Source organism: Oncorhynchus clarkii, chromosome 5 (genome assembly GCF_045791955.1).
Source record: "Oncorhynchus clarkii lewisi isolate Uvic-CL-2024 chromosome 5, UVic_Ocla_1.0, whole genome shotgun sequence".
In the NCBI taxonomy this organism is placed as follows: Eukaryota; Metazoa; Chordata; class Actinopteri; order Salmoniformes; family Salmonidae; genus Oncorhynchus; species Oncorhynchus clarkii.
Genome location: NC_092151.1, coordinates 95529449 through 95673627, shown reverse-complemented (window position 1 = coordinate 95673627; position 144179 = coordinate 95529449). Strand labels below are relative to the sequence as shown.

Genomic DNA, 144179 nt, shown 5'->3' with positions numbered 1-144179 from the left:
GTGGTTAAGGGTAGGGACAGTAACTGGGTGGTAGTCTAGTGGTTAAGAGGTAGGTTCAGTAACTGGGTGGTAGTCTAGTGGTTAAGAGGTAGGGTCAGTAACTGGGTGGTTAAGAGGTAGGGTCAGTAACTGGGTGGTAGCATGGAGGTTAAGAGGTAGGGTCAGTAACTGGGTGGTAGTCTAGAGGTTCAGAGGTAGGGTCAGTAACTGGGTGGTTAAGAGGTAGGTTCAGTAACTGGGTGGTTAAGAGGTAGGGTCAGTAACTGGGTGGTTAAGAGGTAGGGTCAGTAACTGGGTGGTTAAGGGGTAGGGTCAGTAACTGGGTGGTTAAGGGGTAGGGTCAGTAACTGGGTGGTAGCCCAGTGGTTAAGAGGTAGGGTCAGTAACTGGGTGGTTAAGGGTAGGGACAGTAACTGGGTGGTAGTCTAGTGGTTAAGAGGTAGGGTCAGTAACTGGGTGGTAGTCTAGTGGTTAAGAGGTAGGGTCAGTAACTGGGTGGTTAAGAGGTAGGGTCAGTAACTGGGTGGTAGCCTAGTGGTTAAGAGGTAGGGTCAGTAACTGGGTGGTTAGGAGGTAGGGTCAGTAACTGAGTGTTTAAGAGGTAGGGTCAGTAACTGGATGGTTAAGAGGTAAGTTCAGTAACTGGGTGGTTAAGAGGTAGGGTCAGTAACTGGGTGGTTAAGAGGTAGGGTCAGTAACTGGGTGGTTAAGAGGTAGGGTCAGTAACTGGGTGGTTAAGGGGTAGGGTCAGTAACTGGGTGGTTAAGGGGTAGGGTCAGTAACTGGGTGGTAGCCCAGTGGTTAAGAGGTAGGGTCAGTAACTGGGTGGTTAAGGGTAGGGTCAGTAACTGGGTGGTAGTCTAGTGGTTAAGAGGTAGGGTCAGTAACTGGGTGGTAGTCTAGTGGTTAAGAGGTAGGGTCAGTAACTGGGTGGTTAAGAGGTAGGGTCAGTAACTGGGTGGTAGCCTAGTGGTTAAGAGGTAGGGTCAGTAACTGGGTGGTAGTCTAGAGGATAAGTGGTAGGGTCAGTAACTGGGTGGTAGTCTAGTGGTTAAGAGGTAGGGTCAGTAACTGGGTGGATGCCTAGTGGTTAAGAGGTAGGGTCAGTAACTGGGTGGTAGTCTAGAAGTTAAGAGGTATGGTCAGTAACTGGGTGGTTAAGAGGTAGGGTAAGTAACTGGGTGGTAGTCTAGAGGTTAAGAGGTAGGGTCAGTAACTGGGTGGTTAAGAGGTAGGGTCAGTAACTGGGTGGTAGCCTAGTGGTTAAGAGGTAGGGTCAGTAACTGGGTGGTAGTCTAGAGGTTAAGAGGTAGGGTCAGTAACTGGGTGGTAGTCTAGAGGTTAAGAGGTAGGGTCAGTAACTGGGTGGTAGTCTAGAGGTTCAGAGGTAGGGTCAGTAACTGGGTGGTTAAGAGGTAGGTTCAGTAACTGGGTGGTTAAGAGGTAGGGTCAGTAACTGGGTGGTTAAGAGGTAGGGTCAGTAACTGGGTGGTTAAGGGGTAGGGTCAGTAACTGGGTGGTTAAGGGGTAGGGTCAGTAACTGGGTGGTAGCCCAGTGGTTAAGAGGTAGGTTCAGTAACTGGGTGGTAGTCTAGTGGTTAAGAGGTAGGGTCAGTAACTGGGTGGTTAAGAGGTAGGGTCAGTAACTGGGTGGTTAAGAGGTAGGGTCAGTAACTGGGTGGTAGCATGGAGGTTAAGAGGTAGGGTCAGTAACTGGGTGGTAGTCTAGAGGTTCAGAGGTAGGGTCAGTAACTGGGTGGTTAAGAGGTAGGTTCAGTAACTGGGTGGTTAAGAGGTAGGGTCAGTAACTGGGTGGTTAAGAGGTAGGGTCAGTAACTGGGTGGTTAAGGGGTAGGGTCAGAAACTGGGTGGTTAAGGGGTAGGGTCAGTAACTGGGTGGTTAAGGGGTAGGGTCAGTAACTGGGTGGTAGCCCAGTGGTTAAGAGGTAGGGTCAGTAACTGGGTGGTTAAGGGTAGGGACAGTAACTGGGTGGTAGTCTAGTGGTTAAGAGGTAGGTTCAGTAACTGGGTGGTAGTCTAGTGGTTAAGAGGTAGGGTCAGTAACTGGGTGGTTAAGAGGTAGGGTCAGTAACTGGGTGGTAGCATGGAGGTTAAGAGGTAGGGTCAGTAACTGGGTGGTAGTCTAGAGGTTCAGAGGTAGGGTCAGTAACTGGGTGGTTAAGAGGTAGGTTCAGTAACTGGGTGGTTAAGAGGTAGGGTCAGTAACTGGGTGGTTAAGAGGTAGGGTCAGTAACTGGGTGGTTAAGGGGTAGGGTCAGTAACTGGGTGGTTAAGGGGTAGGGTCAGTAACTGGGTGGTAGCCCAGTGGTTAAGAGGTAGGGTCAGTAACTGGGTGGTTAAGGGTAGGGACAGTAACTGGGTGGTAGTCTAGTGGTTAAGAGGTAGGGTCAGTAACTGGGTGGTAGTCTAGTGGTTAAGAGGTAGGGTCAGTAACTGGGTGGTTAAGAGGTAGGGTCAGTAACTGGGTGGTAGCCTAGTGGTTAAGAGGTAGGGTCAGTAACTGGGTGGTTAGGAGGTAGGGTCAGTAACTGAGTGTTTAAGAGGTAGGGTCAGTAACTGGATGGTTAAGAGGTAAGTTCAGTAACTGGGTGGTTAAGAGGTAGGGTCAGTAACTGGGTGGTTAAGAGGTAGGGTCAGTAACTGGGTGGTTAAGAGGTAGGGTCAGTAACTGGGTGGTTAAGGGGTAGGGTCAGTAACTGGGTGGTTAAGGGGTAGGGTCAGTAACTGGGTGGTAGCCCAGTGGTTAAGAGGTAGGGTCAGTAACTGGGTGGTTAAGGGTAGGGTCAGTAACTGGGTGGTAGTCTAGTGGTTAAGAGGTAGGGTCAGTAACTGGGTGGTAGTCTAGTGGTTAAGAGGTAGGGTCAGTAACTGGGTGGTTAAGAGGTAGGGTCAGTAACTGGGTGGTAGCCTAGTGGTTAAGAGGTAGGGTCAGTAACTGGGTGGTAGTCTAGAGGATAAGTGGTAGGGTCAGTAACTGGGTGGTAGTCTAGTGGTTAAGAGGTAGGGTCAGTAACTGGGTGGATGCCTAGTGGTTAAGAGGTAGGGTCAGTAACTGGGTGGTAGTCTAGAAGTTAAGAGGTATGGTCAGTAACTGGGTGGTTAAGAGGTAGGGTAAGTAACTGGGTGGTAGTCTAGAAGTTAAGAGGTAGGGTCAGTAACTGGGTGGTTAAGAGGTAGGGTCAGTAACTGGGTGGTAGCCTAGTGGTTAAGAGGTAGGGTCAGTAACTGGGTGGTAGTCTAGAGGTTAAGAGGTAGGGTCAGTAACTGGGTGGTAGTCTAGAAGTTAAGAGGTAGGGTCAGTAACTGGGTGGTTAAGAGGTAGGGTCAGTAACTGGGTGGTAGTCTAGAAGTTAAGAGGTAGGGTCAGTAACTGGGTGGTTAAGAGGTAGGGTCAGTAACTGGGTGGTAGCCTAGTGGTTAAGAGGTAGGGTCAGTAACTGGGTGGTAGTCTAGAGGTTAAGAGGTAGGGTCAGTAACTGGGTGGTAGTCTAGAGGTTAAGAGGTAGTGTCAGTAACTGGGTGGTAGCCTAGAGCTTAAGAGGTAGGGTCAGTAACTGGGTGGTAGCCTAGAGGTTAAGAGGTAGGGTCAGTAACTGGGTGGTAGCCTAGAGGTTAAGAGGTAGGGTCAGTAACTGGGTGGTATCCTAGAGGTTAAGAGGTAGGGTCAGTACATGGGTGGTAGCCTAGAGGTTAAGAGGTAGGGTCAGTAACTGGGTGGTAGTCTAGAAGTTAAGAGGTAGGGTCAGTAACTGGGTGGTTAAGAGGTAGGGTCAGTAACTGGGTGGTAGCCTAGAGGTTAAGAGGTAGGGTCAGTAACTGGGTGGTAGTCTAGAAGTTAAGAGGTAGGGTCAGTAACTGGGTGGTAGCCTAGTGGTTAAGAGGTAGGGTCAGTAACTGGGTGGTTAAGAGGTAGGGTCAGTAACTGAGTGGTTAAGAGGTAGGGTCAGTAACTGGATGGTTAAGAGGTTAAGTTAAGTAACTGGGTGGTTAAGAGGTAGGGTCAGTAACTGGGTGGTTAAGAGGTAGGGTCAGTAACTGGGTGGTTAAGAGGTAGGGTCAGTAACTGGGTGGTTAAGGGGTAGGGTCAGTAACTGGGTGGTTAAGGGGTAGGGTCAGTAACTGGGTGGTTAAGGGTAGGGTCAGTAACTGGGTGGTAGTCTAGTGGTTAAGAGGTAGGGTCAGTAACTGGGTGGTAGTCTAGTGGTTAAGAGGTAGGGTCAGTAACTGGGTGGTTAAGAGGTAGGGTCAGTAACTGGGTGGTAGTCTAGTGGTTAAGAGGTAGGGTCAGTAACTGGGTGGTAGTCTAGTGGTTAAGAGGTAGGGTCAGTAACTGGGTGGTTAAGAGGTAGGGTCAGTAACTGGGTGGTAGCCTAGTGGTTAAGAGGTAGGGTCAGTAACTGGGTGGTAGTCTAGAGGTTAAGTGGTAGGGTCAGTAACTGGGTGGTAGTCTAGTGGTTAAGAGGTAGGGTCAGTAACTGGGTGGTAGCCTAGTGGTTAAGAGGTAGGGTCAGTAACTGGGTGGTAGTCTAGAAGTTAAGAGGTATGGTCAGTAACTGGGTGGTTAAGAGGTAGGGTAAGTAACTGGGTGGTAGCCTAGTGGTTAAGAGGTAGGGTCAGTAACTGGGTGGTAGTCTAGTGGTTAAGAGGTAGGGTCAGTAACTGGGTGGTTAAGAGGTAGGGTCAGTAACTGGGTGGTAGCCTAGAGGTTAAGAGGTAGGGTCAGTAACTGGGTGGTAGCCTAGAGGTTAAGAGGTAGGGTCAGTAACTGGGTGGTAGTCTAGAAGTTAAGAGGTAGGGTCAGTAACTGGGTGATTAAGAGGTAGGGTCAGTAACTGGGTGGTAGCCTAGTGGTTAAGAGGTAGGGTCAGTAACTGGGAGGTAGTCTAGAGGTTAAGAGGTAGGGTCAGTAACTGGGTGGTAGTCTAGAGGTTAAGAGGTAGGGTTAATAACTGGGTGGTAGTCTAGAGGTTAAGAGGTAGGGTCAGTAACTGGGTGGTAGTCTAGAGGTTAAGAGGTAGGGTCAGTAACTGGGTGGTAGTCTAGAGGTTAAGAGGTAGGGTCAGTAACTGGGTGGTAGTCTAGAGGTTAAGAGGTAGGGTCAGTAACTGGGTGGTTAAGAGGTAGGGTCAGTAACTGGGTGGTAGTCTAGAGGTTAAGAGGTAGGGTCAGTAACTGGGTGGTTAAGAGGTAGGGTCAGTAACTGGGTGGTTAAGAGGTAGGGTCAGTAACTGGGTGGTAGTCTAGTGGTTAAGAGGTAGGGTCAGTAACTGGGTGGTAGCCTAGAGGTTAAGAGGTAGGGTCAGTAACTGGGTGGTTAAGAGGTAGGGTCAGTAACTGGGTGGTTAAGAGGTAGGGTCAGTAACTGGGTGGTAGTCTAGAGGTTAAGAGGTAGGGTCAGTAACTGGGTGGTAGTCTAGTGGTTAAGAGGTAGGGTCAGTAACTGGGTGGTAGCCTAGTGGTTAAGAGGTAGGGTCAGTAACTGGGTGGTAGTCTAGAGGTTCAGAGGTAGGGTCAGTAACTGGGTGGTTAAGAGGTAGGGTCAGTAACTGGGTGGTAGTCTAGAGGTTAAGAGGTAGGGTCAGTAACTGGGTGGTAGTCTAGATGTTAAGAGGTAGGGTCAGTAACTGGGTGGTAGCCTAGAGGTTAAGAGGTAGGGTCAGTAACTGGGTGGTTAAGAGGTAGGGTCAGTAACTGGGTGGTTGTCTAGAGGTTAAGAGGTAGGGTCAGTAACTGGGTGGTAGTCTAGAGGTTAAGAGGTAGGGTCAGTAACTGGGAGGTTAAGAGGTAGGGTCAGTAACTGGGTGGTAGCCTAGGGGTTAAGATGTAGGGTCAGTAACTGGGTGGTAGTCTAGAGGTTAAGAGGTAGGGTCAGTAACTGGGAGGTTAAGAGGTAGGGTCAGTAACTGGGTGGTAGCCTAGGGGTTAAGAGGTAGGGTCAGTAACTGGGTGGTAGTCTAGAGGTTAAGAGGTAGGGTCAGTAACTGGGAGGTTAAGAGGTAGGGTCAGTAACTGGGTGGTAGTCTAGAGGTTAAGAGGTAGGGTCAGTAACTGGGTGGTAGTCTAGAGGTTAAGAGGTAGGGTCAGTAACTGGGTGGTAGTCTAGAGGTTAAGAGGTAGGGTCAGTAACTGGGTGGTAGTCTAGAGGTTAAGAGGTAGGGTCAGTAACTGGGTGGTAGTCTAGAGGTTAAGAGGTAGGGTCAGTAACTGGGTGGTAGTCTAGAGGTTAAGAGGTAGGGTCAGTAACTGGGTGGTAGTCTAGAGGTTAAGAGGTAGGGTCAGTAACTGGGTGGTAGTCTAGAGGTTAAGAGGTAGGGTCAGTAACTGGGTGGTAGTCTAGAGGTTAAGAGGTAGGGTCAGTAACTGGGTGGTTAGAGGTTAAGGTAGGGTCAGTAACTGGGTGGTAGTCTAGAGGTTAAGAGGTAGGGTCAGTAACTGGGTGGTAGTCTAGTGGTTAAGAGGTAGGGTCAGTAACTGGGTGGTAGTCTAGAGGTTAAGAGGTAGGGTCAGTAACTGGGTGGTAGTCTAGAGGTTAAGAGGTAGGGTCAGTAACTGGGTGGTAGTCTAGAGGTTAAGAGGTAGGGTCAGTAACTGGGTGGTAGTCTAGAGGTTAAGAGGTAGGGTCAGTAACTGGGTGGTAGCCTAGTGGTTAAGAGGTAGGGTCAGTAACTGGGTGGTAGTCTAGAGGTTAAGAGGTAGGGTCAGTAACTGGGTGGTAGTCTAGAGGTTAAGAGGTAGGGTCAGTAACTGGGTGGTTAAGAGGTAGGGTCAGTAACTGGGTGGTAGTCTAGAGGTTAAGAGGTAGGGTCAGTAACTGGGTGGTTAAGAGGTAGGGTCAGTAACTGGGTGGTAGTCTAGAGGTTAAGAGGTAGGGTCAGTAACTGGGTGGTAGTCTAGTGGTTAAGAGGTAGGGTCAGTAACTGGGTGGTAGTCTAGAGGTTAAGAGGTAGGGTCAGTAACTGGGTGGTTAAGAGGTAGGGTCAGTAACTGGGTGGTAGTCTAGAGGTTAAGAGGTAGGGTCAGTAACTGGGTGGTAGTCTAGAGGTTAAGAGGTAGGGTCAGTAACTGGGTGGTAGTCTAGAGGTTAAGAGGTAGGGTCAGTAACTGGGTGGTAGTCTAGAGGTTAAGAGGTAGGGTCAGTAACTGGGTGGTAGCCTAGTGGTTAAGAGGTAGGGTCAGTAACTGGGTGGTAGTCTAGAGGTTAAGAGGTAGGGTCAGTAACTGGGTGGTAGTCTAGAGGTTAAGAGGTAGGGTCAGTAACTGGGTGGTAGTCTAGAGGTTAAGAGGTAGGGTCAGTAACTGGGTGGTAGTCTAGAGGTTAAGAGGTAGGGTCAGTAACTGGGTGGTAGTCTAGAGGTTAAGAGGTAGGGTCAGTAACTGGGTGGTAGTCTAGAGGTTAAGAGGTAGGGTCAGTAACTGAGTGGTAGTCTAGAGGTTAAGAGGTAGGGTCAGTAACTGGGTGGTAGTCTAGAGGTTAAGAGGTAGGGTCAGTAACTGGGTGGTAGTCTAGAGGTTAAGAGGTAGGGTCAGTAACTGGGTGGTAGTCTAGAGGTTAAGAGGTAGGGTCAGTAACTGGGTGGTAGTCTAGAGGTTAAGAGGTAGGGTCAGTAACTGGGTGGTAGTCTAGAGGTTAAGAGGTAGGGTCAGTAACTGGGTGGTAGTCTAGAGGTTAAGAGGTAGGGTCAGTAACTGGGTGGTAGCCTAGAGGTTAAGAGGTAGGGTCAGTAACTGGGTGGTAGTCTAGAGGTTAAGAGGTAGGGTCAGTAACTGGGAGGTAGTCTAGAGGTTAAGAGGTAGGGTCAGTAACTGGGTGGTAGTCTAGAGGTTAAGAGGTAGGGTCAGTAACTGGGTGGTTAAGAGGTAGGGTCAGTAACTGGGAGGTAGTCTAGAGGTTAAGAGGTAGGGTCAGTAACTGGGTGGTTAAGAGGTAGGGTCAGTAACTGGGTGGTAGTCTAGGGGTTAAGAGGTAGGGTCAGTAACTGGGTGGTTAAGAGGTAGGGTCAGTAACTGGGTGGTAGAATGGAGGTTAAGAGGTAGGGTCAGTAACTGGGTGGTAGTCTAGAGGTTCAGAGGTAGGGTCAGTAACTGGGTGGTTAAGAGGTAGGTTCAGTAACTGGGTGGTTAAGAGGTAGGGTCAGTAACTGGGTGGTTAAGAGGTAGGGTCAGTAACTGGGTGGTTAAGGGGTAGGGTCAGAAACTGGGTGGTTAAGGGGTAGGGTCAGTAACTGGGTGGTTAAGGGGTAGGGTCAGTAACTGGGTGGTAGCCCAGTGGTTAAGAGGTAGGGTCAGTAACTGGGTGGTTAAGGGTAGGGACAGTAACTGGGTGGTAGTCTAGTGGTTAAGAGGTAGGTTCAGTAACTGGGTGGTAGTCTAGTGGTTAAGAGGTAGGGTCAGTAACTGGGTGGTTAAGAGGTAGGGTCAGTAACTGGGTGGTAGCATGGAGGTTAAGAGGTAGGGTCAGTAACTGGGTGGTAGTCTAGAGGTTCAGAGGTAGGGTCAGTAACTGGGTGGTTAAGAGGTAGGTTCAGTAACTGGGTGGTTAAGAGGTAGGGTCAGTAACTGGGTGGTTAAGAGGTAGGGTCAGTAACTGGGTGGTTAAGGGGTAGGGTCAGTAACTGGGTGGATAAGGGGTAGGGTCAGTAACTGGGTGGTAGCCCAGTGGTTAAGAGGTAGGGTCAGTAACTGGGTGGTTAAGGGTAGGGACAGTAACTGGGTGGTAGTCTAGTGGTTAAGAGGTAGGGTCAGTAACTGGGTGGTAGTCTAGTGGTTAAGAGGTAGGGTCAGTAACTGGGTGGTTAAGAGGTAGGGTCAGTAACTGGGTGGTAGCCTAGTGGTTAAGAGGTAGGGTCAGTAACTGGGTGGTTAGGAGGTAGGGTCAGTAACTGAGTGTTTAAGAGGTAGGGTCAGTAACTGGATGGTTAAGAGGTAAGTTCAGTAACTGGGTGGTTAAGAGGTAGGGTCAGTAACTGGGTGGTTAAGAGGTAGGGTCAGTAACTGGGTGGTTAAGAGGTAGGGTCAGTAACTGGGTGGTTAAGGGGTAGGGTCAGTAACTGGGTGGTTAAGGGGTAGGGTCAGTAACTGGGTGGTAGCCCAGTGGTTAAGAGGTAGGGTCAGTAACTGGGTGGTTAAGGGTAGGGTCAGTAACTGGGTGGTAGTCTAGTGGTTAAGAGGTAGGGTCAGTAACTGGGTGGTAGTCTAGTGGTTAAGAGGTAGGGTCAGTAACTGGGTGGTTAAGAGGTAGGGTCAGTAACTGGGTGGTAGCCTAGTGGTTAAGAGGTAGGGTCAGTAACTGGGTGGTAGTCTAGAGGATAAGTGGTAGGGTCAGTAACTGGGTGGTAGTCTAGTGGTTAAGAGGTAGGGTCAGTAACTGGGTGGATGCCTAGTGGTTAAGAGGTAGGGTCAGTAACTGGGTGGTAGTCTAGAAGTTAAGAGGTATGGTCAGTAACTGGGTGGTTAAGAGGTAGGGTAAGTAACTGGGTGGTAGTCTAGAAGTTAAGAGGTAGGGTCAGTAACTGGGTGGTTAAGAGGTAGGGTCAGTAACTGGGTGGTAGCCTAGTGGTTAAGAGGTAGGGTCAGTAACTGGGTGGTAGTCTAGAGGTTAAGAGGTAGGGTCAGTAACTGGGTGGTAGTCTAGAAGTTAAGAGGTAGGGTCAGTAACTGGGTGGTTAAGAGGTAGGGTCAGTAACTGGGTGGTAGTCTAGAAGTTAAGAGGTAGGGTCAGTAACTGGGTGGTTAAGAGGTAGGGTCAGTAACTGGGTGGTAGCCTAGTGGTTAAGAGGTAGGGTCAGTAACTGGGTGGTAGTCTAGAGGTTAAGAGGTAGGGTCAGTAACTGGGTGGTAGTCTAGAGGTTAAGAGGTAGTGTCAGTAACTGGGTGGTAGCCTAGAGCTTAAGAGGTAGGGTCAGTAACTGGGTGGTAGCCTAGAGGTTAAGAGGTAGGGTCAGTAACTGGGTGGTAGCCTAGAGGTTAAGAGGTAGGGTCAGTAACTGGGTGGTATCCTAGAGGTTAAGAGGTAGGGTCAGTACATGGGTGGTAGCCTAGAGGTTAAGAGGTAGGGTCAGTAACTGGGTGGTAGTCTAGAAGTTAAGAGGTAGGGTCAGTAACTGGGTGGTTAAGAGGTAGGGTCAGTAACTGGGTGGTAGCCTAGAGGTTAAGAGGTAGGGTCAGTAACTGGGTGGTAGTCTAGAAGTTAAGAGGTAGGGTCAGTAACTGGGTGGTAGCCTAGTGGTTAAGAGGTAGGGTCAGTAACTGGGTGGTTAAGAGGTAGGGTCAGTAACTGAGTGGTTAAGAGGTAGGGTCAGTAACTGGATGGTTAAGAGGTTAAGTTAAGTAACTGGGTGGTTAAGAGGTAGGGTCAGTAACTGGGTGGTTAAGAGGTAGGGTCAGTAACTGGGTGGTTAAGAGGTAGGGTCAGTAACTGGGTGGTTAAGGGGTAGGGTCAGTAACTGGGTGGTTAAGGGGTAGGGTCAGTAACTGGGTGGTAGCCCAGTGGTTAAGAGGTAGGGTCAGTAACTGGGTGGTTAAGGGTAGGGTCAGTAACTGGGTGGTAGTCTAGTGGTTAAGAGGTAGGGTCAGTAACTGGGTGGTAGTCTAGTGGTTAAGAGGTAGGGTCAGTAACTGGGTGGTTAAGAGGTAGGGTCAGTAACTGGGTGGTAGCCTAGTGGTTAAGAGGTAGGGTCAGTAACTGGGTGGTAGTCTAGAGGTTAAGTGGTAGGGTCAGTAACTGGGTGGTAGTCTAGTGGTTAAGAGGTAGGGTCAGTAACTGGGTGGTAGCCTAGTGGTTAAGAGGTAGGGTCAGTAACTGGGTGGTAGTCTAGAAGTTAAGAGGTATGGTCAGTAACTGGGTGGTTAAGAGGTAGGGTAAGTAACTGGGTGGTAGCCTAGTGGTTAAGAGGTAGGGTCAGTAACTGGGTGGTAGTCTAGTGGTTAAGAGGTAGGGTCAGTAACTGGGTGGTTAAGAGGTAGGGTCAGTAACTGGGTGGTAGCCTAGAGGTTAAGAGGTAGGGTCAGTAACTGGGTGGTAGCCTAGAGGTTAAGAGGTAGGGTCAGTAACTGGGTGGTAGTCTAGAAGTTAAGAGGTAGGGTCAGTAACTGGGTGATTAAGAGGTAGGGTCAGTAACTGGGTGGTAGCCTAGTGGTTAAGAGGTAGGGTCAGTAACTGGGAGGTAGTCTAGAGGTTAAGAGGTAGGGTCAGTAACTGGGTGGTAGTCTAGAGGTTAAGAGGTAGGGTTAATAACTGGGTGGTAGTCTAGAGGTTAAGAGGTAGGGTCAGTAACTGGGTGGTAGTCTAGAGGTTAAGAGGTAGGGTCAGTAACTGGGTGGTAGTCTAGAGGTTAAGAGGTAGGGTCAGTAACTGGGTTGTAGTCTAGAGGTTAAGAGGTAGGGTCAGTAACTGGGTGGTTAAAAGGTAGGGTCAGTAACTGGGTGGTAGTCTAGAGGTTAAGAGGTAGGGTCAGTAACTGGGTGGTTAAGAGGTAGGGTCAGTAACTGGGTGGTAGTCTAGTGGTTAAGAGGTAGGGTCAGTAACTGGGTGGTAGCCTAGAGGTTAAGAGGTAGGGTCAGTAACTGGGTGGTTAAGAGGTAGGGTCAGTAACTGGGTGGTTAAGAGGTAGGGTCAGTAACTGGGTGGTAGTCTAGAGGTTAAGAGGTAGGGTCAGTAACTGGGTGGTAGTCTAGTGGTTAAGAGGTAGGGTCAGTAACTGGGTGGTAGCCTAGTGGTTAAGAGGTAGGGTCAGTAACTGGGTGGTAGTCTAGAGGTTCAGAGGTAGGGTCAGTAACTGGGTGGTTAAGAGGTAGGGTCAGTAACTGGGTGGTAGTCTAGAGGTTAAGAGGTAGGGTCAGTAACTGGGTGGTAGTCTAGATGTTAAGAGGTAGGGTCAGTAACTGGGTGGTAGCCTAGAGGTTAAGAGGTAGGGTCAGTAACTGGGTGGTTAAGAGGTAGGGTCAGTAACTGGGTGGTTGTCTAGAGGTTAAGAGGTAGGGTCAGTAACTGGGTGGTAGTCTAGAGGTTAAGAGGTAGGGTCAGTAACTGGGAGGTTAAGAGGTAGGGTCAGTAACTGGGTGGTAGCCTAGGGGTTAAGATGTAGGGTCAGTAACTGGGTGGTAGTCTAGAGGTTAAGAGGTAGGGTCAGTAACTGGGAGGTTAAGAGGTAGGGTCAGTAACTGGGTGGTAGCCTAGGGGTTAAGAGGTAGGGTCAGTAACTGGGTGGTAGTCTAGAGGTTAAGAGGTAGGGTCAGTAACTGGGAGGTTAAGAGGTAGGGTCAGTAACTGGGTGGTAGTCTAGAGGTTAAGAGGTAGGGTCAGTAACTGGGTGGTAGTCTAGAGGTTAAGAGGTAGGGTCAGTAACTGGGTGGTAGTCTAGAGGTTAAGAGGTAGGGTCAGTAACTGGGTGGTAGTCTAGAGGTTAAGAGGTAGGGTCAGTAACTGGGTGGTAGTCTAGAGGTTAAGAGGTAGGGTCAGTAACTGGGTGGTAGTCTAGAGGTTAAGAGGTAGGGTCAGTAACTGGGTGGTTAAGAGGTAGGGTCAGTAACTGGGTGGTAGTCTAGAGGTTAAGAGGTAGGGTCAGTAACTGGGTGGTAGTCTAGAGGTTAAGAGGTAGGGTCAGTAACTGGGTGGTTAAGAGGTAGGGTCAGTAACTGGGTGGTAGTCTAGAGGTTAAGAGGTAGGGTCAGTAACTGGGTGGTAGTCTAGTGGTTAAGAGGTAGGGTCAGTAACTGGGTGGTAGTCTAGAGGTTAAGAGGTAGGGTCAGTAACTGGGTGGTAGTCTAGAGGTTAAGAGGTAGGGTCAGTAACTGGGTGGTAGTCTAGAGGTTAAGAGGTAGGGTCAGTAACTGGGTGGTAGTCTAGAGGTTAAGAGGTAGGGTCAGTAACTGGGTGGTAGCCTAGTGGTTAAGAGGTAGGGTCAGTAACTGGGTGGTAGTCTAGAGGTTAAGAGGTAGGGTCAGTAACTGGGTGGTAGTCTAGAGGTTAAGAGGTAGGGTCAGTAACTGGGTGGTTAAGAGGTAGGGTCAGTAACTGGGTGGTAGTCTAGAGGTTAAGAGGTAGGGTCAGTAACTGGGTGGTTAAGGGTGGTAGGTAGGGTCAGTAACTGGGTGGTAGTCTAGAGGTTAAGAGGTAGGGTCAGTAACTGGGTGGTAGTCTAGTGGTTAAGAGGTAGGGTCAGTAACTGGGTGGTAGTCTAGAGGTTAAGAGGTAGGGTCAGTAACTGGGTGGTTAGAGGTTAGAGGTAGGGTCAGTAACTGGGTGGTAGTCTAGAGGTTAAGAGGTAGGGTCAGTAACTGGGTGGTAGTCTAGAGGTTAAGAGGTAGGGTCAGTAACTGGGTGGTAGTCTAGAGGTTAAGAGGTAGGGTCAGTAACTGGGTGGTAGTCTAGAGGTTAAGAGGTAGGGTCAGTAACTGGGTGGTAGCCTAGAGGTTAAGAGGTAGGGTCAGTAACTGGGTGGTAGTCTAGAGGTTAAGAGGTAGGGTCAGTAACTGGGTGGTAGTCTAGAGGTTAAGAGGTAGGGTCAGTAACTGGGTGGTAGTCTAGAGGTTAAGAGGTAGGGTCAGTAACTGGGTGGTAGTCTAGAGGTTAAGAGGTAGGGTCAGTAACTGGGTGGTAGTCTAGAGGTTAAGAGGTAGGGTCAGTAACTGGGTGGTAGTCTAGAGGTTAAGAGGTAGGGTCAGTAACTGGGTGGTAGTCTAGAGGTTAAGAGGTAGGGTCAGTAACTGGGTGGTAGTCTAGAGGTTAAGAGGTAGGGTCAGTAACTGGGTGGTAGTCTAGAGGTTAAGAGGTAGGGTCAGTAACTGGGTGGTAGTCTAGAGGTTAAGAGGTAGGGTCAGTAACTGGGTGGTAGTCTAGAGGTTAAGAGGTAGGGTCAGTAACTGGGTGGTAGTCTAGAGGTTAAGAGGTAGGGTCAGTAACTGGGTGGTAGTCTAGAGGTTAAGAGGTAGGGTCAGTAACTGGGTGGTAGTCTAGAGGTTAAGAGGTAGGGTCAGTAACTGGGAGGTAGTCTAGAGGTTAAGAGGTAGGGTCAGGAACTGGGTGGTAGTCTAGATGTTAAGAGGTAGGGTCAGTAACTGGGTGGTAGTCTAGAGGTTAAGAGGTAGGGTCAGTAACTGGGTGGTAGTCTAGAGGTTAAGGGTAGGGTCAGTAACTGGGTGGTAAGAGGTAGGGTCAGTAACTGGGTGGTAGTCTAGAGGTTAAGAGGTAGGGTCAGTAACTGGGTGGTAGTCTAGAGGTTAAGAGGTAGGGTCAGTAACTGGGAGGTAGTCTAGAGGTTAAGAGGTAGGGTCAGTAACTGGGTGGTAGTCTAGAGGTTAAGAGGTAGGGTCAGTAACTGGGTGGTTAAGAGGTAGGGTCAGTAACTGGGAGGTAGTCTAGAGGTTAAGAGGTAGGGTCAGTAACTGGGTGGTTAAGAGGTAGGGTCAGTAACTGGGTGGTAGTCTAGGGGTTAAGAGGTAGGGTCAGTAACTGGGTGGTTAAGAGGTAGGGTCAGTAACTGGGTGGTAGTCTAGGGGTTAAGAGGTAGGGTAAGTAACTGGGTGGTAGTCTAGAGGTTAAGAGGTAGGGTCAGTAACTGGGAGGTTAAGAGGTAGGGTCAGTAACTGGGAGGTTAAGAGGTAGGGTCAGTAACTGGGAGGTTAAGAGGTAGGGTCAGTAACTGGGTGGTAGCCTAGAGGTTAAGAGGTAGGGTCAGTAACTGGGTGGTTAAGAGGTAGGGTAAGTAACTGGGTGGTAGCCTAGTGGTTAAGAGGTAGGGTCAGTAACTGGGTGGTAGTCTAGAGGTTAAGAGGTAGGGTCAGTAACAGGGTAGTAGTCTAGAGGTTAAGAGGTAGGGTCAGTAACTGGGTGGTAGCATAGAGGTTAAGAGGTAGGGTCAGTAACAGGGTGGTAGTCTAGAGGTTAAGAGGTAGGGTCAGTAACAGGGTGGTAGTCTAGAGGTTAAGAGGTAGGGTCAGTAACTGGGTGGTAGCCTAGAGGTTAAGAGGTAGGGTCAGTAACTGGGTGGTAGTCTAGAGGTTAAGAGGTAGGGTCAGTAACTGGGTGGTAGTCTAGAGGTTAAGAGGTAGGGTCAGTAACAGGGTGGTAGTCTAGAGGTTAAGAGGTAGGGTCAGTAACTGGGTGGTAGTCTAGAGGTTAAGAGGTAGGGTCAGTAACTGGGTGGTAGCCTAGAGGTTAAGAGGTAGGGTCAGTAACTGGGTGGTAGTCTAGAGGTTAAGAGGTAGGGTCAGTAACAGGGTGGTAGTCTAGAGGTTAAGAGGTAGGGTCAGTAACTGGCTGGTTAAGAGGTAGGGTCAGTAACTGGGTGGTAGTCTAGAGGTTAAGAGGTAGGGTCAGTAACTGGGTGGTAGCCTAGAGGTTAAGAGGTAGGGTCAGTAACTGGGTGGTAGTCTAGAGGTTAAGAGGTAGGGTCAGTAACTGGGTGGTAGAGGTAGGGTCTAGAGGTTAAGAGGTAGGGTCAGTAACTGGGTGGTAGTCTAGAGGTTAAGAGGTAGGGTCAGTAACTGGGTGGTAGTCTAGTGGTTAAGAGGTAGGGTCAGTAACTGGGTGGTAGTCTAGAGGTTAAGAGGTAGGGTCAGTAACTGGGTGGTTAAGAGGTAGGGTCAGTAACTGGGTGGTAGCCTAGTGGTTAAGAGGTAGGGTCAGTAACTGGGTGGTAGTCTAGAGGTTAAGAGGTAGGGTCAGTAACTGGGTGGTAGTCTAGAGGTTAAGAGGTAGGGTCAGTAACTAGGGTGGTAGTCTAGTGGTTAAGAGGTAGGGTCAGTAACTGGGTGGTTAGAGGTTAAGAGGTAGGGTCAGTAACTGGGTGGTAGTCTAGAGGTTAAGAGGTAGGGTCAGTAACTGGGTGGTAGTCTAGAGGTTAAGAGGTAGGGTCAGTAACTGGGTGGTAGTCTAGAGGTTAAGAGGTAGGGTCAGTAACTGGGTGGTAGTCTAGAGGTTAAGAGGTAGGGTCAGTAACTGGGTGGTAGTCTAGAGGTTAAGAGGTAGGGTCAGTAACTGGGTGGTAGTCTAGAGGTTAAGAGGTAGGGTCAGTAACTGGGTGGTAGTCTAGAGGTTAAGAGGTAGGGTCAGTAACTGGGTGGTAGTCTAGAGGTTAAGAGGTAGGGTCAGTAACTGGGTGGTAGTCTAGAGGTTAAGAGGTAGGGTCAGTAACTGGGTGGTAGTCTAGAGGTTAAGAGGTAGGGTCAGTAACTGGGTGGTTAGAGGTTAAGAGGTAGGGACAGTAACTGGGTGGTAGTCTAGAGGTTAAGAGGTAGGGTCAGTAACTGGGTGGTAGTCTAGAGGTTAAGAGGTAGGGTCAGTAACTGGGTGGTAGTCTAGAGGTTAAGAGGTAGGGTCAGTAACTGGGTGGTAGTCTAGAGGTTAAGAGGTAGGGTCAGTAACTGGGTGGTAGTCTAGAGGTTAAGAGGTAGGGTCAGTAACTGGGTGGTAGTCTAGAGGTTAAGAGGTAGGGTCAGTAACTGGGTGGTAGTCTAGAGGTTAAGAGGTAGGGTCAGTAACTGGGTGGTAGTCTAGAGGTTAAGAGGTAGGGTCAGTAACTGGGTGGTAGTCTAGAGGTTAAGAGGTAGGGTCAGTAACTGGGTGGTAGTCTAGAGGTTAAGAGGTAGGGTCAGTAACTGGGTGGTAGTCTAGAGGTTAAGAGGTAGGGTCAGTAACTGGGTGGTAGTCTAGAGGTTAAGAGGTAGGGTCAGTAACTGGGTGGTAGCCTAGAGGTTAAGAGGTAGGGTCAGTAACTGGGTGGTAGTCTAGAGGTTAAGAGGTAGGGTCAGTAACTGGGTGGTAGTCTAGAGGTTAAGAGGTAGGGTCAGTAACTGGGTGGTAGTCTAGAGGTAAAGAGGTAGGGTCAGTAACTGGGTGGTAGCATAGAGGTTAAGAGGTAGGGTCAGTAACTGGGTGGTAGTCTAGAGGTTAAGAGGTAGGGTCAGTAACTGGGTGGTAGCATAGAGGTTAAGAGGTAGGGTCAGTAACTGGGTGGTAGTCTAGAGGTTAAGAGGTAGGGTCAGTAACTGGGTGGTAGTCTAGAGGTTAAGAGGTAGGGTCAGTAACTGGGTGGTAGCCTAGAGGTTAAGAGGTAGGGTCAGTAACTGGGTGGTAGTCTAGAGGTTAAGAGGTAGGGTCAGTAACTGGGTGGTAGTCTAGAGGTTAAGAGGTAGGGTCAGTAACAGGGTGGTAGTCTAGAGGTTAAGAGGTAGGGTCAGTAACTGGGTGGTAGTCTAGAGGTTAAGAGGTAGGGTCAGTAACTGGGTGGTAGCCTAGAGGTTAAGAGGTAGGGTCAGTAACTGGGTGGTAGTCTAGAGGTTAAGAGGTAGGGTCAGTAACAGGGTGGTAGTCTAGAGGTTAAGAGGTAGGGTCAGTAACTGGGTGGTTAAGAGGTAGGGTCAGTAACTGGGTGGTAGTCTAGAGGTTAAGAGGTAGGGTCAGTAACTGGGTGGTAGCCTAGAGGTTAAGAGGTAGGGTCAGTAACTGGGTGGTAGTCTAGAGGTTAAGAGGTAGGGTCAGTAACTGGGTGGTAGTCTAGAGGTTAAGAGGTAGGGTCAGTAACTGGGTGGTAGTCTAGTGGTTAAGAGGTAGGGTCAGTAACTGGGTGGTTAAGAGGTAGGGTCAGTAACTGGGTGGTAGCCTAGTGGTTAAGAGGTAGGGTCAGTAACTGGGTGGTAGTCTAGAGGTTAAGAGGTAGGGTCAGTAACTGGGTGGTAGTCTACAGGTTAAGAGGTAGGGTCAGTAACAGGGTGGTAGTCTAGAGGTTAAGAGGTAGGGTCAGTAACTGGGTGGTAGGAGGTAAGAGGTAGGGTCAGTAACTGGGTGGTAGTCTAGAGGTTAAGAGGTAGGGTCAGTAACTGGGTGGTAGTCTAGAGGTTAAGAGGTAGGGTCAGTAACTGGGTGGTAGTCTAGAGGTTAAGAGGTAGGGTCAGTAACTGGGTGGTAGTCTAGAGGTTAAGAGGTAGGGTCAGTAACTGGGTGGTAGTCTAGAGGTTAAGAGGTAGGGTCAGTAACTGGGTGGTAGTCTAGAGGTTAAGAGGTAGGGTCAGTAACTGGGTGGTAGTCTAGAGGTTAAGAGGTAGGGTCAGTAACTGGGTGGTAGTCTAGAGGTTAAGAGGTAGGGTCAGTAACTGGGTGGTAGTCTAGAGGTTAAGAGGTAAGGTCAGTAACTGGGTGGTAGTCTAGAGGTTAAGAGGTAGGGTCAGTAACTGGGTGGTAGTCTAGAGGTTAAGAGGTAGGGTCAGTAACTGGGTGGTAGTCTAGAGGTTAAGAGGTAGGGTCAGTAACTGGGTGGTAGTCTAGAGGTTAAGAGGTAGGGTCAGTAACTGGGTGGTAGTCTAGAGGTTAAGAGGTAGGGTCAGTAACTGGGTGGTAGTCTAGAGGTTAAGAGGTAGGGTCAGTAACTGGGTGGTAGTCTAGTGGTTAAGAGGTAGGGTCAGTAACTGGGTGGTAGTCTAGAGGTTAAGAGGTAGGGTCAGTAACTGGGTGGTAGTCTAGAGGTTAAGAGGTAGGGTCAGTAACTGGGTGGTAGTCTAGAGGTTAAGAGGTAGGGTCAGTAACTGGGTGGTAGTCTAGAGGTTAAGAGGTAGGGTCAGTAACTGGGTGGTAGTCTAGAGGTTAAGAGGTAGGGTCAGTAACTGGTTGGTTAAGGGTAGGGACAGTAACTGGGTGGTAGCCTAGAGGTTAAGAGGTAGGGTCAGTAACTGGGTGGTAGTCTAGAGGTTAAGAGGTAGGGTCAGTAACTGGGTGGTAGTCTAGAGGTTAAGAGGTAGGGTCAGTAACTGGGTGGTAGCCTAGAGGTTAAGAGGTAGGGTCAGTAACAGGGTGGTAGTCTAGAGGTTAAGAGGTAGGGTCAGTAACAGGGTGGTAGTCTAGAGGTTAAGAGGTAGGGTCAGTAACTGGGTGGTAGTCTAGAGGTTAAGAGGTAGGGTCAGTAACTGGGTGGTAGTCTAGAGGTTAAGAGGTAGGGTCAGTAACTGGGTGGTAGTCTAGAGGTTAAGAGGTAGGGTCAGTAACTGGGAGGTTAAGAGGTAGGGTCAGTAACAGGGTGGTAGTCTAGAGGTTAAGAGGTAGGGTCAGTAACTGGGTGGTAGTCTAGAGGTTAAGAGGTAGGGTCAGTAACTGGGTGGTTAAGAGGTAGGGTCAGTAACTGGGTGGTAGTCTAGAGGTTAAGAGGTAGGGTCAGTAACTGGGTGGTTAAGAGGTAGGGTCAGTAACTGGGTGGTAGCCTAGAGGTTAAGAGGTAGGGTCAGTAACTGGGTGGTAGTCTAGAGGTTAAGAGGTAGGGTCAGTAACTGGGTGGTAGTCTAGAGGTTAAGAGGTAGGGTCAGTAACTGGGTGGTAGTCTAGAGGTTAAGAGGTAGGGTCAGTAACTGGGTGGTAGTCTAGAGGTTAAGAGGTAGGGTCAGTAACTGGGTGGTAGTCTAGAGGTTAAGAGGTAGGGTCAGTAACTGGGTGGTAGTCTAGAGGTTAAGAGGTAGGGTCAGTAACTGGGTGGTAGTCTAGAGGTTAAGAGGTAGGGTCAGTAACTGGGTGGTAGCCTAGAGGTTAAGAGGTAGGGTCAGTAACTGGGTGGTAGTCTAGAGGTTAAGAGGTAGGGTCAGTAACTGGGTGGTAGTCTAGAGGTTAAGAGGTAGGGTCAGTAACTGGGTGGTAGTCTAGAGGTTAAGAGGTAGGGTCAGTAACTGGGTGGTAGTCTAGAGGTTAAGAGGTAGGGTCAGTAACTGGGTGGTAGTCTAGAGGTTAAGAGGTAGGGTCAGTAACTGGGTGGTAGTCTAGAGGTTAAGAGGTAGGGTCAGTAACTGGGTGGTAGTCTAGAGGTTAAGAGGTAGGGTCAGTAACTGGGTGGTAGTCTAGAGGTTAAGAGGTAGGGTCAGTAACTGGGTGGTAGTCTAGAGGTTAAGAGGTAGGGTCAGTAACTGGGTGGTAGTCTAGAGGTTAAGAGGTAGGGTCAGTAACTGGGTGGTAGTCTAGAGGTTAAGAGGTAGGGTCAGTAACTGGGTGGTAGCCTAGAGGTTAAGAGGTAGGGTCAGTAACTGGGTGGTAGTCTAGAGGTTAAGAGGTAGGGTCAGTAACTGGGTGGTAGTCTAGAGGTTAAGAGGTAGGGTCAGTAACTGGGTGGTAGTCTAGAGGTTAAGAGGTAGGGTCAGTAACTGGGTGGTAGCCTAGAGGTTAAGAGGTAGGGTCAGTAACTGGGTGGTAGTCTAGAGGTTAAGAGGTAGGGTCAGTAACTGGGTGGTAGTCTAGAGGTTAAGAGGTAGGGTCAGTAACTGGGTGGTAGTCTAGAGGTTAAGAGGTAGGGTCAGTAACTGGTTGGTTAAGTGGTAGGGACAGTAACTGGGTGGTAGACTAGAGGTTAAGAGGTAGGGTCAGTAACTGGGTGGTAGTCTAGAGGTTAAGAGGTAGGGTCAGTAACTGGGTGGTAGTCTAGAGGTTAAGAGGTAGGGTCAGTAACTGGGTGGTAGCCTAGAGGTTAAGAGGTAGGGTCAGTAACTGGGTGGTAGCATAGAGGTTAAGAGGTAGGGTCAGTAACAGGGTGGTAGTCTAGAGGTTAAGAGGTAGGGTCAGTAACTGGGTGGTAGCATAGAGGTTAAGAGGTAGGGTCAGTAACAGGGTGGTAGTCTAGAGGTTAAGAGGTAGGGTCAGTAACAGGGTGGTAGTCTAGAGGTTAAGAGGTAGGGTCAGTAACTGGGTGGTAGCCTAGAGGTTAAGAGGTAGGGTCAGTAACTGGGTGGTAGTCTAGAGGTTAAGAGGTAGGGTCAGTAACTGGGTGGTAGTCTAGAGGTTAAGAGGTAGGGTCAGTAACAGGGTGGTAGTCTAGAGGTTAAGAGGTAGGGTCAGTAACTGGGTGGTAGTCTAGAGGTTAAGAGGTAGGGTCAGTAACTGGGTGGTAGCCTAGAGGTTAAGAGGTAGGGTCAGTAACTGGGTGGTAGTCTAGAGGTTAAGAGGTAGGGTCAGTAACTGGGTGGTAGCCTAGAGGTTAAGAGGTAGGGTCAGTAACTGGGTGGTAGTCTAGAGGTTAAGAGGTAGGGTCAGTAACTGGGTGGTAGTCTAGAGGTTAAGAGGTAGGGTCAGTAACTGGGTGGTAGTCTAGAGGTTAAGAGGTAGGGTCAGTAACTGGGTGGTAGTCTAGTGGTTAAGAGGTAGGGTCAGTAACTGGGTGGTAGTCTAGAGGTTAAGAGGTAGGGTCAGTAACTGGGTGGTAGTAGAGGTTAAGAGGTAGGGTCAGTAACTGGGTGGTAGTCCTAGTGGTTAAGAGGTAGGGTCAGTAACTGGGTGGTAGTCTAGAGGTTAAGAGGTAGGGTCAGTAACTGGGTGGTAGTCTAGAGGTTAAGAGGTAGGGTCAGTAACAGGGTGGTAGTCTAGTGGTTAAGAGGTAGGGTCAGTAACTGGGAGGTTAAGAGGTAGGGTCAGTAACTGGGTGGTAGTCTAGAGGTTAAGAGGTAGGGTCAGTAACTGGGTGGTAGTCTAGAGGTTAAGAGGTAGGGTCAGTAACTGGGTGGTAGTCTAGAGGTTAAGAGGTAGGGTCAGTAACTGGGTGGTAGTCTAGAGGTTAAGAGGTAGGGTCAGTAACTGGGTGGTAGTCTAGAGGTTAAGAGGTAGGGACAGTAACTGGGTGGTAGTCTAGAGGTTAAGAGGTAGGGTCAGTAACTGGGTGGTAGTCTAGAGGTTAAGAGGTAGGGTCAGTAACTGGGTGGTAGTCTAGAGGTTAAGAGGTAGGGTCAGTAACTGGGTGGTAGTCTAGAGGTTAAGAGGTAGGGTCAGTAACTGGGTGGTAGTCTAGAGGTTAAGAGGTAGGGTCAGTAACTGGGTGGTAGTCTAGAGGTTAAGAGGTAGGGTCAGTAACTGGGTGGTAGTCTAGGGTTAAGAGGTAGGGTCAGTAACTGGGTGGTAGTTAAGGGTAGGGTCAGTCTAGAGGGTTAAGAGGTAGGGTCAGTAACTGGGTGGTAGTCTAGAGGTTAAGAGGTAGGGTCAGTAACTGGGTGGTAGTCTAGAGGTTAAGAGGTAGGGTCAGTAACTGGGTGGTAGTCTAGAGGTTAAGAGGTAGGGTCAGTAACTGGGTGGTAGTCTAGTGGTTAAGAGGTAGGGTCAGTAACTGGGTGGTAGTCTAGAGGTTAAGAGGTAGGGTCAGTAACTGGGTGGTAGTCTAGAGGTTAAGAGGTAGGGTCAGTAACTGGGTGGTAGTCTAGAGGTTAAGAGGTAGGGTCAGTAACTGGGTGGTAGTCTAGAGGTTAAGAGGTAGGGTCAGTAACTGGGTGGTAGTCTAGAGGTTAAGAGGTAGGGTCAGTAACTGGGTGGTAGTCTAGAGGTTAAGAGGTAGGGTCAGTAACTGGTTGGTTAAGGGTAGGGACAGTAACTGGGTGGTAGCCTAGAGGTTAAGAGGTAGGGTCAGTAACTGGGTGGTAGTCTAGAGGTTAAGAGGTAGGGTCAGTAACTGGGTGGTAGCCTAGAGGTTAAGAGGTAGGGTCAGGGGTAGGGGTTAAGAGGTAGGGTCAGTAACTGGGTGGTAGTCTAGAGGTTAAGAGGTAGGGTCAGTAACTGGGTGGTAGTCTAGAGGTTAAGAGGTAGGGTCAGTAACTGGGTGGTAGTCTAGAGGTTAAGAGGTAGGGTCAGTAACTGGGTGGTAGTCTAGAGGTTAAGAGGTAGGGTCAGTAACTGGGTGGTAGTCTAGAGGTTAAGAGGTAGGGTCAGTAACTGGGTGGTTAAGAGGTAGGGTCAGTTACTGGGTGGTAGTCTAGAGGTTAAGAGGTAGGGTCAGTAACTGGGTGGTAGTCTAGAGGTTAAGAGGTAGGGTCAGTAACTGGGTGGTAGTCTAGAGGTTAAGAGGTAGGGTCAGTAACTGGGTGGTAGTCTAGAGGTTAAGAGGTAGGGTCAGTAACTGGGTGGTTAAGAGGTAGGGTCAGTAACTGGGTGGTAGCCTAGAGGTTAAGAGGTAGGGTCAGTAACTGGGTGGTTAAGAGGTAGGGTCAGTAACTGGGTGGTAGCCTAGAGGTTAAGAGGTAGGGCAGTAACTGGGTGGTAGCCTAGAGGTTAAGAGGTAGGGTCAGTAACTGGGAGGTAGTCTAGAGGTTAAGAGGTAGGGTCAGTAACTGGGAGGTAGTCTAGAGGTTAAGAGGTAGGGTCAGTAACTGGGTGGTAGTCTAGAGGTTAAGAGGTAGGGTCAGTAACTGGGTGGTAGTCTAGAGGTTAAGAGGTAGGGTCAGTAACTGGGTGGTAGTCTAGAGGTTAAGAGGTAGGGTCAGTAACTGGGAGGTAGTCTAGTGGTTAAGAGGTAGGGTCAGTAACTGGGTGGTAGTCTAGAGGTTAAGAGGTAGGGTCAGTAACTGGGTGGTAGTCTAGTGGTTAAGAGGTAGGGTCAGTAACTGGGTGGTAGTCTAGAGGTTAAGAGGTAGGGTCAGTAACTGGGTGGTAGTCTAGAGGTTAAGAGGTAGGGTCAGTAACTGGGTGGTAGTCTAGAGGTTAAGAGGTAGGGTCAGTAACTGGGTGGTAGCCTAGAGGTTAAGAGGTAGGGTCAGTAACTGGGTGGTAGTCTAGAGGTTAAGAGGTAGGGTCAGTAACTGGGTGGTAGTCTAGAGGTTAAGAGGTAGGGTCAGTAACTGGGTGGTAGTCTAGAGGTTAAGAGGTAGGGTCAGTAACTGGGTGGTAGTCTAGAGGTTAAGAGGTAGGGTCAGTAACTGGGTGGTAGTCTAGAGGTTAAGAGGTAGGGTCAGTAACTGGGTGGTAGTCTAGAGGTTAAGAGGTAGGGTCAGTAACTGGGTGGTAGTCTAGAGGTTAAGAGGTAGGGTCAGTAACTGGGTGGTAGTCTAGAGGTTAAGAGGTAGGGTCAGTAACTGGGTGGTAGTCTAGAGGTTAAGAGGTAGGGTCAGTAACTGGGTGGTAGTCTAGAGGTTAAGAGGTAGGGTCAGTAACTGGGTGGTAGCATAGAGGTTAAGAGGTAGGGTCAGTAACTGGGTGGTAGTCTAGAGGTTAAGAGGTAGGGTCAGTAACTGGGTGGTAGCCTAGTGGTTAAGAGGTAGGGTCAGTAACTGGGTGGTAGCATAGAGGTTAAGAGGTAGGGTCAGTAACTGGGTGGTAGCCTAGAGGTTAAGAGGTAGGGTCAGTAAAATATGCAGAACATATATTTTAGTTGAATGCATTAAGATGTGACCCTACCTCTTAACCACTAGACTACCACCCAGTTACTGACCCTACCTCTTAACCTCTAGACTACCACCCAGTTACTGACCCTACCTCTTAACCTCTAGACTACCACCCAGTTACTGACCCTACCTCTTAACCTCTAGGCTACCACCCAGTTACTGACCCTACCTCTTAACCTCTAGACTACCACCCAGTTACTGACCCTACCTCTTAACCACTAGACTACCACCCAGTTACTGACCCTACCTCTTAACCTCTAGGCTACCACCCAGTTACTGACCCTACCTCTTAACCTCTAGACTACCACCCAGTTACTGACCCTACCTCTTAACCTCTAGACTACCTCCCAGTTACTGACCCTACCTCTTAACCTCTAGACTACCTCCCAGTTACTGACCCTACCTCTTAACCTCTAGACTACCACCCAGGACTTGGCATCCCTTCCTCAATGACAGAAAGTCTTGTTGGACTGAATTTGTCTCCTTTCAGCACAAATTAGTAGATACAAATAAATACCACACAAACGTTTTCTATTTTATTTTATCTTTATTTAACCAGGTAGGCCAGTTGAGAACACCTTTATTTAACCAGGTAGGCCAGTTGAGAACACCTTTATTTAACCAGGTAGGCTAGTTGAGAACACCTTTATTTAACCAGGTAGGCTAGTTGAGAACACCTTTATTTAACCAGGTAGGCCAGTTGAGAACACCTTTATTTAACCAGGTAGGCCAGTTGAGAACACCTTTATTTAACCAGGTAGGCAAGTTGAGAACAAGTTCTCATTTACAACTGCGACCTGGCCAAGATAAAGCAAAGCAGTGTGACACAAACAACAACACAGAGTCCCACATAAACAAACGTACAGTCAATAACATGAGGGGTGCAAGTTGTGGCAAACTAATGATGTAATGGAATGATGCAACATGTAAGGAAACTAACACTAAAGTCAGTGAGCGTTATAAATGTATGTGAGTATAACTGACTGTAAAAACAGTTAAAAATACAGTGAAAAGTCTGGGCATATAATTGAGACGTTCTAGAAATCATAAATCACCCCGGGTAGGTTTGCACATTGGTAGGTTTGGCACTATACCGTCATTTGTACATGGCTACAGAAGTCTATAGCTCGGGTCTCCTGATTTCATCCCAAGTTTTAAGGCGTTTCATAAACTTCACTGTGGAACAGGTGATGTGTTGATGCTTCAGTGTTCTGCCGTATTACTGGTTTCACATTCGTCTCCAGCGATCAGAAGGTAAACTAGATCTAAAACAAACGTCATTGATATTTACAATCCCCTGAACCAAACAGTTTACTCATTTACCTAGCTCTAATCAATAGCTCTAATCAATAGCTCGTTTCATGAATTCTTATCAATAGCTCTAATCAAAAGCTCTAATCAATAGCTCTTATCAATAGCTATTTTCATTAACTCTTATCAATAGCTCTTATCAATAGCTCTTATCAATATCTATTTTCATTAACTCTTATCAATATCTCTCATCAATAGATCTCATCAATAGATCTCATCAATAGATCTCATCAATATCTCTTATCAATAGATCTTATCAATTAGTAAACGACTACATGGAGAATGGTGTTACGTCTATCAGAAAAAATAAGGTAGATGTTGTTCCACTTGGAACTGACCGGTTGCTCCACAGAATTATTTTATTTTTTTATTTTACCTTTATTTAACTAGGCAAGTCAGTTAAGAACAAATTAATGACGGCCTAGGAACAGTGGGTTAACTGCCTGTTCAGGGGCAGAACGACAGATTTGTACCTTGTCAGCTCGGGGGTTCGAACTTGCAACCTTCCAGTTACTAGTCCAACGCTCTAACCACTAGGCTACCCTGCCGTCCCAAATCATCGTTTCATCGCTCGATTTTGACCAACAGTAGGACACTATATAGAGTTCAGTCTGTAGGGATTAGGGTGCTATTTGAGATGCAAACTAGTGTTCCTCTCAGAGTTCAGATCCGTGTGCTGCTTCAGACACAACAGTGACAGCTGCCTGGAGAGGGAAAACCCTCTCTCTGTCACCCTGGCCTGAGAGCAAGCTAGACAGATATCTTGTCTATCTTCTGGCCCAAACATATCCTTATGAACACGGTGTTATGAATGTACGCGCGCACACACACACACACACACACACACACACACACACACACTTGCACTCACAAACACATACACGGATGGAAAACAGAGAGACGAGGAGAGAGGCCAGGGAGAGGGTCATAGCATATAGTCAGTCTGGTTGGTTAGCAACCAGCATTCCATTGTTGGTTGGCAACCAGCATTCCATGGACAGGTGCAGCATGTTTACGGAACAAACAGACATGAAGATGGAGGCTGGAGATTCCAGAGCAAATGTTGCAATTTTATTTAAAAAAATGTCCTGCAATTCTCTCTACCCATTTTGCCATGGGGGTGGACAGGAACACATGCAGTTTTACAGCTCATTTCCTGCAATTCTACCCATTTTGCCATGGGGGTGGAGAATAATGTTTTCAGTTTTTAATATGATATCTGAGTGCGAGTGACTAACAGAATCAATGGGCAACCCCAAGGGGTCAGTCATTCAACCATGACTACTACAAGTTGAAATAGCCGGCGGCTGATAAACTAACTTGACAATCTAAAAACTGTTAGCTGACATGGTCAGTGTCTGACGTAACAAGATAACTACTTCTACTATTTAACTCTCAACAGTAAATTGAGACCCATACTGAACTCCCCCACCAAATGTTTTTTTTTGAGGGGGGGAATCGATGCGGCCCCTCCCTGATCTCTAGAAGCTCTGACTAAGTGTTCCTGTGAAGGAGATCAGAGCAGGCTGCATGCCACATCAGGATCTAGTGTCTTCCAGAATGTGTCTAAAGTTACTCTGACGCCCGGAGCATCCCAATGATCCCAGGCAGCCCAGCTCATTGAGTCCCAAATGGTATCCTATCTGTATATAGTGTACTACTTTTTAACAGGGCCCATAGGGTGAGTAAGCATTTATTTGTAAGTAAGTAAGTAAGCCCGTATGTAAGCATTCCACTGTTAGTCTAAACCTGTTGTTTACAAAGCACGTGACAAATAACCTTGTATTTGGGACGCAGGCTGGGGGTCAGCCGAGGTCATGGGCATTCTGGAGAGCTTCTTTAAGCCCCATCACTTACACAGCCAATCACATTCCACTTCAGGGCAATAAGGAATCTTGTTTCAGATCAGTCCAACCATCCAACTACTTGGGACTGACAAGGAGTGCATCTCAAACGGCACCCACATTCCCTATTGGGCCTGACTGTCCAAAAACAAGGAAGTAGTTGGGCCTGACTGTCCAAAAACAAGGAAGTAGTTGGGCCTGACTGTCCAAAAACAAGGAAGTAGTTGGGCCTGACTGTCCAAAAACAAGGAAGTAGTTGGGCATGACTGTCCAAAAACAAGGAAGTAGTTGGGCCTGACTAGGGATAATAACAGCAGAGGACTACCAGCCAGCCGATATGATGCCGCTGACCTCTACGTAGGGAGAAGGATCCTTCACACCTCGCTGTTCCTCTTCTCAGATATGTGGTTTCTTATACAAATATGTAGAAAGTACTTGGGATTTTACCCACAACATCTACCGAACTGAATGGGTGTTTCAGATGAATTCACAACGAGCTCTACAACAGAGAAAGGTCATTTGACTATGGTCACTGATAACCAGTAAAATCAGATTCACTGACGCACTACCTTGAACAACACTTTGTACAATTACGCCAGGATCCGATCCGGGTTGCCTTCTGTCGGCTATGCACCATTTAAAGGTCATTTCCTATTCAATCCGGGTTGCCTTCTGTCGGCTATGCACCATTTAAAGGTCATTTCCTATTCAATCCGGGTTGCCTTCTGTCGGCTATGCACCATTTAAAGGTCATTTCCTATTCAATCCGGGTTGCCTTCTGTCGGCTATGCAACATTTAAAGGTCATTTCCTATTCAATCCGGGTTGCATTCTGTCGGCTATGCACCATTTAAAGGTCATTTCCTACTGAGCCGAAAACACGGAAACATTGTCTTTAAAAGGTGCATAGCTAATTTAGCACGATTGGATTGGATGTGCTCAGTGCAAATATGCTCTGAAAGCAAACATGTTGACATGAGTACCCTGATATCGGGGAATTTGTGCCATTCTGAAAAAATTGTTAGATTTTTTTTTATTCCCTATGACTTTGTCCACACTGCACAAATATAGTTTTCAGTCTGCTCTGTGCCGTGCAGAAAGACTAACGTTAATCTCTGCCTATTGTCATGAATAGGAGAGACAAGCTGCCAGTTGATCAGTTAGATGTTATTTTAGTAAATATAACTGGAGTGAAGTTCAACCCATATTCTCTCCCCCGGGGCGCTGGCTTACCTTCCCAGAATGGAACGCTGATTAGAACGCCTCTCAGGTCATTAATCTCGCTGCTCTGCACCTCGCCCATGCAGACATTCTAGAACACCTGAATGACACACACCTGAATGCAGACATTCTAGAACATCTGAATGACACACACCTGAATGCAGACATTCTAGAACACCTGAATGACACACACCTGAATGCAGACATTCTAGAACACCTGAATGACACACACCTGAATGCAGACATTCTAGAACACCTGAATGACACACACCTGAATGCAGACATTCTAGAACACCTGAATGACACACACCTGAATGCAGACATTCTAGAACACCTGAATGACACACACCTGAATGCAGACATTCTAGAACACCTGAATGACACACACCTGAATGCAGACATTCTAGAACACCTGAATGACACACACCTGAATGCAGACATTCTAGAACACCTAAATGACACACACCTGAATGCAGACATTCTAGAACACCTGAATGACACACACCTGAATGCAGACATTCTAGAACACCTGCATGACACACACCTGAATGCAGCCATTCTAGAACACCTGAATGACACACACCTGAATGCAGCCATTCTAGAACACCTGAATGCAGCCATTCTAGAACACCTAAATGACACACACCTGAATGCAGCCATACTTACACACCTAAATGGCACCTGAATGCAGCCATACTTACACACCTAAATGACACCTGAATGCAGCCATACTTACACACCTAAATGACACCTGAATGCAGGCATTCTAGCATGGGTTGAAGGATGCTTCCTTGAATGACACACACCTGAATGCACAGGTAAGCATCACTGGCACTATTTAAAACAGCAGTTTCTAAATCAAGCACATCTTTCTACCTTTCCAAACCCCGACAGCTACACAGCCTCCTTCAACCCATGCTAAATCAACAGACTTTTAGTATTCAAGATTCTTTGTAAAATCTTTTGTTTGACATATTTATAAATCTTGTAATTACTGCTTAATTACACATAAAACCTGATGAGGTTACTGTTTAATTACACATAAAACCGATGAGGTTACTGTTTAATTACACATAAAACCTGATGAGGTTACTGTTTATTTACACATAAACCTGATGAGGTTACTGTTTAATTACACAAAACCTGATGTCCTGGTTCCATGATGATATGCTGTAATCAGTTAATACACTAGAAAAGATTGAACATGAATACGTCTATGGCAATGAGATTATCATCTTAAGGACGCTCCCATTCCTTTAGTTTCAATGGGGTTTTTATGTTGCAAAAATAAGGGAGAGAGAGAGAGAGAGAGAGACAGAGAGAGAGACAGAGAGAGAGAGAGAAAGAGAGAAGGAAGGAAGGATGAGGAGAGAGAGAGAGAGGGGAGAGGGAGAGAGAGAGAGAGAGAGAGAGAGAGAGAGAGAGAGAGAGAGAGAGAGAGAGAGAGCGAGAGAGAGAGAGAAGGAAGGATGAGGAGAGAGAGAAGGAAGGATGAGGAGAGAGAGCGAGAGAGAGAGAGCAAGAGAGCAAGAGAGAGAGTGAGAGAGAGGGAAGGAAGGATGAGGGGAGAGAGAGAGGGAGAGATAGAGGGGCATGGAAGGATGAGGGGAGAGAGAGAGAGAGAAGGAAGGATGAGGAGAGAGAGAAAGGAGGAAGGATGAGGAGAGAGAGAGAGAGGGATGGAAGGATGAGGGAAGGAAAGATGAGGGGAGAGAGAGAGAGAGAGAGAGAGGGGGATGGAAGGATGAGGAGAGAGAGAGAGAGAGAAGGAAGGATGAGGAGAGAGAGAGAGAGAGAAGGAAGTATGAGGGGAGAGAGAGAGAGAGAGAGAGAGGGATGGAAGGATGAGGGGAGAGAGAGAGAGAGAGAGAGGGGGATGGAAGGATGAGGGGAGAGAGAGAGAGAGTGAGAGAGAGAGAGAGAGGGAAGGATGATGGGAGAGAGAGAGAGAGAAAGAGAGAGAGAGGGAAGGATGATGGGAGAGAGAGAGAGAGAAAGAGAGAGAGAGAGATGGATGATGGGAGAGAGAGAGAGAGAGAGAGAGAGAGAGAGAGAGATTATGGGAGAGAGAGAGAGAGAGAGATGATGGGAGAGAGAGAGAGAGAGAGAGAGAGAGAGAGAGAGAGAGAGAGAGAGAGAGAGAGAGATGAGGGGAGAGAGAGAGAAATAAAGCGAGAGAGAGAGAGAGAGAGAGAGAGAAGGAAGGATGAGGGGAGAGAGAGAGAGGGAAGGAAGGATAAGAGGGGGAGAGAGAGAGAGGGGGAAGGATGAGGGGAGAGAGAGAGAGAGAGAGAGAGAGAGAGAGAGAGAGAAGGAGGAGGAGGGGAGAGAGATTGAGAGAGAGAGAGAGAGAGAGAGAGGGAGAAGAGACTGAAATGTAGTCACTTTTAGATAGTGACCTAATGTACCACCATCTACACTGTAGATGCAGCTTAGATAGATAAATGGAAGCTTACAACTCTCGAGGTGTCACTACAGACCCTGGTTCGATCCGTATCACAACCGGACGTAATCGGGAGTCCCATAGGGTTGCGCACAATTGGCCCAGCATCATCCAGGTTAGGGTAGGGTTTGGCCTGGCGTAGGCTGTCATCGTAAAAAAAGAATTTGTTATTAACTGACTTGCCTAGTTAAATAAAAGGTTAAATAAAATTGAGAACTACTCCTTTGTTCATGATTTGAAATTAAAATGAACAGAGCTCTACACCACAGTGATATAAATATTATGAGTATTCTGCACTTTCTCTGCCAAAGATCCATGAAATCATATATGTTTTCCCCCACGGCGCCTCCCTGTGGTGAGGAGGTAATTTCAGGGCCATAAAAACACACCTTCACAACATGATGATTTAAAACAGGCAATTATGGTCTCCTTAAGAAACCAGCACAGAAAAACACCTCAGCGATGACCTTTATTATAGCGAAAGATGATGACATGAGACATTACAATAACCCATCACTGAACAGTCATTCAGGTATATAAACAGTCATTCAGGTATATAAACAGTCATTCAGGTAAGCAAACAGTCATTCAGGTACGTAAACAGTCATTCAGGGACGTAAACAGTCATTCGGGGACGTAAACAGTCATTCGGGTACGTAAACAGTCATGCGGGTACGTAAACAGTCATTCGGGTACGTAAACAGTCATTCGGGTACGTAAACAGTCATTCAGGTAGGTAAACGGTCATCCAGGTAGGTAAACAGTCATTCGGGTATTTAAACAGTCATTCAGGGACGTAAACAGCCATGCAGGTAGGTAAACAGTCATTCGGGTATGTAAACAGTCATTCGGGTAGGTAAACAGTCATTCAGGGACGTAAACAGTCATCCAGGTAGGTAAACAGTCATTCAGGTATGTAAGATGGACTATAGCCTTCTAAACTTTAGCTACAGTATTGTGTCCAATAATAAACAAACAAGATTCAATGGATGGACTTCTCAAGCCATGATCAAATGCAGCGTAATTGCAGTACAGAAATCTGAATGACATCTTATTTTAATGTTCCTCTTGCGAAACAACAATATAAAGCACTAAGTCAGTTTTAATGTCGTTGTGAAACCCTGCCCAGTGAAATACGTCTGGAGGGCTCTAACTAACTACAGTGCTTTATGTGCTCGGCTCTCAGACAAGTTATTTAATAACCTTTTTATTGTGGAGACCGGCGATATGTCCCCACTTGTCCAAACGTTCCTTGTTTTACTGCCCTTGTGAAGACTTCTGGATCAACTGAAGGGCTAGCGCTTAAGGTTAGGGTTAAGGGTTAGGGTTAGGTTTAGGGGTTTAGGGGTTAAGGTTAGGGTTAGGGTTAGGTTAAGGGTTAGGGTTAGGTTAAGGGTTAGGGGTTAAGGTTAGGGGTTAAGGTTAGGGGTTAAGGTTAGGGGTTACGGTTAGGGTTAAGTTTAGGGGTTAGGTTAAGGGTTAGGTTAAGGGTTAGGTTTAGGGGTTAAGGTTAGGTTTAGGGGTTAAGGTTAGGGGTTAAGATTAGGAATTCAGGTTAGGGTTGGGTTAGGGTTAGGTTAAGGTTAGGGTTAGGTGTTAAGGTTAGGTTAAGGATTAGGGGTTCAGGTTAGGTTAGGTTAAGGGTTAGGGGTTAAGGTTAGGGGTTAAGATTAGGGATTCAGGTTAGGGTTGGGTTAGGGTTAGGTTAAGGTTAGGGTTAGGTGTTAAGGTTAGGTTAAGGATTAGGGGTTCAGGTTAGGTTAGGTTAAGTGTTAGGTTTAGGGGTTAAGGTTAGGGGTTAGGGTTAGAGGTTAAAGGTTAGGTTAAGGGTTAGATTAAGGTTAGGGTTAGGTGTTAAGGTTAGGTTAAGGATTAGGGGTTCAGGTTAGGTTAGGTTAAGTGTTAGGGGTTAGGGTTAGGTTAAGGGGTTAAGGTTAAGGATTAGGGGTTCAGGTTAGGTTAGGTTAAGTGTTAGGGGTTAAGGTTAGGGGTAGGTGTTAAGGTTAGGTTAAGGATTAGGGGTTCAGGTTAGGTTAGGGATTAGGGGTTCAGGTTAGGTTAGGTTAAGTGTTAGGGGTTAAGGTTAGGTTAAGGGTTAAGGTTAGGTTAAGGATTAGGGGTTAAGGTTAGGTTAGGGTTAGGGGTTAAGGTTAGGTTAAGGATTAGAGGTTAAGGTTAGGTTAGGGTTAGGGGTTAAGGTTAGGGTTAGGGGTTAAGATTAGGGATTCGGGTTAGGGTTAGAGGTTAGGGATAGGTTAAGGGTTAGGGTTAGGGGTTCAGGTTTGGTTAAGGGTTAGGGGTTCAGGTTAGGTTAGGTTAAGTGTTAGGGGTTAAGGTTAGGTTAGGGTTAGGGGTTAAGGTTAGGGTTAGGGGTTAAGATTAGGGATTCAGGTTAGGGTTAGGGTTAGAGGTTAGGGATAGGTTAAGGGTTAAGCATTAAGGTTAAGGGATAGGTTAAAGAGCTATGGAAAATAAGGATTTTGAATGGTAATTGTTTGATACCCACAAGGATAGTATGTGTCCTTGTGGGCATCGAAAAAGTATTCAGACCCCTTGACTTCTTCTACATTTTGTTACGTTACAGTCTTATTCTAAAAGGGATTTAATTGTTAGTTTTTCCCTTCACCAAATACATACAATACCCCATAACGACAGAGCAAAAACAGGTTTTTAGAAATGTTAGCAAGTTTAGCTGTGGGGAAATGTTAGCAAGCATCATGCTGTGGGGATGTTTTTCAGCGGATGGGACTGGGAGACTAGTCAGGATTGAGGCAAAGATGAACGGAATAAAGTACAGAGAGATCCTTGATGAAAACCTGCTCCAGAGCGGTCAGGACCTCAGACTGAGGCAAAGGTTCACCTTCCAAAAGGACAACGACACTAAACACACAGCCATGACAACTCAGGATTGTCTTCGGGACAAGTCTCTGAATGTCCTTGAGTGGCACAGCCATAGCCCTGGCTTGAACCCAATCTAACATCTCTGGAGAGACCTGAAAATAGCTGTGCAGCGACGCTCCCCATCCAACCTGACAGAGTTTGAGAGGATCTGCAGAGAAGAATGGGAGAAACTCCCCAAATACAAGGGGCCCCAAGCTTGTAGCGTCATACCCAAGAAGACTCAAGACTGTAATCACATCCAAAGGTGTTTCAACAAAGTGCTGAGTAAAGGGTCTGAATACTTATGTAAATGTCATATTAGTTTTTTATATTTTATAAATCAGCAAACATTTCTAAAAACCTGTTTTAACTTGTCATTATGGGGTATTTTCTGAAGATTGATGGGGGAAAAATACATTTAATCAATTTTAAAATAAAACTGTAACCTAACAAAATGTGGAAAAAGTTAAGAGGTTTGAATACTTTCCGAAGGCAAAGTACAGAGCCATTACTGCATGGAACTTCCTTCCATCTCATATTGCTCAAATAAACAGCAAACCTGGTTTCAAAAAACAGATAGAGCAACACCTCACGGCACAACGCCTCTCCCCTATTGGACCTAGAGAGTTTGTGGTGATTGTTAGGGCCCAGTGTTATAGATACAAGCATGACAGCAGGTTACATGGTACACATACAAATCAGTGGAAATGCCCCTTGCTTTGCTCACTGTGATAATACACTATAAACCTAGCAGAGAGTCTGTAAGACACAGAATGAGGCATGGATCATCTCTGAGCAGAAAGAAGTTTACATCCCAAATGGTACCCTATTCTCTACGTCTCCAAGTTTTAATTTGACGTTTTGATTGTTTATGTGTAAAATCACCAGGATTTTTATTTAGGAAATCAGTTCCCAAGAATCCCACTCATAAATAGAGAGACATAGAGTATATGTGACCGACCGCCTAGAGTCTGTCTTATGAAGCAACATTTGATTATCATATTGGATGAAAGTAGAGACACAGAGCTACAAAATAGTATACAGTGCCTTGCGAAAGTATTCGGCCCCCTTGAACTTTGCGACTTTTTGCCACATTTCAGGCTTCAAACATAAAGATATAAAACTGTATTTTTTTGTGAAGAATCAACAACAAGTGGGACACAATCATGAAGTGGAATGACATTTATTGGATATTTCAAACTTTTTTAACAAATCAAAAACTGAAAAATTGGGCGTGCAAAATTATTCAGCCCCTTTACTTTCAGTGCAGCAAACTCTCTCCAGAAGTTCAGTGAGGATCTCTGAAGGATCCAATGTTGACCTAAATGACTAATGATGATAAATACAATCCACCTGTGTGTAATCAAGTCTCCGTATACATGCACCTGCACTGTGATAGTCTCAGAGGTCCGTTAAAAGCACAGAGAGCATCATGAAGAACAAGGAACACACCAGGCAGGTCCGAGATACTGTTGTGAAGAAGTTTAAAGCCGGATTTGGATACAAAAAGATTTCCCAAGCTTTAAACATCTCAAGGAGCACTGTGCAAGCGATAATATTGAAATGGAAGGAGTATCAGACCACTGCAAATCTACCAAGACCTGGCCGTCCCTCTAAACTTTCAGCTCATACAAGGAGAAGACTGATCAGAGATGCAGCCAAGAGGCCCATGATCACTCTGGATGAGAGATCTACAGCTGAGGTGGGAGACTCTGTCCATAGGACAACAATCAGTCGTATATTGCACAAATCTGGCCTTTATGGAAGAGTGGCAAGAAGAAAGCCATTTCTTAAAGATATCCATAAAAAGTGTTGTTTAAAGTTTGCCACAAGCTACCTGGGAGACACACCAAACATGTGGAAGAAGGTGCTCTGGTCAGATGAAACCAAAATGGAACTTTTTGGCAACAATGCAAAACGTTATGTTTGGCGTAAAAGCAACACAGCTGAACACACCATCCCCACTGTCAAACATGGTGGTGGCAGCATCATGGTTTGGGCCTGCTTTTCTTCAGCAGGGACAGGGAAGATGGTTAAAATTGATGGGAAGATGGATGGAGCCAAATACAGGACCATTCTGGAAGAAAACCTGATGGAGTCTGCAAAAGACCTGTCTTCCAACAAGACAATGATCCAAAACATAAAGCAAAATCTACAATGGAATGGTTCAAAAATAAACATATCCAGGTGTTAGAATGGCCAAGTCAAAGTCCAGACCTGAATCCAATCGAGAATCTGTGGAAAGAACTGAAAACTGCTGTTCACAAATGCTCTCCATCCAACCTCACTGAGCTCGAGCTGTTTTGCAAGGAGGAATGGGAAAAAATTTCAGTCTCTCGATGTGCAAAACTGATAGAGACATACCCCAAGCGACTTACAGCTGTAATCGCAGCAAAAGGTGGCGCTACAAAGTATTAACTTAAGGGGGCTGAATAATTTTGCACGCCCAATTTTTCAGTTTTTGATTTGTTAAAAAAGTTTGAAATATCCAATAAATGTCGTTCCACTTCATGATTGTGTCCCACTTGTTGTTGATTCTTCACAAAAAAATACAGTCTTATATCTTTATGTTTGAAGCCTGAAATGTGGCAAAAGGTCGCAAAGTTCAAGGGGGCCGAATACTTTCGCAAGGCACTGTATATACACTGCATTTGAGGAACAATGGGAAAGTTATTCTGCTTTGAAATTTGATCAACTTGTAAACTCACTTTTGAGAAAATGGCCTTTAAATGTTTTGGTACCTACTGGAGAGCTCGTCTTTCTTTACACTCGTTCAGCATCGTTCCCTCTAAAGCTTTAGACCCCCCCAAACTGTCACGTTCATCGTAACGAGGCGCAGCGTGATTGGAATACATTCTACTTTTATTAAAATGAAGAACACTTAAACAAACTAACAAAACGAACGTGACGCTATAAACAACTAGTGCTGACATGCAACTACACATAGACAATAACCCACAAAACCTAAATGGAAAATGGCAACCTAAATAGGATCCCCAATCAGAGACAACGATAAACAGCTGCCTCTGATTGGGAACCAATTCAGGCCATCATAGACCTACATTACCTAGCCATACAAAAAACCCATAGATATACAAAAACCCTAGACAGGACAAAACACACATTCCCACCCTCGTCACACCCTGACCTGACCAAAATAATACATAAAACATAGATAACTAAGGTCAGGGGGTGACACAAACCCTGACCGTTTTACCTATCCCTAGCAGAGATGCTTAGGCTGTTTCCATGTTATCCAGATGGTGACTGTTGCTGCAACCATTTAATTACTATTTTTTTGCAGACGTTTACTGACACCGGGCCATATTCAACGGGTGTTGAGCGTTTGTAAATTCATCAGTTATTCTGCGCTCTGGCACACTCAGGCGAGAGGGCTCTGAAATCGGAGTAGACGGCCAGACTGAATTTACGAACGCACCCGAAATGGTTACTTGCATCGTGGAGTCTTTTGTTAAAGACATGTAGCTAGCTAAACAATGAACCATAATCACCACTCATGACGTTACTTTACAATGACACCGGCCAAACCCAGACGACGCTGGGACTCCCAATCACGGCAGGTTGTGATACAGCCAGGAATTGAACCAGGGTATGTAGTTACGTCTCTAGCACTGAGATGCAGTGCCTGAGACCGCTGGTGCCACTCGGGAGCCTGGTGAAATGTCTGTTTGTACATTCAGTGACTCAGTTAGAGGATTGTAAATCAGAGCTGTACAGTCACGGATGGTAATGCGAAAACTTTATTGACTGTGACGGCAGGAACAATTTGGCATGGTAATTAGTATGAAATTACAGTAGACTAATACCTTAGTCCTGTAGGTAATCCTAATGATAGAGAACTACATACGTTTCAATTTTAGACAGACTTTAGTTGAACAAGCCAAGAAAACCAACCAACAAATCACCTCTAAACCACATATGAAATGAGGGTAAAAACACTTCCTTCCATGTTGTGTACTATTAAATACAAATAGACAATATTACTTCAAATCTGTAAATCTGACTAAATAAATGTAAACAAAGTGTTCAGGAGCAAATCAAGTACAAATGTAGATTTAAAAATGTCTCACTAGAGCTTTTAAAACCCGATGTATACCATTTTATTTTACAATATTACTTCAAATCTGTAACTCGGCCACAACTGTAAAATAGGGTTAAGTAATGAAGTAGTTATTGTACATTGAAAAGAACAAATAAAAAATCCTAGATTAAAACCCAACGTTTCCCCGTGCCAGACTGTACCCCAGTTTGTTCTGGTTACCGATATAGGACATCAGACCCACGTAGGCCTCGATGAGCAGGGGCTGGTTCAGCACCAGGACCCCGTTGGCCTTGCCAGGGACGGGCATCTTTAGGTGGGCCTTCTGGGCTACCTCCATCAGCTGCTCACGGAAACTCTGGATCTGAGAAAGGGAGGGTGGGAGAGATAAAAGAAGAGAGGAAGAGAGGAGGGAGAGAGAGGGAAGGGAGAGGGAGAGAGAGAGGAAGAGAGGAGGAGGGAGGGAGGGAGGGAGGGAGGGAGGGAGGGAGGGAGGGAGGGAGGGAGGGAGGGAGGGAGAGAGAGAGAAGAAGAGAGAGGAAGAGAGAAGGGAGGAAGAGAGGAGGGAGAGAGGAGGGAGAGGGGAGGGAGAGAGAGAGGAAGAGAGGAGGAGGGAGGGAGAGAGAGAGGGAGAGAGAGAGGAAGAGAGGAGGAGAACATGAGGGAGAGAGAGAGGAAGAAGAGAGAGGAAGAGAGAAGGGAGAGGGAGGAAGAGAGGAGGGAGAGAGGAGGGAGAGAGAGAGGAAGAAGGGAGGGAGAGAGAGAGGAAGAGGGGAGGGAGAGAGAGGAGGGAGAGAGAGAGGAGGAGAGGAGGAGGAGAGAGAGAGAGTAGGAAGAGAGAGGGAGAGAGAGAGGGGGAGAGAGAGGGAGAGAGAGAGGGAGAGAGGAGGAGAGAGAGAGGGAGAGAGGAGGAGGGAGAGAGGAAGAGAGAGAGGAAGAGAGGAGGGAGAGAGAGAGGGAGAGGGAGAGAGGAGGAGAGAGAGAGGGAGAGAGGAAGAGAGACAGGAAGAGAGAAGGAGAGAGAGAGGGAGAGAGAAGGAGAGAGAGAGGAAGAGAGGAGGAGGGAGAGAGGAGAGGAAGAGGAAACATGCCAGAATGAGGAAAAGATAAAAACAGCGTTTGGCCTTTCTATCACCTCTGACCACAGAACATCGGCTGCAATGTTCTATTAATTTCCCGACTATTCTACATGTTGAATCGGCACAGTTTGTCGGTAGGATATAAGGGGTAGCAGTATGGTATGGTGGTATGGTTGTAGGGAGGTAGGATGGTAGGGTGGGAGGATGTAATATGGTAGGGTGGTACGGAGGTAGGAGGGTAGGGTGGTAGGATGTAAGAAGGTATGGTGGTACGGAGGTAGGAGGGTAGGGTGGTAGGATGTAAGATGGTATGGTGGTAGGATGTAAGATGGTATGGTGGTACGGAGGTAGGAGGGTAGGGTGGTAGGATGTAAGATGGTAGGGTTGTAAGATGTAAGATGGTATGGTGGTAGGGAGGTAGGATGGTAGGGTGGTAGGATGTACGATGGTAGAATGGTAGGATGTAAGATGGTAGGGTGGTAGGATGTATGGTGGTACGAAGGTAGGAGGGTAGGGTGGTAAGATGTAAGATGGTATGGTGGTAGGGAGGTAGGATGTTAGGGTGGTAGGATGTAAGATGGTAGGATGGTAGGATGTAAGATGGTAGGGTGGTAGGATGTAAGATGGTAGGGTGGTAGGATGTAAGGTGGTAGGGTCATAGGATGTAAGATGGTAGGGTAGTAGGATATAAGATGGTATGGTGGTACGGCGGTAGGAGGTAGGAGGGTAGGGTGGTAGGATGTAAGATGGTAGGGTTGTAGGATGTAAGATGGTATGGTGGTAGGGAGGTAGGATGGTAGGGTGGTAGGATGTAAGGTGGTATGGTGGTACGGAGGGAGGAGGGTAGGGTGGTAGGATGTAAGATGGTAGGGTGGTAGGATGTAAGACGGCAGGATGTAAGATGGTAGGATGGTAGGATGTAAGATGGTAGGGTGGTAGGATGTAAGATGGTATGGTGGTACGGAGGTAGGAGGGTAGAGTGGTAGGATGTAAGATGGTAGGATGGTAGGATGTAAGATGGTAGGGTGGTAGGATGTAAGATGGTATGGTGGTACGAAGGTAGGAGGGTAGGGTGGTAGGATGTAAGATGGTATGATGGTACGGAGGTAGGAGGGTAGGGTGGTAGGATGTAAGATGGTATGGTGGTAGGGAGGTAGGATGGTAGGGTGGTAGGATGTAAGATGGTAGGATGGTAGGATGTAAGATGGTAGTGTGGTAGGAGGTAAGATGGTAGGATGTAAGGTGGTAGGGTGGTAGGATGTAAGATGGTAGGGTAGTAGGATATAAGATGGTATGGTGGTACGGAGGTAGGAGGTAGGAGGGTAGGGTTGTAGGATGTAAAATGGTAGGGTTGTAGGATGTAAGATGGTATGGTGGTAGGGAGGTAGGATGGTAGGGAGGTAGGATGGTAGGGTGGTAGGATGTAAGATGGTAGGATGGTAGGATGTAAGATGGTAGGGTGGTAGGATGTAAGATGGTATGGTGGTACGGAGGTAGGAGGGTAGGGTGGTAGGATGTAAGATGGTATGGTGGTACGGAGGTAGGAGGGTAGGGTGGTAGGATATAAGATGGTATGGTGGTAGGGAGGTAGGATGGTAGGGTGGTAGGATGTAAGATGGTAGGATGGTAGGATGTAAGATGGTAGGGTGGTAGGATGTAAGATGGTAGGGTAGTAGGATATAAGATGGTATGGTGGTACGGAGGTAGGAGGTAGGAGGGTAGGGTGGTAGGATGTAAGATGGTAGGGTTGTAGGATGTAAGGTGGTAGGGTGGTAGGATGTAAGATGGTACGATGGTAGGATGTAAGATGGTAGGATGTAAGATGGTATGGTGGTACGGTAGGTAGGAGGGTAGGGTGGTAGGATGTAAGATGGTAGGGTGGTAGGATGTAAGACGGTAGGATGTAAGATGGTAGGATGTAAGATGGTAGGGTGGTAGGATGTAAGATGGTATGGTGGTATGGAGGGTAGGATGGTAGGATGTAAGATGGTAGGATGTAAGATGGTAGGGTGGTAGGATGTAAGATGGTATGGTGGTACGAAGGTAGGAGGGTAGGGTGGTAGGATGTAAGATGGTATGGTGGTACGGAGGTAGGAGGGTAGGGTGGTAGGATGTAAGATGGTAGGGTGGTAGGATGTAAGATGGTATGGTGGTAGGGAGGTAGGATGGTAGGGTGGTAGGATGTAAGATGGTATGGTGGTAGGACGTAAGATGGTATGGTGGTAGGGAGGTAGGATGGTAGGGTGGTAGGCTGTAAGATGGTAGGGTGGTAGGATGTAAGATGGTAGGGTCAAATATGGTAGGGTGGTAGGATGTAAGATGGTAGGGTGAAATATGGTAGGGTGGCAGGATGGTACACATCACAAAGCTCACCTCACAGAGAGCAGTGAACCTGTGGTCTATGTTCCTGACAGGGTGATAGGTAAAGGTGCTGAATGGGTAGTCTGTAGCGAACGGGTTCCACCGAGACGAGAATGAGGGTTCCCTTAGCCGGTCCCAGAACACACGCACACCATCTCCTTCTCTCCTGAAAACACACAGAGAAACAGAATGACAAATTACACCCTCCACTGAAAACACAGAGAAACAGAATGACAGTCACACCCTCCCCCGAAAACACACAGAGGAACAGAATGACAGTCACACCCTCTCCTGAAAACACACAGAGGAACAGAATGACAAATCACACCCTCTCCTGAAAACACACAGAGGAACAGAATGACAGTCACACCCTCTCCTTCTCTCCTGAAAACACACAGAGGAACAGAATGACAAATCACACCCTCCCCTGAAAACACAGAGAGGAACAGAATGACAAATCACACCCTCTCCTGAAAACACACAGAGGAACAGAATGACAAATCACACCCTCTCCTTCTCTCCTGAAAACACACAGAGGAACAGAATGACAAATCACACCCTCTCCTGAAAACACACAGAGGAACAGAATGACAGTCACACCCTCTCATTCTCTCCTGAAAACACACAGAGGAACAGAATGACAGTCACACCCTCTCCTTCTCTCCTGAAAACACAGAGAGGAACAGAATGACAAATCACACCCTCTCCTGAAAACACACAGAGGAACAGAATGACAAATCACACCCTCTCCTTCTCTCCTGAAAACACACAGAGAAACAGAAAGACAAATTACACCCTCCCCTGAAAACACACAGAGGAACAGAATGACAAATCACACCCTCTCCTTCTCTCCTGAAATCACACAGAGAAACAGAATGACAAATCACACCCTCCCCTGAAAACACACAGAGGAACAGAATGACAAATCACACCCTCTCCTTCTCTCCTGAAAACACACAGTGAAACAGAATGACAAATCACACCCTCCCCTGAAAACACACAGAGGAACAGAATGACAGTCACACCCTCTCCTGAAAACACACAGAGGAACAGAATGACAGTCACACCCTCCCCTGAAAACACACAGAGGAACAGAATGACAAATCACACCCTCTCCTTCTCTCCTGAAAACACACAGAGGAACAGAATGACAGTCACACCCTCCCCTGAAAACACACAGAGGAACAGAATGACAGTCACACCCTCCCCTGAAAACACACAGAGGAACAGAATGACAGTCACACCCTCCCCTGAAAACACACAGAGGAACAGAATGACAGTCACACCCTCCCCTGAAAACACACAGAGGAACAGAATGAGAGTCTTGAAGGAACAACAGAACCATTCAACACAAATAATCAACTAACAGTAAACTGCCGATGGAACCTGTATGTAACCTGTATGTAACCTGTATGTATGTAACCTGTATGTAACCTGTATGTATGTAACCTGTATGTATGTAACCTGTATGTAACCTGTATGTAACCTGTATGTATGTAACCTGTATGTAACCTGTATGTATGTCATCTGTATGTATTCTGTATGTATGTAACATGTATGTAGCCTGTATGTAACCTGTATGTAACCTGTATGTATGTAACCTGTATGTAACCTGTATGTATGTAACCTGTATGTAGCCTGTATGTAACCTGTATGATTGTAACCTGTATGTATGGAACCTGTATGTAACCTGTATGTAACCTGTATGTATGTAACCTGTATGTATGTAACCTTTATGTAACCTGTATGTAACCTGTATGTATGTAACCTGTATGTAACCTGTATGTAACCTGTATGTAACCTGTATGTATGTAACCTGTATGTAACCTGTATGTAACCTGTATGTAACATGTATGTATGTAACCTGTATGTATGTAACCTGTATGGATGTAACATGTATGTATGTAACATGTATGTATGTAACATGTATGTATGTAACCTGTATGTAACCTGCATGTAACCTGTATGTATGTCATCTGTATGTATTCTGTATGTATGTAACATGTATGTAACCTGTATGTAACCTGTATGTAACCTGTATGTATGTAACCTGTATGTAACCTGTATGTATGTAACCTGTATGTAACCTGTATGTAACCTGTATGTAACCTGTATGTATGTAACCTGTATGTATGTAACCTGTATGTAACCTGTATGTAACCTGTATGTATGTAACCTGTATGTATGTAACCTGTATGTAACCTGTATGTATGTAACCTGTATGTATGTAACCTGTATGTATGTAACCTGTATGTAACCTGTATGTAACCTGTATGTAACCTGTATGTATGTAACCTGTATGTATGTAACCTGTATGTAACCTGTATGTAACCTGTATGTATGTAACCTGTATGTATGTAACCTGTATGTAACCTGTATGTAACCTGTATGTATGTAACCTGTATGTAACCTGTATGTATGTAACCTGTATGTATGTAACCTGTATGTAACCTGTATGTAACCTGTATGTAACCTGTATGTAACCTGTATGTATGTAACCTGTATGTATGTAACCTGTATGTATGTAACCTGTATGTATGTAACCTGTATGTAACCTGTATGTAACCTGTATGTATGTAACTGTATGTAACCTGTATGTAACCTGTATGTAACCTCGTCCTTCAATAATTCAATTCAAAATGTGATGTTTTTGAGCAACAGCAGCATTCTAAATACATTTCCTTCTCTTCTCAGAAATACACAGGAAGCTGGGTCTCTTCATGTGTCTATTACTGAACAGAATTATCATGTTATCAATTATCATCAATCCTTATCCCAGTCTGCTGTTCCCACATGCTTCAAGAGGGCCACCATTGTTCCTGTTCCCAAGAAAGCTAAGGTAACTGAGCTAAACGACTACTGCCACGTAGCACTCACTTCCGTCATCATGAAGTGCTTTGAGAGACTAGTCAAGGACCATATCACCTCCACCCTACCTGACACCCTAGACCCACTCCAATTTGCTTACCGCCCAAATAGGTCCACAGACGACGCAATCACACTGCCCTAACCCATCTGGACAAGAGGAATACCTATCTGAGAATGCTGTTCATCGACTACAGCTCAGCATTTAACACCATAGTACCCTCCAAACTCGTCATCAAGCTCGAGTCCCTGGGTCTCGACCCCGCCCTGTGCAACTGGGTACTGGACTTCCTGACGGGCCGCCCCCAGATGGTGAGGGTAGGTAACAACATCTCCACCCCGCTGATCCTCAACACTGGGGCCCCACAAGGGTGCGTTCTGAGCCCTCTCCTGTACGCCCTGTTCACCCATGACTGCGTGGCCATGCACGCCTCCAACTCAATCATCAAGTTTGCGGACGACACTACAGTGGTAGGTTTGATTACCAACAACGACTAGACGGCCTACAGGGTGGAGGTGAGGGCCCTCGGAGTGTGGTGTCAGGAAAATAACCTCACACTCAACAAAACAAAGGAGATGATTGTGGACTTCGGGAAACAGCAGAGGGAGCACCCCCCTATCCACATCGACAGGACAGTAGTGGAGAGGGTAGTAAGTTAAGTTCCTCGGCGTACACATCACGGACAAACTGAATTGGTCCACCCACACAGACAGCGCCGTGAAGAAGGCGCAGCAGCGCCTCTTCAACCTCAGGAGGCTGAAGAAATTCAGCTTGTCACCAAAAGCACTCACAAACTTCTACAGATGCACAATCGAGAGCATCCTGTCGGTCTGTATCACCGCCTGGTACGGCAACTGCTCCGCCCACAACCGTACGGCTCTCCAGAGGGTAGTGAGGTCTGCACAACGCATCACCGGGGGCAAACTACCTGCCCTCCAGGACACCTACACCACCCGATGTCACAGGAAGGCCATAAAGATCATCAAGGATAACAACCACCCGAGCCACTGCCTGTTCACCCCGCTATCATCCATAAGACGAGGTCAGTACAGGTGCATCAAAGCTGGGACCGAGAGACTGAAAAACAGCTTCTATCTCAAGGCCATCAGACTGTTAAACAGCCACCACTAACATTGAGTGGCTGCTGCCAACACACTGACAACTCCAGCCACTTTAATAATGGGAATTGATGGGAAATGATGTAAATATATCACTAGCCACTTTAAACAATGCTACTTAATATAATGTTTACATACCATACATTACTCATCTCATATGTATATACTGTACTCTATATAATCTACTGCATCTTTATGTAATACATGTATCACAAGCGACTTTAAACTATGCCACTTTCTTTACATACCCTACATTACTCATCTCATATGTATTTACTGTACTCGATACCATCTACTGCATCTTGCCTATGCCGTTCTGTACAATCACTCATTCATATATCTTTATGTACATATTCTTTATCCCTTTACACTTGTGTGTATAAGGTAGTAGTTGTGGAATTGTTAGGTTAGATTACTCGTTGGTTATTACTGCATTGTCGGAACTAGAAGCACAAGCATTTCGCGACACTCACATTAACATCTGCTAACCATGTGTATGTGACAAATAAAATTGATTTGATTTGATGTTGAAACATCCATACGGGACAGTCTTCCTGCCTGTATGGATGTGATAGACTAGGATACTATCTGAATGGACAGTCTTCCTGCCTGGATAGTCTTCCTGCTTGGACAGTCTCCCTGCCTGGACAGTCTCCCTGCCTGGACAGTCTCCCTGCCTGGACAGTCTTCCTGCTTGGACAGTCTTCCTGCCTGGACAGTCTTCCTGCCTGGACAGTCTTCCTGCCTGGACAGTCTTCCTGCCTGGACAGTCTCCCTGCCTGGACAGTCTCCCTGCCTGGACAGTCTTCCTGCTTGGACAGTCTTCCTGCCTGGACAGTCTCCCTGCCTGGACAGTCTCCCTGCCTGGACAGTCTTCCTGCCTGGACAGTCTTCCTGCCTGGACAGTCTTCCTGCCTGGACAGTCTTCCTGCCTGGACAGTCTCCCTGCCTGGACAGTCTCCCTGCCTGGACAGTCTTCCTGCCTGGACAGTCTCCCTGCCTGGACAGTCTCCCTGCCTGGACAGTCTCCCTGCCTGGACAGTCTTCCTGCCTGGACAGTCTTCCTGCCTGGCCCGTACGGATGTGAAAGTCTAGGACACCAAGGTAATATTGCCACCTAACTTCTGTTGTTCCACTTTGACTAACACACTATTTATATAATATACACTGAGTATACCAAACATTAAGAACACATTCCTATTATTGAGTTGCACCCCCGTTTGCCCTCAGAACAGCCTCAATTCGTCAGGACATCGACTCTATAAGGAAATGTTGATTCCAGTGCTTCACACAGTTGTGTCAAGACGGCTGGATGTCTTTTGGGTTCTTCCACACAGATCTTGACAAACCATTTCTGTATGGACCTCGCTTTGTGCACGGGGGCATTGTCATGCTGACAGGGGCCTTCCCCAAACTGTTGCCACAAAGTTGGAAGTATAGAATCGTCTATGTCATTGTTTGCTGTAGCGTTAAGATTTCTCTTCACTGGAACTAAGGGGCCCAAACCATGAAAACAGCCCCAGACCATTATTCCTCCTCCACCAAACTTTACAGTTGGCACGGCACTATGCTTTGGGGCAGGTAGTGTTCTCTTGGCATCCGCCAAATCGGACTGCCAGATGGTGAAGCGTGATTCATCACTCCAGAGAACGCGTTTCCACTGCTCCAGAGTCCAATGGCGGCGAGCTTATCACCACTCCAGCCCGACAAACAGTTATTGTGCTGACGTTGCTTCTAGAGGCAGTTTGGAACTCTGTAGTGAGTGTTATAACTCAGGACAGACAATATTTACACGCTACACGCTTCAGCCACTTCGCGGCTGAGCCGTAGTTGCTCCTAGACGTTTCCACTTCACAATAACAGCACTTACAGTTGACCGGGGCATTCTACTGCCAATGTTTGTCTATGGAGATTGCATGGCTGTGTGCTCGATGGTTGTGGCTGAAATAGCCAAAACCACTCATTTGAAGGGGTGTCCACATACTTTTGTATATATAGTGTAGTGGGTCTGTGGTATATGGCCAATATACCACGGCTAAGGGCTGTATCCAGGAACTCTGTGTTGCGTCGTGCGTAAGAACATGTATTCAATCATGGACACTCTTACTGTCAGTTGTGGCTGCGTTACGTGATGTACTGTTGTCTCTACCTTCTTGCCCTTTGTGTGGTTGCCTGTGCCCAACAAGGTTTGTACCCTGTTTGGTGCTGCTGCCATGTTGTGTTGCTACCATGTTGTTGTCATGTTGTGTGCTATCATGTTGTGTTGCTACCATGTTGTGCTGCTGCCATGTTGTGTTGCTACCATGTTGTGCTGCTGCCATGTTGTGTTGCTACCATGTTGTTGTCATGTTGTGTGCTATCATGTTGTGTTGCTACCATGTTGTGCTGCTGCCATGTTGTGTTGCTACTATGTTGTGCTGCTGCCATGTTGCTGCCATGTTGTGTTGCTGACATGTTGTTGTCATGTTGTGTTGCTGACATGTTGTTGTCATGTTGTGTTGCTACCATTTTGTTGTCATGTTGTGTTGCTACTATGTTGTTGTCATGTTGTGTTGCTACTATGTTGTGCTGCTGCCATGTTGTGTTGCTACCATGTTGTTGTCATGTTGTGTTGCTACCATTTTGTTGTCATGTTGTGCTGCTGCCATGTTGTGTTGCTGCCATGTTGTTGTCATGTTGTGTTGCTACTATGTTGTTGTCATGTTGTGTTGCTACCATGTTGTTGTCATGTTGTGTTGCTACCATGTTGTTGTCATGTTGTGTTGCTACCATGTTGTTGTCATGTTGTGTTACTGCCTTGTTGTGTTGCTGCCATGTTGTGTTGCTGCCATGTTGTTGTCATGTTGTGTTGCTACCACGTTGTTGTCATGTTGTGCTGCTGCCATGTTGTGTTGCTGCCATGTTGTTGTCATGTTGTGTTGCTACTATGTTGTGCTGCTGCCATGTTGTGTTGCTGCCATGTTGTTGTCATGTTGTGTTGCTACCATGTTGTTGTCATGTTGTGTTGCTACCTTGCTGTGTTGTTATGTGTTGCTGCCATGCTATGTTGTTGTCTTAGGTCTCTCTTTATGTAGTGTTTTGGTGTCTCTCTCTTTTTTCCCAACAGTTTGTTTATCACTGGTAACAGGCTGATTGGTCGGCTGTTTGAACCATTAAAGGGCTGCTCTGATTGGTCGGCTGTTTGAACCATTAAAGGGCTGCTCTGATTGGTCGGCTGTTTGAACCATTAATGGGGTGCTCTGATTGGTCGGCTGTTTGAACCCTTAAAGGGGTGCTCTGATTGGTCGGCTGTTTGAACCATTAAAGGGCTGCTCTGATTGGTCGGCTGTTTGAACCATTAAAGGGGTGCTCTGATTGGTCGGCTGTTTGAGACATTAAAGGGGTGCTCTGCTATTTTTGGACAGCAGAATGACCTTTGTCACCCTCCAGGCCTGAGGGCACCCTCCATCTTCTAGGATTAAAGATGTGGTAAACAGGAGTCACAATGTATTCTGCTACCAACCTCGGTAATTTACCATCCAGGTTGTCGGGAACCAGGTGGTTTGTCCTCATTTATGGATAACAATAATCTTTTCTCACCTCTTCCACCCTAACTTTGTGGAACAGAAAACTACAGCGCTTGCCTTTTCATTATTTGGTCTGTTCTGCATGAATATGAAGCTCAGCGTTTGTTGTCTGCATGACATGCCTACGTTCTCTAATCTGGTCAACAACAAAAAGTTATTAAAGGTTGGTTGGCGATATCAAAGGGTTTTGTTATGAATGAGCCATCGGCCTCATTGAATGATTAGCACTACATTTGACCAGGGAAAATGGGAGCACAACCTGGCATTGACTACTTCTGATGGGTTATCTACAGCGCAACCACACGATGCCTTTCAGTTCTCCTTATATGCCTCTCATAATCACATTTATCAAGACACGATTGGAAGTTAAATGAGCCTGTATAGCTTCTCTCACACCATTAAAATTCAGAGGAATCTGCTCCTTCTCCACCATTTAACCCCTCTGGTCCCTCTCTGTCCTCTGGTCCCCCTCTCGGTCCTCTGCTCCCTCTCGGTGCTCTGCTCCCTCTCTGTCCTCTGCTCCCCCTCTCTGTCTGTCCTCTGCTCCCCCTCTCTGTCTGTCCTCTGCTCCCCCTCTCTGTCTGTCCTCTGCTCCCCCTCTCTGTCCACTGGTCCCTCTCTGTCCACTGGTCCCTCTCTGTCCACTGGTCCCTCTCTGTCCACTGGTCCCTCTCTGTCCACTTCTCCCTCTCTGTCCACTGGTCCCTCTCTGTCCACTTCTCCCTCTCTGTCCACTGGTCCCTCTCTGTCCACTGGTCCCTCTCTGTCCACTGGTCCCTCTCTGTCCACTGGTCCCTCTCTGTCCACTGGTCCCTCTCTGTCCACTGGTCCCTCTCTGTCCACTGGTCCCTCTCTGTCCACTTCTCCCTCTCTGTCCACTTCTCCCTCTCTGTCCACTTCTCCCTCTCTGTCCACTTCTCCCTCTCTGTCCACTTCTCCCTCTCTGTCCACTTCTCCCTCTCTGTCCACTTCTCCCTCTCTGTCCACTTCTCCCTCTCTGTCCACTTCTCCCTCTCTGTCCACTTCTCCCTCTCTGTCCTCTGCGTGTTACATTGACAGAGAATAGTTAGAAGAGTTGAGTCATTCCCCATCCTGAATGTTGGTCATGCTTTAATCACCATTTGTCCTGATCTTATTTGTTCTAATGTTCTGTTGTCAGCCAGGTGAGACCTCTGGAACACACCTTAAGCAACAGTACATCCTGCCAAACACACTTCAACAGCCTCTCCCTCTCTCTCTTCTCCTTCTCTCTCCTCTGCCTCTATCCCTCCTCTCCCTTTCTCTCATCTCCTTCCTATCCCTCTATCCCCCCACACACACTCTCTCTTCACCCTCTCTCTCTTCTCCCTCTCTCTCCTCTCCCTCTATCCCTCCTCTCCCTTTCTCTCATCTCCTTCCTATCCCTCTATCCCCCCACACACTCTCTCTTCTCCCTCTCTCTCCTCTCCCTCCTATCCCTCCATCCCTCCTCACCCTTTCTCTCATCTCCTTCCTATCCCTCTATCCCCCCTCACACTCTCTCCTCTCCCTTTCTCTCCTCTCCCTCCTCTCCCTCTATCCCTCCTCACACTCTCTCGTCTCCCTCTCTCTCGTCTCCCTCTCTCTCCTCTCCCTCTCTCTCCTCTCCCTCTCTCTCATATCCCTCTATCCCTCCTATCACTCTCTCTCTCTCTCTCTCTTCTCCCTCTCTTCTCTCTCCTCTCTCTCCCCTTCTGTCACTCAGGACATTAATGGTAGCCTGTTGAGTCCTTCCCAGTAGCATACTGAACAGGATAGTGGTTAGAAGAATAGAGACTTGTCGGTGGGTCATTCACAATCCCCATCCATGCCTTTTGGTTATTCCTGCTTTTATTTTTTCCCTAATGTTCTGTCTTCACAGTGCTCTCTACAGTACCTCCAGAACACACCTAGTACTTCCTGCCTGCCAAGCCCACTTCGATCCCTGAGGCTACAGAATACAGCTGTCTCCTCCTCCTCTTTATATCACACCTAGCCAGCAGGACAGGGTGGGGCTGCGTTTATAACGCAATCATGTACTATCCCTGTTTACACAACCACTCTATACACACACACACACACACACACACACACACACACACACACACACACACAGGACAATGTCCCCTGAACTCTGTGTCCTGCCAGCCCAGCTGCTACCAAAGCATGCGTCCCAAATGGCTCCCTATTCACTACATAGTGCACTGCCTTTGACCAGGACATCCCAAATGGCTCCCTATTCACTACATAGTGCACTGCCTTTGACCAGTGGCGTCCCAAATGGCTCCCTATTCACTACATAGTGCACTGCCTTTGACCAGGGACGTCCCAAATGGCTCCCTATTCACTACATAGTGCACTGCCTTTGACCATGGACGTCCCAAATGGCTCCCTATTCACTACATAGTGCACTGCCTTTGACCAGGGACATCCCAAATGGCTCCCTATTCACTACATAGTGCACTGCCTTTGACCAGGGACGTCCTAAATGGCTCCCTATTCACTACATAGTGCACTGCCTTTGACCAGGGACGTCCCAAATGGCTCCCTATTCACTACATAGTGCACTGCCTTTGACCAGGGACGTCCCAAATGGCTCCCTATTCACTACATAGTGCACTGTCTTTGACCATGGGCGTCCCAAATGGCTCCCTATTCACTACATAGTGCACTGCCTTTGACCATGGGCGTCCCAAATGGCTCCCTATTCACTACATAGTGCACTGCCTTTGACCAGGGACATCCCAAATGGCTCCCTATTCCATATATAATGCACTACTTTTGACATAGAAATCAAATGGAATTGTATTTGTCCCATGAGCCAAATACAACAGGTGTAGAAGTTACCCTGAAATGCTTGCTTACGAGTCCTTCCCTAAAATTCAGAGTTTCAAAATAGTAACACTAGATGAATAAAATAAAATACACAAGAAAGGAGTTATCAATGTGGAGCTATATACAGGAAGTACCAGATCAATGTGGAGCTATATACAGGAAGTACCAGATCAATGTGGAGCTATATACAGGAAGTACCAGATCAATGTGGAGCTATATACAGGAAGTACCAGATCAATGTGAGCTATATACAGGAAGTACCAGATCAATGTGAGCTATATACAGGAAGTACCAGATCATTGTGGAGCTATATACAGGAAGTACCAGATCAATGTGGAGCTATATATAGGAAGTACCAGATCAATGTGGAGCTATATACAGGAAGTACCAGATCATTGTGGAGCTATATACAGGAAGTACCAGATCATTGTGGAGCTATATACAGGAAGTACCAGATCATTGTGGAGCTATATACAGGAAGTACCAGATCAATGTGGAGCTATATACAGGGAGTACCAGATCAATGTGGAGCTATATACAGGAAGTACCAGATCAATGTGGAGCTATATACAGGGAGTACCAGATCAATGTGGAGCTATATACAGGAAGTACCAGATCAATGTGGAGCTATATACAGGGAGTACCAGCACCAGATCAATGTGGAGCTATATACAGGGAGTACCAGTACCAGATCAATGTGGAGCTATATACAGGGAGTACTAGTACCAGATCAATGTGGAGCTATATACAGGGAGTACCAGTACCAGATCAATGTGGAGCTATATACAGGGAGTACCAGATCAATGTGGAGCTATATACAGGAAGTACCAGATCAATGTGGAGCTATATACATGAAGTACCAGATCAATGTGGAGCTATATACAGGAAGTACCAGATCAATGTGGAGCTATATACAGGAAGTACCAGATCAATGTGGAGCTATATACAGGAAGTACCAGATCAATGTGGAGCTATATACATGAAGTACCAGATCAATGTGGAGCTATATACAGGGAGTACCAGATCAATGTGGAGTTATATACAGGAAGTACCAGATCAATGTGGAGCTATATACAGGGAGTACCAGCACCAGATCAATGTGGAGCTATATACAGGAAGTACCAGTACCAGATCAATGTGGAGCTATATACATGAAGTACCAGATCAATGTGGAGCTATATACAGGAAGTACCAGATCAATGTGGAGCTATATACAGGAAGTACCAGATCAATGTGGAGCTATATACAGGAAGTACCAGATCAATGTGGAGCTATATACATGAAGTACCAGATCAATGTGGAGCTATATACAGGGAGTACCAGATCAATGTGGAGTTATATACAGGAAGTACCAGATCAATGTGGAGCTATATACAGGGAGTACCAGCACCAGATCAATGTGGAGCTATATACAGGAAGTACCAGTACCAGATCAATGTGGAGCTATATACATGAAGTACCAGATCAATGTGGAGCTATATACAGGAAGTACCAGTACCAGATCAATGTGGAGCTATATACAGGGAGTACCAGTACCAGATCAATGTGGAGCTATATACAGGAAGTACCAGATCAATGTGGAGCTATATACAGGAAGTACCAGTACCAGATCAATGTGGAGCTATATACAGGGAGTACCAGTACCAGATCAATGTGGAGCTATATACAGGAAGTACCAGATCAATGTGGAGCTATATACAGGAAGTACCAGTACCAGATCAATGTGAAGCTACATACAGGAAGTACCAGATCAATGTGGAGCCATATACAGGGAGTACCAGATCAATGTGGAGCTATATACAGGAAGTACCAGTACCAGATCAATGTGGAGCTATATACAGGGAGTACCAGTACCAGATCAATGTGGAGCTATATACAGGAAGTACCAGATCAATGTGGAGCTATATACAGGAAGTACCAGTACCAGATCAATGTGGAGCTATATACAGGGAGTACCAGTACCAGATCAATGTGGAGCTATATACAGGAAGTACCAGATCAATGTGGAGCTATATACAGGAAGTACCAGTACCAGATCAATGTGAAGCTACATACAGGAAGTACCAGATCAATGTGGAGCCATATACAGGGAGTACCAGATCAATGTGGAGCTATATACAGGAAGGACCAGATCAATGTGGAGATTTATACAGGAAGTACCAGATCAATATGGAGCTATATACAGGGAGTACCAGATCAATGTGGAGCAATCAGCATCAGGATAGATAATAAGGTATTTGAGGTAGATATGTACATGAAGGCAGGGTAAAGTGACTAGACATCAGGATAGATAATAATAAGATATTTGAGGTAGATATGTACATGAAGGCAGGGTAAAGTGACTAGACATCAGGATAGATAATAATAAGGTATTTGAGGCAGATATGTACATGAAGGCAGGGTAAAGTGACTAGACATCAGGATAGATAATAATAAGGTATTTGAGGTAGATATGTACATGAAGGCAGGGTAACGTGACTAGACATCAGGATAGATAATAATAAGGTATTTGAGGTAGATATGTACATGAAGGCAGGGTAAAGTGACTAGACTTCAGGATAGATAATAATAAGGTATTTGAGGTAGATATGTACATGAAGGCAGGGTAAAGTGACTAGACATCAGGATAGATAATAATATGAGTAAAATAAAGAACAGAGTAGCAGGAAATGATGAGTGTAAAAGTGTGTGTGCGAATGTCAACAATAGTGTACAGTACTATATAGGGAATAGGGTGTGCGACACAGACCCAACCGTTCTGCTGGGAGGGAAGGAGACTCCGGGCGGGTACACAGACCTAAAGACCCAAAGCAATAAGCCCAGGGGGGTACAAAGACCTAAAGCCTTGGCTCATAGACAACTGATTATGTTTCAGCAAAAGAAGGTGAGGGTGGAGGAGAGGGGATAAGGTGTGTATACACAACCCTTTTGTATGAGCGTGGAGCCTATTGCCCTGGTTATCAATGGAGATAGAAAAGAGTTTGAAAGAGGCAGAATTCCTCAGGTAAGGAACCAGGGTGGAGGGACTAGCCCAGACAGGCACAACAGGGCTGGGTTCTCCAACCTGCCAGAGGCCTTGGAAGTCTTCACTGTGTTGACAATACATCACAACTAAACACACTGCTGGGGGCTGTACATAGCACGCCCCCTTCAACGCAAGTCACTTCAAATGCAGGCAGGCAGGCAGGCAGGCAGGCAGGCTGGCAGGCAGGCAGGCATATTAGTCGTACTTGAAACATATGGTATTTATCTTCCAACAAAATGCTTACTTGCAGGTCTTGACAATGAAACTACAATAAGAAAATATATTTATAAGAACACAAAACAAAGTAAATAGAATAAACATTCTAGCATCAATATGAAACAGAAAGGTACATTTTATAGTCCAATATTTATACGTTTTGGGGAAGTGGGGGTTGGGGGACGTGGTTACATTGTGAGGCATTTAAAAATCATAATGAAAGACTGGTAGCAGCAGTTGAGATGTGTGTGTAGCATGAATGTGTGTGTGTGTGTGTGTGTGTGTATGTATGTGTGAGTGAGTGAGTGATAAGGTGTGGAGAATCAAAGCAGGTGGTCAGTCCAGTTCAAGTGTTCAGCAGTCTGATGGCTTGTAGACAGAAACTGTCTCTGAGCCTGTTAGTATCAGACCTCATGCTCCGATACAGTCTGCCCAACAGTAAGGGAGAGAACAGCTCATGGCTGGGGGGGGGGGGGGGTCCTTGATAATGCTGCAGGACTTCCTCACGTTTCAACTAGATGTCCTGGATGGGTGGGAGCACGGTTCCAGTGATGTACTGGGCCGTCTTCACCCACCTGTTGGTAGGCCTTTCCATTTTCAGTCCGTGATGCAACCGGTCAGGACGCTCTCGACGAAGCAGCAGTAGTATTAGGCCTACAACTGTCGTGTTGTCAGAAAACTTGATGATGGAGTAGGTGTCGTGCAAACCACCGCAGTCCTGGGTGAACAGGGAGTACAGCAGAGGACTGGGGGACACACCCCTGGGGGGGCCCCTGTGTTAAGAGTCAGTGTGGAGGAGGTGTTGTTGTGAATCCTCATAGTGTGTGGTCCAGAATCCATTTAGAGAGGGTGGTATACAGACCCAGGGCTCTGAGCTAGGTGTCCAGACCCAAGGCTCTGAGCTTGGTGTCCAGACCCGGGGCTCTGAGCTAGGTGTCCAGACCCGGGGCTCTGAGCTTGGTGTCCAGACCCGGGGCTCTGAGCTAGGTGTCCAGACCCGGGGCTCTGAGCTAGGTGTCCAGACCCAGGGCTCTGAGCTAGGTGTCCAGACCCGGGGCTCTGAGCTTGGTGTCCAGACCCGGGGCTCTGAGCTAGGTGTCCAGACCCGGGGCTCTGAGCTTGGTGTCCAGACCCGGGGCTCTGAGCTTGGTGTCCAGACCCAGGGCTCTGAGCTTGGTGTCCAGACCCGGGGCTCTGAGCTAGGTGTCCAGACCCGGGGCTCTGAGCTTGGTGTCCAGACCCGGGGCTCTGAGCTAGGTGTCCAGACCCGGGGCTCTGAGCTAGGTGTCCAGACCCGGGGCTCTGAGCTAGGTGTCCAGACCCGGGGCTCTGAGCTTGGTGCCAGACCCAGGGCTCTGAGCTAGGTGTCCAGACCCGGGGCTCTGAGCTAGGTGTCCAGACCCGGGGCTCTGAGCTAGGTGTCCAGACCCGGGGCTCTGAGCTTGGTGTCCAGACCCAGGGCTCTGAGCTTGGTGTCCAGACCCAGGGCTCTGAGCTAGGTGTCCAGACCCGGGGCTCTGAGCTAGGTGACCAGCTTGGAGGGAACAATAATGTTGAATGAAGAGTGAATCCCCCCACACACTGTATGTATTCTTAGTTAAGCTGATGGGTGAGCGACAATACATTCCTGAGTCTCCCCGTAGCACTGGGGAAGGAAGGATACAGATCAAGACCAGTTCAGCTGTCATGGCAGTGTCACACATAGTCTCTCAGCAAACTCACAAATCCCCTGATTGCTAAATACAGCCTCAGAGTCGTCCTCTCTCTCACGGCCATCCATCCGTGAGAGGGAGAATAGATCTAGAGATGGAGTCAGATATAGAATGGAGGGAGAATAGATCTAGAGATGGAGTCAGAGATAGAATGGAGGGAGAATAGATCTAGAGATGGAGTCAGATATAGAATGGAGGGAGGGAGAGTAGATCTAGAGATGGAGTCAGATATAGAATGGAGGGAGGGAGGATAGATCTAGAGATGGAGTCAGATATAGAATGGAGGGAGAATAGATCTTGAGATGGAGTCAGATATAGAATGGAGGGAGGGAGGATAGATCTAGAGATGGAGTCAGATATAGAATGGAGGGAGGGAGAGTAGATCTAGAGATTGAGTCAGATATAGGATGGAGGGAGGGAGAACAGATCTAGAGATGGAGTCAGATATAGAATGGAGGGAGGGAGAATAGATCTAGATATGGAGTCAGATATAGAATGGCGGGAGGACAACAGATCTAGAGATGGAGTCAGATATAGAATGGAGGGAGGGAGGATAGATCTAGAGATGGAGTCAGATATAGAATGGAGGGAGGGAGAGTAGATCTAGAGATGGAGTCAGAGATAGAATGCAGGGAGAATAGATCTAGAGATGGAGTCAGAGATAGAATGGAGGGAGGGAGAATAGATCTAGAGATGGAGTCAGATATAGAATGGAGGGAGAATAGATCTAGAGATGGAGTCAGAGATAGAATGGAGGGAGGACAACAGATCTAGAGATGGAGTCAGATATAGAATGGAGGGAGGACAACAGATCTAGAGATGTCTTCACTGTTTTGTTTGCTAGAGAGAGAAGTTGAGGGGTGGACTGTTCAGGTCAGGTTAGTTAGTACCTACAGGTGTGTTCACGGCAGTAAAACACATGTGTAGCTATGCTTCTTGTGGCCTCTCTCTATCCGCCACACCCCTCTGAACTGAGTGAACCAGATATACCAACCACATTCAGTATGTTGTTTAAGACCCCAGCCGAGAATTTAATTGACTCTACTATTTATTTATTTAACTAGGCAAGTCAGTTAAGAACAGATTCTTATTTTCAATGACGGCCTAGGAACAGTGAGGTAACTGCCTTGTTCAGGAGCAGAACAACAGATTTTTACCAGTTCAGCTCAGGGATTTGATCTTACAACCTTTTAGTTACTAGTCCAACACTCTAACCACTAGGCTACTTGCCGCCTCTACACTCTAACCACTAGGCTACTTGCCGCCTCTACACTCTAACCACTAGGCTACTTGCCGCCTCTACACTCTAACCACTAGGCTACTTGCCGCCTCTACACTCTAACCACTAGGCTACTTGCCTCCTCTACACTCTAACCACTAGGCTACTTGCCTCCTCTACACTCTAACCACTAGGCTACTTGCCGCCTCTACACTCTAACCACTAGGCTACTTGCTGCCTCTACACTCTAACCACTAGGCTACTTGCCTCCTCTACACTCTAACCACTAGGCTACTTGCTTCCTCTACACTCTAACCACTAGGCTACTTGCTGCCTCTATACTCTAACCACTAGGCTACTTGCCGCCTCTACACTCTAACCACTAGGCTACTTGCCGCCCCAGGGTAGCCTAGTGGTTAGAGTACTAGATGGCTTCTAATTGATCCTTTAGGTGTTAAGGTGCACACCTGTATATGCATACTACAGCCCACCAACGTAATGCACTTTAATGGATTCATTTAGTAGTGCATTGGGCACAGTGCAGGAAAGTAAATCCTAAATATAATGCTGTAGTAGACATTAAAGCAGAATGGATCACCTTCCATATCGACCTGAACAGGTGTAACGAACACTGAAGAGGTGTAACGAACACTGAAGAGGTGTAACGAACACTGAACAGGTCTAATGAACACTGAACAGGTGTAATGAACAATCACTCCAGTATCTCTGTCTCCTTACCCCTATACATATCTACCTCCATCACTCCAGTATCTGTCACCTTCTCCCTATACATATCTACCTCCATCACTCCAGTATCCCTGTCTCCTTCCCCCTATACATATCTACCTCCATCACTCCAGTATCTGTCACCTTCTCCCTATACATATCTACCTCCATCACTCCAGTATCCCTGTCTCCTTCCCCCATACATATCTACCTCCATCACTCCAGTATCCCTGTCACCTTCCCCCTATACATATCTACCTCCATCACTCCAGTATCCCTGTCTCCTTCCCCCATACATATCTACCTCCATCACTCCAGTATCCCTGTCACCTTCCCCCATACATATCTACCTCCATCACTCCAGTATCCCTGTCACCTTCCCCCTATACATATCTACCTCCATCACTCCAGTATCCCTGTCTCCTTACTCCTATACATATCTACCTCCATCACTCCAGTATCCCTGTCTCCTATACATATCTACCTCCATCACTCCAGTATCCCTGTCTCCTTCCCCCATACATATCTACCTCCATCACTCCAGTATCCCTGTCTCCTTCCCCCATACATATCTACCTCCATCACTCCAGTATCCCTGTCTCCTTCCCCCTATACATATCTACCTCCATCACGCCAGTATCCCTGTCTCCTATACATATCTACCTCCATCACTCCAGTATCCCTGTCTCCTTCCCCCATACATATCTACCTCCATCACTCCAGTATCCCTGTCTCCTTACTCCTATACATATCTACCTCCATCACTCCAGTATCCCTGTCTCCTATACATATCTACCTCCATCACTCCAGTATCCCTGTCTCCTTCCCCCATACATATCTACCTCCATCACTCCAGTATCCCTGTCTCCTTCCCCCATACATATCTACCTCCATCACTCCAGTATCCCTGTCACCTTCCCCCATGCATATCTACCTCCATCACTCCAGTATCCCTGTCTCCTTCTCCCTATACATATCTACCTCCATCACTCCAGTATCCCTGTCTCCTTCCCCCTATACATATCTACCTCCATCACTCCAGTATCCCTGTCTCCTTCCCCCTATACATATCTACCTCCATCACTCCAGTATCTCTGTCTCCTTCCCCCTATACATATCTACCTCCATCACTCCAGTATCTCTGTCTCCTTCCCCCATACATATCTACCTCCATCACTCCAGTATCCCTGTCACCTTCCCCCATGCATATCTACCTCCATCACTCCAGTATCCCTGTCTCCTTCTCCCTATACATATCTACCTCCATCACTCCAGTATCCCTGTCACCTTCCCCCATACATATCTACCTCCATCACTCCAGTATCCCTGTCTCCTATACATATCTACCTCCATCACTCCAGTATCCCTGTCTCCTTCCCCCATACATATCTACCTCCATCACTCCAGTATCCCTGTCTCCTTCCCACATACATATCTACCTCCATCACTCCAGTATCCCTGTCTCCTTCCCCCATACATATCTACCTCCATCACTCCAGTATCCCTGTCTCCTTCCCCTTATACATATCTACCTCCATCACTCCAGTATCTCTGTCTCCTTCCCCCTATACATATCTACCTCCATCACTCCAGTATCCCTGTCTCCTTCCCCCTATACATATCTACCTCCATCACTCCAGTATCTCTGTCTCCTTCCCCCTATACATATCTACCTCCATCACTCCAGTATCCCTGTCTCCTTCCCCCTATACATATCTACCTCCATCACTCCAGTATCCCTGTCTCCTTCCCCCTATACATATCTACCTCCATCACGCCAGTATCCCTGTCTCCTTACCCCTATACATATCTACCTCCATCACTCCAGTATCCCTGTCTCCTTCCCCCATACATATCTACCTCCATCACTCCAGTATCCCTGTACATTGTTAACATGGAACTGACCCTGTATATAGTCTGAGGTAGATATGAAGTGGGTGGGGTTATATCCTTCCTGTTTGGCCCTGTCCGGGGGTGTCCTCGGATGTGGCCACAGTGTCTCCTGACCCCTCCTGTCTCAGCCTCCAGTATTTATGCTGCAGTAGTTTACGTGTCGGGGGGCTAGGGTTAGTTTGTTATATCTGGAGTACTTCTCCTGTCCTATTCGGTGTCCTGTGTGAATCTAAGTGTGCTCTCTCTAATTCTCTCCTTCTCTCTTTCTCTCTCTCGGAGGACCTGAGCCCAAGGACCATGCCCCAGGACTACCTGACATGATGACTCCTTGCTGTCCCCAGTCCACCTGGCCGTGCTGCTGCTCCAGTTTCAACTGACCTGAGCCCTAGGACCATGCCCCAGGACTACCTGAATCCTTGCTGTCCCCAGTCCACCTGGCCGTGCTGCTGCTCCAGTTTCATCTGACCTGAGCCCTAGGACCATGCCCCAGGACTACCTGACTCCTTGCTGTCCCCAGTCCACCTGGCCGTGCTGCTGCTCCAGTTTCAACTGTTCTGCCTTATTATTATTCGACCATGCTGGTCATTTATGAACATTTGAACATCTTGACCATGTTCTGTTATAATCTCCACTCGGCACAGCCAGAAGAGGACTGGCCACCCCACATAGCCTGGTTCCTCTCTAGGTTTCTTCCTAGGTTTTGGCCTTTCTAGGGAGTTTTTCCTAGCCACCGTGCCTTCTACACCTGCATTGCTTGCTGTTTGGGGTTTTAGGCTGGGTATCTGTACAGCACTTTGAGATATCAGCTGATGTACGAAGGGCTATATAAATAAATTTGATTTGATTTAAATTTGATTTGATACTGTAGAGTCTTACTTTCTTGAGGTCTTATTTTCTTATTTTTATTTATTTCTCGTTTGTTTTGTAACGGCAGATTTCCTCTTCGTCTGATGAAGAGGAGTAAGGATCGGACCAAGATGCAGCGTGGGAAGTGTTCATGACGATTTATTAAAAACGAACTGAACACTGAAATACAAAACAATAAACGATGTGATGAAAAACGAAACCCGAAACAGTAGCGTGTGGCGACAAACACTCACAAACCAACAGTGAAACCCAGGCTACCTAAGTATGATTCTCAATCAGGGACAACTAATGACACCTGCCTCTGATTGAGAACCATATTAGGCCGAACACAAAAACCAACATAGAAAAACAAACAGACTGTCCACCCCAACCATACTAAATAAAGACAAAACAAACATAGACTGCCCACCCCAACTCACACCCTGACCATACTAAATAAAGACAACATAGACTGCCCACCCCAACTCACACCCTGACCATACTAAATAAAGACAACATAGACTGCCCACCCCAACTCACGCCCTGACCCATACTAAATAAAGACAACATAGACTGCCCACCCCAACTCACGCCCTGACCATACTAAATAAAGACAACATAGACTGCCCACCCCAACTCACGCCCTGACCATACTAAATAAAGACAACATAGACTGCCCACCCCAACTCACACCCTGACCATACTAAATAAAGACAACATAGACTGCCCACCCCAACTCACACCCTGACCCATACTAAATAAAGACAACATAGACTGCCCACCCCAACTCACACCCTGACCCATACTAAATAAAGACAACATAGACTGCCCACCCCAACTCACACCCTGACCCATACTAAATAAAGACAACATAGACTGCCCACCCCAACTCACGCCCTGACCCATACTAAATAAAGACAACATAGACTGCCCACCCCAACTCACACCCTGACCCATACTAAATAAAGACAACATAGACTGCCCACCCCAACTCACGCCCTGACCCATACTAAATAAAGACAACATAGACTGCCCACCCCAACTCACGCCCTGACCCATACTAAATAAAGACAACATAGACTGCCCACCCCAACTCACACCCTGACCATACTAAATAAAGACAACATAGACTGCCCACCCCAACTCACACCCTGACCATACTAAATAAAGACAACATAGACTGCCCACCCCAACTCACACCCTGACCCATACTAAATAAAGACACAACATAGACTGTCCACCCCAACTCACACCCTGACCATACTAAATAAAGACAACATAGACTGCCCACCCCAACTCACACCCTGACCCATACTAAATAAAGACAACATAGACTGCCCACCCCAACTCACACCCTGACCCATACTAAATAAAGACAACATAGACTGCCCACCCCAACTCACGCCCTGACCCATACTAAATAAAGACAACATAGACTGCCCACCCCAACTCACACCCTGACCCATACTAAATAAAGACAAAACATAGACTGCCCACCCCAACTCACGCCCTGACCCATACTAAATAAAGACAACATAGACTGCCCACCCCAACTCACGCCCTGACCCATACTAAATAAAGACAACATAGACTGCCCACCCCAACTCACGCCCTGACCCATACTAAATAAAGACAACATAGACTGCCCACCCCAACTCACGCCCTGACCCATACTAAATAAAGACAACATAGACTGCCCACCCCAACTCACACCCTGACCCATACTAAATAAAGACAACATAGACTGCCCACCCCAACTCACGCCCTGACCCATACTAAATAAAGACTAAACATAGACTGCCCACCCCAACTCACACCCTGACCCATACTAAATAAAGACATAACATAGACTGCCCACCCCAACTCACACCCTGACCCATACTAAATAAAGACAACATAGACTGTCCACCCCAACTCACACCCTGACCCATACTAAATAAAGACAACATAGACTGTCCACCCCAACTCACACCCTGACCCATACTAAATAAAGACAACATAGACTGCCCACCCCAACTCACACCCTGACCATACTAAATAAAGACAACATAGACTGCCCACCCCAACTCACACCCTGACCCATACTAAATAAAGACAACATAGACTGCCCACCCCAACTCACGCCCTGACCCATACTAAATAAAGACAACATAGACTGCCCACCCCAACTCACACCCTGACCATACTAAATAAAGACAACATAGACTGCCCACCCCAACTCACACCCTGACCCATACTAAATAAAGACAAAACATAGACTGCCCACCCCAACTCACGCCCTGACCCATACTAAATAAAGACAACATAGACTGCCCACCCCAACTCACGCCCTGACCCATACTAAATAAAGACACAACATAGACTGCCCACCCCAACTCACACCCTGACCCATACTAAATAAAGACAACATAGACTGCCCACCCCAACTCACACCCTGACCCATACTAAATAAAGACAACATAGACTGCCCACCCCAACTCACGCCCTGACCCATACTAAATAAAGACAACATAGACTGCCCACCCCAACTCACACCCTGACCAACACTAAATAAAGACAACATAGACTGCCCACCCCAACTCACACCCTGACCATACTAAATAAAGACAACATAGACTGCCCACCCCAACTCACGCCCTGACCATACTAAATAAAGACAACATAGACTGCCCACCCCAACTCACACCCTGACCATACTAAATAAAGACAACATAGACTGCCCACCCCAACTCACGCCCTGACCCATACTAAATAAAGACAACATAGACTGCCCACCCCAACTCACGCCCTGACCCATACTAAATAAAGACAACATAGACTGCCCACCCCAACTCACACCCTGACCATACTAAATAAAGACAACATAGACTGCCCACCCCAACTCACACCCTGACCCATACTAAATAAAGACACAACATAGACTGCCCACCCCAACTCACGCCCTGACCCATACTAAATAAAGACAACATAGACTGCCCACCCCAACTCACACCCTGACCATACTAAATAAAGACAACATAGACTGCCCACCCCAACTCACACCCTGACCCATACTAAATAAAGACACAACATAGACTGCCCACCCCAACTCACACCCTGACCCATACTAAATAAAGACACAACATAGACTGCCCACCCCAACTCACACCCTGACCCATACTAAATAAAGACAACATAGACTGTCCACCCCAACTCACGCCCTGACCATACTAAATAAAGACAACATAGACTGCCCACCCCAACTCACGCCCTGACCCATACTAAATAAAGACAACATAGACTGCCCACCCCAACTCACGCCCTGACCCATACTAAATAAAGACAACATAGACTGCCCACCCCAACTCACACCCTGACCCATACTAAATAAAGACAACATAGACTGCCCACCCCAACTCACACCCTGACCATACTAAATAAAGACAACATAGACTGCCCACCCCAACTCACACCCTGACCATACTAAATAAAGACAAAACAAAGGAAATAGAGGTCAGAAAGTGACATTGTTTTTGTTACACCTTTATGTTATTTTTAGTGCTACGTTGACATTGATTACTACATTGTTGGGTTTAAACTGTGCAAGAAAGGCATTTCATTGCACTTGTGCACGTGACATTAAAACTGGAAATGTGAAACTTTTCTTATTGAAAACGGCATGTGTGACATCGATATTAGTCAGAAACATTTAAAAAAAGAAGCAAAGTAGGTTAATTTTTGGTCACGAAGGTCAATCTCTTCCTACACGGAGTTGTGAGATTTGAAATGTTCGTCAGGACCTACCTGAGGGCTGGGTTTTGATTGGCCCACAACCACTAAGACGAACCACTGTGGTGACTAGTGTCTATCCAACGGCACAGACAGTGAAACAGACCTACACGGCAGCTATGACTTTGTTTACATGTGTTTTTTTTACTTGAGAAATACCCCATCAAAACACCTACATGTCAAATTGTGTGACTAAAAAGCTCCTTTGCGGAATTTTTTTTCTCTCAAAATTAACTATCCAACATTCATTCTGACTATTTTGAGGAAGGGACACTGGCTTTATTCCTATGGTGTCTCATCGGGGACAAACATCAGTAACTGCCACACCGAACCACACTGCCTAAAGACTCTTTGTTTTTTTTCTAATGAGCAAAAGAAAACCAATAGGTGCGTTCAGTTGCTCTTTAAGAGGCAACATCTGTATGTGCTAGAGCGCCCTCTGCTGTTCATCTCAGTAGTTGCTACTGGTTCCAGCAGGTACAGTCAGGCCTGCTCTAAAATGAAGAAATAGAAATCAACCAAGTCCACCAGTGAATGGGCTATATTTAGATGCATGGCTTTGATTTTCTCCAGACCAAAAAGCTTGTAATACTGGAAATTGTATGAGCAAATAGGCAAATCCACGGTTTAGGAAAGGTAAGGGGGTGTGTATTTGAAGGTGGGATCTCAGCAAGGTATCACTTATTCCCAGACAGACACCGCTCTCTCTCTTCTTCCCTGAGTCTGTTTACAGCCATCTCGCTATCTATCTCTCTTCTTCCCTGAGTCTGTTTATAGCCATCTCGCTATCTCTCTCTCTTCCCTGAGTCTGTTTATAGCCATCTCGCTATCTCTCTCTCTTCCCTGAGTCTGTTTATAGCCATCTCGCTATCTCTCTCTCTCTTCCCTACGTCTGTTTACAGCCACCTCTCTCTCTCTCTTCCCTTCGTCTGTTTACAGCCACCTCTCTCTCTCTCTCTCTCTCTCTCTTCCCTTCGTCTGTTTACAGCCACCTCTCTCTCTCTCTCTCTCTTCCCTTCATCTGTTTACAGCCACCTCTCTCTCTCTCTCTCTCTTCCCTTCGTCTGTTTACAGCCACCTCTCTCTCTCTCTCTCTCTCTCTCTCTCTCTCTCTCTCTCTCTCTCTCTCTCTCTCTCTCTCTCTCTCTCTCTCTCTCTCTCTCTCTCTCTCTCTCTCTCTCTCTCTCTCTCGTCTGTTTACAGTCACCTCTCTCTCTCTCTTCCCTTCATCTGTTTACAGCCACCTCTCTCTCTCTCTTCCCTTCGTCTGTTTACAGCCACCTCTCTCTCTCTCTTCCCTTCGTCTGTTTACAGCCACCTCTCTCTCCTTATCTCTCTCTCCCCTACACCTGTTTACAGACACCTCTCTTGGTTTGTTTTCTAATTCTTTGTGGATCTGTGTAATTTCAGGGAAATATGTCTCTCTAATATGGTCATACATTTGGCAGGATGTCAGGAAGTGAAGATCAGTTTCCACCTAATTTTGTGGGCAGTGAGCACATAGCCTGTCTTCTCTTGAGAGCCATGTCTGCCTACGGCGGTCTTTCTCAATATCAAGGCTATGCTCACGGAGTCTGTACAAGCTTTCTTTAAGTTTGAGTCAGTCACAGTGGTCAGGTATTCTGCCACTGTGTACTCTCTGTTCAGGGCCAAATAGCATTCCAGACTGATAAATCCTTTCCAATGTGTCAAGTAATTATCTTTTTGTTTTCTCATGATGTTTGGGTCTAATTGTGTTGCTGTCCTGGGGCTCTGTGGGGTGTGTTTGTCAACAGAGCCTCAGGATGCCTTCCTTTTAGGTGGTTGTTGAATTTAAATGGCTCTTTTCTGGATTTTGATAATTTGTGGGTATCGGCCTAATTCTGCTCTGCATGCATTATTTGGTGTTCTACATTGTACACTGAGGATATTTTTGCAGAATTCTGCATGCAGTCTCAATTTCGTGTTTGTCCCATTTTGTGAATTCTTGGTTGGTGAGCGGACCCCAGACCTCACAACCATAAAGGGCAATGGGCTCTATGACTGATTCAAGTATTTTTTTGCCAGATCCTAATTGGTATGTTGAATTTTAGGCCCTTCTTGCCTTGTCTCTCAGATCGTTCACAGCTTTGTGGAAGTTACCTGTGTTGCTGATGTTTAGGCCGAGGTATGTATAGTTTTTTGTGTGCTCTAGGGAAACGGTGTCGAGATCGAAATTGTATTCGTGCTCTTCCCTACGTCTGTTAACAGCGTCTCTCTCTCTCTCTCTCTCTCTCTCTCTCTCTCTCTCTCTCTCTCTCTCTCTCTCTCTCTCTCTCTCTCTCTCTCTCTCTCTCTCTCTCTCTCTCTCTCTCTCTCTCTCTCTCTCTCTCTCTCTCTCTCTCTCTCTCTCTCTCTCTCTCTCTCTCTCTCTCTCTCTCTCTCTCTCTCTCTCTCTCTGTACAGCAACCTCTGCTTTACCCCTACCTCTCTGTCTTCTCTCTCTCTTCCTCTACCTTTAAACTAACGAGTTACAGAAAACACAGGAAGGATTATTTCCAAACTTCATAGACATCTTTCTCTGATATCACTACTGACTCCTTCAACTCCTGGTGGGTTTTCCTCTTTTGAATACTTCACAAAATGCTCCTTTATAGGGTATAAAGAAGAATGTGTGTGTGAATGATGTGCCGGATAACTAATTACCATGTCAGTTTGGAGAGAAAGCAGTAAGGCAACACTCAAAAACACACTTGAACTCTCTCTCTCTCACACACACACCACCATGACACATTTAACTCTCCCTCCCCTGCAGCATCACATGACCCATTTAACTCTGCCTCCCCTGCAGCATCACATGACCCATTTAAGTCTCCCTCCCTTGCAGCATCACATGACCCATTAAACTCTCCCTCCCCTGCAGCATCACAACCAACCAATGACATATATATATATATATATATATATATATATATATATGAACGGACAATGCCATCGATCATGTGACACGGTTCATTCATATGTGAAGACTTATTAGTGCTTTGAGGCCAAATAAAGTTGGCAAAGATGGCATCTCATGGAGACATAACACGCCCAGTTTAAACTACTCCAGGAAGTGATGTTGCAGGCTAGCTCAGTGATGCCCCCACTCATTGAGTAACTCAAGGTGAAGGCCAACCGGGGTACCGCAGGCTGACATTAGCAACTAAATTACCCTTATAACTTCTTCTGTGTGCGATTTTTAAATAATAAATTCAAGGACACACACCGTGTACAACAATTTTTTTAAACACCAGCTCTTTCCATAACATACTGTAGACTGACCAGGTGAAAGCTATGATCCCTTTTGATGGCACTTGTTAAATCCACTTAAGTCATTGTAGATAAAGGGGAGGAGACATGTTAAAACCCCTAAGGTCGATGTCTGCGGCCCGTGGAAATCTATACTGGACAAAAATATAAACGCAACATGTAAAGCGTTGATCCTTTCATGAAATAAACGATCCCAGAAATGTTCCAACTGGACAAAAAGCTTTTTTCGTTAACATTTTTGTTACAAATTTGTTTAGATCCCTGTAATGAGCATTTCTCCTTTGCCAAGACAATCCATTCACCTGACAGGTGTAGCATATTAAACAGCATGATCATTACATAGGTGCACCTTGTGCTGGGAACAATAAAAGGCCACTCTAAAATGTGCAGGTTTGTCACACAACACAATGCCACAGATGGCAAATATTTTAAGGGAGAGAGCAATTGGCATGCTGACTGCAGGAATGTCCACCAGAGCTGTTGCCAGATAATTGAATGTTAATTTCTCTACCATAAGCCACCTCCAATGTCATTTTTAGAGAATTTGGCAGTATGTCCAACTGACCTCACAGCCGCCAGCCAAGGACCTTGTAACGCTTGTCATTTTCTTCTGACGAGGAGTCGCAAGGATCGGACCAAAGCGCAGCGTGGTACGTGTTCATGACGATATTTATTCAACTCAGAACACTAAAACAAAAATAACAACGAGAAAGATACGAAACTAAACAGTCCTGTCTGGTGACATACACAAAGACAGAAAATAAACACCAACGAAACACAAGTGGGAAAAGGCTACCTAAGTATGATTCTCAATCAGAGACAACTAACGACACCTGCCTCTGATTGAGAACCATACCAGGCCAAACGCGAAAACACAACATAGAAAATGGAACATAGACAAACGCACCCAACACACACCCTTGACCATACTAAAACAAAGAGGAACTAAGAACATGACAGACCTCCACATCTGGATTCTTCACCTGCGGGATCGTCTGAGACCAGCCACCTGGACAGCTGATGTGTCAGGTCTAATCCCGCTCCCCGGCGCTTACTTTGGCCAGTTTACTCATTATTACGCACACCTGCCGCCGTCGTTACGCACACCTGTCGCCGTCGTTACGTACACCTGTCGCCGTCGTTACGCACACCTGTTGCCGTCGTTACGCACACCTGCCGCCGTCGTTACGCACACCTGCCGCCGTCGTTACGCACACCTGCGCATCATGAGACTCCCCTGGACTCCCCGATATCTGTCACTCCCTTTGGTTCTTTCTCTGAGGTGTTATTGATTCTGTTCCTGTGTCTCTGTCTGTATGTTACTCCTGTATTTTGTTTTGTTCCATGTTACGTTATTTATTAAATTCGCTCCCCGTCCTGATTCTTAGCGTACACGTGACATGATGAAACTTTGGGTTTGAACAAACAAATAATTTTACGCACAAACTGTCAGAAACTGTCATCTCGGGGAAGCTCATCAGCGTGCTTGTCGTAGTCACCAGGGTCTTGACCTGACTGCAGTTCACGTCGTACCCATCTGCAGTGGTCAAAATGCTCACCTTCCATGGCCAGTGGCACACTGGAGAAGCGTGCTCTTCACAGATGAATCCCAGGTTTCAAATGTACCGGGCAGATGGCAGACAGCGTGTATGGCGTTGTGTGCGACAGCGGTTTGCTGATGTCAACGTTGTGAACAGAGTGCCCCATGGGGGTGGTGAGGTTATGGTATGGCCAGGTAGTGAATGACGTTTTAGGGGGACTATCTGTTGTTCCAGGTAGTGAATGATGTTTTAGGGGGACTATCTGCTGTTCCACGTAGTGAATGATGTTTTAGGGGGACTATCTGTTGTTGCACGTAGTGAATGATGTTTTAGGGGGACTATCTGTTGTTGCACGTAGTGAATGATGTTTTAGGGGGACTATCTGTTGTTCCAGGTAGTGAATGATGTTTTAGGGGGACTATCTGTTGTTCCAGGTAGTGAATGATGTTTTAGGGGGACTATCTGTCCCCCTAAAATCAGAGATCACCAAGCGCAACATAGCTTCTGCGTGTAAATCAGCTAGAAAGATGTGTCGGCATCGAGTAATTGTCTCTGGCCCCCTCCCAGTTAGGGGGAGTGATGAGCTCTACAGCAGAGTCTCACAACTCAATCGCTGGTTGAAAACTGTTTTCTGCCCCTCCCAAAAGATAGAATTTGTAGATAATTGGCCCTCTTTCTGGGACTCACCCACAAACAGGACCAAGCCTGACCTGCTGAGGAGTGACGGACTCCATCCTAGCTGGAGGGGTGCTCTCATTTTATCTACCAACATAGACAGGGCTCTAACTCCTCTAGCTCCACAATGAAATAGGGTGCAGGCCAGGCAGCAGGCTGTTAGCCAGCCTGCCAGCATAGTGGAGTCTGCCACTAGCACAGTCAGTGTAGTCAGCTCAGCTATCCCCATTGAGACCGTGTCTGTGCCTCGACCTAGGTTGGGCCAAACTAAACATGGCGGTGTTCGCCTTAGCAATCTCACTAGGATAAAGACCACCTCCATTCCTGTCATTATTGAAAGAGATCATGATACCTCACATCTCAAAATAGGGCTAATTAATGTTAGATCCCTTACTTCAAAGGCAATTATAGTCAATGAACTAATCACTGATCATAATCTTGATGTGATTGGCCTGACTGAAACATGGCTTAAGCCTGATGAATTTACTGTGTTAAATGAGGCCTCACCTCCTGGCTACACTAGTGACCATATCCCCCGCAAAGGCGGAGGTGTTGCTAACATTTACGATAGCAAATTTCAATTTACAAAAAAAAAAAAAGACGTTTTCGTCTTTTGAGCTTCTAGTCATGAAATCTATGCAGCCTACTCAATCACTTTTTATAGCTACTGTTTACAGGCCTCCTGGGCCATATACAGCGTTCCTTACTGAGTTCCCTGAATTCCTATTGGACCTTGTAGTCATAGCGGATAATATTCTAATCTTTGGTGACTTTAATATTCACATGGAAAAGTCCACAGACCCACTCCAAAAGGCTTTCGGAGCCATCATCGACTCAGTGGGTTTTGTCCAACATGTCTCTGGACCCACTCACTGTCACAGTCATACGCTGGACCTAGTTTTGTCCCATGGAATAAATGTTGTGGATCTTAATGTTTTTCCTCATAATCCTGGACTATCGGACCACCATTTTATTACATTTGCAATTGCAACAAATAATCTGCTCAGACCCCAACCAAGGATCATCAAAAGTCGTGCTATAAATTCACAGACAACACAAAGATTCCTTGATGTCCTTCCAGATTCCCAGAGGACAAAAATCAGTTAACCACCTAACTGAGGAACTCAATTTAACCTTGCGCAATACCCTAGATGCAGTTGCACCCCTAAAAACTAAAAACATTTCTCATAAGAAACTAGCTCCCTGGTACACAGAAAATACCCGAGCTCTGAAGCAAGCTTCCAGAAAATTGGAACGGAAATGGCGCCACACCAAACTGGAAGTCTTCCGACTAGCTTGGAAAGACAGTACTGTGCAGTACCGAAGAGCCCTTACTGCTGCTCGATCATCCTATTTTTCTAACTTAATTGAGGAAAATAAGAACAATCCGAAATTCCTTTTTGATACTATCGCAAAGCTAACTAAAAAGCAGCATTCCCCAAGAGAGGATGACTTTCACTTTAGCAGTGATAAATTCATGAACTTCTTTGAGGAAAAGATTATGATTATTAGAAAGCAAATTACGGACTCTTCCTTAAATCTGCGTATTCCTTCAAAGCTCAGTTGTCCTGAGTCTGCACAACTCTGCCAGGACCTAGGATCAAGAGAGACGCTCAAGTGTTTTAGTACTATATCTCTTGACACAATGATGAAAATAATCATGGCCTCTAAACCTTCAAGCTGCATACTGGACCCTATTCCAACTAAACTACTGAAAGAGCTGCTTCCTGTGCTTGGCCCTCCTATGTTGAACATAATAAACGGCTCTCTATCCACCGGATGTGTACCAAACTCACTAAAAGTGGCAGTAATAAAGTCTCTCTTGAAAAAGCCAAACCTTGACCCAGAAAATATAAAAAACTATCGGCCTATATCGAATCTTCCATTCCTCTCAAAAATGTTAGAAAAGGCTGTTGCGCAACAACTCACTGCCTTCCTGAAGACAAACAATGTATACGAAATGCTTCAGTCTGGTTTTAGACCCCATCATAGCACTGAGACGGCACTTGTGAAGGTGGTAAATGACATTTTAATGGCATCGGACCGAGGCTCTGCATCTGTCCTCGTGCTCCTAGACCTTAGTGCTGCTTTTGATACCATCGATCACCACATTCTTTTGGAGAGATTGGAAACCCAAATTGGTCTACACGGACAAGTTCTGGCCTGGTTTAGATCTTATCTGTCGGAAAGATATCAGTTTGTCTCTGTGAATAGTTTGTCCTCTGACAAATCAACTGTAAATTTCGGTGTTCCTCAAGGTTCCGTTTTAGGACCACTATTGTTTTCACTATATATTTTACCTATTGGGGATGTTATTCGAAAACATAATGTTAACTTTCACTGCTATGCGGATGACACACAGCTGTACATTTCAATTAAACATGGTGAAGCCCCAAAATTGCCCTTGCTAGAAGAATGTGTTTCAGACATAAGGAAGTGGATGGCTGCAAACTTTCTACTTTTAAACTCGGACAAAACAGAGATGCTTGTTCTAGGTCCCAAGAAACAAAGAGATCTTCTGTTGAATCTGACAATTAATCTTAATGGTTGTACAGTCGTCTCAAATAAAACTGTGAAGGACCTCGGCGTTACTCTGGACCCTGATCTCTCTTTTGAAGAACATATCAAGACCATTTCAAGGACAGCTTTTTTCCATCTACGTAACATTGCAAAAATCAGAAACTTTCTGTCCAAAAATGATGCAGAAAAATTAATCCATGCTTTTGTCACTTCTAGGTTAGACTACTGCAATGCTCTACTTTCCGGCTACCCGGATAAAGCACTAAATAAACTTCAGTTAGTGCTAAATACGGCTGCTATAATCCTGACTAGAACCAAAAAATTTGATCATATTACTCCAGTGCTAGCCTCTCTACACTGGCTTCCTGTCAAAGCAAGGGCTGATTTCAAGGTTTTATTGCTAACCTACAAAGCATTACATGGGCTTGCTCCTACCTATCTCTCTGATTTGGTCCTGCCGTACATACCTACACGTACGCTACGGTCACAAGACGCAGGCCTCCTAATTGTCCCTAGAATTTCTAAGCAAACAGCTGGAGGCAGGGCTTTCTCCTATAGAGCTCCATTTTTATGGAACTCAACCTTTAAGTCTCTACTGAAGACTCATCTCTTCAGTGGGTCATATGATTGAGTGTAGTCTGGCCCAGGAGTGGGAGGGTGAACGGAAAGGCTCTGGAGCAACGAACCGCCCTTGCTGTCTCTGCCTGGCCGGTTCCCCTCTTTCCACTGGGATTCTCTGCCTCTAACCCTATTACAGGGGCTGAGTCACTGGCTTACTGGGGCTCTCTCATGCCGTCCCTGGAGGGGGTGCGCCACCTGAGTGGGTTGAGTCACTGATGTGGTCATCCTGTCTGGGTTGGCGCCCCCCCCCCCCCTTGGGTTGTGCCGTGGCGGAGGTCTTTGTGGGCTATACTCAGCCTTGTCTCAGGATGGTAAGTTGGTGGTTGAAGATATCCCTCTAGTGGTGTGGGGGCTGTGCTTTGGCAAAGTGGGTGGGGTTATATCCTTCCTGTTTGGCCCTGTCCGGGGGTGTCCTCGGAGTGGGCCACAGTGTCTCCTGACCCCATCCTGTCTCAGCCTCCAGTATTTATGCTGCAGTAGTAGTTTATGTGTCGGGGGGCTAGGGTCAGTTTGTTATATCTGGAGTACTTCTCCTGTCCTATTCGGTGTCCTGTGTGAATCTAGGTGTGCGTTCTCTAATTCTTTCCTTCTCTCTTTCTCTCTCTCGGAGGACCTGAGCCCTAGGACCATGCCCCAGGACTACCTGACATGATGACTCCTTGCTGTCCCCAGTCCACCTGGCTGTGCTGCTGCTCCAGTTTCAACTGTTCTGCCTTATTATTATTCGACCATGCTGGTCATTTATGAACATTTGAACATTTTGGCCATGTTCTGTTATAATCTCCACCCGGCACAGCCAGAAGAAGACTGGCCATCCCACATATGCTCTCTCTAATTCTCTCTTTCTTTCTCTCTCTCGGAGGACCTGAGCCCTAGGACCATGCCCCAGGAATACCTGACATGATGACTCCTTGCTGTCCCCAGTCCACCTGGCTGTGCTGCTGCTCCAGTTTCAACTGTTCTGCCTTATTATTATTCGACCATGCTGGTCATTTATGAACATTTGAACATTTTGGCCATGTTCTGTTATAATCTCCACCCGGCACAGCCAGAAGAGGACTGGCCACCCCACATAGCCTGGTTCCTCTCTAGGTTTCTTCCTAGGTTTTGGCCTTTCTAGGGAGTTTTTCCTAGCCACCGTGCTTCTACACCTGCATTGCTTGCTGTTTGGGGTTTTAGGCTGGGTTTCTGTACAGCACTTTGAGATATCAGCTGATGTACGAAGGGCTATATAAATAAATTTGATTTGTTGTGCCACGTAGTGAATGATGTTTTAGGGGGACTATCTGTTGTTCCACGTAGTGAATGATGTTTTAGGGGGACTATCTGTTGTTCCACGTAGTGAATTATGTTTTAGGGGGACTATCTGTTGTTCCAGGTAGTGAATGATGTTTTAGGGGGACTATCTCTTGTTCCAGATAGTGAATTATGTTTTAGGGGGACTATCTCTTGTTCCAGATAGTGAATGATGTTTTAGGGGGACTATCTGCTGTTCCAGATAGTGAATGATGTTTTAGGGGGACTATCTGCTGTTCCACGTAGTGAATGATGTTTTAGGGGACCTATCTGCTGTTCCAGGTAGTGAATGATGTTTTAGGGGACCTATCTGTTGTTCCAGGTAGTAAATGATGTTTTAGGGGGACTATCTGCTGTTCCACGTAGTGAATGATGTTTTAGGGGGACTATCTGTTGTTCCAGGTAGTGAATGATGTGTTAGGGGGCCTATCTGTTGTTCCAGGTAGTGAATTATGTTTTAGGGGGACTCCCTGTTGTTCCACGTAGTGAATTATGCTTTAGGGGGACTATCTGTTGTTCCAGGTAGTGAGTGATGTTTTAGGGGGACTATCTGTTGTTCCAGGTAGTGAGTGATGTTTTAGGGGAACCTTAAAACAATTCCATTTAGCTTAGTAGAACCCACCTCCCCCGGCTTAGACTATTGTGGGTTAAAGAAGGATTGTTAAACCTCGAGACAATTCAGATATGGATTATGTATATGTGCCATTCAGAGGGTGAATGAGCAACACAAGAGATTGAAGTGCCTTCGAACAGGGGCATGGAAGGTGATCAGTCCCAGGGTCCTGAGCTTGGTGATGAAACTGGAGGGTACTATGGCGTTGAATGCAGAACTGTAGTCAATGAACAGCATTCTCACATAGGTGTTCCTTTTGTCCAGGTGGGTGAGGGCAGTGTGGAGTGCAATAGAGATTGCATCATCTGTGGATCTGTTGGGGTGGTGTGCGAACTGGAGTGGGTCCAGGGTGTCTGGGATGATGGTGTTGATCTGAGCCATGACCAGCCTTTCAAACCATTTCATGGCTTTAGATGCTTCCTAAGTAATTTAGGAAGGTTACCTTGACGTCCTTGGGCACAGGGAGTATGGTGGTGTGCTTGAAACAAGTTGGTATTACAGACCGGGTCAGGGATAGGTTGAACGTGTCAGCTAATGGAGATCCAAATGAAGATCCAGATTAAGGAGGTGTTGGTGTGTGTGTTAAACACTAAGGGGAGCCAGAGCTCCATAGTAGACCCTGGTCCTGTAGAGCACAGAACGGTCCAATGAACAGGCAAGACAACGACACGTCACTGGCCTTGGTCTCTGTTAAAGTCTTGAAACACATCATAGAGCCATCTCTTCCTCACTCACTCTCTTCCTCACTCACGCTCTTCTTCCCCACTCACCCTCTTCTTCCCCACTCACCCTCTTCTTCCTCACTCACTCTCTTCTTCCTCACTCACTCTCTTCTTGCTCACTCACTCTCTTCTTGCTCACTCACTCTCTTCTTGCTCACTCACTCTCTTCTTCCTCACTCACTCTCTTCCTCCTCACTCACTCTCTTCCTCCTCACTCACTCTCTTCCTCCTCACTCACTCTCTTCCTCCTCACTCACTCTCTTCCTCCTCACTCACTCACTCTCTTCTTCCTCACTCACTCTCTTCTTCCTCACTCACTCTCTTCTTCCTCACTCACTCTCTTCCTCCTCACTCACTCTCTTCCTCCTCACTCACTCTCTTCCTCCTCACTCACTCTCTTCCTCCTCACTCACTCTCTTCCTCCTCACTCATTCTCTTCTTCCTCACTCACTCTCTTCCTCCTCACTCACTCTCTTCTTCCTCACTCACTCTCTTCTTCCTCACTCACTCTCTTCTTCCTCACTCACTCCCTTCCTCACTCTCCCCCTTTCACATTCTCTCACAATCCTAAACCTGATACAGTTCACTCTCCCCCTTTCACATTCTCTCCCAATCCTAACCCTGATACAGTTCACTCTGGCCCAAAGAAATGTTACATCTCCCTCTCTTTTTTTGAATGGCAATCATCTGTCCAATCATCTGTCCAATCATCTGTCCAATCATCTGTCCAATCATCTGTCCAATTTCATTGATAACTTCCCCATCCAAACACTGCTAATACCTCCCCATCCAACCACTGTTAATACTGCCACCCCCAACCACAGCTAATACTGCCACCCCCAACCACTGCTAAAACTGCCAACTCCAACCACTGCTAAAACTGCCAACTCCAACCACTGTTAATACTGCCACCTCCAACCACTGCGAATACTGCCACCTCCAACCACTGCGAATACTGCCACCTCCAACCACTGCGAATACTGCCACCTCCAACCACTGCGAATACAGCCACCTCCAACCACTGTTAATACCTCCCCATCCAACCACTGTTAATACTGCCACCTCCAACCACTGCGAATACTGCCACCTCCAACCACTGCGAATACTGCCACCTCGAAACACTGAGAATACTGCCACCTCGAACCACTGCGAATACTGCCACCTCCAACCACTGCTAATACTGCCACCTCCAACCACTGCTAATACTGCCACCTCCAACCACTGCTAATACTGCCACCTCCAACCACAGCTAATACTGCCACCTCCAACCACAGCTAATACTGCCACCTCCAACCACAGATAATACTGCCACCTCCAACCACAGCTAATACTGCCACCTCCAACCACAGCTAATACTGCCACCTCCAACCACAGCTAATACTGCCACCTCCAACCACAGCTAATACTGCCACCTCCAACCACAGCTAATACTGCCACTTCCAACCACAGCTAATACTGCCACCTCCAACCACAGCTAATACTGCCACCTCCAACCACAGCTAATACTGTCACTTCCAACCACAGCTAATACTGCCACCTCCAACCACAGCTAATACTGCCACCTCCAACCACAGCTAATATTGCCAACTCCAACCACTGTTAAAACTGCCAACTCCAACCACTGTTAATACTGCCACCTCCAACCACTGTTAATACCTCCCCATCCAACCACTGTTAATACTGCCACCTCCAACCACTGCGAATACTGCCACCTCCAACCACTGCTAATACTGCCACCTCCAACCACTGCTAATACTGCCACCTCCAACCACAGCTAATACTGCCACCTCCAACCACAGCTAATACTGCCACCTCCAACCACAGCTAATACTGCCCCCTCCAACCACAGCTAATACTGCCCCCTCCAACCACAGCTAATACTGCCCCCTCCAACCACTGTTAATACTGCCACCTCCAACCACTGCTAATACTTCCACCTCCAACCACTGTTGGAGAAATCCCGCTATGCCCTGCGACGAACCATCAAATAGGCAAAGCGTCAATACAGGACTAAGATTGAATCATACTACACCGGCTCCGACGCTCGTCGGATGTGGCAGGGCTTGCAAACTATTACAGATTACAAAGGGAAGCACAGCCGCGAGCTGCCCAGTGACACGAGCCTACCAGACGAGCTAAATCACTTCTATGCTCGCTTCGGGGCAAGCAACACTGAGGCATGCATGAGAGAATCAGCTGTTCCGGACGACTGTGTGATCACGTTGTCCGTAGCCGACGTGAGTAAGACCTTTAAACAAGTCAACATACACAAGGCTGCTGGGCCAGACGGATTACCAGGACGTGTGCTCCGGCCATGTGCTGACTAACTGGCAGGTGTCTTCACTGACATTTTCAACATGTCCCTGACAGAGTCTGTAATTCCAACATTCTTCAAGCAGACCACCATAGTCCCTGTGCCCAAGAACACAAAGGTAATCTGCTTAAATGACTACCAACCCGTAGCAATCACGTCCGTAGCCATGAAGTGCTTTGTCATGGCTCACATCAACACCATTATCCCAGAAACCCTAGACTCACTCCAATTTTCATACCGCCCAAACAGATCCACAAATGCTTCTCAAGAGATTTACCCCCAAGCCATAAGACTCCTGAACAGGTAACCAAATGGTTACCCATACTATTTGCATTGTGTGCCCCCCCAACCCCTCTTTTTACACTTCTGCTACTCTCTGTTCATCATATATGCATAGTCACTTTAACCATATCTACATGTACATACTACCTCAATCAGCCTGACTAACAGGTGTCTGTATATAGCCTCGCTACTTTTATATCCTCTCTACTGTATGTAGCCTCGCTACTTTTATAGCCTCGCTACTGTATATAGCCTGTCTTTTTACTGTTGTTTTATTTTCTTTACTTACCCACACACACACACACACAACCTTTTTTCTTTGGTTAGAGCGTGTAAGTAAGCATTTCACTGTAAGGTCTACTACACCTGTTGTATTCAGCATTTCACTGTAAGGTCTACTACACCTGTTGTATTCAGCATTTCACTGTAAGGTCTACTACACCTGTTGTATTTAGCATTTCACTGTAAGGTCTACTACACCTGTTGTATTCAGCATTTCACTGTAAGGTCTACTACATCTGTTGTATTCAGCATTTAACCACTGTTAATTAACCACTGTTAATAACCACTGTTAATAACCACTGTTAATAACCACTGTTAATAGCCACTGTTAATAGCCACTGTTAATAGCCACTGTTAATAGCCACTGTTAATAACCTATTAATGCATTAATGGGCCTCTGTACGTCTATGTAGATAGTCCATTCAGCCGTTTCCAACTACAATAGTCATGTACAACACTGTTAATAACCTATTAATGCATTAATGGGCCTCTGTACGTCTATGTAGATAGTCCATTCAGCCGTTTCCAGCTACAATAGTCATTTACAACACTGTTAATAACCTATTAATGCATTAATGGGCCTCTGTACGTCTATGTAGATAGTCCATTCAGCCGTTTCCAACTACAATAGTCATGTACAACATTAACACTGTCTACACTTTATTTCTGATCAATTTGATCTTATTTTAATGGACCGAAAAATAGCTTTTCTTTCAAAAACAAGGTAATGTCTATAAGTGACCCCAAACTTTTGAACAGCAGTGTATATTTTTTGGCTATATAAAATATAAATCGAGGGTGATGAACATGCGTTTGATCTGCTTCTGTTCTGTGGATGGGTCGGGGTCTCATCGGGTCCATGGGATGACAACTCGGGATGAGGAGGGCTTTTAGCGGGTGGAATAGTGGGGACCAATTGGAGGTGTACGTATAAGCAATGCAATTGCTATATCATGGTACAGCTATATAGACACTCAATCATCATTTTACAAACATATATTATGATCAATAGAATTGAAAGTTGTATCTCATTATGGTAAGTGGTGAAATAAGTATAGCCAGTTATAATTGTAATGGTTTATCAGATAATAAGAAAAGACAATCAGTATTTACCTGGCTGAGAGAGAGGTAATATAATATCTATAATATCTATTGTTTACAGGAAACTCATTCAACAATTTTAGATGAAGTTTTTGTGGAAAAGGACTGGGGGGGGGATAAATATATTTCTCCCATGGGCAAAGACGTTCAAAAGGGGTGATGATATTAAAATAAACAGTCATTTTGATCCAAATGTGCAAATTGTCCAAACAGATCATCAAGGTATAGTTGAAGTCGGAAGTTAGGGTGGAGTCACTAAAGCTCGTTTTTCAAACACTCCACACATTTCTTGTTAACAAACTATAGTTTTGGCAAGTCGATTAGGACATCTACTTTGTGTATGACACAAGTCATTTTTACGACAATTGTTTACAGACAGATTATTTCACTTATAATTCACTGTATCACAATTCCTGTGGGTCAGAAGTTAACATACACTAAGTTGACTGTGCCTTTAAACAGCTTGGAAAATTACAGAAAATTATGTCATGGCTTTAGAAGCTTCTGATAGGCTAATTGACATAATTAGAGTCAATTGGAGGTGTACCTGTGGATGTATTTCAAGGCCTACCTTCCAACTCAGTGCCTCTCTGCTTGACATCATGGGAAAATCTAAAGAAATCAGCCAAGACGTCCACAAGTCTGGTACATCCTTGGGAGCAATTTCCAAAAACCCCAAGGTACCACGTTCATCTGTACAAACAATAGTATGTAAGTATAAACGCCATGGGACCACGCAGCCGTCATATCGCTCAGGATGGAGACGCGTTCTGTCTCCTAGAGATGAACGTACTTTGGTGCAAAAAGTGCAAATCAATCCCAGAACAACAGCAAAGGACATTGTGAAGATGCTGGAGGAAACAGGTACATAAGTATCTATATCCACAGTAAAACGAGTCCTATATTGACATAACCTGAAAGGCCGCTCAGCAAGGAAGAAGCCACTGCTCCAAAACCGCCATAAAAAAGCCAGACTACGGTTTCTGCAGATGGGGACAAAGATCGTACTTTTTGGAGAAATGTCCTCTCGTCTGATGAAACAAAAATAGAACTATTTGGCCATAATGACCATCGTTATGTTTGGAGGAAAAAAGGGGAGAGGCTTGCAAGCTGAAGAACACCATCCCAACCGTGATGAACAGGGGTGGCAGCATCATGTTGTGGGGGTGCTTTGCTGCAGGAGGGACTGGTGCACTTCACAAAATAGATTGAAGGAAGGAAGCATTGAAGGAAGGAAAATTATGTGGATATATTGAAGCAACATCTCAAGACATCAGTCAGGAAGATAGAGCTTGGTCGCAAATGGGTCTTCCAAATGGAAAATGACCCCAAGCATACTTCCAAAGTTGTGGAAAAATGGCTTAAGGACAACAAAGTCAAGGTATTGGAGTGGCCATCACAAAGCCCTGACCTCAATCCTATAGAAAATGTGTGGGCAGAACTGAAAAAGTGTGTGCGAGCAAGTAGGCCTACAAACCTGACTCAGTTACACCAGCTTTGTCAGGAGAAATGGGCCAAAATTCACCCAACTTATTGTGGGAAGCTTGTGGAAGGCTACCCGAAACATTTGACCCAAGTTAAACAATTTAAAGGCGATGCAACCAAATACTAATTGAGTGTATGTAAACTTCTGACCCACTGGGAATGTGATGAAAGAAATAAAAGCTGAAAGAAATCTCTCTCTACTATTATTCTGACATTTCACATTCTTAAAATATAGTGGTGATCCTAACTGACCTAAGACGGAGAATTTTTACTAGGATTAAATGTCAGGAATTGTGAAAAACTGAGAAAAAACGATATATACTGTATATACATACACACACACATGCATGCATGTATGTATGTAGATATATTTACCCAAACAATATATGGGGTATTGGAAATGATGCAGACAATTACATTGATGGAAGAAACCATCTATCCACAATATTAAAGCTGATCCAACCCTTAACAAAAAAGAAAATCTGTTGGCCAGCAAGTGGGTTTCTAGTGGTTGAATGAAATGTATGGGTTAAGGAGGAGGAGGAGGAGGAAGAGGAGAGGGAGTGATGGAGATGGAAGGGAGGGATACTTATGTGAGGAGGAGAGAGGTACTCACTTGAGGAGAGACCGCTGGGGGAAGCTGAAGTTGCCATGGGAGATGCGGTCTATGAAGTTGAGAGGGATTTTCTGTATCTGCTCAATGTTGAGCATGATGAAGTCGTACTTACAGACCAGCAGGGAGTTGTCTGTGATCAGAACTACACGCTCTTTCTCGTTGTTCCAATGGTCAACCCTGGAGAATAGAGGTGAAGTATTAATCAGTTACTTAACAAAGTAAGGGCTCTACTCAATCTGTATCGCGGAAGTTCAGCGTTACAACGTGATTGAAATTGAAATGCAATGTTTTCCGCCTGGATTCACGGTAAACGCTGCATTTATTGGCACAATTGGAAATGACCTTTAAAGGCACAGTGCAGTCAAAAAAGTGATTTCCAACACTATGAGATTGGAATAATACTGTGAAAATGATGATAATGCCCTTTAAGTGTCAGAGCTGTTTGAAATGTCAGATTGTTTTGGTGGGATGTAGTTTTGGCCGGCCTTATGACATCACCAGGTGAGCAATTAGTTAATAGACCAAGAAGAAACTTCCCATGATGACAAAGAGAAAACAGGTTTTTAGACATTTCTGACAATGAATGAAAACATAAAAAACAGAAATACCTTATTTACATAAGTATTCAGACCCTTTGCTATGAGACTTGAAATTGAGCTCAGTTACATCCTGTTTCCATTGATGTTTCTACAACTTGATTGGAGTCCACCTGTGGAAAAATTCAATTGATTGGACATAATTTGGAAAGGCACACACCTGTCTATATAAAGGTCCCACAGTTGACAGTGCATGTCAGAGCAAAAACCAAGCCATGAGGTCGAAGGAATTGTCTGTAGAGCTCCAAGACAGGATTGTGTCGAGGCACAGATCTGGGGAAGGGTACCAAAAAATACTTACAGCATTGAAAGTACCGAATAACAAAATGGTCTTCATCATTCTTAAATGGAAGAAGTTTGGATTAACTATTCCTAGAGCTGGCCGCCCGGCCAAACTGAGCAATCGGGGAAGAAGGGCCTTGGTCAGGGAGGTGACCAAGAATCTGATGGTCACTGACAGAGCTCCAGAGTTCCTCCGTGGAGATGGGAGAACCTTCCAGAAGGACAACCATCTCTGCAGCACTCCACCAATCAGGTGTTTATGGTAGCGGAAGCCACTCCTCAGTAAAAGGCACATGACAGCCCGCTTGGAGTTTGCCAAAAGGCACCTAAAGGACTCTCATTCCATGAGAAACAAAATTCTCTGGTCTGTTTTAACCAAGATTGAACTCTTTGGCCTGAAAGCCAAGCATCACGTTTGGAGGAAACCTGACACCATGGTGAAGCATGGTGGTGGCAGCATCATGCTGTAGGGATGTTTTTCAGCGGCAGGAACTGGGAGACGGAAAGTTCACCTTCCAACAGGACACCGACCCTAAGCACACAGCCAAGACAACGCAGGAGAAGCGTCGGGACAAGTCTCTGAATGAGTGGCTCAGCCAGAGCCGGGACTTGAACTCGATCGAACATCTCTGGAGAGACCTGAAAACAGCTGTGCAGCGACACTCCCCATCCAACCTGACAGAGCTTGAGAGGATCTGCAGAGAAGAATGGGTGAAACTCTCCAAATATACAGTACCAGTCAAAAGTTTGGACAAACGTACACTACTCATTCAAGGGTTTTTCTTTAATTGTATTATATTCTACATTGTAGAATAATAATGAAGACAATAAAACTATGAAATAACACGGAATGGAATCATGTAGTTACCAAAAAAGGGTTAAAAAAAAATCTAAATATATTTTATATTTGAGATTCTTCAAAGTAGCCACCCTTTGCCTTGATGACAGCTTTGCACACTCTTGGCATTCTCTCAACCAGCTTCACCTGGAATGCTTTACCAACAGTCTTGAAGGAGTTCCCACATATGCTGAGCACTTGTTGGCTTGTTACCAGCTTTCACGAGGTAGTAAATCAATGCATTTCAATTAACAGGTGTGCCTGGTTAAAAGTTAATTTGTGGAATTTCTTTCATTCTTAATGCGTTTGAGCCAATCAGTTTAGTTGTGACAAGGTAGGGGTGGTATACAGAAGATAACCCTATTTGTTAAAAAAGACCAAGTCCATATTATGGCAAGAACAGCTCAAATAATCAGAGAGAAAGCAAAGCACCATGATGAAACTGGCTCTCAGGAGGACCGCCACAGGAAAGGAAGACCCAGAGTTACCTCTGCTGCAGAGGAGAAGTTCATTAGAGTTACCAGACTCAGAAATTGCAGCCCAAATAAATGGTTCCCAGAGTTTAAGTAACAGACACATCTCAACAACAATTGTTCAGAGGAGACTGTGTGAATCAAGCTTTCATGGTCGAATTGCTGCAAAGAAACCACTACAAAAGGACACCAATAAGAATATGGACATTAGACCAGTGGAAATCTATCCTTTGGTCTGATGAGTCCAAATGTGAGATTTTTGGTTCCAACTGCCGTGTCTCTGTGAGATGCAGAGTAGGTGAACGGATTATCTCTGCATGTGTGGTTCCCACCGTGAAGCATGGAGGAGGAGGTGTGGGAGTGCTTTAGTGGTGACGCTGTCAGTGATATATTTAGAATTCAAGGCACACTTAACCAGCGTGGCTACCACAGCATTCTGCAGTGAAACACCATCCCATCTGGTTTGCGCTTAGTGGGACTATCATTTGTTTTTCAACAGGACAATGAGCCAACACACCTCCAGGCTGGTAACTCTAATGAAATGGTTTGGGATGAGTCGGACTGCAGAGTGAAGGAAAAGCAGCCAACAAGTGCTCAGCATATGTGGGAATTCCTTCCATACTGTTGGAAAAGCATTTTAGGTAAAGCTGGTTGAGAGAATGCCAAGAGTGTGTAGAGGGTATAGAAGAATCAAACATATATTTTGATTTGTTTAACACTTTTTTGGTTACTACATGACTCCATATGTGCTATTTAATAGTTTATGTCTTCACTATTATTCTACAATGTAGAAAATAGTAAAAATAAAGGAAAACCCTTGAATGAGAAGGTGTGTCCAAACGTTTGAGTGGTACTGTAGGTGGGCCATGCTTGTAGCGTCAGACCCAAGAAGACAAGGCTTTAATTGCTGCCAAATGTGCTTCAACAAAGTACTGAGTAAAGGGTCTGAATAATTATGGAAATGTAATATATTTCAGTTTTTTTATTTCATACATTTGCTAAAATGCCTAAAAACCTGTTTCTGCTTTGTCATTATGGGGTATTGTGATGTCATTATGGGGTATTGTGATGTCATTATGGGGTATTGTGATGTCATTATGGGGTATTGTGATGTCATTATGGGGTATTGTGTGTAGATTGATGAGGACAAAATATAATTTAATCCATTTTTAGAATAAGGCTGTAACGTAACAAAATGTGGAAAAAGTCAAGGGGTCTGAATACTTTCCGAATGCTCTGCACAAGACAGGAACTTCAAATAGGTTAAGGGAACTGTAACCGTTCAGATTGGTTAAATGGAATATGAAATCTGTAACCTCTCACATACAGTGGCAAGAAAACGTATGTGAACCCTTTAGATCTATCTGGATTTCTGCATAAATTGGTCATAAAATTTGATCTTCATCTGGGTCACAACAACAGACAAACACAGTCTGCTTAAACTAATAACACACACACATTATTGTATTGTTCTTGTCTTGTCTATATTGAATACATCATTTAAACATTCACAGTGTAGGTTGGGAAAAGGTATTTGAACCCCCTAGGATAATGACTTCTCCAAAAGCTAATTGTAGTCAGAAGTCAGCTAACCTGGAGTCCAGTCATTGAGACGAGATTGGAGATGTTGGTTAGAGCTGCCTTGCCCTATACAAAACACTCACACAATTTGAGTTTGCTGTTCACAAGAAGCATTGCCTGATGTGAACCATGCCTCGAACAAAAGACATCCCAGAAGACCTAAGATTAATAGTTGTTGACTTGCATGAAGCTGGAAAGGGTTACAAAAGTATCTCTAAAAGCCTTGATGTTCATCAATCCACAGTAAAACACATTGTCTATAAATGGAGAAAGTTCAGCACTGTTGCTACTCTCCCTAGGAGTGGCCATCCTGCAAAGATGACTGCAAGAGCACAGCACAGAATGTTCAATGAGGTTAAGAAGAATCCTAGAGTGTCAGCTGAAGACTTACAGAAATCTCTGGAGCATGTTAACATCTCTGTTGACACGTCTACGATACGTAAAACACTAAACAAGAATGGTGTTCATGAGAGGACACCACGGAAGAAGCCACCGCTGTACAAAAACAACATTGCTGCCTGTCTGAAGTTTGCAAAAGTGAACCCGGATGTTCCACAGCACTACTGGTGAAATATTCTGTGGACAGATGAAACTACAGTTGAGTTGTTTGGAAGGAATACACAACACTATGTGTGGAGAGAAAAAAAGGCACAGCACAGCACACCAACATCAAAACCTCATCCCAACTGTAAAGTATGGTGGAGGGAGCATCATGGTTTGGGGCTGCTTTGTTACCTCAGGGTCTGGACAGCTTGCTATCATCGACAGAAAATTGAATTCACAAGTTCATCAAGACTTTTTGCAGAAGAATGCAAGGCTATCTGTCCGCCTATTGAAGCTCAACAGAAGTTGGGTGATGCAACAGGACAACGACCCAAAACACAAAAGTAAATCAACAACAGAGTGGCTTCAACAGAAGAAAATACGCCTTGTGGAGCGGCCCAGTCAGAGTCCTGACCTCAACCCGATTGAGATGCTGTGGCATGACCTCAAGAGAGTGGTTCATTCCAGACATCCTAAGAATATTGCTGAACTGAAACAGATTTGTAAAATTCCTCCTGACCGCTGTGCAGGTCTGTTCCGCAACTACAGAAAACATGTGGTTGAGGTTATTGGTTGCCAAAGGAGGGTCAACCAGTTATTAAATCCAAGGGTTCACATACTTTTCCCACCCTGCACTGTGAATGTTGACATGGTGTGTTCAATAAAGACATGAAAACATATAACTGTTTGTGTGTTATTAGTTTAAGCAGACTGTGTTTGTCTATTGTTGTGACCTAGATGAAGATCAGATAAAATTTGATGACAAATTTATGCAGAAATCCAGGTAATTCCAAAGAGTTCAAATATTTGTTGTTGACACTGTAGCCTTAATATTAACTCATGCATAATGAAGTATTTATTGCAGTAAAATTATATACCAAATGTACTCGGGAACAAGAGTGGAGAAATATGTTTGATTTCTTTCAGCATCTTGAGAGAATGTAAATGTGCAGTAAGGGACCGTCTGTAAAGGTGCTGTCTTCAACAGCATCATAACAGCTGATAGTAGTTCAACCACAGTTAGGGACCGTCTGTAAAGGTGCTGTCTTTATGTCTTTATCAGCATCATAACAGCTGCTAGTATTTCAACCACAGTTAGGGACCGTCTGTAAAGGTGCTGTCTTCAACAGCATCATAACAGCTGATAGTATTTCAACCACAGTTAGGGACTGTCTATAAAAGGTGCTGTCTTTATCAGCATCATAACAGCTGCTAGTATTTCAACCACATACAATATGAAGTGAAATATTTTCAGAAACATGTTGGGTCGTTTTCACAGCTTTCTATTTCCTGATGTCAATAGAAAATCTGTCCCGTTTATTTTGAGTTGTTGCATTTTCTCCCCTGTCCCTAAATGTCTTTGCTTCACTAAAGATGTGAACTAGATTGAAACATTCCATTCTATTGATTTATGCCATTATTCTCGTGAGTAAGAGTTGCCAAATCTAGTGCATAGGACCTGTATTAAATGATCATGTTTACGCTCAACGTAGCTACTACATATGAGCACTCGCTCCAGAATGGGATAAGGAGCCTTTCTATTTTACTCAGCTGAATTCAATTATATTTTTCTTACTATAAAATAATATAAAATAATGTCAGGGGACTTATAAGCATATCTAGTCTGATAAATGAACAAGCCTACAGCCCTATAGCCAGATAACATACAGTATCTAGTCTGATAAATGAACAAGCCTACAGCCCTATAGCCAGATAACATACAGTATCTAGTCTGATAAATGAACAAGCCTACAGCCCTATAGCCAGATAACATACAGTATCTAGTCTGATAAATGAACAAGCCTACAGCCCTATAGCCAGATAACATACAGTATCTAGTCTGATAAATGAACAAGCCTACAGCCCTATAGCCAGATAACATACAGTATCTAGTCTGATAAATGAACAAGCCTTCAGCCCTATAGCCAGATAACATACAGTATCTAGTCTGATAAATGAACAAGCCTTCAGCCCTATAGCCAGATAACATACAGTATCTAGTCTGATAAATGAACAAGCCTACAGTCTATAGCCAGATAACATACAGTATCTAGTCTGATAAATGAACAAGCCTTCAGCCCTATAGCCAGATAACATACAGTATCTAGTCTGATAAATGAACAAGTCTACAGTCTATAGCCAGATAACATACAGTATCTATTCTGATAAATGAACAAGCCTACAGCCCTATAGCCAGATAACATACAGTATCTAGTCTGATAAATGAACAAGCCTTCAGCCCTATAGCCAGATAACATACAGTATCTAGTCTGATAAATGAACAAGCCTACAGCCCTATAGCCAGATAACATACAGTATCTAGTCTGATAAATGAACAAGCCTACAGCCCTATAGCCAGATAACATACAGTATCTAGTCTGATAAATGAACAAGCCTACAGCCCTATAGCCAGATAACATACAGTATCTAGTCTGATAAATGAACAAGCCTACAGCCCTATAGCCAGATAACATACAGTATCTAGTCTGATAAATGAACAAGCCTACAGCCCTATAGCCAGATAACATACAGTATCTAGTCTGATAAATGAACAAGCCTACAGCCCTATAGCCAGATAACATACAGTATCTAGTCTGATAAATGAACAAGCCTTCAGCCCTATAGCCAGATAACATACAGTATCTAGTCTGATAAATGAACAAGCCTTCAGCCCTATAGCCAGATAACATACAGTATCTAGTCTGATAAATGAACAAGCCTACAGTCTATAGCCAGATAACATACAGTATCTAGTCTGATAAATGAACAAGCCTTCAGCCCTATAGCCAGATAACATACAGTATCTAGTCTGATAAATGAACAAGTCTACAGTCTATAGCCAGATAACATACAGTATCTATTCTGATAAATGAACAAGCCTACAGCCCTATAGCCAGATAACATACAGTATCTAGTCTGATAAATGAACAAGCCTTCAGCCCTATAGCCAGATAACATACAGTATCTAGTCTGATAAATGAACAAGCCTACAGCCCTATAGCCAGATAACATACAGTATCTAGTCTGATAAATGAACAAGCCTACAGTCTATAGCCAGATAACATACAGTATCTAGTCTGATAAATGAACAAGCCTACAGCCCTATAGCCAGATAACATACAGTATCTAGTCTGATAAATGAACAAGCCTACAGCCCTATAGCCAGATAACATACAGTATCTAGTCTGATAAATGAACAAGCCTACAGCCCTATAGCCAGATAACATACAGTATCTAGTCTGATAAATGAACAAGCCTTCAGCCCTATAGCCAGATAACATACAGTATCTAGTCTGATAAATGAACAAGACTACAGCCCTATAGCCAGATAACATACAGTATCTAGTCTGATAAATGAACAAGCCTACAGTCTATAGCCAGATAACATACAGTATCTAGTCTGATAAATGAACAAGCCTACAGTCTATAGCCAGATAACATACAGTATCTAGTCTGATAAATGAACAGCCCTATAGCCAGATAACATACAGTATCTAGTCTGATAAATGAACAGCCCTATAGCCAGATAACATACAGTATCTAGTCTGATAAATGAACAGCCCTATAGCCCTATAGCCAGATAACATACAGTATCTAGTCTGATAAATGAACAGCCCTATAGCCAGATAACATACAGTATCTAGTCTGATAAATGAACAAGCCTTCAGCCCTATAGCCAGATAACATACAGTATCTAGTCTGATAAATGAACAAGCCTTCAGCCCTATAGCCAGATAACATACAGTATCTAGTCTGATAAATGAACAGCCCTATAGCCAGATAACATACAGTATCTAGTCTGATAAATGAACAAGCCTTCAGCCCTATAGCCAGATAACATACAGTATCTAGTCTGATAAATGAACAAGCCTACAGTCTATAGCCAGATAACATACAGTATCTAGTCTGATAAATGAACAAGACTACAGCCCTATAGCCAGATAACATACAGTATCTAGTCTGATAAATGAACAAGACTACAGCCCTATAGCCAGATAACATACAGTATCTAGTCTGATAAATGAACAAGCCTTCAGCCCTATAGCCAGATAACATACAGTATCTAGTCTGATAAATGAACAAGCCTTCAGCCCTATAGCCAGATAACATACAGTATCTAGTCTGATAAATGAACAAGTCTACAGTCTATAGCCAGATAACATACAGTATCTATTCTGATAAATGAACAAGCCTTCAGCCCTATAGCCAGATAACATACAGTAGGACAACTCGTATTCTGTTTTTCTGAAATACATTTTCTTCAAATCATAATGTTTCTTCAGACCTGACTAAAATAAATAATGGATTTATTCTGATATTATTGATTTAAAAAAATATTATTACTTTTAAAAATGCAGATGTTCCAAAGGCACGCTGTCACGTCTACCCCAGCTCCAGCGCTTGGCGTCGCCGGTTTACTAAACACCGGTCCTGGCAACCCTCATGACGCCCTCCTGGCAACCCTCATGACGCCCTACTGGCAACCCTCATTACGCCCACCTGGCAACCTTCATGATGCCCACCTGGCAACCCTCTTTACGCCCACTTGGCAACCCTCTTCACGCCCACCTGGCAACCCTCGTGACGCCCACCTGGCAACCTTCATGACGCCCACCTGGCAACCCTCTTTACGCCCACCTGGCAACCCTCTTTACGCCCACCTGGCAACCCTCTTTACGCCCACCTGGCAACCCTCTTTACGCCCACCTGGCAACCCTCTTTACGCCCACCTGGCAACCCTCGTGACGCCCACCTGGCAACCCTCTTTACGCCCACCTGGCAACCCTCGTGACGCCAACCTGGCAACCCTCTTTACGCCCACCTGGCAACCCTCAATACGCCTACCTGGCAACCCTCACACCTGGACTTCATCACCTCCCTGATTACTCCCTCTTTATCTAGCACCACCTAGCATCACTCTACAGGCAGTATTGGTTCAGTTTTCATGTCCAGACGCTGCTCTTGTTTTCTCCGTGTTTGTTATTATTAAACTCACCATTTTCAACCTGCTTCCTGACTCCCTGCATCTACGTTACACATTAGCGGCTTGTAGCCAGCTTGTTTCCGTAGAGGCGTGGAGAAGCTAAACGTGTTCATGTTAATTACCAGTCAATTACCGTGCGACCGGCTGACCGCGCTCCCTCCCCCTCCCCGCCACACCCATAGTAGCAGACACAGAACAAATGGAAAAACAGATTGATTCTGATTGTTATTCAAATTGAGAGATCAATGAATAAAAACACATAGTGAATACATTTTTTTTTTTAAATCAGAAGGAACAGAAATCGAGAACTCAAGAGAAGACCGACTATGTGCACACTGCCCACAAAATGAGATGGAAACTGAAATGCACTCCCTGACCTAACCTCCTGCCAAATGTATGACCATATTAGAGACGCATATTTCCCTCAGATTACACAGATCCACAAAGAATTTGACAACAAATCACAGCAGTCAGATTTGTGACCTGTTGCCACAAGAAAAATGCAACCAGTGAAGAACAAACACCATTGTAAAATACAACACAAATGTATGTTTATTTAGAGAGAGAGAAATAGAGAGCCCTAGAGCACACAAAAAAACTATACAAACCTCGGCCTAAACATCAGCACTGCAGGTAACTTCCACAAAGCTGTGAACGATCTGAGAGACAAGGCAAGAAGGGCCTTCTATGCCATCAAATGAAACATAAAAAGCAACCATTAGGATTTGGCTAAAAAATACTTGAATCAGTCATAGAACCCGTTGTCCTTTATGGTTGTGAGGTCTGGGGTCCGCTCACCAACCAAGAATTCACAAAATGGGACAAACACCAAATTGAAACTGCATGCAGAGCAGAATAAGGCCGATACCCACTAATTATAAAAATCCAGAAAATATTCTACAACCACCTAAAAAGGAAGCGATTCCCAAACCTTCCATAACAAAGCCATCACCTACAGAGAGATGAACCTGGAGAAGAGTCCCCTAAGCAAGCAGGTCCTGGGGCTCTGTTCACAAACACAAACAGACCCCATAGAGCCCTAGGACAGAAACACAATTAGACCCAACCAAACCATGAGAAAACAAACAGATAATTACTTGACACATTGGAAAGAATTAACCAAAAAAAAAAAAACAGAGCAAACTAGAATGCTATTTGGCCCTAAACAGAGAGTACACAGCGACAGAATACCTGACCACTGTGACTGACCCAAAATTAAGGAAAGCGTTGACTATGTACAGACCTAGTGAGCATAGCCTTGCTATTGAGAAAGGCCGCCGTAGGCAGACATGGCTCTCAAGAGGAGACAGGCTATGCGCAGACTCAGTGAGCATAGCCTTGCTATTGAGAAAGGCCGCCGTAGGCAGACATGGCTCTCAAGAGGAGACAGGCTATGTGCAACACTGACCACAAAATGAGGTGGAAACTTCAACTCATCTAACTGAAGAAAGAGAATGAAATGCTCCTCCATTATTCATCATAGATGAAGACAAGGAGAGAGAAAGAGGAGCATTTCATTCTCTAGCTTTCTTCCACACCCCCTCTTTCTTCCACACCCCCTCTTTCTTCCACACCCCCTCTTTCTTCCACACCCCCTCTTTCTTCCACACCCCCTCTTTCTTCCACACCCCCTCTTTCTTCCACACCCCCTCTTTCTTCCACACCCCCGCTTCATTCCACACCCCCTCTTTCTTCCACACCCCCTCTTTCTTCCACACCCCCTCTTTCTTCCACACCCCCTCTTTCTTCCACACCCCCTCTTTCTTCCACACCCCCTCTTTCTTCCACACCCCCGCTTCATTCCTTCAGCACCTCTGAGTCTAAGGGGGAGCTGAGAAATGTTGTCTTATTAATTGATGTCATGAGGACCTCTGTCTGAGCGTGTTGTTTGTGTCTCACACGCACACACACGCACACGCACACACTTAGTCCCTTGCCCCTGTGCATACAAGTAATTAACAATGGCATGGATTCTCTCTCGCTCTCTCTTCCACAGCTCGGTGAGCCGGTAGCACGTGGCCTCAGCCTCCGTCTCCGCCTCCGTCGACACTCAGACTTCTGCTAGGAGCCTTCAGGGTTGCTGGGTGGATAGTTCACTGAGGCAAGTCAAAACAACAGCAGAAGAAAGAGCTGAAGTAACTTTGACTGATACAATAGGATGACTTGAACCTGGACTGGGCAGATAGGATGACTTGAACCTGGACTGGGCAGATAGGATGACTTTAACCTGGACTGGGCAGATAGGATGACTAACCTTGACTGGGCAGAGCAGAGAGCAAGGTGCTGTTTAGCAGGCCCCATGCGGTCTACGTGGCCGCTTCTGTTAAATGATACCAACAACAGAGTAACTCCTCAGGCAAGCAGCCGTGTGTGTGTGTGTGTGTGTGTGTGTGTGTGTGTGTGTGTGTGTGAGTGTATGTCTGTATCTGTCTGTGTGTGTGTGTATGTGTGTAGTGTGTGTGTGTATATATATATATATATATATATATAACGCCTTCTTCCTGCTTCCTGCTTCGTCAGGAAGAGACTGTCTGTGTCCTAAATGGAACTTCATTCCCCACAGGGCTCTGGTCCAAAGTACTACATTGGTTCCTGAACTTATTTTGCCCCACGACCCCATTTTGACATCTGAAAATTCTCGCGACCTCACCCATTCTATAATGAACAGCCAATGTTCACTTTTTTTTTTATTTGGGGCTATGGCAGTCAATTGTAAAACATTGGATCAGTATTTCTGATTGTATTCTCAAATCACCATCACATCATTTTAATGTGTGGCTATGAGAGTCAATTACAAATGAGTCTGACATAATGTATCTTATCTCACCACCACTAATGAGATGGGTGTGGCTTGACGCATGTCCCCTCAGAGCTTCTAAAAGTCAGGGGGGCGTGTCCCCTCATGTCAGGGGGCGTGGTCGACAGTGAGCACCTCATCTCCGCTGTCACATCCAACCTGGATGGATACTTTGGTTATAATGGAGACGAGAGCCCTGACTCCAGCTCCACACAGGTAAGAACTGGTGAAAGGTACCATGAGTTTTATGGTGCTTTCAAGACAACTAGGAATTCAGAACAATACGAGGTCAAATCGAGACATCAGTGATCTACAGCTCAGAGAGTCGGAACTCTAGAAAGAGGCCTAAGTTCCTGAGTTGGAATTCCGAGTTGGAGCTCGTTTTTTTTTTCTCTCCATAGTTCCCAGTTGTCTTGAACGCACTGAAGTTGTAGATTTCCTGGTTCCAAGTTCCCAGCTGTTTTGAACGCAACATTAATGCTCAGAGGCAGACGGCAGGGTATCGTTCCCTTCGAGTCAGGAACCAGAACTACTCCGTAGTGACCCGTGAATACGTTGTCTGCAGCATTCGGTCACATGACAGCTCAGTCAGCTGTTCCATTTCCCTTACCGGCATGTCAACTGAGCCAGGATCAGTCAAACGGTTTGGGAAGTAGGTCCCACGGTGCTCTTCCAAGTGTTGGAGGTGAGCAGTCATCACTGGTGTGGTACACTTACTGATGCTGTTACCTGTTATTTTATTTTCATTACACAGAAAGTCAACCAAATATGTTTGTTTACATCCTATTGTGGATGACAACAGTATCCTCTCTCAATGTGAAAAAAACCCTCCCCCTCCATAACCACCAAGTATCGGTGTGAAGGGAAACATTGTCATGCTCTGATCCCAAATCTCCACATAGATTAGTGAACAGGCGTCAGTGATGTACTTTACAATCTAAATTACCTGCTGAATATCTCAGAGTTTTGCGCTCAGCTCTTTTTCCTCCAGTTGCTCCCGGTGTATCCATTCTAGCCCAGTGCGGTGTATCACACAATGCTTCCATATGGCAAAGGGAGACACATTCATAACTAGAGTGAAGAGGCCTGCCCGCCGTCCCGTGACGGCAGGCATCTGTACAAAAGCCCACCATTCGATGCCAAATGGAATCTGTTTTTCATCAATACGGCCCCGCAGCCCACTGAACATCCCCTGTGGAATCTGTTTTTCATCAATACAGCCACGCAGCCCACTGAACATCCCATGTGGAATCTGTTTTTCATCAATACGGCCACGCAGCCCACTGAACATCCCCTGTGGAATCTGTTATTCATCAATACGGCCACGCAGCCCACTGAACATCCCCTGTGGAATCTGTTTTTCATCAATACAGCCCCGCAGCCCACTGAACATCCCCTGTGGAATCTGTTTTTCATCAATACAGCCACGCAGCCCACTGAACATCCCCTGTGGAATCTGTTTTTCATCAATACGGCCACGCAGCCCACTGAACATCCCCTGTGGAATCTGTTATTCATCAATACGGCCACGCAGCCCACTGAACATCCCCTGTGGAATCTGTTTTTCATCAATACAGCCCCGCAGCCCACTGAACATCCCCTGTGGAATCTGTTTTTTTGAATCGTGAGAACCATGAGAATCACAATACGTATAGAATCACAATACATATAGAATCACAATACATATAGAATCGTGATGATCACAATAGGTATAGAACATAGAGAATCACAATACGCGTAGAATCATGAGAATCACAATACGTATAGAATCACAATACATATAGAATCGTGATGATCACAATAGGTATAGAACATAGAGAATCACAATACGTATAGAATCATGAGAATCACAATACGTATAGAATCATGAGAATCACAATACGTATAGAATTGTGAGAATCACAATACGTATAGAATCATGAGAATCACAATACGTATAGAATTGTGAGAATCACAATACGTATAGAATCATGAGAATCACAATACGTATAGAATTGTGAGAATCGTGAAAATCACAAGAGTACATATCATACAGTATATATCAAATAAGCATATTGATATCGTATTGTGAGGTCCCTGGCGATTCCCCCATGCTGAGAGTGACCAGGTTTGTTTCCCTGACGATTCCCCCATGCTGAGAGTGACCAGGTTTGTTTCCCTGACGATTCCCCCATGCTGAGAGTGACCAGGTTTGTTTCCCTGGCGATTCCCCCTTGCTGAGAATGACCAGGTTTGTTTCCCTGACGATTCCCCCATGCTGAGAGTGACCAGGTTTGTTTCCCTGACGATTCCCCCATGCTGAGAGTGACCAGGTTTGTTTCCCTGGCGATTCCCCCATGCTGAGAGTGACCAGGTTTGTTTCCCTGACGATTCCCCCATGCTGAGAGTGACCAGGTTTGTTTCCCTGACGATTCCCCCATGCTGAGAGTGACCAGGTTTGTTTCCCTGGCGATTCCCCCTTGCTGAGAGTGACCAGGTTTGTTTCCCTGGCGATTCCCCCTTGCTGAGAGTGACCAGGTTTGTTTCCCTGACGATTCCCCCATGCTGAGAGTGACCAGGTTTGTTTCCCTGGCAACTCCCCCATGCTGAGAGTGACCGGGTTTGTTTCCCTGATTATTCCCCCATGCTGAGAGTGACCGGGTTTGTTTCCCTGATTATTCCCCCATGCTGAGAGTGACCGGGTTTGTTTCCCTGATGATTCCCCCATGCTGAGAGTGACCAGGTTTGTTTCCCTGGCGATTCCCCCATGCTGAGAGTGACCAGGTTTGTTTCCCTGGCGATTCCCCCATGCTGAGAGTGACCAGGTTTGTTTCCCTGACGATTCCCCCATGCTGAGAGTGACCAGGTTTGTTTCCCTGACGATTCCCCCATGCTGAGAGTGACCAGGTTTGTTTCCCTGGCGATTCCCCCATGCTGAGAGTGACCAGGTTTGTTTCCCTGGCGATTCCCCCATGCTGAGAGTGACCAGGTTTGTTTCCCTGGCGATTCCCCCATGCTGAGAGTGACCAGGTTTGTTTCCCTGACGATTCCCCCATGCTGAGAGTGACCAGGTTTGTTTCCCTGACGATTCCCCCATGCTGAGAGTGACCAGGTTTGTTTCCCTGATGATTCCCCCATGCTGAGAGTGACCAGGTTTGTTTCCCTGACGATTCCCCCATGCTGAGAGTGACCAGGTTTGTTTCCCTGACGATTCCCCCACGCTGAGAGTGACCAGGTTTGTTTCCCTGACGATTCCCCCACGCTGAGAGTGACCAGGTTTGTTTCCCTGACGATTCCCCCATGCTGAGAGTGACCAGGTTTGTTTCCCTGACGATTCCCCCATGCTGAGAGTGACCAGGTTTGTTTCCCTGACGATTCCCCCATGCTGAGAGTGACCAGGTTTGTTTCCCTGGCGATTCCCCCATGCTGAGAGTGACCAGGTTTGTTTCCCTGACGATTCCCCCATGCTGAGAGTGACCAGGTTTGTTTCCCTGACGATTCCCCCATGCTGAGAGTGACCAGGTTTGTTTCCCTGATGATTCCCCCATGCTGAGAGTGACCAGGTTTGTTTCCCTGATGATTCCCCCATGCTGAGAGTGACCAGGTTTGTTTCCCTGGCGATTCCCCCATGCTGAGAGTGACCAAGTTTGTTTCCCTGACGATTCCCCCATGCTGAGAGTGACCGGGTTTGGAGTGTTTCTGCTCCAAGTAAATCAATTCCAGAGAAAAGCGATTGGCCTCATGTCCATACTGTTGATCAGTGGTTTGTTTCAGTTGCACCTATGATGGAAACACATCAGGAAAACCCCTACCTGGCTCTGACACTGATCAGATGGTTGTAACCTGATTATATGAAGTCCTCTAAACCAGAAAACCAGTTTACAACCAGCTCACTCTGCCTAGAATGACCATGGAAACAAGGACATCAAAGAGACAAAGTGATAAAGAATCTATAATGTATTTCTATGTGATAAACTCACTCAGCCAGACACTGGATAATGCCATCTTCCTCCTTAAAACGGACGCTTTGGGATTTTTGGCAATGAAGCCCTTTATCTACTGACCCAGAGTCAGATGAAGCCCTTTATCTACTGACCCAGAGTCAGATGAGGCCCTTTATCTACTGACCCAGAGTCAGATGAGGCCCTTTATCTACTGACCCAGAGTCAGATGAGGCCCTTTATCTACTGACCCAGAGTCAAATGAGGCCCTTTATCTACTGACCCAGAGTCAGATGAGGCCCTTTATCTACTGACCCAGAGTCAGATGAGGCCCTTTATCTACTGACCCAGAGTCAGATGAGGCCCTTTATCTACTGACCCAGAGTCAGAGTTCCTTTATCTACTGACCCAGAGTCAGAGTTCCTTTATCTACTGACCCAGAGTCAGATGAGGCCCTTTATCTACTGACCCAGAGTCAGATGAGGCCCTTTATCTACTGACCCAGAGTCAGAGTTCCTTTATCTACTGACCCAGAGTCAGATGAGGCCCTTTATCTACTGACCCAGAGTCAGAGTTCCTTTATCTACTGACCCAGAGTCAGATGAGGCCCTTTATCTACTGACCCAGAGTCAGATGAGGCCCTTTATCTACTGACCCAGAGTCAGAGTTCCTTTATCTACTGACCCAGAGTCAGAGTTCCTTTATCTACTGACCCAGAGTCAGATGAGGTCCTTTATCTACTGACCCAGAGTCAGATGTGTCTCTGCGAGCAGTTTGAAGGAAGTTGCTAACTAGTGCAATTGTTAACTAGCGTTAGCACAATGCCTGGAAGTCTATGGGTATCTGCTAGCATTAGCACAATGCCTGGAAGTCTATGGGTATCTGCTAGCGTTAGCACAATGCCTGGAAGTCTATGGGTATCTGCTAGCGTTAGCACAATGCCTGGAAGTCTATGGGTATCTGCTAGCGTTAGCACAATGCCTGGAAGTCTATGGGTATCTGCTAGCGTTAGCACAATGCCTGGAAGTCTATGGGTATCTGCTAGCGTTAGCACAATGCCTGGAAGTCTATGGGTATCTGCTAGCGTTAGCACAAAGACTGGATGTCTAAGGGTATCTGCTAGCATTAGCACAATGCCTGGAAGTCTATGGGTATCTGCTAGCATAAGCACAATGCCTGGAAGTCTATGGGTATCTGCTAGCGTTAGCACAAAGACTGGATGTCTATGGGTCTCTGCTAGCATTAGCACAATGACTGAAAGTCTATGGGTATCTGCTAGCGTTAGCACAATGCCTGGAAGTCTATGGGTATCTGCTAGCATTAGCACAACGACTGGATTTCTATGGGTCTCTGCTAGCGTTAGCACAATGACTGAAAGTCTATGGGTATCTGCTAGTGTTAGCATAATGACTGTAAGTCTATGGTATCTGCTAGCATTAGCACAATGCCTGGAAGTCTATGGGTATCTGCTAGCATTAGCACAAAGACTGGAAGTGCTAATGTAGTTTAGAGGTAGTTTCACCAGCCAATGCTAACTTTCTTCTCAATGGACACATACAAAGGGTATCCATGAGTACATTTGACTCCTACTGTGGATTTTTTTTAATATATTTTTTACGGCCTAGGAACAGTGGGTTAACTGGTCTAGGAACAGTGGGTTAACTGCCTGTTCAGGGGCAGAACGACTGTCAGCTCGGGGATATGAACTTGTAACCTTTCGGTTACTAGTCCAACGCTCTAAGCTACCCTGCCGCCTATATTTAATACATGTGAAAATGCTCATTTGACATGTATTTTTTGTTGTTGTAAGGGATTAGAAGAGACGGTATGGGTAACAATGAAACTCACTCAGCCATGAGCCAGACACCGTGGACAGCTCCGTCCTCCTGATTGATCAGAGCCTTGATGTCTTCTAGGGATTGGTCCAGGGTCCCAGGCTGCACAGGACAGGTAAGCAATGTTTTAGATTACAGTTCAACCTTTAAAACGGGACAATAGCCACGTTTAAAATACACATCTTGCAGTTATGAGAGCTAAAACTTCAGAATTATTTCGACCATTAGCGATCATTATCATCTGAGTCACAGTGAACTTGAATCTATTCTGCTCTGTTGAGAGGGACTCAGGTGGCTGATATACTGTATATATGTCAAATCGGGAAATAAAATGCATCTTATGATGCAAAACGCATCCTACGGGGATCATTTCTGTATTTAGAAAGTTACATATCTTGAAAATGTGATTGCTGACGAGCTAAATATTTTGGGACTATGTCAACAATGGACTAATGAAACAAAACAAAAAAAATACAGTTTTCCTTTAATACTTTTGAGTTTGTTTTGTACAAATGTTGTCCTCGACTTCAGACGTTTTTCTTGATATTAAAATGGCTCAAAAGCGAAAGTGCGATTTTCACATGTGGAGTCATGTGGAGTTGTCTTACATGTGGAGTCATGTGGAGTTGTCTTACATGTGGAGTCATGTGGAGTTGTCTTACATGTGGAGTCATGTGGAGTTGTCTTACATGTGGAGTTGTCTTACATGTGGAGTTGTCTTACATGTGGAGTTGTCTTACATGTGGAGTTGTCTTACATGTGGAGTTGTCTTACAAGTGAAAGTGCAAATTGGATTTTCAGGCGTGAAAAAGTTATTAACATGTGAAACCACACATTTTGCAGGTCTTAAGTAGGGCACTATATAGTGAATAGGGTGTCAGCCCTGTTCAAAACTAGTGCACTAGAGAGGGAATAGGGTGCCAGCACCGATCAGAGGTAGTGCACTATATAGGGAATAGGGTGCCAGCCCTGGTCAGAGGTAGTGCACTATATAGGGAATAGGGTGCCAGCCCTGGTCAGAGGTAGTGCACTAGAGAGGGAATAGGGTGCTAGCCCTGATCAGAGGTAGTACACTATATAGGGAATAGGGTGCTAGCCCTGATCAGAGGTAGTGCACTATTTGGGAATAGGGTGCTAGCCCTGATCAGAGGTAGTGCACTATATAGGGAATAGGGTGCCATTTGGAACACATTGACATGTCAGTAAATACAGTGCCTTCGTAAAGTATTCAGACCCCTTAACTTTTTTCAACATTTTGTTATGTTACAGCCTTATTCTAAATGGATAAAATAGTTTTTCCACCACATAAATTTGGCCAATTTATAAAAAAAATAAAAACTGAAATATCACATTAACATACGATAAGTATTCAAACCCTTTAATTCAGTACTTTGTTGAAGCATCTTTGGCAGCGATTACAGCCTCGAGTCGTCTTGGGTATGACGCTACAAGCTTGGCACACCTGTATTTGGGGGGTTTCTCCCATTCTTCTCTGCAGATCCTCTCAACCTCTGTCAGGTTGGATGGGGAGTGTCGCTGCACAGCTATTATCAGGTCTCTACAGAGATGTTAGATCGGGTTCAAGTCCGGGTTCCGGCTGGGCCACTAAAGCACATTCAGAGACTTGTCCTGAAGCCACTCCTGCGTTGTCTTGGCTGTGTGCTTAAGGTCATTGTCCTCTTGGAAGGTGAACCTTCACCCCAGTCTGCAGTCTTGAGCGCTCTGAAGGTTTTCATCAATGATCTCTCTGTACTTTGCTTTGTCATTATGGGGAATTATGTATAGATTGATGAGGAAAAATATATCTTTAACCAATTTTAGAATAAGGCTGTAACGTAAAAACACATTTTTGAAAAAGAGAAGGTGTCTGAATGCACTGTAAAAGCTCAGATTAATGTGGCTAGTTTAGGAGTGTCTCGTTGGCCTGGCAGCTGGTTAATCATTATTATATTTACTGTAGGAGTGGACAGACACAGCTGGTTGAGGGGGACGTTAATCTGGGGTCTTAATCTGATCAAACTGCATTGAGAGTAAATAAACGTGGCATTGTGGATCACTACAATAATTCAAATGTAATTCATCTGTGTAGTAGAACCATTGAAATGTTGATTTCACTTTACAGTAGTAGACCTACTATGTGTGTACAGTAAACCGTTACAGTAGTAGACCTACTATAGTGGGGCAAAAAAGTATTTAGTCAGCCACCAAATGTGCAAGTTTTGCCACTTAAAAAGAAATCTTGCTTGTTTGTAGGTGACCAAATACTTATTTTCCACCATCATTTGCAAATAAATTAATTAAAAATCCTACAATGTAATTTTCTGGATAATTTTTTCTAATTTTGTCTGTCATAGTTGAAGTGTACCTATGATGAAAATTACAGGCCTCTCTCATCTTTTTAACTGGGAGAACATGCACGATTGGTGGCTGACTAAATACTTTTTTGCCCCACTGTATGTGTGTACAGTAAACCTTTACAGTAGTATATCTACTATGTGTGTACAGTAAACCTTTACAGTAGGATAAGTTTTAAAAAGTAGGGTATTATTACCCTCAAAACAAAGAACCTCTTGAGTTTGAACTGATTTAGTGCAGAAGTCCAACGGTTCCCCTTGGCCCCGGGTCCAGCTCCATCCCCGGGTCCAGCTCCATCCCTGGGTCCAGCTCCAATATCAGGTGTAGGGGCAGCAGACCCTCTCTCCTCTGTCTCTACCTCGGGATGACCACTCTCCGGGACCTGGGAGCTCTGGGCCTGGGGGCTCTGGGCCTGGGGGCTCTGGTGCGGCTGGTTGCTCTGGGGCGGCTGGTTGCTCTGGGCGTCCGGTTGACTCTGGGGCGGGTGGTTGCTCTGGGGGTCAGGTTGACTCTGGGGCCGAGGGGAGGACTGGGTCTTTGGTCCTAGTTCTGGGGGCTCCAGCTCCACAGCCTTGGAAGTGACTGTTTTACCCTCAGACATTGTCCTATGACGAGATCTGAACAAAAACGCACATACATTCTGTAATAGGAATATCCAGGTGAACAAAAAGTTAGAGCAGCCGTTGATAATATCAATTAAAACAAATCTATCAGGTTTATTACAAGTTGCAACAGGGAGACACCTGAACAGAAGAAGACAACATGTCTAACTGGCCTCTTGAAGGCCCTTGTCTGTTCTAATCGTTCAGTAAATACCAACCCGAGAGGCTTGTAGGAAGTCAAAACAAAACGCAGTGGCGTTGTCAGCTGCTACAGAATCACACAGTGTACAACAGAATAGAATAATAATCAATGGATGTCCTTGTGCCTCCAGTCTGGTTTCAATCACTATCAACACAATCTTGAACAAACAAAACCTTGTAAAATCAAGTGTATTAAAGAAAGAGAAAACATATCAATACACGAAGCATTGTGTTAATCAGTCTTTACTGTATATTAACTTTTATTAATATTGCCATTACACATGTTATTTTACAGACTAACTCCACCACGGAAACCCATGAGATGTAAAGTGTACCGAATTTTAGACCAGGGCTCATAGAGTTCTGGTCAGAAGGAGTGCACTGTTAGACCAGGGCTCATAGAGTTCTGGTCAGAAGGAGTGCACTGTTAGACCAGGGCTCATAGAGTTCTGGTCAGAAGGAGTGCACTGTTAGACCAGGGCTCATAGAGTTCTGGTCAGAAGGAGTGCACTGTTAGACCAGGGCTCATAGAGTTCTGGTCAGAAGGAGTGCACTGTTAGACCAGGGTTCATAGAGTTCTGGTCAGAAGGAGTGCACTGTTAGACCAGGGCTCATAGAGTTCTGGTCAGAAGGAGTGCACTGTTAGACCAGGGTTCATAGAGTTCTGGTCAGAAGGAGTGCACTGTTATACCAGGGTTCATAGAGTTCTGGTCAGAAGGAGTGCACTGTTAGACCAGGGCTCATAGAGTTCTGGTCAGAAGGAGTGCACTGTACCGTAGGAAATAGGGTGCCTTGTGGGACAAATAGCCTTTCTTTTGCATTCGTTGCCATGTTCTGTTGGCAATTCATGTTTGATAGCTTTGGTCACTGATTAGGCAATGTCTACCTGTATTCAATCCACAATCCCCCACCCAAATTAAATAGGCTATAATTAGGCCTACTAGGTTTCATTCCGCTATAATTAGTAGATTTCATTATGCTTCGGTCTTGAAACAAAGGTGTTAGACTTTAGTGCTGACAGTATTTCATAGAACAGAGCCATTCGGATACATTACGCACCAGAAATCTAACGTGACACATTAGTGTTTCGCTGTTTCTTCATTAAAACAATATCGAGAGGAAAAAAACTCCTTATTTCAAACAAATTGAGATAGTTGACAAGTATAGGCTACTTACCAGTTGGTATTTGTGGACTCTGGGACGTATTGTTGTCAGAGGAAAACGAGTGGTATGAGAGTCAGTGAAAGATGCGCAACTGCAGGGCATCAGGTGTTTCCTTGTTCCGTGTTGTAGTTAAATGGGCAGCCACGGAGACGTACACGGAAACACAACACACTTGTTGTTCACGGTAGTTTCGGTGCTCAATCTGTACACTGGGCCAGTAGTGAAGGAAGGCGACACTTCTCCCCTGGGTCAGAGCTATTTAGCCTTAAACGAGCAAAAAGCTTAAGTTCAAAAATAACGCCGCTTTCTTGTAGTCTAAATGTCTGAACGGCTTGAGAAGGCTGTCGCCTGCAGTCAGCTGCCGTATATCTGGTACCAATTCAATGTAAAGTACTATATTCAAATGTGTCTCGGGTATTACCCATGCCACCCATACATTGTGGTTACAGGCCTAGCTTATAGCCAGCTATTCACCCTACAAAAAATAATCAGTTTATGGGGATTTAAATATTCAAAGACACCCACGAAATGTGCCTACAGTCTATAAAAATCGCCCACAGTGATTGCAATAAAATGTCATTTTATACTGTTAGGCCTTGTGTATGACAAATCTCTAAAAGAATAGATCTTAGGATACCATACAAGCTATTCCTTGGCTATACTCTCTTTTGTGCCTAAAATACCAATACTTAATTTCACCAGGTTTGACCGTGAGAGTTAGACATTAATCTTTAAAACAATTTAATGACAGGGATGAGGCGATACATCTAGATTGAATAGGCCTTACATCATCAACCGTCGACGCATCGTTCATCTATTCGGGCTAATCGTTTCTGAAATGGCGTGCTGTAAAGGCCACTCATTTCTTCTAACTCTTTGAAGGAGCCTATTCTTATATTCTGTTAAGGGCTTGACGTTTAAACCCAAACCTAGTTCTAATCCTGAGGAACCGTCAAAGTCATGTTGACAGGCGACAGGCAGCGTTCTATAAAAGGCTTTGTGCGTATGATTTAGCTACACCTACGCATGGCAGGTCTATTTTCTATTTAAAGACAGAAAAACAGTCTGAATTCAGTGTTAATCTATTCTCTATCCGCCGAGACAGGAGAAAGTCTTCAGTATTGTTAACTGAATACCCTAGAGCTGAAAGACCAGGAATCGATGGGTTATGGCCAGATTCATGTCATTACTGCTCATTTATCTAATCGCTGCTTTGATGTAATACGCTAATAATATGTTATTAAGTGGCCTCCTGTTTTAAATTCCCAAAGAAACCTTTAATTAGATAACCAGAAGCATTACTGAAGGGTCCCCGACCCAGTGCTTTAGGACATCTGGGGATCATGTTGTATTTGCTATGAATAAAAAATATGTACACTACCGTTCAAAAGTTTGGGGTCACTTAGAAATGTCCTTGTTTTTGAAAGAAAAGCACCTTGTTTTGTCCTTTAAAATAACATAAAATTGATCAGAAATACAGTGTAGACATTGTTAATGTTGTAAATGACTATTGTAGCTGGAAACGGCTGATTTTCAAATGGAATATCTACATAGGCGTACAGAGGCCCATTAATAACAACAGCCATCACTCCTGTGCTCCAATGACACGATAATATGTACATACTGCTTTACTTTACTATTATTAGAGACTGCTGCAGGGTGATATACTGAACACCTTGTTCTATGGAGTATAATGAAACCTCTCTTTCGGGAGTTGGCACCAGAACATTAGAGGTAAAAGCAAGGGTACACATACATAGGATCTACATAGGATCTACATAGGATCTACATAGGATCTGCATAGGATCTACATAGGATCTACATAGGATCTGCATAGGATCTACATAGGATCTGCATAGGATCTAATTAGGATCTACATAGGATCTGCATAGGATCTGCATAGGATCTACATAGGATCTACATAGGATCTACATAGGATCTGCATAGGATCTGCATAGGATCTACATAGGATCTGCATAGGATCTACATAGGATCTACATAGGATCTGCATAGGATCTACATAGGATCCACATAGGATCCACATAGGATCTACATAGGATCTGCATAGTATCTACATAGGATCCGCATAGGATCCACATAGGATCTACATAGGATCTGCATAGGATCTACATAGGATCCACATAGGATCCACATAGGATCTACATAGGATCTGCATAGGATCTACATAGGATCTGCATAGGATCTACATAGGATCTGCATAGGATCTACATAGGATCTACATAGGATCTACATAGGATCTGCATAGGATCTGCATAGGATCTACATAGGATCTGCATAGGATCTACATAGGATCTGCATAGGATCTACATAGGATCTACATAGGATCTGCATAGGATCTGCATAGGATCTACATAGGATCTACATATGATCTACATATAGAATGGAGCGTCCGTCTTTATGACGTCACGCTGCAGTGACGTCATAATGTGATAATCGGGTCTTTTACGATTATCACATGTTTCCAAGGCCTAAAATGAACACCCGGGTGGTACCACAAGTGTTGAGCATTTCACTCACATTTGTGAATAACAATAGTCAAGTATGATCTCGTTTATAGCAACAACAACAAAAAAATAATTATGCAGTAGCTGTTTTCAAAGTATTTCTGTTGTTTTGCTTCATAGCTTGTAAATTAAATCACTGAAAGTGAAAGAACTAGGATTTATATGGCCTCTCCCAACTGGTGCCTCAACACTGCCTGGCTGGGGGCTGTACGCACATAAAGAGCTGAGTGAAAGATGAATTGTTCGAAGCGCTGAGCACAGGCATAACAGTTGGTCTAATTTATTTGAAACTAAAGTCTACTGAGACTTTGTCCTTGTGTTTCTTGGCTATTTACATTATTACACAGCTTTTGTCTCTTCGCTAGGAGCAGCCAATTGCAGGAAAATTCAAACTACTGTAATATTGAAAACAACCTAGCACTTGAACAAAACTATGTAAATAGCCAAGAAACACAAGGACAAAGTTACACTTTATTAGCATTTCGGGTCAAATCGACCAACTACATTTTGGCTTCAGATTTGATAAATGTTTTACTTTTCCCAAATGCTCTGGTGAAATTGACATTCTTACCCGCCAATTCCAAAATCTACCCATATTTGTCGGGTGGTGGGTGTTATTTTTCCACCCGGTTTATGAATTGCACAATTATCAAAAAAGTCAGGCTAAGATGCTACAACATCAGTCAAAATGCAGTGTACTGCCGGACACAGGTATTATTTGGGATGAGCCTCAACATAATATTGGAGATACGAGCTAATAGAGAGTAGCTACCGATGATCAAGGTAAGAATTGACATTCTTTAACATTCTACATCTGTTTGATGAAACTGTTGCAGCATTATGCTATTGTATGTAATGTGAAGATTGGTTTTATTAGCTAACATAGCTAACTAGCTAGCTATATACACACCGAACAAAAATACAAATGCAACATGTAAAATGTTGGTCCCATGTTTCATGAGTTGAAATAAAAGATCCCAGAATTTTTCGATATGCACAAAAATCTTATTTCTCTCAAAATTTGGGCAAAAATGTGTTTACATCCCTGTTAGTGAACATTTCTCCTTTGCCCCAAAAAATCCATCCACCTGGATGGTGTGGCATGTCAAGAAACATGCTCATTACACAGGTGCACCTTGTGCTGGGAACAATAAAAGGCCTCTCTAAAATGTGCAGTTTTGTTACACAACACAATGTCACAGATGCCTTCAGTTTTGAGAGAGTGTGCAATTGGCATACTGACTGCAGGAATGTCCACCAGAGCTATTGCCAGAGAATTGAATTTTAATTTCTCTACCATAACGTCATTTTAGAGAATTTGGCAGTACATCCAACCGGCCTCACAACCGCAGACTACATGCAACCACACCAGCCCAGGACCTCCACATCCGGGTTCTTCACCTGAGGGATCATCTGAGACCACCCAAACGGCTGATGAAACTAAGAAGTATTTATGTCTGTAATAACGCCCTTTTGTGGGGAAAAACTAATTCTGATTGGCTGGGCCTGGCTCTCAAGTGATTGTGGTGGCCCACCAACCCAGTCATGTGAAATCCATAGATCAGGGCCTAATTTATTTATTTCAATTGACTGATTTCCTCATATGAACTGTAACTCTGTAAAATTGTTGAAATTGTTTCATTTTGCGTTGATATTTTTGTTCAGTATAATTTTAAAAAAGTAAGAACGTATTTATACCCCTTGACTTACTGCACATTTTGTTGTGTTACGGTCTGAATTCAAAATTGATTCAATATTTATTTAAATCTCACCCATCTACACACAATACCCCATAATGAGAGTGAAAACATGTTTTGAGAATTTTTTCAAATGTATTAAAAATATAATATAGATATCTCATTTACATCAGTATTCACGACTCTGAATCAATGCTTTGTAGAAGCACCTTTAGCAACGATTACAGCTGTGAGTCTTTCTGGGGAAGTCTCTAAGAGATTTCCACATCTGGATTGTGCAACATTTGACCATGATTCTTTTCAAAATTCTTTTCAAAGTTCTGTCAAATTGATTGATTACCATTTTCAGGTCTTACCATAGATTTTCACGTAGATTTATGTCAAAACTGTAACTCGGCCAATCAGAAACATTCACTGTCTTCTTGGTAAGCAACTCCAGTGTAGATTTTACCTTTTATTTTAGGTTATTGTTCAGCTGAAAGATCAATAGTTGGGCCTGAAAGGTGAATAGTTCACTGCAGCTAGCGACTGGAACGATCTGCAACAAACACTCGAACTGGACAGTTTAATCTCAATCTCTTCATTCAAAGACTCAATCATGGACTCTTACTGACAGTTGTGGCTGCTTTGTGTGATGTATTGTTGTCTCTACCTTCTTGCCCTTTGTGCTGTTGTCTGTGCTCAATAATGTTTGTACCATGTTGTGTACTGCTACCATGTTGTGTTGCTACCATGTTGTTGTCATGTGGTGTTTCTACCATGCTGCGTTGTCATGTGTTGCTGCCATGTTATGTTGTTGTTGTCTTAGGTCTCTCTTTATGTAGTGTTGTGTTGTCTCTCTTGTGATGTGTGTTTTGTCCTATATTTATTTATTTTAAATCTCCCGTCCCCGCAGGAGGCCTTTTGCCTTTTGGTAGGCCGTCATTGTAAATAATAATTTGTTCTTAACTAACTTTCCTAGTTAAATAAGGTTAAATAAGGTTAAATAAAATAAAATAAACAATTAATCAAAATGAATCTCCCCATGTCTGGAAAACAGACACTGGGAACAGGGCATGGTTTGCTTTTGAAAGAGTCTCTCTCCAATATGAATGATTTCCTCTGAATCCACTGATTCGGTCACTCATCTATAGAAGGTTTTTGTATTTCCCTTGCATGCTTTCATTCAGCTTGTTCAGTTTCCCGAATGTGTCTGTTACACATTTTCTTTTCATTACACAAAGTATTATTTTTTTTGCACTCATTGTGAATGACAACAGTTCCTCTCTCGATGAGAAAAATATTTCTCAACACCCCCTCGATAACCACCAAGTCTCGGTGTGAAATGAAACATCATCATGCTCTGATATTCATTTATAGGGTACAATGCACATTGATCAACATCAATATTACAATAATGCAACATCCATGTAAATGTGCCAGGGTTAGCCAAAAGCTAATTAGCCCCCGTAGTCCCAGGACAAGGACAATGTCGTGTCTTTGGCATCATTAAACTGAAGACTGTTAGTTTACCAAATCAATTTTCTGTCATTATTATTACGTGATTAACTAATCAGGTAAATGTAATTAACTAGGAAGTTGGGGCACCAGGGAAATATTCAGATTACAAAGTTATAATTTTCCTAATATAACTCTTCAGATATTTTAAAATCTGATCAATTAGTCTTCTAATTAATGAATTATTCTTTACCTCAGGTCTCATTCCAAAAGTCGTAAATTGTTGTTATCTGCACCCAGTCTTCACTTTGAATCCTCCATACATCAATTGTCTCAATAATTTATTTATTAACTAACTAAATAATCGCAGAAATGCACATACAAACAAACAAAGTAGATATGATTACAAGGAAATGATAGGGGATTTGCCCTAGTGGGCTACCCCGGTATTGCGGCTTGGTGGGCAAAAGGGAAGTGGGTGTAGACCGAAAAAGGCGGGAATTATGCAAATGAATCACTACACACTTGATAATCATATTAATTGAAATGCTAATCCTTTGCACATGAACGCTCACTCATTCGGGAATAACTGCAATCAATATAAATATTTACGCTCAGTGTGTCGTCGTGATCTCTGTTGGAAAGTTTGTTTCTGTTAGAGAGTTTGTCCACACTCTCTCTCTCGCTTCCGTGGTTAGAATGGATAGTTCAGAGTCCCATTCAGAAATGTTGTTATAGAATAGATGTGTCGGCGGTTGTCGGCCTTCGCATTCATGGGTACATAATTTCTAGCTGCAGACTAGTAATTAGTATCGAAGAGTAGCTCTTATTCTGTTGGATCGATAGTCTCAGAGTTTAACCACGTGGTACGGTTAAAAGATTCAGCAATCTACTCAAACCTTAGCCCTCTTGTGGTAATCGAGGTAAGCTGGTCTGAAACCTTAGCTCCCTCTGTGATGAGGTACTGGTCTCGACTCAAACCTTAGCCCTCCCGTGGTAACCGAGGTAAGCTGGTCTGAAACCTTAGCTCCCTCTGTGATGAGGTACTGGTCTCGACTCAAACCTTAGCCCTCTCGGTAACCAAGGTAAGCTGGTCTGAAGGGAATTCCTCCCGGTGGGGGTTATATTCTGTGCTCAAGGGGCGAGCCAAGGATTTAGTTAAACTCCAAAGGGAATTGGAGTTTCCTTCATTAAAAAGTTTAAAATCACAATACATCATTTCACAAATAGTTGTATCTTTACTCATTTATTTTATACAACAATTAGATGCAAGCCTCACAGCTGAGACTCTTGTATAAAAAGAGTTATGGTAATGTGGCTGTATTGTCTCTCATGAGTTTCACAAACATTAAATGAAATGGACCGGTGGTAGCTGGATTCTTCCCCGACCGTGTACACATTCTCCAAAACATGGAAATTGTTCAGTTCTCAAGTTCTGTGATGTGGAAGAGGTTCCTTTATTCTCCTGTGAAACTCACTCTCTCTATATACTCTGGCCATGAGGAGAGAACATCTTCTAGGAATTTATGACCTGACTAACAGAGCCCGGGTGAAGGGGAAGAGAGAGAGAGGTGGTGAGAGAGAGAGGTGGATGGTGCAGAGAGAGGGAGAGGGTGCTCGCTGTACCCAAAGAGGACCACATCATGACAACAATTACACAGTCACAATACACATACTCACTAAAACAATACAAAATACCAATACCATTACATCCAATAATATATCATTCTAACAACAACAACAACACTATCATCAACTGTCGTCGTAGATATGAGGAACCATAGATAACAGGTTTGGATAGATTTAAATGTAAAAGTTTAAATGTAAAAGTACATTAATCAGTGCAGCTTCTCAAGTTCATGGGCATTGCATTCCAGGATATTGTAGCTCTAACAGAGAAGGCCGATTGGCCGATTTTATTGTGTCGAAAAAGGGACAATGCAATCCCCTTTAGTTACTGCCCTTGTTACCCTGGAGGTGCTTTCGTTGAGCATGATATGCCGGCATAGGGGTGGAGGGGCAAAACCATGCAGGATCTTAAAGGCAAGGCTTGCATCTACATACCGCTTAAACCTATCCAGACTAAATAAAGTATGTTTGTAAATGATATGACAATGGTGGTAACTGCTTGGTTTGTTATCAAAAATATTAAGTGTTTGTTTGTTTGAGTGAATTCAATTTGTTTCAAAATAGTAGCTCCTGTTTGTGACCAGCATGTGAGGCTATATCTCAGCTGTGAGAGGATCACAGCATATATAGTTCGGTGGCCTCCAGAGGAAGGAAAGGACTGATAAGCCTAAAGTTGGATAATCCAAACTTAACCATGTTAAACCACCTTCTTCACATGTTTCTTAAATGTCAAGTTGGAGTCCAAAATGACAAGTTGGGTGTATGTTGATTCCGGATTGTTTGAATGAAGGCCAGCATTGATGTTTGGCTGCCTTCTTTTGTATTCCCCAGAGAGTTGCCCCGCCTTCAGGGTACCCTTATTATCCTTTGCATTTTCTATTGGCTTATGATTATCTCTGGTCTCAGTAGCCACTTTCCCAACTTCATTTTTAGCATTTTTCCTGTTATTCTTCTTAAATTTCTTGGAATGAGAGGTCACTGTGGCAGACTCTGGCTCACCAGGTATCAACCCCAATGTGTAATTCACTCCGTCTTTTTCCTTGGGAGCCGAGGAATTATTATCTTTAACCTTAGTCTCACGTTCAGTCATTTCAGCTGCGATAGCGAACAAAAATCAATACATGGCCATCTCGGCCCTCAAAGATAACATCCATTCGGAGAGCATAAGCTTGAGTCGTTCAGTCAGAGAATCAATTCAATACATGGCCATCTCGGCCCTCAAAGATAACATCCATTCGGAGAGCATAAGCTTGAGTCGTTCAGTCAGAGAATCAATTCAATACACGGCCATCTCGGCCCTCAAAGATAACATCCATTCGGAGAGCATAAGCTTGAGTCGTTCAGTCAGAGAATCAATTCAATACATGGCCATCTCGGCCCTCAAAGATAACATCCATTCGGAGAGCATAAGCTTGAGTCGTTCAGTCAGAGAATCAATTCTTTGTTTAACATCATTATTTGACAAAGGTATTAATGTGAGTTTCTGTTCCTCTGCCTCCCCATACATTGTTTTCACCATATCAGTTGCTGTGGGTAATACCAAAGTGTCTGCAATAGTGTTTCACAGCGTAGCAGCCTTCTCTGTGGAAGTGGTTAATGTGCAACGGTCAAGGGCAGCCGATTCCAATGATCTAAGGGCACTCTCTGGTTGAATTCTATCTTTCAGATTTGAATCATTTACATTAAGATTTTTAAGGTTAACCACATTACCATGATTTTGAGATACAAAGACGATATTCGAACAGTTAATTTATTTTGCATATAGATTTTTTTTCAGGATTTTGGGAAATTCTCCCGTGACCCCATTTTCTTATCAGGCTACCTCACATGGGGTTGCGAACCCTCATTTAAGAACTGCTGCTGTAATTGTAATTTTTAAAGTCACAATCGGCCTCATGGCGAAATCCCTGAGCAGTTTCCTTCTTCGCCGGCAACTGAGTTAGTATCTATGTAGTGACTGGGTTTATTGATACACCGTCCAAAGTGTAATTAACAATTTCACCATGCTCAAAGGTATCTAACGTGTAATTAATAACTTTACCAGGCTCAAAGGTATCTAACGTGTAATTAATAACTTTACCATGCTCAAAGGTATCTAACGTGTAATTAATAACTTGACCATGCTCAAAGGGATATTCATTATCTGCTTTTTTGTTTTACCCATCTAACAATAGGTGCCCTTCTTTGCGAGGCGTTGGAAAACCTCCCTGGTCTTTGTGATTGAATCTGTGTTTGAAATTCACTGCTCGACTGGGGACAGATAATTGTACTGTATGTGGGAGTACAGAGATGAGGTGGAAAATAATTTGTAAACATTTCTCAAAACATAATTCCACTTTGATATTATGGGGTGTTGTTTGTTGTGCCAGTGGGATGAAAATCTCAATTAAATCAATTTTAAATTCAGGTTGTAACACAACAACATTTGTGTCAAGGGGTCTGAATACTTTCTGAAAGCCCTGTAAACCATGAAGCATTTTATTTTGTCCTGCTGCTGGAGGTTGTATCCCGTTATTTGTGAACATCTTATGATATCTAGTCAGTCCTTTTTCTGCTCATAATTTAAATGTATCATCCATCATGCTTGGCTTGAAACCTTTTAAGGATCCCCCCTTTAAAAAAAAACATTTTAGCCTAAAATGACATACCCAAATCTAACTGCCTGTAGCTCAGGACCTAAAATGACATACCCAAATCTAACTGCCTGTAGCTCAGGACCTAAAATAACATACCCAAATCTAACTGCCTGTAGCTCAGGACCTAAAATGACATACCCAAATCTAACTGCCTGTAGCTCAGGACCTAAAATGACATACCCAAATCTAACTGCCTGTAGCTCAGGACCTAAAATAACATACCCAAATCTAACTGCCTGTAGCTCAGGACCTAAAATAACATACCCAAATCTAACTGCCTGTAGCTCAGGACCTAAAATGACATACCCAAATCTAACTGCCTGTAGCTCAGGACCTAAAATGACATACCCAAATCTAACTGCCTGTAGCTCAGGACCTAAAATAACATACCCAAATCTAACTGCCTGTAGCTCAGGACCTAAAATGACATACCCAAATCTAACTGTAGCTTTCATCAGGTCTTAGGGAATAGTAATCCTCTATTTCAGTATATTTTGATCTCTAAATTCAAACTTAGTTTCATCAGGTCTTAGGGAATAGTAATCCTCTATTTCAGTATATTTTGATCTCTTTAAGCTCAAACTTAGTTTTGATGTCTTGGGATATTAATTAGTCTTTAACCAGACATGACATTGGATTGTTTCATTTCATCCATAGAGGCGGGAACTGACTGAGGTCTTCTGCCTACATTGCTAATTTGTGTTCTTCCAGGTCGATCTGTCGACCTTGTATTTTCCGATCGTTTTTTAAATATTTTTGGTGAACGGTTCCATACTCATAATGAAGATTAAAGGGGAAAGAGGATCACCCTGTCTTGTCCCCCTAAGGAGGTTAAAAGAGCGTGATAATGTACCATGCACCCTTATTCTGGCACTTGGTGTTTTATAGCCAGTTCCGGAAAGTTTCACAAAAGTTAAATGTTTTGCATATTTCGAAGATGAAAGGCCATTGACTTTATAAAGTCAGTTGTTGGGTGAGGTCATCTTACAAAGGATGCAACAACAAAAAAAATAGACAATTTGCAGTTGAAATAAACTGTTGTTGACCACAGGAATCTATACCCTTAGGTATGGGAATCTAAAAGGGACTCCATCATTAGAGGGATACCCTGAACTTAATGGAGTGTGTGTATCACACCAGACTTCGCTTTGGCTCCCCCTTCTGTTCGGCTCAGGTGCTCAGCGTCGCCGGCCTTCAAGATGCTGCCAAACCTACTGCTGCCAAACGAACTTCACTCATCAACCCCGGACTTGTCTCGTCATCATTACACACACCTGGTTCCAATCCCCACTCCATCCCTGTGTATACACACACTCCCTCTGTCGTGTGTCTTTTCATTGTAAATGTTACTTGTTTTCCTGAGAGGAATCTCTCCTACTATTTCCTGAGCACTTTGGGTTCACCCTGTGCCTTTTTGTTTATGAAGATATATTTTGAGCACAACAGTCTTTGAGTTTCGTCCTGCTTTGATCTACGGTGCTTAAATAAATTCAGTAGTTCTAACCCTGCGCTGTCTCTTGCCTACTCCTCTCTACACCAGTGACAATGTGTACATGAATACATGAATTATTCCTAATGTGCATCATTGTTTTTTTTTAATGAATAATACCGTGTTTGCATGCTATATGAAAGATCCACTTCCTACCGTATAGGATTCATCTAACTAGATATGGTCCGCCCCAGTTTGACCACATATGCTAGTGTTGTTAGGAACTGTCCACGTTAAACACAAGGGTTACACCAATGAATCTCCCAGATGGTTTCTGGTCCAGTATGCTTTCAGTCTGTTTAAGCCTTATAAAAAGACACACAAGGAGGTTTTCCAATACCTCACAAAGAAGGGCACCTAATGGTGGGGGGGGGGGGGGGGGGGGGGGTATAGAAAAGTGAACTCGATCCCTTTGACCACGGTGAAGTTATAGTTAGTTACTTGTTACCCTCTCCCTGCCTCTGTGGTTGTGCTTTTATTTTTTGAAGGGTGCACCTAATCAAAAACCATAATCAAGCAGTTCACAAAACAAAATGGAGCTCGTGGAGAGAGAGAGAGAGAGAGAGAGGCAGGATTGGGCACCAGGAACTTTTTTTATCCTAGTTGATCCCAAACCAGGTGCAACTTGTCATCTTAACGATCCAATCAGCTCCACCTGTCCCCAATCTGCAAATAAAAGCACAAACACAGAGAAAGAGGCAGCGAAAGATGGTGTAACATTACATTTTGGATGGTGTAGCAATACACCCAGTCGCTACAAAGATACTGGTGTCCTTCCTCTCAGTTGTCAGAGAGGAAAGAAATTAACTTTATGTCCTTAATGCAAAGCATTATGTTTGAGGCAAAACCAATACAACGTATCACTGAGTACCACTCTTCATATTTTCAAGCATGTTGGTGACTGCATCACGTTATGGGTATGCTTGTCATCGGCAAGTTTTAGGGGGATAAAAAGAAACAGACAACAGCTACTTATTCAGTCAGCTTTCCAACAGACACAAATTCACCTTTCAGCAGGACAATAACCTAAAACAAAAGGACAAATATACCCTGGCGTTGGTTACCAAGACGACATTGAATATTCCTAAGTGGCCTAGTTACAGTTTTGACTTGAATTGTCTTGAAAATCTATGGCAAGACTTGAAAATGGCTGTCTAGAAATGATCAACATCTAACTTGACAGAGCTTAAAGAATTTCAAAAAGAATAATGTGCAAATATTGTACAATCTAGGTATACAAAAATCGTAGAGACTTAAGACTCTGTAACAGCTGTAATCACTGCCAAAGGTGCTCGGGGGGTGTGAATACTTATGTAAATAAGATATTTCTATATTTAAACATTTCTATAACATGTTTTCACTTTGTCATTATGGGTTATTGTGATGTCATTATGGGGTATTGTGATGTCATTATGGGGCATTGTGATGTCATTATGGGGTATTGTGATATCATTATGGGGTATTGTGATGTCATTATGGGGTATTGTGATGTCATTATGGGGTATTGTGATGTCATTATGGGGTATTGTGATGTCATTATGGGGTATTGTGTGTAAATGGACTGGGGAAAATATAAATTGACTGCATTTTGAATTCAGGCTGTAACGCAACAAAATGTGGATTAATTCAAAGGGGTTCCTGAAGGCAATGTAAATATACGATGAATCAAAATAGCCAGACCCATGCACTTAATGGCACCTAGTAGGTCATGAATTGACCCTCAGGAACAGCCATCAGAGAAAAACAAAACAAATCGGCGACGCAAAGTGAACCAACACGCACCGGAGAACCAACACGCACCGGAGAACCAACATGCACCGGAGAACCAACATGCACCGGAGAACCAACATGCACCGGAGAACCAACATGCACCGGAGAACCAACATGCACCGGAGAACCAACATGAGATGGTGTATTTAGCTCTTTAGCCTGCTCTGCTGGAAGGCTACTAATAATTGACCTCACACAGTCAAAAGGTCAAAATATCTGCCATTTTGTATACCAGTTGAAAGCTATTGAAACAATGGGTGATTCTGGGGTCATAGCAAAAAAATACATCTTTGCTCATAGATAATTAATCAAGACCTTGAGTATGTTTGATGTAATCCCAGAACCATCCCTTTCATTTCTGCTTCCTCATGCTTTATGTAAACCGTTATTTATATTAAACCGATGAACTTAACAAACCTTTTGCCCCCAGACCCACTATCCTCGTGATGCATTACATTATGCATTCGGAGAAGAGAAGCGAGGATCAGAATAATTCATTTTGCTGTATCTGGGCCAAGCAATCAACACACTGCTGCCTACTGGAAACGTTGCCTGTTGCCAAGCTGTGAGTGTGTGTGTGTGTGTGTGCGCGCGCCTGTGTGTCTGCGTGTGTGTGTGTGTACACGTCTGTCTGGGAATGTGCATGACTATGCATGGATGGTGTGTGTGTGTGGCCGTACGTGCGTATGTCTTTATGAGCCTTAAAGGCTTAAACAGACTGAAAGCAGTTGAACAATCCTGTCTAATATACACATTGGACCATAAACCATCTGGGAGATTCATTGGTGAAACCCTTGTTAGGAACTGTCCACGTCAAACACAACACTAGCGTATGTTTTCAAACTGGGGCTGACCACATCATCTAGTTAGATGAATCCTATTTTTACATACAGTGGGATACGTAGGAAGTGGATCTTTCATAATGTATAGCATGCATACGTAATATTATTCATAACAATCATTATAATATTCATATTCACATTTCCTCAACATTCTAAAGCTCTCCATTGTGACATCATGACTTCAACATGGCTTTACTCCCGAGTGGAGCAGCGGTCTAAAGGCACTACATCTCAGTGCTAGAGGCATCACTACAGACCCTGGTTCAATCCCGGGCTGTATCTCACAACCGGCCGTGATCGGGAGTCCCAAAGGATTGCGCACAATTGGCCCAGCGCCGTCCGGGTTAGGGGAGGGTTTGGCCGGGGTAGGCCGTCATTGTAAAATACGAATTTGTTCTTAACTGACTTGACCAGTTAAATAAAGGTTAAGTAAAATATTCACTGTAAACAATGTTACCTTTGACACATAATCAACTGTTTTGACCCATTTCCCAACAAGTCTGACGTATAACATCTTGGACTACTTCTCTGCTATTCAAATGTTTTTGTAACCACATCACACCACATTTTTCGTCTCAATTTTACTTTTTTAAAACTGTTGTTTCGTCTACTATCCGAACAAATTAGTCAAAAAGTTAGAGGGTGTGAAATCTTCCTCTACTTCTCTGCTATTCAAATCTGGAAATAAGAACATAAATATATACTACGAAACAAGAGGTACAGCTGTTTTAGTAACTACATCAACTAATTTAGCTAACTTCCCACTGTTGAATTTACTGCTATGGAATTATTCAGAACTTTCAAATTATAACAATGGGGGAGCACATTCTAAACATGAGACAATGAGTAAACAATGGGGGAGCACATTCTAAGCATGAGACAATGAGTAAACAATGGGGGAGCACATTCTAAGCATGAGACAATGAGGAAACAATGTCCCTTTTGACACAAATTGGCTTCCTGGCTTCCAAATTGGCTTCCTGACCACTTTCCCCAACAACGCGTCACAGATGAAAAACGTAAAGGGTATGACACCTTATCTATCCTATTTATTTATCTATCCTATTTATTTATCTATCCTATTTATTTATCTATCCTATTTATTTATCTATCCTATTTATTTATCTATCCAATGTATTTATCTATCCTATTTATTTATCTATCCAATTTATTTATCTATCCTATTTATTTATCTATCCTATTTATTTATCTATCCTATTTATTTATCTATCCTATTTATTTATCTATCCTATTTATTTATCTATCCTATTTATTTATCTATCCTATTTATTTATCCTATTTATTTATCTATCCTATTTATTTATTTATCCTATTTATTTATCCTATTTATTTATCTATCCTATTTATTTATCTATCCTATTTATTTATCTATCCTATTTATTTATCTATCCAATTTATTTATCTATCCTATTTATTTATCTATCCTATTTATTTATCTATCCTATTTATTTATCTATCCTATTTATTTATCTATCCTATTTATTTATCCTATTTATTTATCTATCCTATTTATTTATCTATCCTATTTATTTATCCTATTTATTTATCTATCCAATTTATTTATCTATCCTATTTATTTATCCTATTTATTTATCTATCCTATTTATTTATCTATCCTATTTATTTATCTATCCTATGTATTTATCTTATTTATTTATCTATCCTATTTATTTATCCTATTTATTTATCTATCCTATTTATTTATCCTATTTATTTATCCTATTTATTTATCCTATTTATTTATCTATCCTATTTATTTATCTATCCTATTTATTTATCTATCCTATTTATTTATCCTATTTATTTATCTATCCTATTTATTTATCTGTCCAGTCTTAACTTTCTTTCAACAGCTTTATAATATGATTAAGAAAATAATATATGATTGAGGTAAGGGATAAAGTTTTCATGTGTTTTTATTTTAAACTTCAACAATGTCTCCTTGTCTTCTGTATTGTATTATTCCAGGTGTAATATACTGTGATAGTCTGGTAGGATGGTGTATAAGAGTCTAGTAGTCTGAGTGCAGTTATTTGTGATGACATATGTGATCTAACTGCCCACAATCCAAAGTACTAAGGTTGATAGTGTAATGGTGACTAACGCCGTTCCGTACAAATTTGCGCAACCGCGGCATTCAAACGAGGCTGCAATGAAAATGAACTGGGACTGTAGCGACTGTGTTGGCATCAAAATCTGGGGCGTGAACTACATTCTTCTATTCAAGCATTGATTGACATGCTAATGGCCCAATAGTATTGGAGAAAAGTTGAAAAAACTGACCCCTCTGACGATGTACGTTACATTGTGACGTGTCATGACGTAAAGTACAGCACGAATAATGCAACTCATTCTGTGTCATGTACAGCACCCATAATGCAACTCATTCTGTGTCATGTACAGCACCCATAATGCAACTCATTCTGTGTCATGTACAGCACCCATAATGCAACTCATTCTGTGTCATGTACAGCACCCATAATGCAACTCATTCTGTGTCATGTACAGCACCCATTATGCAACTCATTCTGTGTCATGTACAGCACCCATTATGCAACTCATTCTGTGTCATGTACAGCACCCATAATGCAACTCATTCTGTGTCATGTACAGCACCCATAATGCAACTCATTCTGTGTCATGTACAGCACCCATAATGCAACTCATTCTGTGTCATGTACAGCACCCATAATGCAACTCATTCTGTGTCATGTACAGCACCCATAATGCAACTCATTCTGTGTCATGTACAGCACCCATAATGCAACTCATTCTGTGTCGTACAGCCTCTCTCCACCAGGTGTAGAGCTTCTCTCGTAGATTAAAAACAAGAAAGGGACAGGGTGGTAAGGGGGGATACCTAGTCAATCTGAATGCATACATTTGTTGTGTCATCACTGCAAGCCATCATGACTCTCAAAAGCCGCTGTTTACTTCGTAAAAAAAAACAGTTTCAAATTCGACACAAACCTTTAAATAGGTCTGTAATGACACATTGTATAACCTCTTTATAGTTTTTATTTACATTTTAGAGGTGCTAAGTTTTACAGGTCGGGTGAAAAAAGACGTTTCATCTCTCCTTTTCACTATCACGCACTAGGTTTCGCTTCCCCACCCGCCATTTTTAAAAAGACCCGACGGAGCTCATTGCCTTCTTGAATCATGCAGAGACGGGCAGCATGGTCTCATCATTGATTTTTTTTGCTGGAAAGGGGAGAAATTGTGCTTTACGATACTATTCATATTACAATATACCCGGAAATATGACGTTTTTTTGGGCTCTAAAATAAGGTACTGAACAGTTTCGATGTACAAAAGTTTGTTAGCTACCGTTAGTCTATCAAAGTAATCATACCAAATATTGTACATTGTCACGTCTGCTCCTGCTCCTCTCCTCCGGCGTACGATGTCACCAGAGTGCTCACCATCCTGGGATTCATCATTACGCACACCTGGTACTCATCATTACGCGCACATGGTACTCATCATTACGCGCACCTGTGAATCATTATGACTCCATTACCTTAATTTCCTCTCCTTTTATATCTCACTCTCCCATGTTCACTCACCAGTTGGTATTGTTCTTGTGTATCGGCGTTCTGCCTTATGTTAGTGTCCTGTTCTTGGATTGGGGTTTCATTAAAATGTTTCACCTGCTTCTGACTCACAGCCCCATCATTACACACATTTGACTTTGACTATATTTAACTGCTTGGCTCAAGTAAAACAGTTTAATTTCAGTTTAATCAGAATAAATAATACAACAAATATTGTGGTTAAACCTCAAATATACTAATTGATAAAAAATATATATATTTTCCCCAAAAATAAATATATAATCTTTGTAAATTATATCATAATTAGGACTGGTGGAATTATGTCACACATGCAACTAACACAAATATATGGAAATATCTGCTCTACAAAATATATATATATATATATAGATTGCTAAATAGTTGGGAAGAGATTTTCAATGTACCGATTCCATGGAACATGGTTTATGAACCGATATGCAAAACAATGCCGGATTCAAAACTTAACATTTTTCTATTTAAATTATTATACAAAATTCTTGCAACCAATGGACTGTTATATATATGGGGGATACAACCTTCCCAACTCTGCAGATTTTGCTGCGAAGAAACAGAATAATTTTATAGTTTTATTTGGTACTGTTCATATGTAGCTTGTTTTTGATCGCAGGTCCAGGAATGGCTGAAGAGTTGCAACATTTACCTAAAACTAACGCTGCAGAAAGTAATACTGGGTGATTTTAAAAGGCACAGTCAATCGATCCATAATATAATCTACAACAACAAAAAATCTTTAATTTACAATCTGTAGAAACTATGAGAATAGAAAGGTTAAGAACTTTAGTGAAACATCACAGCACAGTTGAAAAATATAAGGATAATAGAAAATCATATATGGTGTTCAGAGATAGATGGAGTTGAGCTGAGGGGTGTTCAGAGAAAGATGGAGTTGAGCTGAAGGGTGTTCAGAGATAGATGGGAGGAGTTGAGCTGAGGGGTGTTCAGAGATAGATGGGAGGAGTTGAGCAGAGGGGTGTTCAGAGATAGATGGGAGGAGTTGAGCTGAGGGGTGTTCAGAGATAGATGGGAGTTGAGCTGAGGGGTGTTCAGAGATAGATGGGAGTTGAGCTGAGGGGTGTACAGAGATAGATGGGAGGGGTTGAGCAGAGGGGTGCTCAGAGATAGATGGGAGGGGTTGAGCAGAGGGGTGCTCAGAGATAGATGGGAGGAGTTGAGCTGAGGTGTCTCTATTATATTATGACAGACCAGCTAGATCTACTCTCTCTATTATATTATGACAGACCAGCTAGATCTACTGTCTCTATTTTAATATGAAAGAACCGGCTTGATATACTGTCTCTATGTCTCTATTATATTATGACAGACCAGCTAGATCTACTGTCTCTATTATAATATGACAGACCAGCTAGATCTACTGTCTCTATTGTATTATGACATAGCAGCTAGATCTACTGTCTCTAATTAATTATGACAGACCAGCTGGATCTACTGTCTCTATTATAATATGACAGACCAGCTAGATCTACTGTATTTATTATAATATGACAGACCAGCTATATCTACTGTCTCTATTATATTATGACAGACCAGCTAGATCTACTGTTTCTATGTCTCTATTATATTATGACAGACCAGCTAGATCTATTCTCTCTATTATATTATGACAGACATAATCTATATAATCTACTAGATCTACTGTCTCTATTATAATATGACAGACCAGCTAGATCTACAGTCTCTATAATAATATGACAGACCAGGTAGATCTACTGTATCTATTATAATTTGAAAGAATAGCTAGATCTATTGTCTCTATAATAATATGACAGACCAGATAGATCTACTGTCTCTATTATATTATGGCAGACCAGGTATATCTACTATATCTATTATAATTTGACAGACCAGCTAGATCTATTGTCTCTAAAATAATATGACAGACCAGCTAGATCTACTGTTTCTAATATATTATGACAGACCAGCTAGATCTACTGTCTCTATTATATTATGACAGATCAGCTATATCTACTGTCTCTATTTTAATATGAAAGAACCAGCTTGATTGACTGTCTCTATGTCTCTATTATATTATGACAGATCAGCTAGATCTACTGTCTCTATTATAATATGACAGACCAGCTAGATCTACTGTCTCTATTGTATTATGACATAGCAACTAGATCTACTGTCTCTATAATATTATGACAGACCAGCTAGATCTACTGTTTCTATGTCTCTATTATATTATGACAGACCAGCTAGATCTACTGTCTCTATTATAATATGACAAACCAGCTAGATCTACTGTCTCTATTATATTATGACAGACCAGCTAGATCTACTGTCTCTATTATAATATGACAGACCAGCTGGATCTACTGTCTCTATTATAATATGACAGACCAGCTAGATCTACTGTATTTATTATAATATGACAGACCAGCTAGATCTACTGTCTCTATTATATTATGACAGACCAGCTAGATCTACTGTTTCTATGTCTCGATTATATTATGACAGACCAGCTAGATCTACTCTCTCTATTATATTATGACAGACATAAACTACATAATCTACTAGATCTACTGTCTCTATTATAATATGACAGACCAGCTAGATCTACTGTCTCTATTATATTATGACATACGAGCTAGATCAACCGTCTCTATTATATTATGCCAGACCAGCTAGATCTACTGTCTCTATTATATTATGACAGACCAGCTAGATCTACTGTCTCTATTATATTATGACAGACCAGCTAGATAAACTGTCTCTATTATAATATGACAGACCAGCTGGATCTACTGTCTCTATTATATTATGACAGACCAGCTAGATCTACTGTCTCTATTATAATATGACAGACCAGCTAGATCTACTGTCTCTATTGTATTATGACATAGCAGCTAGATCTACTGTCTCTAATTAATTATGACAGACCAGCTGGATCTACTGTCTCTATTATAATATGACAGACCAGCTAGATCTACTGTATTTATTATAATATGACAGACCAGCTATATCTACTGTCTCTATTATATTATGACAGACCAGCTAGATCTACTGTTTCTATGTCTCTATTATATTATGACAGACCAGCTAGATCTATTCTCTCTATTATATTATGACAGACATAATCTATATAATCTACTAGATCTACTGTCTCTATTATAATATGACAGACCAGCTAGATCTACAGTCTCTATAATAATATGACAGACCAGGTAGATCTACTGTATCTATTATAATTTGAAAGAATAGCTAGATCTATTGTCTCTATAATAATATGACAGACCAGATAGATCTACTGTCTCTATTATATTATGGCAGACCAGGTATATCTACTATATCTATTATAATTTGACAGACCAGCTAGATCTATTGTCTCTAAAATAATATGACAGACCAGCTAGATCTACTGTTTCTAATATATTATGACAGACCAGCTAGATCTACTGTCTCTATTATATTATGACAGATCAGCTATATCTACTGTCTCTATTTTAATATGAAAGAACCAGCTTGATTGACTGTCTCTATGTCTCTATTATATTATGACAGATCAGCTAGATCTACTGTCTCTATTATAATATGACAGACCAGCTAGATCTACTGTCTCTATTGTATTATGACATAGCAACTAGATCTACTGTCTCTATAATATTATGACAGACCAGCTAGATCTACTGTTTCTATGTCTCTATTATATTATGACAGACCAGCTAGATCTACTGTCTCTATTATAATATGACAAACCAGCTAGATCTACTGTCTCTATTATATTATGACAGACCAGCTAGATCTACTGTCTCTATTATAATATGACAGACCAGCTGGATCTACTGTCTCTATTATAATATGACAGACCAGCTAGATCTACTGTATTTATTATAATATGACAGACCAGCTAGATCTACTGTCTCTATTATATTATGACAGACCAGCTAGATCTACTGTTTCTATGTCTCGATTATATTATGACAGACCAGCTAGATCTACTCTCTCTATTATATTATGACAGACATAAACTACATAATCTACTAGATCTACTGTCTCTATTATAATATGACAGACCAGCTAGATCTACTGTCTCTATTATATTATGACATACGAGCTAGATCAACCGTCTCTATTATATTATGCCAGACCAGCTAGATCTACTGTCTCTATTATATTATGACAGACCAGCTAGATCTACTGTCTCTATTATATTATGACAGACCAGCTAGATAAACTGTCTCTATTATAATATGACAGACCAGCTGGATCTACTGTCTCTATTATATTATGACAGACCAGCTAGATCTACTGTCTATATTATAATATGACAGACCAGCTGGATCTACTGTCTCTATTATAATATGACAGACCAGCTAGATCTACTGTCTCTATTATAATATGACAGACCAGCTGGATCTGCTGTCTCTATTATAATATGACAGACCAGCTTGATATACTGTCTCTATGTCTCTATTATATTATGACAGACCAGCTAGATCTACTGTCTCTATTATAATATGACAGACCAGCTAGATCTACTGTCTCTATTGTATTATGACATAGCAGCTAGATCTACTGTCTCTATTATATTATGACAGACCAGCTAGATCTACTGTTTCTATGTCTCTATTATATTATGACAGACCAGCTAGATCTACTCTCTCTATTATATTATTACAGACATACTCTACATAATCTACTAGATCTACTGTCTCTATTATAATATGACAGACCAGCTAGATCTACTGTCTCTATTATATTATGACAGACCAGCTAGATCTACTGTCTCTATTATATTATGACAGACCAGCTAGATCTACTGTCTCTATTATAATATGACAAACCAGCTAGATCTACTGTCTCTATTATATTATGACTGACCAGCTAGATCTACTGTCTCTATTATAATATGAGAGACCAGCTGGATCTACTGTCTCTATTATAATATGACAGACCAGCTAGATCTACTGTATTTATTATAATTTGACAGACCAGCTAGATCTACTGTCTCTATTATATTATGACAGACCAGCTAGATCTATTGTTTCTATGTCTCGATTATATTATGACAGACCAGCTAGATCTACTCTCTCTATTATATTATGACAGACATAAACTACATAATCTACTAGATCTACTGTCTCTATTATAATATGACAGACCAGCTAGATCTACTGTCTCTATTATATTATGACAGACCAGCTAGATCTACTGTCTCTATTATATTATGCCAGACCAGCTAGATCTACTGCCTCTATTATATTATGACAGACCAGCTAGATCTACTGTCTCTATTATAATATGACAGACCAGCTAGATCTACTGTCTCTATTATAATATGACAGACCAGCTGGATCTACTGTCTCTATTATATTATGACAGACCAGCTAGATCTACTGTCTCTATTATAATATGACAGCCCAGCTGGATCTGCTGTCTCTATTATAATATGACAGACCAGCTTGATATACTGTCTCTATGTCTCTATTATATTATGACAGACCAGCTAGATCTACTGTCTCTATTATATTATGACAGATCAGCTATATCTACTGTCTCTATTTTAATATGAAAGAACCAGCTTGATTGACTGTCTCTATGTCTCTATTATATTATGACAGACCATCTAGATCTACTGTCTCTATTATAATATGACAGACCAGCTAGATCTACTGTCTCTATTGTATTATGACATAGCAGCTAGATCTACTGTCTCTATAATATTATGACAGACCAGCTAGATCTACTGTTTCTATGTCTCTATTATATTATGACAGACCAGCTAGATCTACTGTCTCTATTATAATATGACAAACCAGCTAGATCTACTGTCTCTATTATATTATGACAGACCAGCTAGATCTACTGTCTCTATTATAATATGACAGACCAGCTGGATCTACTGTCTCTATTATAATATGACATACCAGCTAGATCTACTGTATTTATTATAATATGACAGACCAGCTAGATCTACTGTCTCTATTATATTATGACAGACCAGCTAGATCTACTGTTTCTATGTCTCGATTATATTATGACAGACCAGCTAGATCTACTCTCTCTATTATATTATGACAGACATAAACTACATACTCTACTAGATCTACTGTCTCTATTATAATATGACAGACCAGCTATATCTACTGTCTCTATTATATTATGACAGACCAGCTAGATCTACCGTCTCTATTATATTATGCCAGACCAGCTAGATCTACTGTCTCTATTATATTATGACAGACCAGCTAGATCTACTGTCTCTATTATATTATGACAGACCAGCTAGATAAACTGTCTCTATTATAATATGACAGACCAGCTGGATCTACTGTCTCTATTATATTATGACAGACCAGCTAGATCTACTGTCTATATTATAATATGACAGACCAGCTGGATCTACTGTCTCTATTATAATATGACAGACCAGCTAGATCTACTGTCTCTATTATAATATGACAGACCAGCTGGATCTGCTGTCTCTATTATAATATGACAGACCAGCTTGATATACTGTCTCTATGTCTCTATTATATTATGACAGACCAGCTAGATCTACTGTTTCTATGTCTCGATTATATTATGACAGACCAGCTAGATCTACTCTCTCTATTATATTATGACAGACATAAACTACATAATCTACTAGATCTCCTGTCTCTATTATAATATGACAGACCAGCTAGATCTACTGTCTCTATTATATTATGACAGACCAGCTAGATCTACCGTCTCTATTATATTATGCCAGACCAGCTAGATCTACTGTCTCTATTATATTATGACAGACCAGCTAGATCTACTGTCTCTATTATATTATGACAGACCAGCTAGATAAACTGTCTCTATTATAATATGACAGACCAGCTGGATCTACTGTCTCTATTATATTATGACAGACCAGCTAGATCTACTGTCTCTATTATAATATGACAGCCCAGCTGGATCTGCTGTCTCTATTATAATATGACAGACCAGCTTGATATACTGTCTCTATGTCTCTATTATATTATGACAGACCAGCTAGATCTACTGTCTCTATTATAATATGACAGACCAGCTAGATCTACTGTCTCTATTGTATTATGACATAGCAGCTAGATCTACTGTCTCTATTATATTATGACAGACCAGCTAGATCTACTGTTTCTATGTCTCTATTATATTATGACAGACCAGCTAGATCTACTGTCTCTATTATAATATGACAAACCAGCTAGATCTACTGTCTCTATTATATTATGACAGACCAGCTAGATCTACTGTCTCTATTATAATATGACAGACCAGCTGGATCTACTGTCTCTATTATAATATGACAGACCAGCTAGATCTAATGTTTCTATGTCTCGATTATATTATGACAGACCAGCTAGATCTACTCTCTCTATTATATTATGACAGACATAAACTACATAATCTACTAGATCTACTGTCTCTATTATAATATGACAGACCAGCTAGATCTACTGTCTCTATTATATTATGACAGACCAGCTAGATCTACCGTCTCTATTATATTATGCCAGACCAGCTAGATCTACTGTCTCTATTATATTATGACAGACCAGCTAGATCTACTGTCTCTATTATATTATGACAGACCAGCTAGATAAACTGTCTCTATTATAATATGACAGACCAGCTGGATCTACTGTCTCTATTATATTATGACAGACCAGCTAGATCTACTGTCTATATTATAATATGACAGACCAGCTGGATCTACTGTCTCTATTATAATATGACAGACCAGCTAGATCTACTGTCTCTATTATAATATGACAGACCAGCTGGATCTGTTGTCTCTATTATAATATGACAGACCAGCTTGATATACTGTCTCTATGTCTCTATTATATTATGACAGACCAGCTAGATCTACTGTCTCTATTATAATATGACAGACCAGCTAGATCTACTGTCTCTATTGTATTATGACATAGCAGCTAGATCTACTGTCTCTATTATATTATGACAGACCAGCTAGATCTACTGTTTCTATGTCTCTATTATATTATGACAGACCAGCTAGATCTACTCTCTCTATTATATTATGACAGACATACTCTACATATTCTACTAGATCTACTGTCTCTATTATAATATGACAGACCAGCTAGATCTACTGTCTCTATTATATTATGACAGACCAGCTAGATCTACTGTCTCTATTATATTATGACAGACCAGCTAGATCTACTGTCTCTATTATAATATGACAAACCAGCTAGAACTACTGTCTCTATTATATTATGACAGACCAGCTAGATCTACTGTCTCTATTATAATATGACAGACCAGCTGGATCTACTGTCTCTATTATAATATGACAGACCAGCTAGATCTACTGTATTTATTATAATATGACAGACCAGCTAGATCTACTGTCTCTATTATATTATGACAGACCAGCTAGATCTACTGTTTCTATGTCTCAATTATATTATGACAGACCAGCTAGATCTACTCTCTCTATTATATTATGACAGACATAAACCACATAATCTACTAGATCTACTGTCTCTATTATAATATGACAGACCAGCTAGATCTACTGTCTCGGTTATATTTTGACAGACCAGCTAGATCTACCGTCTCTATTATATTATGCCAGACCAGCTAGATATACTGTCTCTATTATATTATGACAGACCAGCTAGATCTACTGTCTCTATTATATTATGACAGACCAGCTAGATAAACTGTCTCTATTATAATATGACAGACCAGCTGGATCTACTGTCTCTATTATATTATGACAGACCAGCTAGATCTACTGTCTCTATTATAATATGACAGACCAGCTGGATCTGCTGTCTCTATTATAATATGACAGACCAGCTTGATATACTGTCTCTATGTCTCTATTATATTATGACAGACCAGCTAGATCTACTGTCTATATTATAATATGACAGACCAGCTAGATCTACTGTCTCTATTGTATTATGACATAGCAGCTAGATCTACTGTCTCTATTATATTATGACAGACCAGCTAGATCTACTGTTTCTATGTCTCTATTATATTATGACAGACCAGCTAGATCTACTCTCTCTATTATATTATGACAGACATACTCTACATAATCTACTAGATCTACTGTCTCTATTATAATATGACAGACCAGCTAGATCTACTGTCTCTATTATATTATGACAGACCAGCTAGATCTACTGTCTCTATTATATTATGACAGACCAGCTAGATCTACTGTCTCTATTATAATATGACAAACCAGCTAGAACTACTGTCTCTATTATATTTTGACAGACCAGCTAGATCTACTGTCTCTATTATAATATGACAGACCAGCTGGATCTACTGTCTCTATTATAATATGACAGACCAGCTAGATCTACTGTATTTATTATAATATGACAGACCAGCTAGATCTACTGTCTCTATTATATTATGACAGACCAGCTAGATCTACTGTCTCTATTATATTATGACAGACCAGCTAGATAAACTGTCTCTATTATAATATGACAGACCAGCTGGATCTACTGTCTCTATTATATTATGACAGACCAGCTAGATCTACTGTCTATATTATAATATGACAGACCAGCTGGATCTACTGTCTCTATTATAATATGACAGACCAGCTAGATCTACTGTCTCTATTATAATATGACAGACCAGCTGGATCTGTTGTCTCTATTATAATATGACAGACCAGCTTGATATACTGTCTCTATGTCTCTATTATATTATGACAGACCAGCTAGATCTACTGTCTCTATTATAATATGACAGACCAGCTAGATCTACTGTCTCTATTGTATTATGACATAGCAGCTAGATCTACTGTCTCTATTATATTATGACAGACCAGCTAGATCTACTGTTTCTATGTCTCTATTATATTATGACAGACCAGCTAGATCTACTCTCTCTATTATATTATGACAGACATACTCTACATATTCTACTAGATCTACTGTCTCTATTATAATATGACAGACCAGCTAGATCTACTGTCTCTATTATATTATGACAGACCAGCTAGATCTACTGTCTCTATTATATTATGACAGACCAGCTAGATCTACTGTCTCTATTATAATATGACAAACCAGCTAGAACTACTGTCTCTATTATATTATGACAGACCAGCTAGATCTACTGTCTCTATTATAATATGACAGACCAGCTGGATCTACTGTCTCTATTATAATATGACAGACCAGCTAGATCTACTGTATTTATTATAATATGACAGACCAGCTAGATCTACTGTCTCTATTATATTATGACAGACCAGCTAGATCTACTGTTTCTATGTCTCAATTATATTATGACAGACCAGCTAGATCTACTCTCTCTATTATATTATGACAGACATAAACCACATAATCTACTAGATCTACTGTCTCTATTATAATATGACAGACCAGCTAGATCTACTGTCTCGGTTATATTTTGACAGACCAGCTAGATCTACCGTCTCTATTATATTATGCCAGACCAGCTAGATATACTGTCTCTATTATATTATGACAGACCAGCTAGATCTACTGTCTCTATTATATTATGACAGACCAGCTAGATAAACTGTCTCTATTATAATATGACAGACCAGCTGGATCTACTGTCTCTATTATATTATGACAGACCAGCTAGATCTACTGTCTCTATTATAATATGACAGACCAGCTGGATCTGCTGTCTCTATTATAATATGACAGACCAGCTTGATATACTGTCTCTATGTCTCTATTATATTATGACAGACCAGCTAGATCTACTGTCTATATTATAATATGACAGACCAGCTAGATCTACTGTCTCTATTGTATTATGACATAGCAGCTAGATCTACTGTCTCTATTATATTATGACAGACCAGCTAGATCTACTGTTTCTATGTCTCTATTATATTATGACAGACCAGCTAGATCTACTCTCTCTATTATATTATGACAGACATACTCTACATAATCTACTAGATCTACTGTCTCTATTATAATATGACAGACCAGCTAGATCTACTGTCTCTATTATATTATGACAGACCAGCTAGATCTACTGTCTCTATTATATTATGACAGACCAGCTAGATCTACTGTCTCTATTATAATATGACAAACCAGCTAGAACTACTGTCTCTATTATATTTTGACAGACCAGCTAGATCTACTGTCTCTATTATAATATGACAGACCAGCTGGATCTACTGTCTCTATTATAATATGACAGACCAGCTAGATCTACTGTATTTATTATAATATGACAGACCAGCTAGATCTACTGTCTCTATTATATTATGACAGACCATCTAGATCTATTGTTTCTATGTCTCGATTATATTATGACAGACCAGCTAGATCTACTCTCTCTATTATATTATGACAGACATGAACTACATAATCTACTAGATCTACTGTCTCTATTATAATATGACAGACCAGCTAGATCTACTGTCTCTATTATATTATGACAGACCAGCTAGATCTACTGTCTTTATTATATTATGCCAGACCAGCTAGATCTACTCTCTCTATTATATTATGACAGACCAGCTAGATCTACTGTCTCTATTATAATATGACAGACCAGCTAGATCTACTGTCTCTATTATAATATGACAGACCAGCTGGATCTACTGTCTCTATTATATTATGACAGACCAGCTAGATCTACTGTCTCTATTATAATATGACAGCCCAGCTGGATCTGCTGTCTCTATTATAATATGACAGACCAGCTTGATATACTGTCTCTATGTCTCTATTATATTATGACAGACCAGCTAGATCTACTGTCTCTATTATAATATGACAGACCAGCTAGATCTACTGTCTCTATTGTATTATGACATAGCAGCTAGATCTACTGTCTCTATTATATTATGACAGACCAGCTAGATCTACTGTTTCTATGTCTCTATTATATTATGACAGACCAGCTAGATCTACTCTCTCTATTATATTATGACAGACATACTCTACATAATCTACTAGATCTACTGTCTCTATTATAATATGACAGACCAGCTAGATCTACTGTCTCTATTATATTATGACAGACCAGCTAGATCTACTGTCTCTATTATATTATGACAGACCAGCTAGATAAACTGTCTCTATTATAATATGACAGACCAGCTGGATCTACTGTCTCTATTATATTATGACAGACCAGCTAGATCTACTGTCTCTATTATAATATGACAGACCAGCTGGATCTGCTGTCTCTATTATAATATGACAGACCAGCTTGATATACTGTCTCTATGTCTCTATTATATTATGACAGACCAGCTAGATCTACTGTCTCTATTATAATATGACAGACCAGCTAGATCTACTGTCTCTATTGTATTATGACATAGCAGCTAGATCTACTGTCTCTATTATATTATGACAGACCAGCTAGATCTACTGTTTCTATGTCTCTATTATATTATGACAGACCAGCTAGATCTACTCTCTCTATTATATTATGACAGACATACTCTACATAATCTACTAGATCTACTGTCTCTATTATAATATGACAGACCAGCTAGATCTACTGTCTCTATTATATTATGACAGACCAGCTAGATCTACTGTCTCTATTATATTATGACAGACCAGCTAGATCTACTGTCTCTATTATAATATGACAAACCAGCTAGAACTACTGTCTCTATTATATTATGACAGACCAGCTAGATCTACTGTCTCTATTATAATATGACAGACCAGCTGGATCTACTGTCTCTATTATAATATGACAGACCAGCTAGATCTACTGTATTTATTATAATATGACAGACCAGCTAGATCTACTGTCTCTATTATATTATGACAGACCATCTAGATCTATTGTTTCTATGTCTCGATTATATTATGACAGACCAGCTAGATCTACTCTCTCTATTATATTATGACAGACATGAACTACATAATCTACTAGATCTACTGTCTCTATTATAATATGACAGACCAGCTAGATCTACTGTCTCTATTATATTATGACAGACCAGCTAGATCTACTGTCTTTATTATATTATGCCAGACCAGCTAGATCTACTCTCTCTATTATATTATGACAGACCAGCTAGATCTACTGTCTCTATTATAATATGACAGACCAGCTAGATCTACTGTCTCTATTATAATATGACAGACCAGCTGGATCTACTGTCTCTATTATATTATGACAGACCAGCTAGATCTACTGTCTCTATTATAATATGACAGCCCAGCTGGATCTGCTGTCTCTATTATAATATGACAGACCAGCTTGATATACTGTCTCTATGTCTCTATTATATTATGACAGACCAGCTAGATCTACTGTCTCTATTATAATATGACAGACCAGCTAGATCTACTGTCTCTATTGTATTATGACATAGCAGCTAGATCTACTGTCTCTATTATATTATGACAGACCAGCTAGATCTACTGTTTCTATGTCTCTATTATATTATGACAGACCAGCTAGATCTACTCTCTCTATTATATTATGACAGACATACTCTACATAATCTACTAGATCTACTGTCTCTATTATAATATGACAGACCAGCTAGATCTACTGTCTCTATTATATTATGACAGACCAGCTAGATCTACTGTCTCTATTATATTATGACAGACCAGCTAGATCTACTGTCTCTAGTATAATATGACAAACCAGCTAGATCTACTGTCTCTATTATATTATGACAGACCAGCTAGATCTACTGTATTTATTATAATATGACAGACCAGCTAGATCTACTGTCTCTATTGTATTATGACATAGCAGCTAGATCTACTGTCTCTATTATATTATGACAGACCAGCTAGATCTACTGTTTCTATGTCTCTATTATATTATGACAGACCAGCTAGATCTACTCTCTCTATTATATTATGACAGACATACTCTACATAATCTACTAGATCTACTGTCTCTATTATAATATGACAGACCAGCTAGATCTACTGTCTCTATTATATTATGACAGACCAGCTAGATCTACTGTCTCTATTATATTATGACAGACCAGCTAGATCTACTGTCTCTATTATAATATGACAAACCAGCTAGATCTACTGTCTCTATTATATTATGACAGACCAGCTAGATCTACTGTCTCTATTATAATATGACAGATCAGCTGGATCTACTGTCTCTATTATAATATGACAGACCAGCTAGATCTACTGTATTTATTATAATATGACAGACCAGCTAGATCTACTGTCTCTATTATATTATGATAGACCAGCTAGATCTACTGTTTCTATGTCTCGATTATATTATGACAGACCAGCTAGATCTACTCTCTCTATTATATTATGACAGACATAAACTACATAATCTACTAGATCTACTGTCTCTAGTATAATATGACAAACCAGCTAGATCTACTGTCTCTATTATATTATGACAGACCAGCTAGATCTACTGTATTTATTATAATATGACAGACCAGCTAGATCTACTGTCTCTATTGTATTATGACATAGCAGCTAGATCTACTGTCTCTATTATATTATGACAGACCAGCTAGATCTACTGTTTCTATGTCTCTATTATATTATGACAGACCAGCTAGATCTACTCTCTCTATTATATTATGACAGACATACTCTACATAATCTACTAGATCTACTGTCTCTATTATAATATGACAGACCAGCTAGATCTACTGTCTCTATTATATTATGACAGACCAGCTAGATCTACTGTCTCTATTATATTATGACAGACCAGCTAGATCTACTGTCTCTATTATAATATGACAAACCAGCTAGATCTACTGTCTCTATTATATTATGACAGACCAGCTAGATCTACTGTCTCTATTATAATATGACAGATCAGCTGGATCTACTGTCTCTATTATAATATGACAGACCAGCTAGATCTACTGTATTTATTATAATATGACAGACCAGCTAGATCTACTGTCTCTATTATATTATGATAGACCAGCTAGATCTACTGTTTCTATGTCTCGATTATATTATGACAGACCAGCTAGATCTACTCTCTCTATTATATTATGACAGACATAAACTACATAATCTACTAGATCTACTGTCTCTATTATAATATGACAGACCAGCTAGATCTACTGTCTCTATAATAAAATGACAGACCAGGTATATCTACTGTATCTATTATAATTTGAAAGACAAGCTAGATCTATTGTCTCTAAAATAATATGACAGACCAGCTAGATCTACTGTCTCTATTATATTATGACAGACCAGCTAGATCTACTGTCTCTATTATATTATGCCAGACCAGCTAGATCTACTGTCTCTATTATATTATGACAGACCAGCTAGATCTACTGTCTCTATTATATTATGCCAGACCAGCTAGATCTACTGTCTCTATTATATTATGACAGACCAGCTAGATCTACTGTCTCTATTATAATATGACAGACCAGCTAGATCTACTGTCTCTATTATAATATGACAGACCAGCTGGATCTACTGTCTCTATTATATTATGACAGACCAGCTAGATCTACTGTCTCTATTATAATATGACAGCCCAGCTGGATCTGCTGTCTCTATTATAATGTGACAGACCAGCTTGATATACTGTCTCTATGTCTCTATTATATTATGACAGACCAGCTAGATCTACTGTCTCTATTATAATATGACAGACCAGCTAGATCTACTGTCTCTATTGTATTATGACATAGCAGCTAGATCTACTGTCTCTATTATATTATGACAGACCAGCTAGATCTACTGTTTCTATGTCTCTATTATATTATGACAGACCAGCTAGATCTACTCTCTCTATTATATTATGACAGACATACTCTACATAATCTACTAGATCTACTGTCTCTATTATAATATGACAGACCAGCTGGATCTACTGTCTCTATTATAATATGACAGACCAGCTAGATCTACTGTATTTATTATAATATGACAGACCAGCTAGATCTACTGTCTCTATTATATTATGACAGACCATCTAGATCTATTGTTTCTATGTCTCGATTATATTATGACAGACCAGCTAGATCTACTCTCTCTATTATATTATGACAGACCAGCTAGATCTACTGTCTCTATTATAATATGACAGACCAGCTAGATCTACTGTCTCTATTATAATATGACAGACCAGCTGGATCTACTGTCTCTATTATATTATGACAGACCAGCTAGATCTACTGTCTCTATTATAATATGACAGCCCAGCTGGATCTGCTGTCTCTATTATAATGTGACAGACCAGCTTGATATACTGTCTCTATGTCTCTATTATATTATGACAGACCAGCTAGATCTACTGTCTCTATTATAATATGACAGACCAGCTAGATCTACTGTCTCTATTGTATTATGACATAGCAGCTAGATCTACTGTCTCTATTATATTATGACAGACCAGCTAGATCTACTGTTTCTATGTCTCTATTATATTATGACAGACCAGCTAGATCTACTCTCTCTATTATATTATGACAGACATACTCTACATAATCTACTAGATCTACTGTCTCTATTATAATATGACAGACCAGCTGGATCTACTGTCTCTATTATAATATGACAGACCAGCTAGATCTACTGTATTTATTATAATATGACAGACCAGCTAGATCTACTGTCTCTATTATATTATGACAGACCATCTAGATCTATTGTTTCTATGTCTCGATTATATTATGACAGACCAGCTAGATCTACTCTCTCTATTATATTATGACAGACATAAACTACATAATCTACTAGATCTACTGTCTCTATTATAATATGACAGACCAGCTAGATCTACTGTCTCTATTATATTATGACAGACCAGCTAGATCTACTGTCTCTATTATATTATGCCAGACCAGCTAGATCTACTCTCTCTATTATATTATGACAGACCAGCTAGATCTACTGTCTCTATTATAATATGACAGACCAGCTAGATCTACTGTCTCTATTATAATATGACAGACCAGCTGGATCTACTGTCTCTATTATATTATGACAGACCAGCTAGATCTACTGTCTCTATTATAATATGACAGCCCAGCTGGATCTGCTGTCTCTATTATAATATGACAGACCAGCTTGATATACTGTCTCTATGTCTCTATTATATTATGACAGACCAGCTAGATCTACTGTCTCTATTATAATATGACAGACCAGCTAGATCTACTGTCTCTATTGTATTATGACATAGCAGCTAGTTCTACTGTCTCTATTATATTATGACAGACCAGCTAGATCTACTGTTTCTATGTCTCTATTATATTATGACAGACCAGCTAGATCTACTCTCTCTATTATATTATGACAGACATACTCTACATAATCTACTAGATCTACTGTCTCTATTATAATATGACAGACCAGCTAGATCTACTGTCTCTATTATATTATGACAGACCAGCTAGATCTACTGTCTCTATTATATTATGACTGACCAGCTAGATCTACTGTCTCTATTATAATATGACAAACCAGCTAGATCTACTGTCTCTATTATATTATGACAGACCAGCTAGATCTACTGTCTCTATTATAATATGACAGATCAGCTGGATCTACTGTCTCTATTATAATATGACAGACCAGCTAGATCTACTGTATTTATTATAATATGACAGACCAGCTAGATCTACTGTCTCTATTGTATTATGACAGACCAGCTAGATCTACTGTCTCTATTATAATATGACAAACCAGCTAGATCTACTGTCTCTATTATATTATGACAGACCAGCTAGATCTACTGTCTCTATTATAATATGACAGATCAGCTGGATCTACTGTCTCTATTATAATATGACAGACCAGCTAGATCTACTGTATTTATTATAATATGACAGACCAGCTAGATCTACTGTCTCTATAATAAAATGACAGACCAGGTATATCTACTGTATCTATTATAATTTGAAAGACAAGCTAGATCTATTGTCTCTAAAATAATATGACAGACCAGCTAGATCTACTGTCTCTATTATATTATGACAGACCAGCTAGATCTACTGTCTCTATTATATTATGCCAGACCAGCTAGATCTACTGTCTCTATTATATTATGACAGACCAGCTAGATCTACTGTCTCTATTATATTATGCCAGACCAGCTAGATCTACTGTCTCTATTATATTATGACAGACCAGCTAGATCTACTGTCTCTATTATAATATGACAGACCAGCTAGATCTACTGTCTCTATTATAATATGACAGACCAGCTGGATCTACTGTCTCTATTATATTATGACAGACCAGCTAGATCTACTGTCTCTATTATAATATGACAGCCCAGCTGGATCTGCTGTCTCTATTATAATATGACAGACCAGCTTGATATACTGTCTCTATGTCTCTATTATATTATGACAGACCAGCTAGATCTACTGTCTCTATTATAATATGACAGACCAGCTAGATCTACTGTCTCTATTGTATTATGACATAGCAGCTAGATCTACTGTCTCTATTATATTAAGACAGACCAGCTAGATCTACTGTTTCTATGTCTCTATTATATTATGACAGACCAGCTAGATCTAATCTCTCTATTATATTATGACAGACATACTCTACATAATCTACTAGATCTACTGTCTCTATTATAATATGACAGACCAGCGAGATCTACTGTCTCTATTATATTATGACAGACCAGCTAGACCTACTGTCTCTATTATATTATGACAGACCAGCTAGATCTACTGTCTCTATTATAATATGACAAACCAGCTAGATCTACTGTCTCTATTATATTATGACAGACCAGCTAGATCTACTGTCTCTATTATAATATGACAGATCAGCTGGATCTACTGTCTCTATTATAATATGACAGACCAGCTAGATCTACTGTATTTATTATAATATGACAGACCAGCTAGATCTACTGTCTCTATTATATTATGATAGACCAGCTAGATCTACTGTTTCTATGTCTCGATTATATTATGACAGAACAGCTAGATCTACTCTCTCTATTATATTATGACAGACATAAACTACATAATCTACTAGATCTACTGTCTCTATTATAATATGACAGACCAGGTATATCTACTGTATCTATTATAATTTGAAAGACAAGCTAGATCTATTGTCTCTAAAATAATATGACAGACCAGCTAGATCTACTGTCTCTATTATATTATGACAGACCAGCTAGATCTACTGTCTCTATTATATTATGCCAGACCAGCTAGATCTACTGTCTCTATTATATTATGACAGACCAGCTAGATCTACTGTCTCTATTATAATATGACAGACCAGCTGGATCTACTGTCTCTATTATAATATGACAGACCAGCTAGATCTACTGTATTTATTATAATATGACAGACCAGCTAGATCTACTGTCTCTATTATATTATGACAGACCAGCTAGATCTACTGTTTCTATGTCTCAATTATATTATGACAGACCAGCTAGATCTACTCTCTCTATTATATTATTTCAGACATAAACTACATAATCTACTAGATCTACTGTCTCTACTCTAATATGACAGACCAGCTAGATCTACTGTCTCTATAATAAAATGACAGACCAGGTATATCTACTGTATCTATTATAATTTGAAAGACCAGCTAGATCTATTGTCTCTAAAATAATATGACAGACCAGCTAGATCTACTGTCTCTATTATATTATGACAGACCAGCTAGATCTACTGTCTCTATTATATTATGCCAGACCAGATAGATCTACTTTCTCTATTATAATATGACAGACCAGCTAGATCTACTGTCTCTATTATATTATGACAGACCAGCTAGATCTACTGTCTCTATTATAATATGACAGACCATCTGGATCTACTGTCTCTATTATATTATGACAGACCAGCTAGATCTACTGTCTATATTATAATATGACAGACCAGCTGGATCTACTGTCTCTATTATAATATGACAGACCAGCTAGATCTACTGTCTCTATTATAATATGACAGACCAGCTGGATCTGCTGTCTCTATTATAATATGACAGACCAGCTAGATCTACTGTATCTATCATAATATGACAGACCAGCTAGATCTACTGTCTCTATAATAATTTGACAGACCAGCTAGATCTACTGTCTCTATTAGATTATGATAGACCAGCTAGATCTACCGTCTCTATTATTATAAGACAGACCAGCTGGATCTACTGTCTCTATTATAATATGACAGACCAGCTAGATCTACTGTCTCTATTATAATATGACAGACCAGCTAGATCTACTGTATCTGTTATAATATGACAGACCAGCTGGATCTACTGCCTCTATTATAATATGACAGACAAGCTAGATCTACTGTATCTATTATAATATGACAGACCAGCTAGATCTACTGTCTCTATTATAATATGACAGACCAGCTAGATCTACTGTATCTAATATAATATGACAGACCAGCTAGATCTACTGTCTCTATTATATTATGACAGACCAGCTAGATCTACTGTCTCTATTATATTATGACAGACCAGCTAGATCTACTGTCTCTATTATAATATGACAGACCAGCTAGATCTACTGTATCTATTATAATATGACAGACCAGCTAGATCTATTGTCTCTATTAGATTATGACAGACCAGCTGGATCTACTGTCTCTATTATAATATGACAGACCAGCTAGATCTACTGTATCTGTTATAATATGACAGACCAGCTGGAACTACTGTCTCTATTATAACATGACAGACCAGCTAGATCTACTGTCTCTATTATATTATGACAGACCAGCTAGATCTACTGTATCTATTATAATATGACAGACCAGCTAGATCTACTGTCTCTATTATATTATGACAGACCAGCTAGATCTACTGTCTCTATTATAATATGACAGATCAGCTGGATCTACTGTCTCTATTATAATATGACAGACCAGCTAGATCTACTGTATTTATTATAATATGACAGACCAGCTAGATCTACTGTCTCTATTATATTATGATAGACCAGCTAGATCTACTGTTTCTATGTCTCGATTATATTATGACAGACCAGCTAGATCTACTCTCTCTATTATATTATGACAGACATAAAGTACATAATCTACTAGATCTACTGTCTCTATTATAATATGACAGACCAGCTAGATCTACTGTCTCTATAATAAAATGACAGACCAGGTATATCTACTGTATCTATTATAATTTGAAAGACAAGCTAGATCTATTGTCTCTAAAATAATATGACAGACCAGCTAGATCTACTGTCTCTATTATATTATGACAGACCAGCTAGATCTACTGTCTCTATTATATTATGCCAGACCAGCTAGATCTACTGTCTCTATTATATTATGACAGACCAGCTAGATCTACTGTCTCTATTATATTATGCCAGACCAGCTAGATCTACTGTCTCTATTATATTATGACAGACCAGCTAGATCTACTGTCTCTATTATAATATGACAGACCAGCTAGATCTACTGTCTCTATTATAATATGACAGACCAGCTGGATCTACTGTCGCTATTATATTATGACAGACCAGCTAGATCTACTGTCTCTATTATAATATGACAGACCAGCTAGATCTACTGTATCTGTTATAATATGACAGACCAGCTGGAACTACTGTCTCTATTATAACATGACAGACCAGCTAGATCTACTGTCTCTATTATATTATGACAGACCAGCTAGATCTACTGTATCTATTATAATATGACAGACCAGCTAGATCTACTGTCTCTATTATATTATGACAGACCAGCTAGATCTACTGTCTCTATTATAATATGACAGATCAGCTGGATCTACTGTCTCTATTATAATATGACAGACCAGCTAGATCTACTGTATTTATTATAATATGACAGACCAGCTAGATCTACTGTCTCTATTATATTATGATAGACCAGCTAGATCTACTGTTTCTATGTCTCGATTATATTATGACAGACCAGCTAGATCTACTCTCTCTATTATATTATGACAGACATAAAGTACATAATCTACTAGATCTACTGTCTCTATTATAATATGACAGAC

At 43.2% G+C, this 144179-nt stretch overlaps 1 protein-coding gene across 1 annotated transcript; it reads right to left on the bottom strand.

Moving 5' to 3' along the window:
- Nucleotides 1-37840: 37840 nt before the first annotated feature.
- On the bottom strand, nucleotides 37841-104725 carry LOC139410294 (tumor protein p63-regulated gene 1-like protein). The gene is made up of 6 exons (XM_071155784.1): nucleotides 104627-104725; nucleotides 102844-103264; nucleotides 100306-100394; nucleotides 82444-82620; nucleotides 41331-41484; nucleotides 37841-38242 (listed from the first exon to the last, which is right to left on the bottom strand). The coding sequence occupies exons 2-6, from the start codon at nucleotides 103246-103248 to the stop codon at nucleotides 38048-38050; spliced, it is 1020 nt and encodes a 339-aa protein (XP_071011885.1). The 5' UTR covers nucleotides 103249-103264; nucleotides 104627-104725; the 3' UTR covers nucleotides 37841-38047.
- Between the last annotated feature and the right edge of the window lie 39454 nt (nucleotides 104726-144179).

Coding starts and splice junctions, on each gene's coding strand:
- LOC139410294 (XM_071155784.1), bottom strand. CDS start 103,248: ATGTCTGAGGGTAAAACAGTCACTTCCAAGGCTGTGGAGCTGGAGCCC. Junction 82,621..100,305: donor GGTGTCTGGCTCATGGCTGA/GTGAGTTTCATT, acceptor TCTATTCTCCAG/GGTTGACCATTGGAACAACG. Junction 41,485..82,443: donor CCCCAGCGGTCTCTCCTCAA/GTGAGTACCTCT, acceptor GTGTGTTTTCAG/GAGAGAAGGAGATGGTGTGC.